The following is a 137,379-nucleotide window of genomic DNA, read 5'->3' as shown; positions in this document are numbered from 1 at the left end:
TCCACGCTCCTAAACTGGCCTCAAAACCAATCTCTGTACTATTATATGATGATGATGATGTGGTCCTCTTATCCTAAACAAAAATAGGCCTAAAAAGATTGATAAGAGAATTCTCAGTGTATTGCCAGAGAGAACACCTGGTCCTGAATGGGACAACTGTGCCCCTGAAGGAGCAGGTGTGCAGCTTGGACTCACAGCTGTCCATGGAGGCACAGGTCAATTCTGTGTCCAGGGCAGCTGTCTACCAGCTCCATCTGGAATGCAGGCTGAGACCTTACCTGCTCGTAGACAGTCTTGCCAGAGTGGTGCGTGCTCTAGTTATCTCCCGCTTGGACTACTGCAACGCGCTCTACATGGGGCTACCTTTGAAGGTGACCGGGAAACTGCAATTAATTCAGAATGTGGCAGCTAGACTGGTGACTGGGAGTGGCCGCCGGGACCACATAACACCGGTCCTGAGAGATCTGCATTGGCTCCCAGTACATATCTGAGCGCAATTCAAAGTGTTGGTGCTGACCTTTCAAGCCCTAAACGGCCTCGGTCCTGTATACCTGAAGGAGCGTCTCCACCCCCATCGTTCAGCCCGGACACTGAGTTCCAGTGCCAAGGGCCTTCTGGCAGTTCCCTCATTGCAAGAAGTGAGGTTACAGGGAACCAGGCAGAGGGCCTTCTTGGTAGTGGCACTCGCCCTGTGGAACGCCCTCCCACCAGATGTCAAAGAGAAGAACAACTACCAGACTTTTAGAAGACATCTGAAGGCAGCCCTGTCTAGGGAAGTTTTTAATGACTGATGTTTTAATCTTTTGTTGGAAGCTGCCCAGAGTGACTGGGGAAACCTAGCCAGATGGGTGGGGTATAAATAAATTATTATTATTATTAATCCTCAGGGTTCCTTCCAACTCTACAATTCCGTGACTTGCAGAAGCTGATTCTCCTGCTGTGCCTTACATATAGCTTTAATGTTGTTTCCAACTGCGTAGCTGAGACAAACTGAAGTCTCCGGCAAGGGCAAATTGAACAACCTGTTCTACTAAACTTTCTGTTTCACACTCAAGAGATAAACCTCTTAGAGCTCAGTAGGATTTGCTCCCAGGGAAGTGTGTACGGGATTGCTGCCTAAAAATTTCACCTGAATTTCCAAGCTGTGTGACTACGACCCCAGAGAATCCTCAAATTTACCTTCATGTATATCAGCAATAGGGACGCGGGTGGTGCTGTGGGTTAAACCACAGAGCCTAGGACTTGCCGATCAGAATGTCGGAGGTTTGAATCCCTGTGACGGGGTGAGCTCCCGTTGCTTGGTCCCTGCTCCTGCCCACCTAGCAGTTCAAAAGCACGTCAAAGTGCAAGTAGATAAATAGGTACCTCTCCGGCAGGAAGGTACACAGCGTTTCCGTACGCTGTTTTGGTTCGCCAGAAGCGGCTTAGTCGTGCTGGCCACATGACCCGGAAGCTGTACGCTGGCTCCCTCGGCCAATAAAGCGAGATGAGCACCGCAACCCCAGAGTCGTCTGAGACTGGACCTAACGGTCAGGGGTCTCTTTACCTTTACCTTTATATCAGCAATGAAGGGGTTCTGTAAATGTGGTGTGTGTTTTCATTTTGGGGACAAGGGCTTTCCAACCCGAGCTCCTGCCCTATTCATGCAGAGGAAGCAGCTCAGCCTTCAGCAATCTAATGCCCTCCATGCTGGTTGGTGGCTGACGGAGGTTGTTATCTAGATCACCTGGAGGGCAGCAGGTTGGTGAAGTTCCTTCATGCAGGGCTCTGGGCAGAAAAATCGGCACAGGAGGGTTTTTCCGAGGGCAGGAAGCTCTGGGAAACATTGCTTACCCTTAGGACGCACATGGATTCTCTGCAATACAAAGTGGCTGTGTTGATAGTTGCTCTGGAAACCAAAGCATTGGCCGTTCCGAGTCCAGCAGCTTAATGTCACAACCACAGAGCAGTTTGTTCACTGCTGAATGCCACCAAGCAATCACCCAGTAAGAAGTGCGGCCTTTAGTGACCAGATTTGGTCACACATTTCTTTGAAACCATTGGGACCCAGGGCCACCTGTTTTTCCCCCCTAGTGACAGAACACACAGGGTCTTATTCATAGCGAGCTGCTAGGAAGAGTGAGGCCGTCTCTTCCCTCTGTCCGTTTTGGGTGGGAGAGGGAAGAGAATTTACTGCAGTTAAATTGCCATTTTAATTTTACAAATTGTCTTCATCTGCCCACATTTGAAAAGATAGGGATAAATTAAAAGGGCGTTTGCATGTTTCCTATCTTCTTCTTTGGCAGTCACTTGTAGCCGAGTAAGATTGTCTTCCAAAAATACAGCTTTAACAATGAGTCCGTAAGTGACTGTGGAGGCCATATATCACCGGTTGGATCCTGCCTCCTCCAAGACCATGCGTAGAAATAGGGCGAACACGTGGGTTCTGCAACAAAATGGTGCAGCATGGGCTGTTCCTGTGTTCTTTTATTAAGGGCTTTTGGTATTTTTGCAAACCTTGCCTGCAGCTCGGTGGTAGAGCATCTGTTTGGCATGCATGAGGTCCCAGATTCTATCCTCAGTTTTTTCAGGCAGGGAGTGTTCTCTGTCTGAAACATCAGAGTTTTACTGCCACTCAGTGTGTAACAGTACTGAGTTAGATGGAACAATGGCCTGACTCAGTTTAAGGCAGTTTAATAATAATAATAATAATAATAATAATAATAATAATAATAATAATTTATACCCCGTCCACGTGGATGAGTTTCCCCAGCAACTCTGGGTGGGTCCCAATCGAGTGTTAAAAACAATACAGCATTAAATATTAAAAACTTCCCTAAACAGGGCTGCCTTCAGATGTCTTCTAAAAGTTTGGTAGTTGTTCTTCTCTTTGACTTCTGGTGGGAGGGCATTCCACAGGGCAGGCGCCACTACTGAGAAGGCCCTCTGCCTGGTTCCCTGCAGCCTCACTTCTGGCAGTGAGGGAACCACCAGAAGGCCCTCGGCGATGGACCTCAGCATCCGGGCAGAACGATGGGGGCAGAACCTATCCTTAAGAATGGATAGGTTTGAGCTATGCCGTGCAGGGCCACCCAAGATGGACAGGTCATAGTGGAGAGTGTTGACCAAACGTGATCCACCTGGAGCCGGAACCGGCAAGCCACTTCAGTATCCCTGCCAAGAAAACTCCATGGACGAAGACAACAGTTAACAGGACTACCACTCTGGAATTTATATCAGGGCTAAAAACTAGCACAAAGTGAAGGCTATGAAGTGGTAATGACTTCAGTGGCCACAAGGTGGCGCTCAGATGCAAAGACGCAAAGAAAGATGTTGCTTTTTTTGTCTTGCCATAGACAGCTCCTCGAAAAGCCACAGCAATTTAGTAACAAGGGAGGGGATGCCAGGATTTAATTTGGTTTGCTGATGAAAGTGTTGGTTGGTTTAGGTTTTTTTAAAAAATAAATAAATAGCCTTTTCTTTGTCCTGGCAAAGCCCCAGAAGAGCATTCTGTTATGTTTAAAACACAGCAAAATGCAAATTAGCAGTCAAGTATGATAAATATTAAATGATCTGTGAAATCAAAACAATCGTGAGTATGAAAGCAGCAACAATAAATGGCACTGCTGTTGGCATCGGTGGCTTCAAATAGCTGGGGAAGAACAGTGCTAGCAGAGAGGCAATAATGGCTGGAGCCAGCCAGCCAGCTTTTGCCTGGTGCTCTCCAGAGGTTTCGGACTATGGTTGTGTCTGTCCTGTGGCATTAACAAAACAAATTCCTTCCAGTAGCACCTTAAAGACCAACTAAGTCAGTTCTTGGTATGAGCTTTCGTGTGCATGCACACTTCTTCAGATACACACATGCACACGAAAGCTCACACATGCACACGAAAGCTCATACCAAGAACTGACTTAGTTGGTCTTTAAGGTGCTACTGGAAGGAATTTGTTTTGTTTTGTTTTGTTTTGACTATGGCAGACCAACACGGCTACCTATCTGTAACTGTGGCATTAATGCATTCATGGGTTGCTGGTTCCATGTGAGTGTTTCTCTGCCTTCATCTGCACATGAGTGTTTTTAATTTCATGCCTCTAAAAATTTCATGCCTCTAAAATTTATTGCTTCGTGGCCAAAGGTGCCTGATTACACTCGGGCCGACGTGGTGTCCAGACTTTTTTCAAAGAGGGCCGGATTTGATGAAGTGAAGGGCCGTGAGGGCCAACCAAGCAAGGGGCCAACCAAGGTTGTTGAGCTTTTTTTAGTATGGAAGTTATTGAGGGTTTTTTTTAGGATTGGAGTTGTTGAGGTTTTTTAGGATTTTACCTCAGAAGATAAACTGCCACAGGGGCCAGATTAAACCAACCGGCGGACCGGATTAGGCCCCCAAAATGGACTTTGGACATGCCTGACAAGACCTGGTCACCAAGGGAACAGACTGCCGTGAGAGATGGTGGGCTTTCTTTCGCAAGAAGTATTTTCACAGAGCTAAGACAGTATCTCTTTTTGCAACTTCCAGCTCTAAAACTCTGTACTATTCCAGGAAGTGTCCCTGCAGGTCAGTGGTTCTCGGTCATTTTTTTCTCTGGACCGCACTTTCAGAATAAAAATTTGCTCATGTGCCGCACTGATTGATTGATTGATTTTGCTAAGAAACACGTTGGAAAACAAAAAGAAACAACTCCTGGCAGCATTTGATTTCTAACACAGAACACAACTGCTTTCGAATATGATCAAGGGACATCCAGAAGTTATTAAACAATCCAGCTACATCGGAGCATGGATCATTTCCAAAATATAATTATAAATGAGACACTTACATGCCTTATACAAACTCAGGGAGAGGTGTGAGCTTCCTGTGGCCAGGTAATCTCATTTATACAGTGGTACCTCTGGTTGCGAACGGGATCCATTCCGGAGCCCTGTTCACATCCTGAGTAGAACATAACATGCGACTGCATGTCTGCGTGGGTCACGTTTTGCCGCTTCTGCGCATGCGCGTGGCATCATTTTGAGCGTCTGCGCATGCGCAAGTGGCAAAACCCGGAAGGGACATGCTCCATTACTTCCGGGTCACCACGGAGCGCAACTCGAACATGCTCAACCCGAAGCGCATTCAACCTGAGGTATGACTTGGTTTGGTTGGAGATAAACTAACTCTCATCTCATCAACACAAAGAAGCCTTTATCTTTTTTCTGATCTTGATCCTATACTATACTGTGCTGAAACATTTAAATGTTTCTTTGACTGTCCTTGAATTTTCCTGATGCACTTGCCATCCTCTTGCCATCCTCATCCGCACCTTTTGAGAACCACTGGTATAGGTGAAGGCCAGCATTTTGGATTGTGCCTGAAAACAAATCTGAAAGTGTAGCAAGTTTATTATAATGTAAAATCTTAAAAAGTGACCATCTTCCCAGCCACAAAGCTGGAGAAGGACCGTAGGGAAGTAGGAGACGATCGGCCTTGCATGCAGGTGGTCCCAGCCTAAACCTCCAGCTACTCAAGGTAGTGCTGAGAGACTCCTAGAAGAGAGCTGTGCCGATCAGTGTAGACAATACTGGGCTAGATGGACCAATGGACTGGCTCAGTATAAGGCAGGTTCCTATGTCCCTAAAGCAGCTATTTTTTTTTCCAAGAGCATGGAGATAGGGTGCTAGTTTGGGGCTAGGTAACACTAAGAGGGGCAAGCATTGTTCCTGCACAAACAAAGCCTTGCTTGACACGGCACTTATTTGCCTCGTTCCCATGGAAACAAAAGCTGTGCCCTTTGCTGTTCCTTGCAGCTGACTTTTTAAAAATTTTATTTTTAAGTCGAGCTGCTGTTTACGTATGCCTGGCAGCAACGAGCCAGTCAAAGGAGAGTCGCCCTGGCAGTGCCCGTGTGTCGGATCAATGCCCCTCCTGCTGCTGGGCTGAGGAGGAAGTGCAAAAGCACAACGGGGAGCTCATTGCTCCAAAAGCTGGGTCTATATTTTGCATATATCAGAAAGCAGAACAGAAAGCCATACATGGAAGCAAAATAAAGTCTGGGCCAGCAGCACACTGCAAAAGGAGCCATAAACAAGGGAGTTGGAGGCAGCCCTGTATCGGGAAACTTTGAGTGTTGCCATTTTATTTTATTTTTATGTTTTGCTGGAAGCCACCCAGAGTGGCTGGGGAAACCCAATCAGATGGGGGAGTCTTGTTGTTGTTGTTGTTGTTGTTGTTGTTGTTGTAACTTCAAGAGTAGGCTACTTTGGCTGTGAGTCCTGGAAGACCTCTCCTGCCTTGCGGGCCTTTTTCCACCTGGCCTGTGAGGTCAGGCCCCAGCTCTGACTCCAGCTACAAAAGCTGAGGGTGCTGAGCAGATTTTTGGGCTGGGGTATTGTTTAAGGGGTTGTTGCTGGTTTTTTATATTAATTCTTTGTATTTTTGTGTAAGATCTCCCTCTGATTTACATGGAAATTGTTTAATTTGGTGGTGGGCTTTCCAATGTCTTATTTATTTTATTTATCTTATTTAATCTGCCCTTTTTCCCTTATGGGGTATCCAAGAGCCCATATAGAGTCCTTACGTGGGTTCCCTATTGATAGGAGAAAATAACCACAGGTCAACCAGAGAATATTGAGAAGCAAAGCAGCTAGTAAGCCTGATCTTTACTGATCTGTTGCAACAGGGTGCTCCCCTCCCACGCAGGAAAGGAGGAGGACCTCGAACAATGGCATGCAAGGCCTTATACAGTGGTACCTCAGGTTACATACGCTTCAGGTTACATACGCTTCAGGTTACAGACTCTGCTAACCTAGAAATAGTACCTCGGGTTAAGAACTTTGCTTCAGGATGAGAACAGAAATCGTGCTCCGGCGGCGCAGCAGCAGCAGGAGGCCTCATTAGCTAAAGTGGTGCTTCAGGTTAAGAACAGTTTCAGGTTAAGAACGGACCTCCGGAACGAATTAAGTACTTAACCCGAGGTACCACTGTATAGACATCTTAAATTCCCTGCCCTGGAGCTCAAGACCACCCTCCATACATCATAGATACATCACAGAAGGGGTGTAACCCAAGACCACCCCCCACAAACATCATACCTACACCACAGAAAAGGTGGTCTACAACAGAAATTTGAATGTTGTTGTTTTTCCTGTCTCCCAGGTTATCTGATAATGCCTTATTTGATTGCCTTTCCTGGTAGTCTGCCCTTTCCTTTGAGATGGTGATTACCCAATTCCTGAGACAATGGGAAAGCTCCCTGACCCTTTGCAGAGAAAACATTTGGTCAGTTTGGGAGTCAAAATGGTTTCAGGTCGGTCTTCCTGTGCTGATCTATGTACGTGTTTGGTTGGTACATTTATGAACATTTATTATATATATAAGACCTTAAATTTTATTATTACAATGTTGAAAACCAGATATCGCCTAGCCATGGTAGCCATGCGGTGCCCTTCAAATATCATTTAGCTTCAACTCCCATTGTGCCTGACCGTTGGAGAGGATGGTAGTTGGAGTCCAGCCATACTTGGAGAGCACCAGGTTGGCTACACCTGACTGTTAGGGGCAGGGGACCCCTGTTTTGTTGTTGTTTAGTCGTTTAGTCGTGTCCGACTCTTTGTGACCCCATGGACCATAGCACGCCAGGCACTCCTGTCTTCCACTGCCTCCCGCAGTTTGGTCAAACTCATGCTGGTAGCTTCGAGAACACTGTCCAACCATCTCGTCCTCTGCCGTCCCCTTCTCCTTGTGCCCTCCATTGAGGCAAGGAAGAAGGGCTACCCCTATGCTATTCATATAATCAGTTATCAGAAATCAATATATTCATATATGCTCACACATAATCAAGGCTTACAGTATTTTATAATCCATTTTGAATCAAAGGGAAGTTGTGCCTTAGCTAACTGCATACTGCTTGAAACAGCAAGATCAAGAGCCAACCTTTCCCCTACAAACATCTGTGAACCCTGGACATGGGGAAGACGTGAATCAGAGATTCTGGTACAAAATCCCCTCAGATACAGGCTAAATTAATCCACAGAACAGGAACAGCAAAACCACAAAATCTCCAAACCCCCTGTCCTGTCATAACTAGGGGAGAGGTTAGACAGAGCGTCACTGCAAGCATCGGAAAGCAGAACTTGAACTCGGTGTTTGACCAGTGCTTGACCAGGTGCTGGAAGCATGGCAAGAAGCTTGCAAATTGGCTATTCTTTGCTGACAATATCGTGACTGTCTCATGGTTGTCTCATGATCTATGATTTGCTGTGATCTACTCAGGTATAAAGACCTCTGGATTTCTGTCAATCGGGGTCCCAGTTCCTTTTGGAAGAGATTCCAAACTGGGTCCTTATTGCCTGGCAATAAACTTCACCTTCATTTTCTCCATTTGCTGAGTCTGCCTGATTCTTATTTTGCACCCAGTGAGTACCTGCTCACGTTCACTTGCTTCACCATCTTTCCCAACATCAGGGTCTTTTCCAGGGAGTCTTCTCTTCTCATGAGGTGGCCAAAGTATTGGAGCTTCAGCTTCAGGATTTGTCCTTCCAGTGAGCACTCAGGGCTGATTTCCTTCAGAATGGAGAGGTTTGATCTTCTTGCAGTCCATGGGACTCTCTAGAGTCTCCTCCAGCACCATAATTCAAAAGCATCAATTCTTCGGCGATCAGCCTTCTTTCTGGTCCAGCTCTCACTTCCATACATCACTACTGGGAAAACCATAGCTTGAACTATACGGATCTTGTTGACTTTGTCCATGGAGTTTTCTTGGCAGGGATACTGGAGTGGCTTGCCGGTTCCTCCTCCAGGTGGATCACGTTTGGTCAAAACTCTCCACTATGACTTGTCCATCTTGGGTGCCCTGCTCGGCATAGTTCATAGCTTCTCTGAGTTATTCAAGCCCCTTCGCCACGGCAAGGCAGGGGACCCCTGTTTAGTTCACAGAATTGTACAGCTGAAACAGACTCCAAGGATCATCTAGTCCAACTCCTTGCAATTCAGAGAACACAGCTAAATAATCCCCGACAGATGGCCATCCAATCTCTGTTTAAAAGCCTCCAATGCAGGGGAGTCCGCCATATGCAATTCTTTTCGCCAGTGAAACCCTTAAAGCAGAGCTAGGTAAAGCAACATCTCCCCTGCTGGCAGTAAAGGGAGAAACTACAGCCAAATGCTCTCCGTTTACATAAACAGGCACGTGCGAAGCTGCAGAGATCGCAGAGCAATGTGGTTGGTTTGCCTCTGTGTTTTCCAATGGTGTGAATCACTGTGGGTTTCGATGTTCATCGCAAGTGGGGGGAAGTCACTGCGCCCAAGGGGCCTCCCGCATTATTTGTGCCCCCATTAGTTTTAATTTAGTCCTGATTAATTTCATATGTGAACTCAAGCATTATTATTTTTCCCTCAGTGGGGTAGGAAGACAAGAAGGAACATGTTGAGAATTAGCAAAGGAGGGATTATGAGCCAAGATCAAAGCACAGCTGCAGCTACCTAGCAAGGAAAGCTCTCAGTTGTGCCAAATGTCCCATAGCTGGGAATCAAGAGGCAATAAAGAATTCTGAGTATGTTTTGAAAGCTAGAAAAGCTGGGCAAAAATAGTACTTTCATTCCAGAGTGGAGCGTGCCTTATCCATTCCAAGTCATCGTTTGTTTCATGTAGTCAACACGCATCCTTTACTTTATTGTGGTAGGAAACCCAGACAGTGTCCTTCAGAGTACAGCCATACCTTGGTTTTCAAACAGCTTAGTTCTCAAACGTTTTGGCTCCTGAATGCCACAAACCCCAAAGTGACTGTTCCGGTTTGTGAACTATTTTTGGAAGCTGAACGTCCGACGGGGCTTCCACAGCTTCCGATTGGCTACAGGAGTTTCCTGCAGCCAATTAGAAGTCACGCTTTGGTTTACAAACATTTTGGAAGTCGAACGGACTTCCAGAACAGATTCCATTCAACTTCCAAAGGTACAACTATAAGGGGGTTTTTTTGCAGGGAGTAGGAACAGGAGAATCTGCCAATTCTCGTTTCTCTCCATTTTTAATTTCCCAGTCTTAAGTTCAGGTCTTCACATTTCCACACCGGTTTGTGATTCCCCCCCACCCCCTGCATAAAGGTCCTCATAAAAATTAATCAGTATTTTAGTGCAAAATTCTCCTAATGCACACAATTTTCTATTTTGCCACATATACACATTTTGGTGAAGCTTCTCCTAACTGAATGCATTGTGTATGTTGTTATAATATATAACATAATGCACAAGGTATGCTATTTTCACTAATGTGTTCATTTTTGTGCACATTAACGTACCCAGTGAACTGCATTCGAGAAGTGCAAATTTTGAAGATTGGTGTATTTCAGTTCTCATATTGTTCCTGAAAGGGGTGAATTAAGTATTTTCCCCTTGAAATGGCAACTGAATCGAATCTCTCTCCCCAACCCTAGCAGGCAGTCAATGCACATTATTTATTTCACTAAAAAAAAGCCCCATGATTGCCATACCCAGAGCCAAGTGAGTGTGTATGTGTGCACACACCCCCAATAATTATATGGTTACATCTGGCTTTGGCTAGTGCACATCAGATTTCTAATTTAAAGCACAGCTCTCATTACCCTGGTCTGCCAACCCCTGACTTAATGCATACAGCAACAAATTGCACTCCCTGACATCTATGTACGTCATTTATAAGACCTTCCTCCACACACACACGGTGACAAAGATTTTGCTAGCATCGCAATAATACACAATAAGAATAATTGCTTGTGTCAGAACACCTCGATTTATTCTTAGCGGCCACCATGTTCCGTTCTGTTCTGCACTTTCATAATTCCTCATTCATATATATATGAATGATCTAAATCAATTTAGGGTATGTATCTACTTTGTAGTAGGGAACACTCATCACTCCTTTTTAGTATACACCCGTCTGATATTTCTCCTTCGTGGAAGCAAGGAAAGGTTGAATCACGTTTGCCAAGCCACTCACCGAAGCAAGAGGATTTCTTGTCTTAACAAGCTGCCTAGACTTCATTCTCTGGGCAATTGTTGCATCTGCGGGGTCCTTACAAAATGTACAACCTAAAACTGATAAGGCAGGAATATAAAAACATACGAAAGCAAATGCAGCAGGAATTTGGGGGGCATCAGACAGATCATTAGTCCCAAGACCCTTAGGTGGTCCTAAGTTGTTCAGAATGCTGCACTAACTTCAGCGTCACAAGGAAAGCCTCAGGTAGAGAGTATTAGAGTGGTCCTGTTGTGAGGTCACCAGCCCATGAAGCATCCCTGTCCAGGAAAGGGCACAGTTTGTCCCGTTATCAACCCAAGCTGATAATAGGTGTTCCTTTCCACAGAGGTCACCTGAGCCTCTGGTGACAAAGGTGGCTCTGAGAGCATCCCCCAAACTACAGTGGTACCTCGGGTTAAGTACTTAATTCGTTCTGGAGGTCTGTTCTTAACCTGAAACTGTTCTTAACCTGAAACACCACTTTAGCTAATGGGGCCTCCTGCTGTCGCCGCGCCGCCGGAGCACAATTTCTGTTCTCATCCTGAAGCAAAGATCTTAACCTGAAGCACTATTTCTGGGTTAGCGGAGTCTGTAACCTGAAGCGTATGTAACCTGAAGCATATGTAACCCGAGGTACCACTGTACAAGCTTGTTCCTGCACAGGGAGTGTAACGCTGCCCAGAACCGTTGAACTCCCCGACTTCCAGACCTGGGAACCACTCACCTACAGAATCTCCACCTTACCAGGATTCATTTTGTTGGCCTTCATCCATAAGAACACAAGACGAGCCTGCTGGATCAGGCCAATGGCCCACCTAGTTCGACCTCCTTTTCTCACGGTGGCCAACCAGATGCCTGTGGCAAACTCACAAGCAGGATTCAAGCACATGAGCATGATCCACTCCTGTAGTTTCCGGCAGCCGCTGTCCAGAAGCATCGCTTGCCTCCATCACTGCATCCAGGAAAAGGCTTAAGCCAGTCTCACAGTCTCTCCTGATTCTGACGTAACTGAGAAATAGAGCTGGGTGTCAACAGTGTTATGTACTGAAGTTCTCACCCTGGGCCAGCAGGGGGATACTGTATGCAAATGAAGGATTGAAAGTGACATTCAGTGATTGGATAGTTTGTATGCAAATGAAGGATCGAAAGTGACGTTCAGTGATTGGATAGTATTAGAAAGTTGCAACAGTTACGTTGTTCTGGAGCTCTATATAAGCAGGCTGTCTGAGCCCTTCAGTTCAGTTCTGTTTTGGCATCTGAATAAAGAAGAGCTGTTTCAAGAATCACTGTGTTGTCTGATATGTTCGCCCAAAACTTAACAAACAGCATGTCAACAGCAGGAGTGCCAACTTGGCCCAGCAACTCTGGGTACTGGGGGCCGGGGGTGCCACGCAGTGTGCATGGCCCTGACACTGAAATTTGTCAGGAATTTTGTGGGTGCTCGGGCACCCAGTGCCCCAGGAAGTTGGCTCCTATGGCCCCAAATCTCCTTTTGAAATGTTGAACAGGTCTCGATTCTCCTGGTTTACCTGCAAAGCACATATCACACTGAGGGGAAGAAAAATATTCTCTGCTTGCAAATTGATAGAGATAAGCATCAACGCTATGTTTGCAGTCTCAACGAGCCGTGTGGAGAATCCCCAGACCCCCATTAGACTTCTGAATATAATTCTCAAGGTGTGCGGTGTTTGTAAATGAAAGAATATTCAGCTCTCTCTCAGGCGCAAGTATAGTTATGGGTGAATAGCTTACTTACTGAGGCCACACCTGCAACATACATTTAAAGCACTTTTGTCCTACTTTAACAGTCATGGCTTCCCACAAAGAATCCTGGGCAGTGCGGTTCATTAAGGGTGCTGAGGAGGTCTCCTGTAAACTCTCAGCACTCTTGACAAACTACAGTTCCCAGAATTCTTTGCAGGGAAGCCATGACAGTCATGAAATGTATGATGCAGATGTGGTCCAAGTGAAAACAGCATGGTGGTTGTGCAATCACTCAGCAAGGCGGTTGTTTGAGTGCTCACTGTAGGCTAGCCATCTGTGCCATCCTCCTGACAAGTGGGCAAGAGGGTCAGTGTTGTGCAGTGGTTAGAGCAGAAGCATTTCGGCCTTCTCGGTAGTGGCACCTGCCCTGTGGAACACCCTCCCAGCAGATGTCATGGCAATAAACAACTATTTTACTTTTAAAAGATAACTGAAGACAACTTCCCTGTTTAGGGAAGTTTTTTATGTCTGATGCTGTATTGTTTTTAATATATGGTTGAAAGCCACCTAGAGTGGCTGGGGAAACCCAGCCAGATGGACGGGATATAAATACTACTACTACTACTACTATTATTATTATTATTATTATTATTATTATTATTATTATTATTCTATGCAACAGCAAGGTCACCCCTTTCTAGATTTTGAAACTTTTCCTTCATATTATAGTCTTTGGGAACAACAAACCCTTTGTTACCGCACGCAGTTGTTGCAGAAGAAGTGTACCAGATGACCTAGCACAATTTTGTCGAAAGAGAAGTTATAAATGGAGTCTACAGCTGTGAAAAATTCTCCCTTTCATTCTGATGAAGCATCAGCTGGGATGCAGCCCAGGAGATCTTGATATAATAATTTGAAGTGCTTGGAGAATTTTTTGTAACTGTTACACTCTCATATATATATATATATATATATATATATATATATATATATAATCTGTATGTTCATTTGACACTCAGTCTTGTTTTGTATACCTGAAAGTCACTTGCAGGATTATAGAGTTAAAAGGAGATCTTATAGTCTAACCCTCCTGCTGAATGTAGGATGCAACTTTAGCATATGCCCAACTTCTACCTAAATGCCTGTTTAGGTAGGAGAGCATGGCCCAAGGCAATCTGTTCCACTGTTTAAAAAGCTTCTCCAATGTCCTTGCAATTTCCACCCATTAGTTTTAGACCTCTGGAACCACAGGAGAACAAGCCTGACAGGTCCTTCAGGTATTTCAAGACACATGAACCCTCAAAGCCACTGTAGTCCACTCCTTACAGCACTGGGACCAACACAGTAGAAACACAATGTTGAAATCTCTATGTAGCCATAGATTTGGTTGATTTGCGGCCTGTGGCTACCGCTCAATTCAATCTCCCTCAAAGGGCTGTTGTATGAATAAAATGGCATGATGAAGGCCCTGCATGAAGGCAGAAGAATAGACAATGGAAACCCTGGGCTTTTGGTCTCTGCCTGCATTTCTCAGCCATACCACACTGCCTTTGTGGTCCATAACAAAGAAAGGGCACTCGACTTCCCAGCCATGAACTGCAGTGGCTGTTTTGATCAGGAGGAGGGATGCCCAGAGCTGTGACTTGGAACTCCTACAAAGCAGGAGCAGCAGTGCAGAAAGATGCCACCACACATCTGACACCACTGTTGCACACCTGTGCAATGCAAGGACAGGGCAAAGGTCCAGGAGTGTAAAGACTGCGGAGAGAATAATTGGGTGCACTCTTCCCACCTTGGATCAAATCTATGCTTCTAGGTGTCATAAGAAAGCTACAGAAATAGTGCAGGATAGTGCATACCCCGGAAATGATCTCTTTCAGCTTCTGCCTTCTGGAAGGAGGTTATAAAGACTAGGACTAGCCGCCTGAGAAACAGTTTCTATCCAAATGCAATTTTGGTTTTAAACGCAATGTAAGGTAGTCTCTATGGGAGTACAGTGGTACCTCGGGTTAAGAACTTATTTCGTTCCGGAGATCCGTTCTTAACCTGAAACTGTTCTTAACCTGAGGTACCACTTTAGCTAATGAGGCCTCCCGCTGCTGCCGCGCTGCCACTGCACAATTTCTGTTCTCATCCTGAAGCAAAGTTCTTAACCCGAGGTACTATTTCTGGGTTAGCGGAGTCTGTAACCTGAGGTACCACTGTATATTGTATTTAATTATGGGGTATCAGAGTTTTTAGGGGGTTAACCAGGCCAGGATAGCTGGGATAGCAGCCCTAAAGTACACTGTCCTTGAGCTCTTGTGAAAAGGAGGGGTGGGGACAGGGCTCCCCTTGCCCTTCAATATACAGTGGTACCTCAGGTTAAGAACTTAATTCGTTCTGGAGGTCCGTTCTTAACCTGAAACTGTTCTTAACCTGAGGTGCCACTTTAGCTAATGGGGCCTCCCGCTGCCGCTGCGCCACCACCACACAATTTCTGTTCTCATTCTGAAGCAAAGTTCTTAACCCAAGGTACTATTTTTGGGTTAGCAGAGTCTGTAACCTGAAGCATCTCTAACCTGAAGCATCTGTAACCCAAGGTACCACTGTATAGCTCATCTGGGGTTGCCTGCCATTCCTCATGCTGCAGTCAGTCTCCTTGACCATAGGGAACCAACTCCTAGGGGCTGTGGTGCTTTGACCCCCACAATATTTGAGAGGGCTGGGCCCCCACAAAGTTGATGGGCATTCCCATTCACTTCGTCATGTGATCGATTATGTAGGCTGGGCCCCCACAATATTTTATTCAAGTTGGCACCCCTTCCCTTGACATCTGATGGGAGGGTGTTCAACTGGGAGGCATGCAAATCTTAGATGTTTCTTTATAGAGGAAAATACATAAATATGGGGGAGGGAGAGGATTTCCACAATGGCCCTAGAATGATGTTGGTGAAGCAAGCCAGAGTCAAAGGATAAATTATCTTATAATCTTAGTTCATCCCCAATTCCCACTACCCCCTGAGGAGCCAGAAGCCACTAAACACCCTTGAAAAGCAGAAGGCAACAAATCAATCATTTGTCAGGCCAAACAATGGTTTTTATTATTTCATTTTCTCCGTGACATTTCAGCCATCAAAAAAATAAACTCTAACACATATGGATGGAAGACTTTCTACAAGTGTTACTAAGTGGGAATTTCTCTTTCGACTCCAGGATTTTGATTGGAGCATCATTTTTTTTTTTAATTAATTAATTATCCAATAAGTTAGGAAGAAGCATGGGGGAGAGCTGGGGTGTTAAAGTGCTTTTCATTTCTGAGCTGGGATGAGGTCGTCAATACACTGGCCTTTCTCAAGGCGCTTCTCCATTTCGATCAGCAGCTTCACCCCATCAACCACCATCTGTACCAGCTCCACCTCAGAGAACCCAAGGCGGTCAGCGTTGGAGACATCAAACACACCTCCCACCGCAGCCGTGTCCACTCCACCTGAAGAAAACCAAAAAGGAAAAGGATCAAATTGAGGATCATCTACTTGACCATAGGGAGCCAAGAACTTTGCATAAAACCCAAGTTGGCCCTGCAGATAATAATAATAATTTATTATTTGTACTCTGTGCCCATCTGACCGGCTTGTCCCAGCCACTCTGGGTGGTTTCCAACATACTGGATTTTTCCATATATAAGACGACCCCTATTTTTTGAGCCCAAAATTAAGAAATAAATAATTTCAACATTCCATGCGTAAGATGACCCCCAATTTTAAACTAAAAAAAATATGGGGGAAAATATAGTCTTATACATGGGAAAATACAGTATATAAAAAGATAATAAAACATTAAATAGCTTCCCTATACAGGGCTGCCTTCCAATGTCTTCTAGAGGTTATCTGGTTCCTCATCTCCTTGACCATAGGGAGCCAACTCCTAGGGGCCAAAGCCCCCACAATAAAATATTTGAGGTGGGCTGGGCCCCCACAAAGTTGATGGGCATTCCCATTCAAATGGCGTGTGTGCACTTCATCATGTGATCGATTATGCAGGGCAGGGCTTACCTAGGCCCCCACAATATTTTATTCAAGTTGTCACCCCTGCCCTTGACATCTGATGGGAGGGTGTTCAACAGGGCAGGTGCCAATACTGAGAAGACCCTGTTCCCTGTAGCTTCGCTTCCCACAATGAGGAGGCCGCTAGAAGGCGCAGAGAGCTGGACCCACCACTCCCTAGGCTCCGGTTCCTTCAACCTTTTCTCACAGGGTTTCTTTCCCATATGGCTGGCAGCCATCTTTGTTGCCCTCCTTTGCCACTGATCCCGCAAGGAGGAGTGAAGTCAATGAAGCATCAAAGTCCTTGTATTGGTTTATAAAGCCTTGAACAACTTGGGTGCAGGGTAGCTCATGGAGCACCTGAAGCCTAATATCCAGCTAGGTCTGTCGAAACAGTCTGCAGGAACATTTCTGCCCATCTCCTGGCGAGGTTCCTCTGACAGCAACAAGAATCCGAGTCTTTAGTGTCACTGATCCGCCCCTGCGGAAAGTTCTTCCGAAAGAGATTCAGCAGGTGCCTTCTAATCGCACCTTCAAATACCTTCTGAAAACGTTTGCATGGTGACAAAATTATGCCAACAATTAAGAAAATATCCTTCTGTAACTGCCGAACTCCGATTTAAATATTTTATATTGTTTCTACTGTATGGGGTTTTTTTATATACGATTGTTGTCAGCTGCTCTGATATTTATGAATTGTGGGATATATATACAGTGGTACCTCAGGTTAAGAACTTAATTCGTTCCAGAGGTCCGTTCTTAACCTGGAACTGTTCTTAACCTGAAGCACCACTTTAGCTAATGAGGCCTCCCGCTGCCACTGCACGATTTCTGTTCTCATCGTGAAGCAAAGTTCTTAACCCGAGGTACTATTTCTGGGTTAGCGGAGTCTGTAACCTGAAGCGTATGTAACCTATATATATATATATATATATATATATATATATATATATATATATTCCTAAATAAGCATGGCGCTACCTTCTCCCAACAGTCTCTCCAGAAAAGAAACCATTATCAATGGTGATGAATGACAGGGAGACACCAACGAGAATCGATAGATGATCTCTAGCCTCTTTCTCCTAATAAAAGTCAGGAGCCTCAGTAATGGTTGTTTTAGTACCATAACCAGGCCTGAAGCTAGACAGAAATGGGTCTGTTTTTAACTTTAATATATTTTTTTCGTAATATGTTTTTATGTGTTGTTGTAAACCACATTGATATTTTTATATATTAGCAGCATATAAAGGTTAGCCTGAAGGGATGAAAGACGTTCCCCACAGCCAGGCTAGTACAATAAAGCGAACAATGGGATCCAAATTTATGACTTATTTCTTTGCACCGGAGGTTGTATCGCTGTGTTATTTCTAATTATTTTGACTTAGGAGGCTGGCTTTGGGGTGGTCCTTCAAATAAGGAGATATAAATTCCGAAACACGAATAGCATGCTGCAGGTCTAAAAAATTTAGGAATACAGAGTCCATCTATGCCAGGCAAACTTGGCCCTCCAGATGTTTTGGGACTACAACTCCCATCATCCCTGACCACTGGTACTGTTAGCTAGGGATGATGGGAGTTGTAGTCCCCAAACATCTGGAGGGCCAAGTTTGGCCATGCCTGATCTATGCCTTCCTGCACCAAATCCTAAAACAGATTTTTCTCCACTACATTGGTGTTTATGAATCAGCCTCTTAGGTTCACAGGATGCCATTTGCAAATGGCTAACTAACATCACACGTTTATCTTAACTTAATAACTAAGTGTTGTCTAGCGTTGCCATACGTCCTGGAAAACCAGGACATGCCCTCTTTTTGGGAGCCAACATGCTCATCCAAGCAGATTTTTTTACATTTTAAAGGAAATGTCTGGATTTGGGGGGGGGGGTTCCTTAAATATTGGGGGGAGGATGGAGGGGCACACACATGCTTTGGAGGGCGCTGTGCCCTGGAAGTGGAAGCACCACCATAGAGTGAGGCCGTCATAACAAAGATCAGGTAGGCGCTGGGATCCTGCCTCTGCTCAGACTGGCAGCAGCTCAGGCTTGCTCTGCACGCCATGGCCACTGCCAACCCAAGCCGGGGAAAGAAGTGCATGGGTGTGGCTACGGCCCCATGCGCCTCTTTCTCGGGCTGGCAGCAGCTCAAGCTCTCCTATTTTTTGCCCTTCAAGATATGGCAACCCTAGTGTTGTCCTGATGAATTTCAAAGGGTGCCCCACCTTGGATGCACTGCTTAATAGGCACCACTGCCTGATTATATACTTTTTTTAGCACTATCAAGAGCAGAAGTGGGTAAGGCCAGATGCAGCCTCCCTTCCACTGACTTGTCTGTCAGCCAATGTTGCATTGCACCAGGTACTTTCAACTTCAAAGGTGCATGCCTGAATTCTTCCTTTCCATCGTTCTGCCCTGACACTGAGGTCCAGCGCCGAGGGCCTTCTGGCGGTTCCTTCACTGTGAGAAGCTAAGCTACAGGGAACCAGGCAGAGGGCCTTCTCGGTAGTAGCGCCTGCCCTGCGGAACGCCCTCCCAGCAGATGTCAAGGAAGTAAACAACTACCTGACATTTAGAAGATATCTGAAGGCAGCCCTGTTTAGGGAAGTTTTTAATGTGTGACATTTTAATGGATTTTTAATCTTTGTTGGAAGCCGCCCAGAGCGGCAGGGGAAACCCAGCCAGATGGGCGGGCTACAAATAATAAATTATTATTATTATTATTATTTGAAATCAAACCATGGCTGGAAAGATTCCTGCGGAAAGCAGGAAGAGTGATGAACAGCAGGGATTGGCTACACTCAAGAGCTCCTGAATAGCACCAATCCCAGCAGGGCTCGCTTTTGGTGCTGAAGGCAAGCCCTGCTTGCAAAGGAATAATCAGGAATGGACTCCAAGGCTCCTTTGCAACCACAGCTTTGCCATATGTTCTCGGCTGCGGCTGAGGGTTTGCAGGCCGATTCAGCACCCCAGCAAGCATAATTTGCCTGAAGGTTCCCTGTGCCTGACCTAGAGCCTAACAGCTGGACCTGAGGGTTTTTTGTGTTTTAATGTTTTGTTGCAAGCCACCCAGAGTGGCTGAAGCAACACAGTCAGATGGGTGGCATATAAATAAAGTTATTGTCATCACCCTATCTTCCCCCCTGTATGCTTAATCAGGGCTCTCCGCACCCCCCTCAAAAAAACCCCTGCACATTATTCCCCAGCTCCAACTGCATGAAGTGGGTTCAGTGCTTTGACTGGTGTCTGGCTGCCCTCAGGGTTATATCAGGGCCATTCCAAAGTGCTGGATCCGGCCACCAAATCGAGAGAACAGCCATGCACAGCCCTAATTTTCAATGTTCAATTTTTTAATGCCTGCTGTGATCATTTCACATATTTTGATGGCTTGGTCTGCGGGACAGCCCAAGTACCACTTGCTCTTGCCAAAAGAGCGAGGAGTAAATTTGAGATAAAGCCCGAAGTCCAGGCTTTGGGTTCCTCACCTGTGCCCCGTTTCTGCAGCCTCAGCTTCTTGAGGATGTCGCCAAATTTCTCGTGCTTGCCAAGGTGGGGTAGCTTAATGTGCACTCCGGCACGGAGCCCTGTCCCGAGGTTGGATGGACAGGTCAGGATGTAGCCCAGGTGAGGGTTCCACATGAATTCATAGTTTTTGGATTTGAAGAGGTTTTCAATCTAGGTGTGTCAGGGGTGGAAAAAAAGACAAGCTATTATGAAGAAACCCCTTCCTCTCTCAAGATTAAGGAGCTACAAGGCCTCCTCATGGCTATAATTGCAGTGTGGTAGAAGTCCGTCAGCTGCAGCAGTTAGAGTGTTGGGCTAGGGACCTGCAAGATCGGGGTTCAAATCCTCACTCAGCCAGGAAGCCAGCCACAGTCTCTCAACCTGACCTAATGGTCTGTGTAGTTGCGATGATAAAAGAGAGATGAAACCAGGAGCTGGGCCCAAAGCTCACCCAGTGAGCTTCATGGCTAAGTGGGGTTTTGAACCCTGGTCTCCTAGCACTCTAACCACTACACCACATGGCCTCACAGCCTTGAGGCTTAATGCAGCCCTTCAGGAGTATGTCCTCAAAAGGCAAAAAATGCCTCTTGCCTGCCAGGATGAAGAGGTGGAAGAGCATGAGAATTTCTGGCTTTGTTACTGCCAACTGCACCTGTTTCTCTGCCAACTTTTGTAGCTGGCTCCATTCACCACAAGCGTGTGGCCCCTGGAAGGTTGATTGTGAAGGAAGGTGGCCCTCAGGCTGAGGCAGGTTCCCCACTCAATATATAGCTACTGCCTCACACTCGACTTACTCTTTTCTTAGAGGCAGTGACCAAATACCCGGATGATTAATGCAAGATTTGGAAACACAGAAGAGAAGCCTGCCTTCTTACCCCTTTCAGATTACAAAACAGATTTAGGAACAGATTACAAAAGCCTTCCACTATGGATGTGCCTTAGTAGAGCATCTATTCAAGCCTACCAGGTTGCTGCGTACATGCAGGCAACCTCTAAGAGCACCGTGTTTCCATCTGTAGAGGACGACAGCTTTAAGCATGCAAGGTTGCCTGCATTCCAGCACTCTCCAGAAATTTCAGAGACAGGCCTTCCCCCTGGGAGCACATGGCCAAAGTCAATTGCCTGTGACCTCTTATTCCTCCGGATACGAAGGTAAGAAGCACTCCAGCGCAGGCACAGGGGCTCGGTTGCCAGGACGCAGCTGCATTCTCTTCTCACTGCGCCACCACCTCTGCCTGAACTGGGAATTCGCAAAGCCACACTCTGCTGCATTGAGTTTAGAGCCGACACTTAGGTCAGCACTTTTGAGCTCTGCAGAGAAGGTTGCACCACATCAAAACACACACACACACACACACACACACAGGGAGGGAGGGAGGGAGGGAGGGGACTTCCACTTGCTTCAACACACACTTATATTTACCTGCGTTAGCCCAGTACAGAAGCGGGTGAAAACTTCCTTCATATTTCCACCTTTCTGCATAGAAATAACTCTAAGGTGATCTTCCTCGTTGATCCACACAAGGAATGTCTTGTTGTCGTTGTGCCTGAAGAACACAAGGCAGGGACAGCATTGAGAGCTGTTCCTTTAACCTTTCCTCGAGCCATAGATCTAAGTTTAGCTAGCCACATTTTTAAACCTTGCTCCATCTGCAGTTGTAGCTTTCGAGATATCTTCCACAGACGCTTTCTGTGCCCACCGTGACTTTGCAGAAGCCCACCCCCCTCTCAGATGGCCATCAAAACTACCCCAGGGGATTTTGAGCTTTCTGCCTTCAACCAAATGTCATGCACACCGCAGATTGACTATTTTAGCTTTCAGCTGAACAAAAAAAACCTTGGAAATGTAGGGATCCATCTGGTAAACACTTTTGGGTTTCTAAAACAGCAACAACTCAGGGTTGTGCAATGGGTAACACAATGCACTCAAAACCTGGAGATCTGCATTCAGATCCCAAGTAGGGAGCCCTGGCAAATCACCATTTCTCAGCCTAATCTACTTTGGTTTGCTGCAAAGATAAAATGGGATTGGACCTAGATCCTGAGTTTGATCCCATTGGCAGGCGGATCCCACAACTGGAATTCTGCTAACTTATCATTCCCACCAGTAGAAGACAGTGGGGGAAGCAGCTATCAAGATCTCCTTGTGCCTAGAGTTTATTGTGTCCCACCATCCCCCCAAAAAAACCCTGCCCTAGAGATTTGGGGGCACAGCATGAGCTGCAGTGCAGTAAGGTAAATTAGTGGAAATTCTGCCAGTAGGAACATCTACTGGATCTTAGTCCCATCCATGAATGGAAGCCTAGTTAGGATCCAATCCATGGGGCGTTAGGGTTTGAAGGTGCCTTGCAAATAAACTCCTCCTCAATGATAATTTTCTTTATCTATTTTCTTAATTCATTTCTTTTTTTACTCCTTTAATATTTTTATCTCTAATCCCCCCCACCTTGTTTTTGCTGCTACTTTACTCTGTTTCTTTGTGTTGTTGTTTTGTTACTGTCTACTCAGTGTTTAAGGGACGCGGGTGGCGCTGTGGGTTAAACCACAGAGCCTAGAGCTTGCCAATCAGAAGGTCGGCGGTTCGAATCCCCGCGACGGGATGAGCTCCCGTTGCTCGGTCCCTGCTCCTGCCAACCTAGCAGTTCGAAAGCACGTCAAAGTGCAACTAGATAAATAGGTACCGCTCCGGCGGGAAGGTAAACGGCGTTTCCGTGCGCTGCTCTGGTTCGCCAAAAGCAGCTTAGTCATGCTGGCCACATGACCCAGAAGCTGTACGCCGGCTCCCTTGGCCAGTAAAGCGAGATGAGTGCCGCAACCCCAGAGTCGGTCATGACTAGACCTAATGGTCAGGGGTCCCTTTACCTTTACTCAGTGTTTATGAGAGGTTTTGCATACAGATGAAGGTGAGGGAAGCTTAGTAAAGGACCCTGTGTGAGAGGCAGGATGGGAGAAGAAAGGGAAGCTTGCAGGTGAGAGCTGGGAGGGTTCACCATTTTCTGTGTGGGACAAGTTAAGATCTAACTGTGAGAGAGAACTTTGTATACTTCTGCCTCTCGTTTAGATCAGTTGGTTTTTTACTGTATTGTATTATGAAAGGTTGTAATAAAATCTTACTGAAAGATTTTTAGTGCCCGCAATAGTCACTGGCATTCTGCTTTTAAAATCCTCAATTCCTAGCTCTGATCTTCACTTTGGGACAAGTTCAGACTTCCATATATTCTTGCTAAGACATGGCTGTGCCATTTAAAGCTCTCATCCTCTTACGTATAACAACCCTAAATCATACCCGAGGGGGATGCCCACGTCTATAACCCAGGCTACTTGGAGAAGTGAGCAATGCTGAATTTATTTTCATATAAGGGATTCATTCCCATCCCAGAACCGGCACTCCCTGGCGCATGACTTGGCTTGCTCCCAATACAAAATTCACACACTACAACTGAATATCAGGGCAATCTAGCGAACGCTTCACGTTGCCTTTATTCTTTGAGGCCAAGCTAAGATCCCGGAAGAGGATATCATTGCTTTGGGAAGAGCTGCTCGATAATAGGTCGTGAAACTGTTTTATGAGAAGAGCAGTCAATATCAACACCTCCCTTGGAATCAGCCTCATGGCTCCAGGATGGTGGCTAACCTGTGGCCCTCTAGAAGTTGCTAAAATTCCCATCAGCCCTGGTCAGCATGCCCAGTGGTCAGAGTTGTTGTCCAAAACATCTGGAGGGCACCAGGTTGACAAAGGCTGCCCCCTAAGGCCATTTTATACTGGAAGCAATTGCTTTTTAATCATGGCTCAAAAGGTCTTAATTCTCCTATTTACTGACCAGGGCTTGTTCCTCCTGTCTGTTGAAGACATGCAAGACCAGAATCTACCTTCACATATCAGGTGCTACCTGCCAAGTCAATATTGGCACCCCCCATTTCTTTCCTTCTGTCATTTTTTTTAAGGGTTGCCTCTACTGGGCGTTACTCACCAGATGCCCCGGCCATCAGGCCAGTCGCGTGCCATTCCGGAGGCTAAGAGCAGAGGAGAGACCGGCTTGTCAAAGAGGAAGTGGTCATCAATGAGCTGCTGCTGTTCCGCATCCGTCATGTTTTTCAGAGCATAGTACTTCCCGTTCAGGTCCCCTTCCAGGCTAGCCAAAGCTGGAAAAAGCAAGAGAGAGGCTTGCAGAATTACTGATGGGGTTTTTTGTTTTTTGTTTACAAAAACCAAGTTAACACGTCACAATCTTAAAGGGAATGCAAACAACGTTCTTATTTCGATTATACACATGCGCATCATAAAGGAAGATAGGACTCGAACCAATGGCTTCAGTTTACATCAGGAAGAATTTTCTGATGGTAAGAGCTGTTTGACAGCGGAACAGTTTCCCTTGGGAGGTTGCAGACTCTCCTTCCTTGGAGGTTTTTAAACAGAGGTTGGGTGGCCATCCGTCACGGATGCTTTAGCCGAGATTCCTGCATTGCAGGGGGTTGGTCTAGATGACCCTTGGGGCCCAAAGCTAAGATTCAATTCATGTGGCTCCCCTCCCCCATCCTGCAAACTGCTGTTTGTTGAAGGTGCTGATCATTGTAGCTCCGCTAAACTGCAATTCTGAGGATTCTTTGGGTGAAGTCATGTGCTTCAAATACATGCCGCAGACATGACCTCAGCATACTAAGATGGCAGCAAATCCAAGCTTAGCACGGCAACTCAGGTGTGCTTATATATAATTTTTTAATTCTCCACCGGCTTAAGCTGGCAATTTCCCCAGGTAGTCGGGGATGGGGGAACAGAAAAAGAGGAATCCGAGCCCACTATTCTTCACCCTTTTGTTGCCCTATTAAGTTGTCAGATACCAAGAAGCAACGCTTGCTTATCTGCACTCAGGTATGCTTTTGCATACCTGGGAGGAGCCAAGGCTTATTATGCAAGCATGGGAAAAAACACAGAACTCCTCCAGCTTCTTGCCGCAGGTGTGGCTTGTCTGGCTGTGTGCTTGCCTTTATTGCACAATAAACTTCCTCTTCCACATTTCACCTTTTGGAGACAACAATGCAGTCCTTTTTGTCTTTTAAAGAGGTGCTATGGAACAGAGGTGCCAGCTTCCTAAATGCTGCCAAGAACCTAAACTGGGGGCGCACCCAGAGAGGATTCAGTCCCAAGCGCCTTGTTTAACTGCAACTCGCATGTCATCGTATACAAGGCTTGAATGATTCATGCGTTTTGCATTCTTCCTCGGCCCACGTGATCAGGTTACGTTCAGGGCTACAGGCTAGAGTCTCCGCTCGCTGCTTTTTTTTGCAAATGCCAGAACCTTTTACCTTCCACGGACAGCTTCTCGATAGCACGCCTCTCTCCTCGGCTGCAATGAGGCGGGAGGCAGAAGCCACGGATGCTCCTACCAGTTCGGACACGTGAGCTCAGGACGTAGTTGGGATCCAGGTCATCGCCACCCTGCAAGATACAGGAAGGAACGCCTTAGAACCAACCCCGGCGCAACCACAGACGAAGCTGTCCTGCCCAGCATTTAATGAGTGCAACAACCCGGGAATTAAAACACAAGTCATTCGGCGAAGCTTCTGCACTGAAACTTTAATGGCCTGCCTCACAGCCATGCATTATAGATGGTGCAGATGCATTTCCCAGCCAGCTGATCACAAGTTCTCAGCTGCTACGATATATATATATATATATATATATATATATATATATATATATATATTAGAGTTGGAAGGGACCCTGAGGATCATTCTAGTCTAACCCTAGTCTAAAGACACAATTGTCCCATGTGGGGATCGAACCTGCAACCTTGGCGTTATCAGCACATGCTCTAGCCAGCTGAGCTATCCAGACGATGGTGCAGCCAATTTATGATAAGGTCCTATTTCTCCTGTTAAGCTTTCCCTTCAGACATTTCAAGCACAGACAGCATCTAGATCAGGGTTTCCCAAACTTGAGTCTCCAGCTGTTTTGGGACTACAATTCCCATCATCCCCAACCACTGGGTCCTGCTAGCTAGGGATGATGGGAGTTGTAGTCCCACAACAGCTAGAAACTCAAGTTTGGGAAACCCTGATCTAAATTAAAAGCACTGGTCCTGGAGTTCTGCAGAAAGCAGCATTTTGTCATCCACACGCAAAGAAGTGCGACGTAATCCCTAAAGGGAAGAAGTCATAGTTACATGGCTCGACAGGACTTTGGCCATAAATGGCAGACTTGCTAAAGAGAATGCTCTTGGGATTACTACATTAATAAGGCAGCTTGCTGCTATTATTATTATTATTATTATTATACACAAGATCTCAGGGTAGGTCACATGATAAAATACAAGTTTCAGTTCCAGGTTTTCAGATCTCTCCCAGCCCTCCCTAGAGGTGCTGGGGATTCCACCTGGGGCCTTCTGCATTCCAGGCAGGTGTCCTGCCCCTGCTCCACAGCCCTCCCGATTGTTGGATGTGGTCAAGGAGGAAGAGCGGCAAGATTCAGTTTGTCCATAAGATCAGGCTACCTAGCAATCCTGGGAAGCAGCTACAATTTAAATTAAATAAGCTCTGGCCACATCAACACCATCCCTTCCAAGCAAATTCATCCCACTTCAACAGCCACGTTTTCCCCGCTGCAACCTCAAGAACCCTTGAAATTGCCATTTATTACGTGCAGAGTAACAATTCCCAGCACCTTTAACAAACTCCAGTTCCCTGGATTCGTTGGGAAAGCCCTGACTGTTGAAGTGGTATAAATGTGTTTTTTATATATATGGTGTGGACAGGACCATAGATTTAGTGTGCGGGTGTTTATGTGCACACACAGAACATTAAATGGGAAAGAAGTTACCTTCCAAACACACAGAAAGACTGCTTGCTGGTCAAATCCAGCTAGTAGCTCACTCAGGTTAGGACTTGGGGGCTGAGATCCCGGGCCCCACACAGCCGAATGAGACCCCCAGCACAGCAAGTCAAGCCTACCGCATTCGGAAGTAACACAGCTTACCAGAGGGGGGCCCCATAAGCTCATTACAACCCAACCGTCCAAGATTACCTAATAGCACCACTGAAACCAATAGCCATCAACGTGATCTAGGGCTCATTCAATCCCAATATCCCTGGCTTTGTGAACGGATAGATCAGTGGTTCTCAGCATTGGTGTGGGGAAGGAAGATCCAAGGACAATCTATTATATTTTGGGAATGATTCCTGATCATACGTAGCCACATTGTTTTATACTTCCTGGATGTCCTGTAACCATGTTATAAAATAGTTGTGTTCTGTGCCGTAAATCAAGCACCGCAAAGAGTTATTTTTTATGGGAAAACAAAAAGGAACAATTGTGTTTGCATGAGCAAATTTTTCTTCTGAAAGTGTGGCCCAGAGAAAAAAGTCTGAGAACCACAGGTATAGACAGATCGGTTTTCTCAGCCACATGTAGCAGTATCGGTTTTATGCAGACGATCAAAATATTGCTGGCTACTCTATTCCTTTCTTAGGAATTGTTCTTTCTAAACTTCACACTGGGGTGAGTGGGGCACAGAGGGAGGAGGTGTTAACTTTGCAGAAGCAGCAGAGAAGCAAAGGGGAGAGAGTAATCCTGCACCAATCTCATTCAGAGGCACCATATGCCTCGTTTAAGAGGAACATGTCCCACCAGAATTGCTTCAAGAAGCAATAGCCACCAGGCACTCACAGTACGTACCAATCTACAAATGGCGTTTGCCCCCCTACACACAACCAAGCCAAATAAATTCTCATTATCTAGGTCTGAATATATGCCTAGACAGCCATTATTAGGGCTTTTCAATGGAAAGAATCACCTCTTTTAAGAAATACGGGTTTGGATCCGTCTCGGTGGCTGTGCTAACATGCTCTTTGGGGGAGTTTATTACTTTATTACCAGCCATATGAGGAAGGGTTAAGGGAGTTGAGTATGTTGAGCCTAGAAAAGAGGGGATATGATTGCCATCTTCAAATATCTCAAGGGTTGTCATGTGGAAGAGGGAGCAAGCTTGTTTCCTCCTGCTCTAGAAGGTAGGATCCGAACCAGTGGCTTCAAGTTTCAAGGAGATTCCAACTAAGCATCAGGAAGAATTTTCTGGTGGCAAGAGCTCTTTGACATTGGAACAGTCTCCCTTGGAAAGTGATGGACTCTCCTTCCTTGGAGGTTTGTAAGCAGAGGGTGGATGGACATCTGTCGTTCATGCTTTCGTTAAAATCCCTCCATTGCAGGAGGTTGGCTCCCCGGTGTCCCTTCCCCAACTCTACAAGTCTGAGTCTACTATTCTTCCAGCAGGAGCAGTGATCCTAGTCAACCCATGCAAATATCAAGGTCAAACTAAGGATGCCTTCAAGGAAGCCTGTTCCGCTAGGCAGGGTGTAACATTTGGCAAGTACCTATGATATTGTCCCAGGCCAAGGGAGCTTTTGCCTCCCCCTCCAGATGTACTGAAGTCCTGTCAGCCCTGTAAGGTCCATTTAAAATGCAATTCCAACAAACCTAAAGAGGTTTTTCCTACCTGCAAGTTATCGGCATTCAGGTCCGTCTTGTGCTGGTCTGTAGGCTTGTAGCCTCCATGTCGGTCTTCAATAATGGGGTCAAAGAGTTCCTTATACACGTCGTAGCAATCCTCATCACCAGCTACACATCCTACTGTCATAATGTAGGGGTGCCCTACAGAGGTCAAGAAGCCAAAAAAGCCAACGTTTGGGTGGTGCTCGAGTCTAGTTCCAAGATACCAACAGTTCATGCACTCAAGTCATCAGGAAGAACAAAAACAGATTTTGTATGCCATTCACTTTATAATGTATAAGTAAAGCATGTTTCACTGTGGTGTAAAGGCCGAAGCCCAATTCAATCAATTTTGCAGTTTGTAGACAAATGCATATGACCATCTGGAACACCAGCTTACATCAACAACAAAAATGCAATATTTTTAGAAAGCTAGTTTTAGCAAAGGTGCCTGGATCACTGTCCCCATTCAACATTATGAAATCCCGAAACTAGACTTGGACGGTCACAATTAACTGGTTTTTGTTCACTGATATTACAAAGGGTTTCTAGCTTTGGGGCACTGCCTAGTATTGAGAAAGAGCCTGGCAGATTACTGACAATGGGCAATTATCCATCATCATTCATATTCTGAGTAGACCCATTGAAACCGAAGGACTAAAGTTGATTGATTTCATTTGCATCTATTGAACGTAAGAATATAATCACCCAGTGGAAGTTTACAGCTTGGCAAGCCCCATACTGGCCTCTTCAAAGAGTCTGGCCACCATTTCTCATTTACAGGGCTTTGTATTTTCAGCATCAGCATTAAAATTCTGACCCAGTTAATCAAGATTCTGAAGCTAGTACGCATGATGCAATTTGAGGGGGAGGGAGAACCGTCTTCCTGCGTAACTCTAGTTACATTTTCCATTTCCTTTTTGCACCATTTAATATTGCAGGAACAAGGAGTTATGAAGAAGCTTCACACTCAAACCTCTGGAATTTTATCAAGAGAATCCTTTGGCTTCTGAAGTTTCAGCAGTAAGGACTGCAAACATTTTCTCTCCATCAGCCAGCCAAGTTTTCCCAGGAAACCAAGTTCTGCACCCAGCGCTAAATCCTGTGATTCACATAATCATGGCATACATTCTAGCTTCATGCTGTGTGTGTTTATGCTGTCTGGGGGGGGGGGGTGCCATCCTTTAAGGAACTAGTTTCCAATGGAGCTAAACAAAGTATGTATTGCCTGGAACCAATATAGGACCATGAAGGCCAAAAAAACCTTGTTCGGAAATGTCATACTGCTTAGATGATGCAATCGCTATTATCCAAAGTTGCACACAGTCCAGGAGCCTGTCCAGTTGTTAACACAGATTCCACCCCCCCCCCCAAAAAAAATTGCAAACCTAGAGGCCACCTAGTCTAGCATCCTGTCTCCAACCTAGCTGCCCAGACATCCAAGAAACTTACAAGCAGGACGTCAAGAGAGTAGCCCTCGGGCAAATGTCTGGTACTTCAAGACAGCAGCTCTCGGGCAAATGTCTGGTACTCCAAGGTATACCTTGGGCGGGGAGGGAGAGTTTTTAAGGGAAACCCAAAAGCACGGGAGCAACATTGCTCTCCTGCTGCCAATCCCCAGCAACCAATATTCAGAGAACTCCAGCTCTGATCCTGTACATATAGATATCGTGACTAGTAACCACGTTCCTGTCTTTTCCTAATCTCCTTTTAAAGCTATTAAGGTAAGGTTAATGGCACAGGGCACTGTTTCCAAATTAGGAAGTGGGGGGTGGGGGGGAAGCAAGCCTTAAGAAACCCCATCACAAATTATGAGTTCAGCTCAGTTGCGTAACTCGTTTCATTGGAACCACACTTCTCATAAAATTGCTGGAACGTTTCCGCAATCACAGCTACGGCTTCAGACACAAACACATACACAGGGGTCAATGCCAGCCTAAGCAAAAAGCCACCGGTCCAGAGAAGAATCTCAATCAAGGCTTTTTACCAGGATTATCAACCCCAGTCTGAATGACATCATCCACGGTGCAGCCGCTAGAGGTTACTTTTTTTCTCAGCTTCTGGTACAGTTCCGGGGTTAGGACCTTGGCCATATGATTGTTGTGGACGCTCAGGTCTGGGTATTCCTCATCGGCAGGCAGCTTCTGGTTATTAAAGAGGGCCATTTTATCCTTGCTAGAGAGAGATGTGTGACAAAAACAAAACAAAACGCAAACACGGCAGCATTAAGACAGACAGCAAAAAAGGTCACCAAGATCTGCTCCCCTTTAATTTGCCAAAGAAGTGCCACGGAAGACAACCAAGGAAGGGAAATTTTTATATATATATAAAACAGCCTCAGTTTTAAGAACTTGGGTTAAAAAGAAAAATTCTTCTTGTGCAGCAGTTTGCATATTTAGCAGGGTATTTACATAGGGATTTGCTGGGAGACCGTGGAAGCCATTGCATGTAATGACCGGATTTATATTCCTTGAATAAAGGTTTTGGGTGGTCAAGGGCTTTTGCACCAATACGCAAGGCTTTTTAAAGTAGCCAGGCCTTTTGGAGGCTTCAAGGTTGAATCCCCTTCCAGATGCCATTTCAAAGCAGCACTTCCTCGTTAACGGAGGGAGAACAGATCCGGATCAAAGCAGCTGTCCATTATTATTTTTTTACCTGGGTTGTCCACCCCAGTTTGAATCACATCATCCACGGTGCAGCCGCTAGCAGTCTTTTTGTCCCTCAGCTTGGCATACAATTCCAAGGTCAACACTTTAGCCATATGGTTGTTGTGGACACTCAGATCGGGATATTCATCCTCCGCAGAGTACTTGCACTTCAGGAGGTTGTGGCTGTTTGAGAATGGCATGGCTGGCACCTGACTGGCTAGGGGAGAAGAAGAAGAGAGCCTGTTGCCGTCACCTCGCCTCTTCCCGCAGGGCACTGGCTTAGCAATCGCTCTCCGGAAGGAGGCTGGGCCACGGAGCAAGGTCACCTTGCCGCCTGCCCTACCTGCCCATTCAAACACCCTGCCTGCCTGGCACCTGCCCTCCTGGAGGAATGCCAGGGACTTGGCAAACATGGCTCAGTCCCGTCCCCCCCGTCCCCGGCTCCCTCTCCGGCTGGCACAGGTCGCCTCCGGGGCCAGCGCAAGAGAGGGGAAGCCGTCGCTAAGAGATTTGCCCAAGGTCAAGGCGCTGCATCGGTGGCAGCGCCAGGAATAGAAAACAAGCCGCCCAAGCGCTTCCTCCAGGAGCTTTGAAAGAGCTTGGCTACCGAGCGCCTCCCTTCCTTTCCTCGGTCCCAAGGGGTGACCTTCAAGGCCGGGGAGGAGGAGGCTTCTTTTGCAGAGAGGCAGAAGAGGCAAGCTCCTCGCTAGCAAAATTACGCGCGCCCTAAAGGGTGCCTAGTTTCGCTTGCAGAGAGAGAGAGAGAGAGAGAGAGAGAGGGAGAGGGAGAGAGAGAGAGAGATCCGGGCTCCCGGGAGAGACTTGCAAAGCGAGCGCGAGCAGCCCAGCCTCTCCGCGCGCCCCAGGCCCCGGCTCGCCTCTCTTTTGCAAGAGTAGAAAAGCCGGTCCGGGATGCGCAGCGTTTGGCGCACGGCAAGCCAGCAAGGCGGGAAAGGGGGCGAGGAAGCTGGAAATCCGGCCGACGCTTCTCGGCCGCGCGCTAGGAAGCGCTTTGGCCAGGAGCAGGTGGCACGGACTGCCTGCTGCTGGTGCATCTCGGAGGGCGCAGGGAAGCCGGGCAGGCAGGCAGGCAGGCAGGCAGGCAGGGCGCGGGCTCGAGGCGCCCAGGGCGCCCGGCCGCGCTCTCGCCGCCCCGCCCCGCCCGCCCCGCCCGCCCGCCGCGATGCACCCGGCTCCTTCTGCCTTGCTCGAAGCTCGAGGGCAGCCCGGAGAACCGCGGACCCAAGGCGAGCCGAGACCCGCGTTTTGGAGAGGGGCGGCTGGCTGGCTGCAGCTCGTAAGTCGGCAGCGCCACGGCTCCGGGGAGGAAGACGCGGCGAGCGCGCCCAGATTCCTGGGGCTTCTCCGCAGCGCCTCTTTCTCTCTCTCCACTCTCGAGGGGGACAGTTCTGCTCTGCAGAACCGATCCAGATATTTTCTAATATCCCCCTTTTTTTAAAAAAAAAAGTCCTCATTCGCTACAAGGGCTCTCTTTCTTCTCCTCTCGATCGCTTAGCTCGGGAGGAAAATAATGGAAAATGAAACAGTCCCCATTATATAACGCATTCCTCTGCCTTCTTTGGAGACCTCGGCGAGGGATGAATGGATGCGAACACCCTGCTAAATATCCGCTGAGCCGGACTGAGGCGTCCTAGCAATAGACCTGCAGCAGAAGAATTTTTATTTTTTTAAGCGAGGCATCCAATGTTTGAAGCATCTCTCTGTTTCTTGGTTATGGTGGACGCATTCCTAGCTCTGAGCTGCGTCCTCTCCCCCACCCCGCGCCTTGGAATAAAATCTAGCATCTTCGTTCCCTTCCAAGCCCAAGAAGCCTACAAACGCGCATCTTGGGGCAACCCCAACCCCCGCCCCCCCAAAAAAACCTCTCTTTATCCCTATGCAATTTCTTGGCTGCTTTTCCCTAAAAAGGAAAACAACAGCCGCCGCCACCACCCGATCTCCTTTTCCTCCCAGCCTGCATCTCTAAGCGGAGTCTCATTCCATTGCTAAAGAGGACCGCAACTGCTGCTGCTGCTGCTGCTCCGCCTGGTCTCCAAAAACTTACCGAGGGCTTCGAAGACGAGAAAAGGCAAAGCGCTTGTTCCCTTTGCCTCTTACAACCCTACAGCTCTCCCAGAAAGACCTGCCGGGAATGGAACCTGGCCCCCACCTTCCCATCACTTTTATAGATACCCAGAGCACGCTGCCTATTGGCTAGTATTTATATTCCATTCATTCCATTGGATCCCGGCTCTCGAGGAGGGGTGAGCTCACTCCGTCTTTTCTTGCCTATTATCGCTCCCCAGTTTGCTGTCCAGCCTCCCCAGTCAGATTGGGGAGGCGCGCTGGGGGGGGGGGGCAGCGGCGGAGGTTGAAAGAGAAAGTGATGGAGCCCCGGACTTTAAAACTCTCTGACAGGCTAAAGCAAAAGACCTTCAGAGCAAAGGATAGTTTACTCGGGGACATGGGCTTAGGATATGGGATTCAAGCTGCAGTCCTATACACCCTTGACTTTGGAGGACGGCGTCCCGTCCCCAGCCGAAAAGCAGGGCGGAAAAAAAAGATGTAAATAAAGTTTAATGCATCATTGAGAGTAAGCCCAGCTGGATGCAATGGGACTTGCATCTGAGTAAACTTGCAGCATCATTGGACGTCACAAATGTATTTTCTTAATACTGCTTAATATTCTGTTGCCAGGTACATTCGCTACAAGGGCTCTCTTTCTGTGCCAAGGTTTTCAAATTCCCAGCTCTTTGGGGGAACGTGACGACATATATATATTTAATGCACTGAAATACAAACAAGATCTGTCAGGGATCTGTTGCTGGCCAGACCTGAGAGTCGTGTGAACAATTTGCTGCCTTTCTCTGTAAACTTCTCAGAAGTTACCGAGAATGCCCTGGGCTGCAAACCCGACTGCATTGTGCCTCTGCCTGGCATTTGCAGGCTAAGCCTGCATAAGTCTACTTAGGAGTAAGTGCCACACCAATTTCCATAGGGCTTGTGACCAGGACAGTCCTTATGCACAGGACTGCAGCTTTTAAATCTACCAAAGAAAGAAGTTTTTTTTTTAATTTACTTTTTTTACAGTATGATTCAAAAGCTGGTTTAATTTTTTATTTGTTGCTGCTCATCACAGAATTGCGTGAGAAATGCAGAAATGCATCTTATTTGTGTTCTCTTTCGGTTCTGGTGTGGTGTGTGAGCCGATGAGACATTTCCTGTGTCTTTAAGGGTTTGGACAGAAAGTGAAATTCCCCCAGATGCAGCGAGATGTGGTTGAGGACTCCGATCTTGAAGGGCAGAAAGAATTTCAGCAGGTGCAGCTGAGGCCTGGTCAGCAAATAATCTTTAACAGGGGCCTTATTGGGAAAGGACTCTTTAAGACAAAGGATTTTTTTAACCCCTTCCATTCTGTGTGAAAAGCAACCTTCAGTAGGAATCTTCCTTTCTTTACATCAACTGACAATATTTCTTTTGCAGCTTCTCCAACAGGAGAAGAGTTGGCAGTCCCTTTTCCCATAACTCTGAGGCCTGGTCATAAGATGAGCCCTCCTGGACAATGTTCCATATATATTGAGAGACAGTAAGGTGTAGTGGTTAGAGTGTTGGACTAGGACTTGGGAAACCAGGGTTCTAAATCCCCATTCAGCCATAAAGTTTGCTGGGTGACCTTGGGCCAGTCACAGTCTCTCTGCTTGTCTTACCTCACAGGGTCGTTGTGAGGATAAAATGGAGAGAGGGAGAACTATGTAGGTCACCTTGAGCTCCTTGGAGAAAAAAATGGGATATAAATGTAAGATAATTATTATTATTATTTTAATCTATCCCAGGATCCTATTCCAGCCAGCTGCCTACAGGACATGAACCTTTCAGCACTCCCAGTTCCAAATCCCTTGTGTTGCCAGTCAACACATATAAGTGAAATGGAGGTATAAAAATGGGCTCAGGGGCCGGTCCTACCATTGGGTAGAGTGAGGTGGGGCAAGGAGTGTCTGCAAAGTTTTGGAAGGCAAACCTTTGTGTGCCTTGCGGCATTCCTTGTGTACGCAACCCCTCCCCAAGCTAGCCTGCTGCTCTGGATGCAGTCAATGAAAATGTCCTGCCGCCAGTGTTGCAGTAAGATTCAACTTGACTTTTGTACATGGCATGAGAAACAGTGCCCTCTTGTCCCCCTCCACAGGCAACAAAATACTGCATCTCAGGCCAGCCCTGGGTACCTCTTCAAACTGCAAGTAGCGGCTCACATTTTTTAATTTCTTTTGTGTGTGGGGAGAGAGCAGTGCAGGTAGAAATCTAGCACAACAGGAAGCAAGCTAGATTAGACCCAGTTTCTCACTGACGTATGTTTTTTACTGCAGGGATATGTGTTATTGTTTAATAGGGGAAGGTGGTGTGTGTGTGTGTGTGTGTGTGTGTGTGTGTGTGTCTTTAAATGCCATCCCCACCTACAATCTTAAATTGACCACTCCGCTTCATCCACCTTGGGATTCTACCACCTCACTCAGTTACATGGGTAGACCCGCTCTCCCAGTGAGAATATTATAATGCTTTTGCGCAGGGGAAAGAAGCTGAGCTGCATACAAGCTAGGCTTTATTTAATAGCCACACGGTCTGTGGGACCTTGGAAGAGAGCAGGTTTATTTCTGCACTGTGAAAAGCTCTACCTGCTAATTGCTCCAGATTAAGGCACAGCTACATGAGACGGTTGAAAAGTTGGCAAGCCTATTTTCGCAGGCTGCATTGAGCTCTGAGCAAGCTGCTCCCTTTTTCTAAGCTAGGGTCATAGAAGGGACCCTGGGGATCATCTAGTCCAACCCCCTGCAATGCAGGAATATACAGCTGCCCATTATGAGGATCGAACCTGCAACCTTGGCTCACTCTAACCAGATGTAAAGGATAGTAAAGAGCCTGGTTAGCCTAGTCAACAGAATGCTTCACCCTGGACTAGTGGCAATCAAATCCCTGTTCAGCCATGGAAGTCAGTGGGTAACCTTGGGCCAGGTGCTTTTTCGTGACTTAACCCACCTCACAGGGCCATTGTGGGTAGTGCTTTTTTTCCTGAAGGTACTCAAAGGGTAGCCAGTGCCTGCACCTTCCCCCACCCGCAGTGTTAAAAGTGTGGCAATTACTATAACAACTTCATGGTGCGTATCAGCACCTTATTTTATTATCAACAACAACAACAACAACAACAACAACAACAACAACAACAACAAGAAGAAGAAGAAGAAGAAGAAGAAGAAGAAGAAGAAGAAGAAGAACATGAAGATTAGTTGTGGGGATAAAAGTTAGGGGGAAGAACTGTGTGTACCAACTGGAACTCCTTGGGGAAAATGTGAGATTTGGAATGTCATCAAGGAACAGAAGCAATTGTGTAAAGAGGACATTTTAGCTTGTGTAATACGTTTTCTGCCAAAAGTTCCTCTACGACTGTTAAAAGCACAGCATCCCAGTCACCCTAAAATGCATCTTCTTTAAGTGTGATGGGAAACCACACCTGACAACATTCTCACTTCTGCACAACTGTCAGGGCACTTCCAGACTGTGGCTACTGAGCAAGTGAGATTTGCATTCTGCAAACTCAGGTTGTGTAGTTTGCAGAGGACACGGTGCTGTTCCACAACAAACCTGTTTCTAAAACCGCTCAGACTTTTTGTGGTCAGAAAGATGCTCTGCGAAGTGTGGAGATAACAGTTGCTTGACGCTGCGTCATACAACAGCCCTGCAAACGACTCAGAATGAGTGCTCAGTAAAACAGGTCAGCTGGGAGTGACCTTGAAAAGTGCAGAAGTTCTGCTGATGTTCCTTCATAGCTCTCTCTCTCTCTCTCCAGTCTTGAGCTGTGATTTCCATCAGAGTTTCGGGAAAGGTGATACCAATTTTTATGAGAAAGCTAGTGATGGATCTGTGTATATGCTGCCTGCTGTAGGAGTGCCAATTTACTTCCAGTATGATCTGCTTGTATATTTGCAAATAAAACAAATATTATGACAATGTTGTAAGTTCGACTGCGATATATGTTCCTGGAACTTCCCATTATTCTGAGGAAGCATGAAACGTGCACAGGGTCCTTTCTTTTCTTTTTCAATTTTTTTTTATTGGTTTTCACACTATTATAAACAAACAAACAAACACATAAGACAAACAAACATAAATCATAGCCTTATTAAAAATTACACTTACGTATTAACATTGTTACCGTAAGTGACTTCCTCACATCCCCTTGGTTGAATTTCATTGCATATCCTTTTCCAAATCACAGTTCTTATAAAATTTAACTTAAACATTAACATCCTTAAATCTTCAGATTATGAAATTTAACATATTAATTCATCACTTAACATAAATAAAATCCTAAGCCAATTTAGTATCTGCAAGTTGTTTTCAGTTAATTTAATTTAGGGTATTTTCTTTCCTGATAAGAAATATGCCTCTTTAATAGTGGTGGAAGTTACCGTATTTTTCACCCCATAGGACGCACCGGCCCATAGGACGCACCAAGTTTTTTTTGGGGGGGGGGGAAATAAAGAAAAAAAATTTATTTCCCCCCCAGGCGCTTGCGGGGCAGGCAGCGGGGAGAAGCGCTCTTCTCCCCGCCGCCCGCCTGCAGATCAGCTCCGGGGACAGCGGGAGGACGCGCTGCGCCTCCCAGCTGTCCCTGGAGCTTGCGGGGCTGGCGGCTGGGAGAAGCATGCGTCTCCCCGTCAGCCTCCAAACCACATCGGGAGACAGCGGGATGGCGGCGTTCCACCTCCCCGCTGTCCCCCGACCTTGTGGGACTGGCGCTGCGGCTCTCCTGAAGCCTGGAGAGCGAGAGGGGTCGGTGCGCACTGACCCCTCTCGCTCTCTAGGCTTCAGTGAAAGCCTGCATTCGCCCCATAGGACGCACACGCATTTCCCCTTCATTTTTGGATACGGTAGTTAGTTGCAGTTATAGTCCACATTTTTTTCTCCAAGGAGCTCAAGGTCTTGTCCGTGATTCTTCATTTAAACCCCCACAACAACCCTGTGAGGTAGGTTAGGCTGACAGGCAGTATGACTGGCCCAAGGTCACCCAGCGAGCTTCATGATTCAGTGGGGATTTGGATGCTGGCCTGCCAAGTCCTAGCCTAACACTGTAACCACTATACCATGCTGCTGTTGTGTTTTCAACAGGTGCCGCTTTCCCCAGAACTGCAGCTCATCTTGGTGATTTTTTGCCTGTTGTGCAATCATTTGGGACAGAGGTCCCCGGCCAGTGTATTTAATCTGATCCTGGATCTAGTCTCCTAGGTGAACTCCAACAGAAATTGTTGGTGCTCTGCCCGTCTGGAGAACTTCATGTTTGAGAACCCTGCAAAGCTCCATTAACTTATATACGGCTATAAAGTGCTGAATGTTTGTGGAACTGGTTCCTTGGCCAAGATTTACACAGGGATATAACAATATGCTTTGTCAACAGTACCAATTAATCATTTCCTACCAGTTGCGTCTAATGTTACACGGAAACACAAGCCTAAGTCGGGTGAGATTGCAGATAAGTACGGCTTCAAGACTTCAGCAGAATCAGGCCCAACAGCTTCATGTTACTCCAGACCTGGTTTTCAGAAGTGAAATCAAATTGCACACAGTGTTTCTAGTCTGGTTACTTTATTTCAAAGGGAATCTGGACTTTCAGGTCTGTAGAGGCTCCTGTTTTCACTCTTTAAAAGTGTTTTGGTTTTTTTAAAGCACTGATAGTTTTGCTTGGTAGTAAAGGTAAAAGGTAAAGGGACCCCTGAACATTAGGTCCAGTCGTGACCGACTCTGGGGTTGTGGTGCTCATCTCGCTTTATTGGCCGAGGGAGCCGGCGTACAGCTTCTGCGTCATGTGGCCAGCATGACTAAGCTGCTTCCGGCGAACCAGAGCAGCACACGGAAACGCCATTTACCTTCCCGCTGGAGTGGTACCTATTTATCTACTTGCACTTTGACGTGCTGTTGAACTGCTAGGTTGGCAGGAGCAGGGACCGAGCAACAGGAGCTCACCCTGTCGCGGGGATTCGAATCGCCGACCTTCTGATCAGCAACTCCTAGGCTCTGTGGTTTAGACCACAGCGCCACCCATGAATGGGATTAGTGAGGCCATGTGGAGCTATAATGTTGATACTGCTATCATAAGACACACAGCTCTTCTTTACCACCACCCCATTCTGAGGAGCTAGGAGAAAGCCATATATTTTGGAATTGATTTGTGGAATATTCACCAACAAAGGTTGTCAGCTGCTGCTAACCATATATCTGGAGGCATTAGCAAGAGATAAGGCTTATCTTGAGGACTGGAGAGAGCCAGGATCAAATCCCTCCTCAGCCACAGAGAGCTCCCCAGATGACTCTGGGCTGCTGCCTATCGCCACACTGAGAAGCATAGAGGAAGGAGAAAGGTGATTTTTAAGACATTGTCGTCTGAAAAGAATAATTGTGCTCACTGCTAAGGTATATTGGTTCTAAACCTAAGTACTAGCAGCCTATTCAAACCATGGTAGCTTTCTTAATGCATACCACTGGAATCAGCTCTACCACACAGCTAATAAAAGGTATAAGAAGCCCGTCTTGTTTTCAACCTGGCCACCCTAATTAAAGCCAAAATGAAATAATAACAGCTGAATGCTTAAACGCACACCCTTTATATACCACTCGAAGTCTTGAAGCCTCATAGCCAGTGTTGCTCAGTGCCACTTTGGAAGGTTCAGTTGGCCATCTTTATTCAAAACAGCCTCCAACTGAGACAAAAACATCATGCAAAATCAACTTACGACATCTCAAGGGGTTTCCAAACAGACAAAACAACTTTCCAACTATATATGGTAGATAGATAAAACAACAGAAGTCCAACACTAGGACAAAACGGCAGAGGCAGGACCATATGTGTTTGAATACAAATTGCCGCCCCCTCCCTCCCCCATGAGGGTTGTAACCCTATTCTGTGGACAGGCGGAAATGTCAGAACTTTACAGTCTTCCTTCGCACAGCCTTCCCCAACTGAGTGCCCTCTAGATGTCTTAGACAACAACTCCCAACAGCCCCAACCAGCTCAGCAAGTTGGGGAAGGTTGCCTTAGTGCAGGGGTCAGCACTGGGCCGTGGGCCGGTCCACCGTCCTTCAGACCATGTGGTGGGCCAGACTATATTTTGGGAGAAAAAATGAACGAATTCCTATGCCCCACAAATAACCCAGAGATGTGTTTTAAATAAAAGCACACATTCTACTCGTGTAAAAACACGCTGATTTCCGGACCGTCCGCGGGCCGGCTTGAGAAGGCGATTGGGCCGCATTTGGCCCACGGGCCTTAGGTTGCCTACCCCTTCCTTAGTGCATTTTTATGCTGATGGGAAAAGTTGCCATTCAGCCCCTTATACAGCAGTCAAAGGGAGGTTGGAGAAGCTTTGTTCCCTCAAGAGGTTGCTAGACTCCACTTTTCATCATCTGGGGTGGGGGCACAGGTTCCCCACCCCCAAACTAAAGGAAGAGAAGCCTTTCCACTGAAATGTTTTTAAAGGTGTTAATCCCTCATCCAAATAACTGTGTACAAGAATTGCAATGTTTTTTAATGACTTCAGAGCAGGTTCCGATTTCTTCCCTCAATTCTTAGGCCGTAAAGGGGAAGCCAAGCATCCCTGCTGTCTTCTTAGCACAGCTCCAGCTGAGATAATTCCTCTTAATGCCAGACTTAGAGTTCCCAGTGGGTTATCTTAGGTTACATTTGGCTTATTCTAGAATAAAGCATCGCAAGCAAGACACCACCGTTGTCGTCGGGTGACCTCTCCATTTCTTGCTTTCATTTTGCCAGCCTTCATCCCCCACCCCAGCCAATGAGCTCACTTTGGTCTCTGATTCTAGATTGTTAACTTTTGTCCTGCAAATGCCTTTTCATGACTACTCAAAGCTATCTCTCCACTTTCCTTGCTTCGGTGTCCTTAGCACAAAATAATATTTTTGTGTTTTTATCCCGTAATCCATCCTGTGATCCTCGAATGAAGGGTGGTATATAAATTTAATAAATAATAATAATAATAATATTAAATTATTGCCAGCACTTATATCCATGCAGGAAAAAGTTCATCACCTGCTCAATTTCTGGGTTTGAGGTTGCTGTTAAACTTACAGTTTATTTAATATAAATAACTTATATCTTATTTAGGGAAGCTTTTAATATCTGAAGGACTGTTGTATTTTAATATTTTGTTGGAAGCCGCCCAGAGTGGCTGGGGAAACCCAGCCAGATGGGCAGGGTATAAATAATAAGTTATTGTTATTGTTATTACAGAGTCAGTGTGCAGAAAATCACAAGGATATACCGTATTTTTCACTCTATAAGACACACTTTTCCCCTCCTAAAAAGTAAAGGGAAATGTGTGTGCGTCTTACGGAGCGAATGCAGGCTGCGCAGCTATCCCAGAAGCCAGAACAGCAAGAGGGATCGCTGCTTTCACTGCGCAGTGATTCCTCTTGCTGTTCTGGCTTCTGGGATTCAGAATTTTTTTTTTCTTGTTTTCCTCCTCCCAAAACTAGGTGCGTCTTATGGTCTGGTGCATCTTATAGAGTGAAAAATACGGTACTTGTTCCAAGCAGTAGTAATGTTATGTTTTACAGTGACACGTGAAACAAGCAGCCACAGAGAGCTACAATAATCCAAGGCCTACCCTCAAAACTCCACTTGCCAGGACTGCTGCTGAGCCCAAGCCACACCAGGGACTAGCAACTTGCAAAATAAACACAAATAGTTCGTATTTGCTTATTCGTTTGCTTGTTTACATACCACCCTTCATCCAAGGATCACAGTTAAAGCTGCCTGGCATGTAGGGGTGGCTGTGGTTTTCTTAATGGATTATCTGTGGGTTGGGAGAAATCCAAATGAGGTGGGGCGGGTGCAAGCTGTCATTTTACAGATTCATAGAATTGTACATTTGGAAGGGACCACAAGGGCCATCTAGTCCAACCCCCTGCAATGCAGGAATCCTTTTGGCTTGAGCCCATGACTCAATGAGATTAAGAGTCTCACGCTCTCCTGTCAACAACATTGTGTGGATCCTGCAAAAGAGCGAGAGAAGCAGTTTCAAATCCGCATTAAACGTCAGTGTGGACAGGCCCTTAGCTTAATTTCTGACTTACAGCTGTTAGGCAGAGTGTCCTACTAGCTAATAGGGACGCGGGTGGTGCTGTGGGTAAAACCTCAGCGCCTAGGACTTGCCGATCGCATGGTCGGCGGTTCGAATCCCCGCGGCGGGGTGCGCTCCCATCGTTCGGTCCCAGTGCCTGCCAACCTAGCAGTTCGAAAGCACCCCCGGGTGCAAGTAGATAAATAGGGACCGCTTACCAGTGGGAAGGTAAACGGCGTTTCCGTGTGCTGCGCTGGCTCGCCAGATGCAGCTTGTCACACTGGCCATGTGACCCGGAAGTGTCTGCGGACAGCGCTGGCTCCCGGCCTCTAGAATGAGATGAGCGCACAACCCTAGAGTCTGGCAAGACTGGCCCATATGGGCAGGGGTACCTTTACCTTTACCCTACTAGCTAACGGCCTATAGATATAGCAGCTGGCAGAGTTTTCCTGCCCTAGTATCTTAAAAGATGCTAAAGGTCCACCTGTAACAAAAACCAGCCACCATGCAGCATCTTCAAGGAACCTGTAGCTAGAGAATACCTGTCTGCTTTCTCTTTCATCAGCCTTTCCCAGCTTCCCCTGCGGGTTAATTATCATTGTTGTGCATTAGAGTTCTGTGTTTCAAAAAACAAATAGATTTGGGGGGTTGGGCCTGGGAGCCTTGCTGAATTGGGACATTGCTTCCCCCCCACAAAAAAACTTCCCAGTGTGTTGATAACCGCTCTGGGATAGAAGGTGGCATTAGATATTTCCTCGACTGACCGCATAAGTATCTTGTTGAATTATACAGCGGATGGGTCTGAATTATAGAGCAGGAAGCATGTTTGCAATCAAATACGGAGCCCTCAGATAATTGCACCAAAGATTTCTAATACGTAGATGGGGGAGAAGCAGAGAAGTTTCTTGGGGGCTGTGCTATTCATTTCCCCCAGAGGCTTAATTATAAATGTTATGCAGCGTGTGCTGTGGGGAAACTGCTTACGTCTCTGAAATGGTGCAGGAGAATCTAAGCACCCTATATCTCAGTGCAGTCCTAGATATGTCTACTCAGGAGTAAATTTCACTAAGCCTTCTACCTAGCTTAAGTGTGCACAAGATTGCAATTTACCTAACGCCACTTTAGTTACAAAGAAGTGAGGTTTGCTACATATGTTGCAGCTTATTTCTTTTGCATTTTTTGGAAGGTTTGTAATTTTCACGTTGCAGCTATCTGAAGTAGGGAAGTTGTTCTTTACACTCCCCGCCCTCCCGAAAAAGGGAGAGAGAGAGGAATTGCACCCCATTGGGCAGAAGAGTCCTGCATTGCAGGAGATTGGACTAAATGGCCCTTGTGGTCCCCATTAGCTGTATAATTCTATGGTCTTTATAATCACCCGATGCAATATTTAGATCTCGGAATCCGCGAACAAGCCCTCAGATGTCTAAACTAATCCTCCCCTCTGATACTGTGTCCTTTTGGTGACCTTACAGTCAAATTCTTTCAGACAAATTATTGCCTTGCACTCACATGTGAAAGAACAGGCGCTGTTTTCCTGAATGTGGAGATTATTATTTTTTAAAACCTCTAGGATTAGAAAATAACGTAATTAGAAGAAACTTTGTTCCCCGTGTTTCCTGGGGACTGTTAAAGCCCAAGGATGGGAGATGTTTCTCTCTGAACTTAAAGGGCAGTTTTCACTGGATTAACCTGTATTAGTTTATGAAATGTTTGGCCCAATAAATATTATGAGGTTGCCTGCCCACAAAATGATGAAATCATTTGCATCTGAGCATTTTCTGTGTTCTTCTAAAATTGCAAATACTTCTAAAATTACCTTTGAGTGCTGTCAGAAAGGTGAATTGCTCCTTTGTAGGCTTAACTAGTATATGGCTGCTTCCTTTGAATTAATAAAAAAAATCTGGCTCTGCTCTTATGCCTTTAACAGCAGTCTGCCATACAGAAATTCAACAGGCGACGCTTTTCCTGGCTCGGAGAGAACATAATGGTAAAAGCTCCACCTGGTTAATTCCTGCATGTCTGGTAACTGTTAAAGTCCCAGAGCATACCCTCCAAAATAATAATAATAATAATAATAATAATAATAATAATAATAATAATATTTATACCCGGCCCATCTGACTGGGTTGCCCCAGCCTCTCTGGGTGGCTTCCAACACATATAAAAACACAATAAAACATTAAACATTTTAAAAAAGCTTCCCTATACAGGGCAGCCTTCAAATATCTTCCAAAGGCTGTACAGCTACTTATCTCCTTGGCTCAGGGGTTGCACAACTCCATACCTTCCAATATTTCTCTGATGAAAATAGAGATGTCGTAAGGAAAAGCAGGACATCCCAGGATCAAATCAGAAACCAAGATATCTTCTGTAAATCCGGGACTGTCCCTGGAAATTAGAGACACTTGGGGGAGGGGGAGCAATGGGTCCCAACAACAGCACCAAAGGGCTCAAGTATGTCAGCCAGTACCTTCTATGGCACCCATGAAAGTTGTCAATAAATATCCCCTCAAAAATCCTCAAGCCATGAGAATCTGTTTGCTCTTCCTGCTCAGTTCCTGTTTGCACTGATTCAGCCTTGCACTGAGAACCCACCTCCTTGTAGTAGTAGCAGTAGTAGCAGTAGTAGTAATGGGATTTTTATTAGGAGTGCATTTGTTCCTCCTTTCCCACCTCCTGTACCCGCAAGGGCAATTTTTATTTTTAATGCAGCTGTTTTGTGCAATTGCAGATCAGCTCAAAAGAGCTTTAAAAAACCCTCAAAAACCTTCAGAAATAACCAGTGGGAAAAGGGCCGGCTACATCCTTTCCTTTGGGCTGATGTCGGAAACAAAATGGAAGTAGGGTGTGTGTGACAATAGATGCCACCCAGTGACGTGTCACCACAGATATCAAAGAAAAAGCCACCCACACAATGCATTTCAGAGCATCCAGTATTGGGTAACAGGCAATTTTATATTGGGTTTTCTTCCACTGTCAGATCAGTAAAATCTGAATTTATTTGCAGGGGACGGGTGGGAGACAGCGTAGATTGCCGTATGGATAAGGATATGTGGGCACCCTGAAAACAAACAAATACAGTTCACACCAGCAGCATTATGCTCCAGCTCAGACAAGCCCTGAGGGTTTGAGGTCTCTACCCACATGTGAGATTTAGCCTCTGGCAGCCAGTTGCCTAATTGTTTATAAGCTAAATCCCATCTAAGTAGTAAAAGCCAAGTGACACATTTAGATAGGAGTGCTGTGCCTGGGGGTGCAAGGCTTCAGTTCAAAGCTTGCTCTGAAACTTTGGCCAGGATGCTTTCTGGGAAGCAACCATGTGAGAAAAATGTATGTTGCAACATTACATGTCCTTCAGTCCCTGGGATTTTTATTTTTATATTATTTTTTGTCTTCTTCAAATGGACTCATTCTCAGCCTGACTCAGTAGCTTCAAGAATTCCATCAGTATAATGGAATGATTGTGAAACGGGAAGTGAGATTCCTGCCCCCCGCCATAGAGTGTGAATGATTAAGCAAAGGGGAAGAGTCAACTTGCATATTTCACTGCAGGCAGTGTGGAGTAGTGGTTAGACTTAGGGCCAGTTTACCTACAAGATCCATATAGTTCAAGCTATGGTTTTCCCATTAGTGATGTATGGAAGTGAGAGCTGGACCACAAAGAAGGCTTGCTGATTGGAAGGTCGGTGGTTTGAATCCCTGCAATGGGGTGAGCTCCCGTTGCTCTATCCCAGCTCCTGCCAACCTAGCAGTTCAAAAGTACACCAATGTGAGTAGATAAATAGGTACCGCTGCAGCGGGAAGGTAAATGGCATTTTCATGCGCTCTGGCACTCGTCACGGTCCTCTGTGTGCCAGAAGTGGCTTAGTCATGCTGGCCACATGACCCAGAAAAACTGTCTGCAGACAAACGCTGGCTCCCTCGGCCTGTAAAGTGAGATGAGCAACCCCAGAGTCGTCTGTCAGGGGTCCTTTACCTTTATCTTTAAGCTACTGAAGGTAATGGGGCCCTTTATATGTCCAGCTGTCCTTTGTCAACAACAAATTGTTGTTTTTTTGTGTGTTGAATGTATGCTATATGGTAATTTATGGACCTAATAAGTATCTAAAGCCATTTGCACATAACAAAATATTATTATTATTATTATTATTATTATTATTATTATACCCTGGGCTCAGGGCTGTTAACACCAGTAAAATCACAATAAAAACATAATGGGGGGAGAGAGAAAAAACAATTTAAAATACGGGTTAAAATAAAATTTAAAGTAATTGTAGAACTGAAATACAGTTAACAGTGAAATACAATTAAGAAGTATCAATAGTGAAATAATTATTAAGCTCTAACTTAAAATGGTTTTTTATTCATAACAAACATTTTGGAAATGTACATTCAGGTTTCCCCCCCCCCCTTAATTTTTTTGGGGGTGGCCCTAAGATAGTGGGGCCTTAAGATATGGATTTGTTTAGTTTATACGTAAATCCTGCACTGTGTATATGCTATAAAGCCTTGCGCGCGCGCGCCTTCGCTTCGTCTCATTTGTCTCCTTCAGACAAACTGCAACGAAAATTTAAAAAAAAACCCAAACTGCTGAGGAGGAAGCGAAGCCGCTCGCTGCCTTCAAAGCGAGAACAAGGCAAGCTTTTCCCTGGCAGGGAGCCATCGAGGGCGGGGAAGCCGAGGAGCGTCAGCAGCCTGCGACAGCCCGAGAGAAGGGAGAAGAAAGCGGAAAGAGCGACAAGAAAAGAAAGGAGGGAGAGAGAGAAAAAGCCAACCCACGTGCGCGCATGAGTGAGGTTGTTTATCTGCTCTGATCCTATGCCCCCTCCCCGCTTCCTTCTGCCTGTGCGCCCACGTGGGAAGCCGGCAAAGGTAAGGATCTATAAATACTCCTGCTGAGATCCTAAAAGGAGCTGGAAGATTCCGAGCAAGAGGAAAAGCGCTTTTTCCACCCCTGTCCACTTCTCGGTTGACTTTCAAAGGGGACCGGGCACATTTTCATGGAGGATGAGGCTAACTTAGTGGCAGGATGGCCATTCTGCCCTGCGCAATACTCCAGAACACCAGTTGCTGGAAACCAGAGAGGGTTGCTTCTGTCCTGGGGTCCTGCTCGCTGGGGTTTTCCCCTCACACGCAGCGGTTCTCAACCTGTGGGTCCCCAGATGTTGTTGGACTACAACTCCCATCATCCCTGAGCTCTGGCCTTGCTAGCTAGGGGTGATGGGAGTTGTAGTTCAGCAACATCTGGGGACCCACAGGTTGAGAAAGGCACGTGGTCGGTCTTTTGAGAACAGGGTGCTAAGCCAGATGGGCTACTACAAGCCTGTTTTCTTGTGGTGTTCGTGGAGGGGAAACAAACAAAAATTCTGAGTTAAGGGATTGCAAGCCCTTTGCACCCTTAGCCTGGGAGGTGATCCCCATTTGAAGGAAATGAGGGCTGGCAGAGGCTTCCTCCTGTGCTCAGGGGGTTGGCTGTTTGCACCGTGGATTTAAAGCGTGAGGATAGCGCTCTAAACAGGCCGGCCCGCCCCCAAAGAATTATGGGAACTGTAGTTTGCATACCCTCCCACCATTTGTCCGATGAAAACAGGGACATCCTGTTCCATCATAATCATAAGTTTAATATTTATACCCCACCCATCTGACTGGGATTCCCCGCTAAAGCATAACTCCATACCCTCCAACATTTCTCCAATGAAAATAGGGACGTCCTAAGGAAAAGCAGGACATTCCAGGATCAGATCAGAAACCGGGATGGCTTCTGTAAGTCCGGGACTGTCCCTGGAAAATAGGGACACTTGGAGTGTCTGAGTTTGTTGTAGACCAATAATAATAATAATAATAAATTTTTATTTATACCCTGCCCTCCCCAGCCAAGTCCGGGCTCAGGGCGGCTAACAACCAATAATAAAAACAAGTTGGTTAAAATACAATTTAAAAAGATTAAAATACCACATTAAAACAATAGGATGCAGCCTCTTCACAGGAGGAGAAAGGAAAAAGAAAGAGGGGGAGGGAATCAAACTGATTCTAAGCCAAAGGCCAGATGGAACAACTCTGTCTTACAGGCCCTGCGGAAAGAAATCAGATCCCGCAGGGCCCTGGTCTCATGAGACAGAGCGTTCCACCAGGCCGGAGCCAGTGTTGAGAAGGCCCTGGCTCTGGTTGAGGCTAATCTAACTTCCTTAGGGCCCGGGACCTCTAGGGTGTTGCTATTTATGGACCTTAAGGTCCTCCGTGGGGCATATCAGGAGGAGGAGGAAACAGCCTGGTGCAATTACCCCGGGCCTCAGAGGCCTAAGCCAGTCAGGGACCCTGCTAGGGGTCTGCCAGACTTGGGCACCTTAAAGATTTTTGCTTTTCCACCCTCTTTACTGCAGTGCAGAGCTGTTACCTTTGGAAGAAAAGAAATGGGGGAAAAACCCCAGCCTTGCACGCATTTCTTTTACAGCAGTCCCCAAAATCTAGTAGGCAAAGTGTTTTCTGCCACCTGTTTCCATGCATGGAAAAGCTTCACCTATATCTCTGTGATTCTGCTTCTCTTAATCATACAGGAGCAAAGCTGTTTTTAAAAAATGTATTTATGCAATTAACAATTCCAGCCCAAAGGTTTCTTCTTGCCACCTGCTCATCATTTTGTCCTCTCTTTTTTGCATTTTTCTTTTCCTCTCTTTAAAATCCCATTAGCTTGTAAATTGCAAATGGAAGTTAATCAAATCAGAAGGCAGGATCGCAGCACTTAATTAGCGTTTCGGAATTAACTGCACTTGCCTCTCAATTGCTTTCTAATAGCACAGTGTGTTGGGAGCACAGGATGGGGAAAAAGGATGATGTGTCCCTCCTTATGATGCAAAGATCAAATTTGCTTTGAATGTAATCTTATTAATTATTAGGCAGAGAACTGGATGCAGAGTGATATTTTGAGTGTTAAGTTCTCAGAATGCTTTTCTGAGCCTGTTCTTCAGAGTTTAAGGTGGCCTTGAGAGTATCCTGTCTACTAATAATAAGCACATTCTCTAAACACCTATCCTTTGGTTTGCTAAAACTATACCATCCATGCATGAGAGGGAGGAATCAGCAGAGCTGGGTGAACTCCCATGTTTTCAGGTCATGGAACAAGGGCTTTGGGGAGGCAGAAAACCAAGGAGGGAGGGGAAAATGGAATGGAAAAGGGCCTGGCCAGCCGGCTGGCTGAAACCTTGGAACAGCATTCCACATCGCAAAATCCTGTTGCGGGTTCCACCTGTACAGGATCTAATGATGATGATACCGAGAGTGCAAATAGATTTTCCTGAACACTTAATTGACAGCAGCTCTCATTGCATCTTGGATTACGTGTCATGTTTTCTGGGTCATGCAAGCAAGAACCGAGTTGGGGCTTTCCAGCTGTTTTTTGGACTACAACTCCCATCATCCCTAGCCAGCAGGGCTAGAGGTCAGGGATGATGGGAACTGTAGTCCAAAAACAGCTGGAGACCCAAGTTTGAAAAAAAGCCCTGAACTAAGTGATGCATATTGGGGCAAAAATAAATAAATCTTAACTTTACACTTGACTGCTGTGAGAACGGGTTGCTGGGCTCAACAAGCTTATGGCCTGATCCAACAGTGCTCTTCTTATATGCTAGGGTAGGCAGGTTCAATATACGTTGTTGTTGTTGTTGTTGTTGTTGTTATCGGGAGGTGGTAGACTCGCCTACCTTGGAGGGCTCGGACAGCCATCTGTCATGGATGCTTTAGCTGAGATTCCTTCATTGCAGGGGGCCAGACTAGATGACCCTTGGGTCCCTTCCAACTCTAAGATTCTATGATTATTATTTTTCTACACCATCCTTCACCTGGTGATCACAAGGCGGCTTATAGGATAAATCTAAATGCATACGTAGTAAGTTTTTATATATATATAATTTTAAGCACTGTCATTTGGATCAAGACACGCTGCAGGCCTGAATGCTTGTGATATGCTTTGCAATGAGGTATTTTGTTAAGCCTGTGTTATAAATCCGTTAGTACTTGGAACGCTTACCTGTCCAGTGTGTGTGTGTGTGTGTGTGTGTGTGTGTGTGTTGAGAAGGAGCTTCTCAGCCCTTTTAATCCACGAGGGATGTGCATTGTGGTTTATTTATATTCTGCCCCCTTAGAACTCATATCCCTGTTGGATGAGAGTTGCTATGGTCCCTGTCCTTTTGAGATCTCTGCTCCTCTGGGATACATTTGAAGTTGCCCACTTAACTGTGAGCCTAGGAATCGGTTAACTCCTATTTCCTAGAGTGATAAATTGGGGGAGGGGGACTGTGCTTTGAGCAGAACTGGTTGCCCAAGATTGCTGCTTGTGGGAACCATGCCCATTCCTCATATTTGGAATCACAACTGCAATGAAGGGAGACTGGGATTTAATTAGGGTGGCGCTGTGGGTTAAACCACAGGGCCTAGGACTTGCCGATCAGAAGGTCGGCGGTTTGAATCCCCACGACGGGGTGAGCTCCCATTGTTCAGTCCCTGCTCCTGCCAACCTAGCAGTTCAAAAGCACGTCAAAGTGCAAGTAAATAAATAGGTACCGCTCCGACGGGAAGGTAAACGGCATTTCCGTGCGCTGCTCTGGTTCGCCAGAAGCGGCTTAGTCATGCTGGCCACATGACCCGGAAGCTGTACGCCGGCTCCTTCAGCCAATAAAGCGAGATGAGCGCCGCAACCCCAGAGTCGGTCACGACTTGACCTAATGGTCAGGGGTCCAGCTTAACCTTTTAGGACGGGATTTATAGGGTGATACTGTTGGAAAAACACCCCCCACCCCGGGAAGGCTGCCAACTTCCCAGTTCAAACCTCTGGTTACCTTTCTTCCATGGGACTAGAGCTTTTGCTCTACCTTGGTCTGAGGAACAGTGTTGACTCTTGCAACCTTCAGGTGTGGTTTTGTCTGTCCTGTGGACAAACCATGTACTTCACTCAAGACCTCAGTGTCTGAAACCTGGTTTGAGCTGCTAGCCACAGCTATATATGCAACAGCTGTGTTAGCAAACTCCCGAGAGTACCTCTTGGGTGGCAGTCCCTTTGTGACTCTCTCAAATCTACATATCCAGGGAAGCAAAAGGCATTATCTAATTTCAGGGACACGTTCCAGCCAGGCAAAAACCGATCAGGGTGCAAAACAGGAACAGAGAGCAAATGTGGCCCGGGGAAAGTTTTGAGGGCTGGATTCCCAGTCCTGGAAGGACGCATTTGGCCCCTGAGCCTTGCCACCCCCCAAAGTATAGATCTTGGAGGCAGGAATAGGCACAGAGGGGGGAAATAAGCAATCTGTATGTTCCCTTCTTCCTTAGCTCCAGCTAACCTGCCGGCCACAAGACTATCGCGATGAGTTTTATCGACTACAGAGAGACGATAAAGGAAGGGGACACGGCGATCGTCTTCTTGGGCCACGAGTCCATGTTTCCGGTGAAGGTGCAGCATGGCGGTAAAACCCAGACGAAGTATGGCGTCATCAGGCATTCCACCGACCTGATAGGCAAGCAGTATGGCTCCAAGGTGACCTGCAGCAAAGGAGGCTGGGTGTATATTCTTCACCCGACTCCCGAGCTGTGGACTCTCAACCTCCCCCACCGAACGCAGATCCTGTATTCGACGGACATCTCTCTCATCACCATGATGCTCGAACTGAAGCCGGGGTCCGTTGTCTGTGAATCAGGTAAAGGTTCTTGTTGCATGGCATTTGATAATGGCAATTGGGAATACTTTCTCGGGGGGTACTGTTATTACTATTTCCATTGCATGGCCTTAATTATTACTACTGTTTTCACTGGGGAAATTCCTCTTGCACTTATTGTTATTCCCGGTACTACTACTACTGCTACTGTGTCTGTAGCACGGTCGTTAAAAAAGGCTTCTCATTCACAAGGAATCGTAGAGTTGGAGGAGACCCCGAGGGTCATGCCAGCCTGGCTTTTGAAAGGGACTTTTCATTTTTGGGTGGGGGACGGGACCTCACACACTTCGACAGGTGCATTTCTTCCTGTCCGGCTTGGAATCTAGCATGTTGCTATCTTAATCTTCATGGTTTGGGGGACACTCAAAGGAGCAGGACACCCAAATCCTTCTCCTCCGCCCAAGCACCCTCTCTTTGCCGCTGTGGTGTGCAGTGCAGCTGTGGGAAGACTGAACTAGCCGAGAAAGATAGCTGCCCTCCATCTCAATGTGCAAAAGGGTCCACTGAGCTGAGCTATCTCTGCATGTGTGCATTGCGGCGATCAGATGCCCTGTGCTGGAATAACGTCATAATAAGCGCCATGGTATGGAAGGAATGAATACACTGGTACCTCTGGTACCGTTCCGGAGCCCAGTTAACGTCCTGCAAACACAACCTGTGTCCGCATGTCTGCGCGTGCGCAGGTCGCGATTCACCACTTCTGCACATGCGTGTGATGTCATTTTGAGCGTCTGCGCATGCGCGAGCGGTGAAACCCAGAAGTAACACGCTCCGTTACTTCCAGGTCACCATGGACCGCAGCCCGAAAATATTCATCCCAAAGCATATTTAACCCGAGGTAAGACTGTAAATAAATAGCTTAAGTTGATGTGGGTATGCATTTAATAGCATGTCTGGTCTTCAAGACTCAGGACAATGGATTCTAAGAATAAGCACTGGAATAGCATTCAAATCAAATTCGTTGAAATTTTGTTGTTATTTTGCAACTTGGCTTTTCAGCCCCCAAAGGCTTACAAGTGTATCTTGCAGGTGCTCAGGGTTGGTCTTTGGCAGGCCCTCTGTGGGAGAGAATTCCACCCAGGACAGGGTGGCCCCTGAGAACACCCCTCCCCACACTCTCGCTGCCCAATGTGCTCACATCCCATGCACCATGATGTCAGAAAACAAGCCCATGACTCTTGAGCGAAAGCAGTATTGTTGTGATTGCACAAGCTTTTGGCAGGCGTCTGGGCATGACAGTATCTTTCTTGGACGGCCGAAATGCCATCTGTCATCCTGTTTCCTTATTCAGCAGGATGTTTCTCCCCGCTTCCATGTGGGAAACTTGCACTGCCGGTAAACAGCTCCAAGGACTGAGTTGATGCTTTGAACTTTGCACTAGAAATTGCTAGGATTCTTTCAGTCATGCTTCAGTCTTATTAGCCTCTCCAGGTAAGGTCCCACCTGCAACCTGTGTTTAAAGCAGCATGGTTCCACTTTAAATAGTCATGGCATCCCTCCAAGAATCTTGGCAACTTTAGTTTAAGGGTGGTGGAAGTGGTTGGGAGGTCTACTGTTCCCCTCACAGAGCTGCAGTTCCCAGCATTCCCTGGGAAGAGGAAATGACTGCTCAACCATTTTGAGAATTTTAGAGGGGAATAGGGGAGCCCTAGCAACTCTCAGCACCCTTAACAAACTGCAGCCCCCAGAATTCTTTGGAGAAAACCATGGAAGAAACCTAAGATGGCAGGATACTGCTTTTGGTGTGTACTGCAGATGGAGCTTAAGTTTAGGGTTGGGAAATCCAAGATGGCAGCTTCAGTAGCACAGAGAGCCAGGCTAGACTGTACTTTCGGGATTGTAAATAGGCGCTCTATTGGTAGGCCTGTGGCAATGAAGAATCCTCTTGCACAGTACATTTAAAGCAGAATTATACCATGTTAAACTATCATTAGCTTTATTAGAACAACAAAAATGATGTTGGTCGGGCTTGGTGATACCTGGTTTTCAACACTGCGATATATCACCAGCTAAACATTGTGATGTACCGTTATATCGCGGTGTCTGAAATAAGGATGGAACTCTGTAGAGACAAACACATGTTGGCTTTCCTCAACTTTCCAAAATGTGGCACTTGCAGGAGGTATCTCAAATTTATTACTCCAGCAGTTAGTGCCTTCAGCTCTTTCAACAGCTGCTGGATTTCTGCCTGATCCCCCACACTAGCTATAAAGAGCGGATAGCCAGATCCCATGGGTACTCGCTAGTTCCTGCAGGAAGCAAGATGGAGCCACGGGCGGTCCGAGGAGGCGGTGAACTTTGGCAACCAATTCTTGTTGTATTATCCTTGCTTTGAAGATAGGGAAGCTACCTTATACCAAGTCGAACCATTTGTCCCATCTGTTTTAGTGTTGTCTACACTGATTGGCGGGATGCTAGTGGCGCTGTGGGTTAAACCACAGAGCCTAGGGCTTGCTGATCAGAAGGTCAGCGGTTCGAATCCCCGTGACGGGATGAGCTACCATTGTTCAGTCCCAGCTCCTGCCAACCTAGCAGTTCAAAAGCATGTCAAAGTGCAAGTAGATAAATAGGTACTGCTCTGGCGGGAAGGTAAACGGCGTTTCCGTGCGCTGCTCTGGTTCACCAGAAGCGGCTTAGTCCTGCTGACCACATGACCCAGAAGCTGTACGCCGGCTCCCTTGGCCAATAAAGCGAGATGAGCGCCGCAGCCCCAGAGTCAGTCATGACTGGACCTAATGGTCAGGGGTCCCTTTACCTTTACCTTACACTGGTTGGCAGCAGTTCTCCAGGGTTTCTGGCAGGGGACATTACCAGCCCTGCCTGGGAGTTGAATCCAAGGCCTTCTGTATTCAAAGCAGATGATCTCTTTGCCTGGGATTGTGGTTACAGCAGAGGGCACATGGGAGAAGCTTTGCTGTGTTTGCTCCTGACTACTGCGGGGCTAGAGGGCAAGTGGCCTTCGTTTCGACCTCTGCTAATGAATTATGCCATAACGAAATAATGAAAAAGCCAGTGGCTTTCATTACGCAGTGGCATCCCTGGTTTCATGGAATGTTAGCTGGCATGCATGTGCCTGCTAGGGGAAGAGGCTGCAACTTCTGCTTTGCATGTATAAAGTCTTGAGTTCGATTCCCAGCATCTCCAGCTAAGGCTGGGAGAAGACACTTGTCCGAACCCTAGAGAGCCACTGCTAGTCAGTGTACCCCTTACTGAGCTGGATGGACCAATGGTTTGACCTGTAACTTCCAGTGTTGCATGGAACATACTACCTTATAAGGCAGGGGACTCTCCTCCATTAGAGGTTTCTAAGCAGAGGCTGAACGGCTGCTTAGTTAGGGCAGTGAGAGCAGAGGATTTCCTGTATCAAAGCAGCGTTGACTTTTCCAACTCCTTTGAGATTCTGTGATACAGCCCCGTTTGCAAGAAAGCAGTGCACTTGCCATTGGAGAGCGACATGCCTGTGGAGAGATTTTCATGCTCACACCTGTTTCCATATCATTCAGTAGAACTTTGCATGTGAGTCAGGGCTCTACCCTTGCTGGGGGGCACCAGTTACGTGTGGGAAAACCTCACGTCTTTGGTTCATATGGTAATTCGTACTGAATGAGGAAACTCATCATGTGTGTGGCAATTCTCACCGTCTTAATTAACTGTGACCTTGTTTTCTGGATTCTTTAGGTTGCTTTAGGTAGGCTGGTGTTTGGTAGATGGGTCTATCCTTTTGGGCAAGGGGTTAATCTGTGTTATCCTTCACCAGCCTGGTGTCCTCCAGATCTTCTGGACTTCAGCTCCCATCAGCTCCAGCTAGCATGGCCAGTGGTAAGAGATGATGGGAGTTGTTGTCTCAACAACATCTGAGGCTGGTCCTGAGTGACTCTTGGTTGCTTCAACTCAGTGTTTCTATAATACATCACAAAACATTAGGCTGGGGATTGGCGCCTGGAAGCCAGCATGGAGTCATCCTGCCCCTCTGCTTTGGCAAACTGGAGGCAAAATAGGGATGGCCTAGAAGGTAGCTCAGTGCACAGAGCATGAGACTCTTAATCTCGGAGTCGTGGGTTTGAGTCCCACTTTGGGTGAGATTCTTGCATTGCAGGAATCTCAGCTAAAGCATCCATGACAGATGGCCATCCAGCCTCTGCTTTCCAAGGAAAGAGAGTCCACAGCCTCCCAATGGAGATCGTTCTACTGTTGAGCAGCTCTTACTGTCAGAAAATTCTTTCTGATGTTGAGTTGGAATCTCCTTTCTTGTAACTTGAAGCCATTGGTTCAAGTTCTACCCTCAAGAGCAGGAGAAAGCAAGCTTTCTCCATCTTCCATGTGACAGCCCTTCAGATATTTGAAGATGGCCATCATATCTCCTCTCAGTCGCCTCTTCTCCATGCTAAACATACCCAGCTCCTTCAACTGTTCCTCATAAGGTTTGGTTTCCAGACCCTTGACCATCTTGGTTGCCCTCCTCTGCACACCTTCCAGCTTGTCAATAACCTTCTTAAATAGTGGTACTCAGAACTGGACACAGTACTCCAGGTGTGGTCTGGCCAAGGCAGAACAGAGCAGTACTATTACGTCCCTTGATCTGGTTGCTATACTTCTCTTGATGCAGCCTAAAATCGCACTAGCTTTTTTTCAACTCTACAATTCTATGATTCTGTGTATAAGTCTGCAGTAGCACTGATAATTGCTGGTGGTTTGCCATTTTGGGAATGAGGATGAGACTTTGGTCAGCTACCTCCATAGCCTTCTTGCAAACTTATTTACTGGCCAGGTGCTTGCTTGTTGTGAAATCTGTGGCTGTTCAGATGTTGCTGGACTTCCAGCTCCCATCAGCCCTAGCCAGCACAGCCAATGCTCAGGGATGTGTGTGCTGGGCCATATTTCCCCCATCTTTCTGCTAGGCCAAAGGTGAAGGAGAGATGTTTCGCGTTCCTGCTGTCGTTGAATGAAGCGATACTGCAAACGAGTTCCTGTGTGGTTGTGCAAGGAACTCGGGGCGTTGGAGTTGGCTTAATGCTGAAATTAATTGCCAACTTGATGGGCAGGATTTTTAATCTTATGCGGTCGAGTCTTGCATACATCATGTTGGGTTTTTCTTTTTTTAAGTGGGTTACTGGCAGATGAGGTGAACGTATTGCTCCAACTTGTTTTGCATGCCTGCTTTTATGTTTCAAATCGTTTGACAGCACATATTGTCAAGCAGAGGTAGGCAGTTTGCTCTGTGAAAAGGACCACATTGAAATATAGACACAAACACACACACACACACAGAGAGAGAGAGAGAGAGAGAGAGAGAGAGAGAGAGAGAGAAGCCCTGTGGGAAATAACTCATTTACACATTTTCAGTAGGATGTAATATAATCCTCATAACATTTTGCATATGTGGAGGATGCCAAGTTACAACCGAAGGACGTGTTGCTGTCATCTTGTGCTGGCAAATTATCGGGCTGGTATTTTGTGCCGGCCAGGCTTTTAAGTTAAGCCCTTTGCAAATCTTAAGAGGGTGATAAATGTCATGGGAAGGATCCAGAAATGTAGGGAGAGGAGCTTCTGGCGGTGGCACTGTTCCTGATGAGCTGTTGTGCAAGGGCTAGCGGAAGATGTGTGTGACATTGTACAAGAGTTTGTGCGAAACCTCGTGCTGGCTTCCATCTTGAGATCTTGCACAAGAGGTTGTGTGTCACCTTGGACGGGGGGGTCAGATCCTGATGGGAGCAGCTCAGAAAGTTGGAGCTGTGCAACCCTGGGGAGGTTCATAGTGGGATGGGAGAAAGAGCTGCAGGAACCCAACAGATGTCTGAGCCTGGAGAGAGGACCAAAGGTTTGTGGGATGGAGAACTCTGTCCAGGGGAGGGATGAAGTGGGTGGACAAAGAGCGTTCTGCCCCCATGACACCAGACACTCCATGTCAGATACTTCCTGATGAGGAACTGCCTGCAGCACCACCTACTATCAGTGTAGAGCCTCCTACAAAGGAACGTAACTTGGGATGAGCCTTGACTTGAGTCTTGGCTTGAGTCTACTGCAAGCAGCCTGGATGATGAGTCTTGACACCAGCATTGGCACAAAGAAACTTCACAGGCTCAGCCCACTCGAAGGAATGCTTGTTTACTCACCCTGTCCTAGGACTCCAGCTGCTATTAAGCGTTGTGCATGCCTCACTCTTCAAAGAGAAGGAGCATAGCCAATGATCAGAGGTGATGGGAGCTGTAACATCAGGAGGGCCAGAGGTTCCCCACACCTGAATTTTAGGGTAAATCGTGGTGTTGGAGCTACTTGTGGCTCCCAAGCAATTGACATGTAGATCTTAAGCAGCTGGAAAATTGTCTCAGTAGTACGTAAAATTTTATTAAACTGGAGGACGGTAGATTAGAGAATGTGCGCTTTGTCTGTTAATTGCACCATGAATAATCATTGTAAATTGCTGGAAGTGGCAGACAGAACCATTGAAAGCCGGTAGTTGTTTAAGATATGAGATATGATTTAGTTAAATTCCCTGAGATTAAAATTTCTTATAATAAGGCACTGTTTAATAAGAGAAACATGGCTTTAGTTGTTAGGTCTTCTGCAGTGGAACATCCAGTTGAATGCAAAATGAAGGTGTTTTTTTATTTAAAAAAAATGTATTGTGCTTCCTTGAATACAGGGCAAATATTTATGCTCTTTTTTCCTTCCTTTTCTTTTTCTTTTTCTATCCCACTATAAAATTTTTTTAAAGCGTCAGTATGAATTTCTAAGTATATGTACATCCAGAATACTGAAATCTCCTTACCTGCAGCATATACAAGTAATATCCGCAACAAAACAGGAATACTGTATGAGAAGAGCCCTGCAGGATCAGGCCCGCATCAACGGGCCAACCAGACGCCTATGGGAAGCCCGTGCGCAGCTCATGAGTGCGACAGCCGCCTCCCTGCTTGAGTTTCATGGACTGGTTGGAGGAACAGTGGGAAGAACCAGCTGGGGAACCCCCAAGGGAAGAAAACTCAGAGCCCAGGGATTGGTGGTGGGACGACAATGAGTGGTCAGAGGGGGGAGGAGACATTGGTAGCCCTCTCCTCTGTGAAAACAGTTGCAGCATGGCATGCTTTTGCTCAGAATGTAAGCCATGCCTCCTCCAGCAGCGGCTACGCTTCTCAGAGTGGCTTAACAACCAACCCCTCTTCAAAAAGAGCCCTGGAAATTGTAGCTCTGGGAGGGGAAGAGGGGTCTTCCCAGGTGTCCTGGCTGGAGCTTTCTTTCCTTTTAGGCATGGGTAGGCCAGATCCAGATGTCAAAGAGAACAACAACTACCAGACTTTTAGAAGACATCTGAAGGCAGCCCTGTTTAGGGAAGTTTTTAATGTTTGATGTATTTTAATATTCTTTTGGAAGCCGCCCAGAGTGGCTGGGGAAGCCCAGCCAGATGGGCGGGGTATAAATAATAAATTATTATTATTATTATTATTATTATTATTATTATTATTATTATTATTATTATTATTATTCGGCCCAATTGCCTTCTAAATCCGGCCAACAGACAGTCCAGGAATCAGCGTGTTTTTACATGAGTAGAATGTGTGCTTTTATTTAAAATGCACCTCTGGGTTACTTGTGGGGCATAGGAATTCGTTCATTCCCCCCCCCCTTCAGAATATAGTCTGGCCCCCCACGAGGTCTGAGGGACAGTGGACCAGCCCCCTGCTGAAAAAGTTTGCTGACCCCTGCTTTTAGGCATAGGGTTGGAGGCAAGTAGCAAAACCCTGCAACTTACATGCAGTGTTTTACTGCAGAGGTTACTGTATTTGCAGCCCTCTCTTGTTGCAGGTTCTGCTTTCAGATTGGATTCTCTTAGCCGCTTTTGTGTGTGGATGGACGCTGGCTGACCCCCTTCCTTGCTTTTTCCTGCAACTGGCCTTCCCTCTGAATTTGCCCTAATCCAGGCACCCCCAAACTCAGCCCTCCAGATGTTTTAGGACTACAGTTCCCATCATCCCTGACCACTTGTCCTGTTAGCTAGGGATGATGGGAGTTGTACTCCCAAAACATATGGAGGGCTGAGTTTGGGGATACCTGCCCTAATCCATGTTTCCTGAGGCCTGCTAATGGGCTCGTTCTGTTTGGATCCACAAGGTCACAAAGGGTGATGCTTCATTTCCCCCCACTAGAATCTGCAAAAATAATCACACCCCTTCCACCCTTCTCTATCCTCTCTGCTCCCTGTCTGCTCTCCTGAAAACCAATACTGCTTCAAGTTAGTAGATATCTGGAATGCTTGGGGGGGGGTGTGCTTGTGAGTGTGTTTCTTGCTGAGCAGGTGGACATGGTAGGTGATGAGTCACCCTTTGCTGTTCCTGGAAACCAAGCCACAGCTCTGGATTCGGGCCTTGAGAGTGCATAAGGCATTTATTTGCGAGCAGGTGGAATCCCCCCAGCTCCCGGTGCAAGTCGAACCAGGAAGCCGAGCTACGCTAATGCAGTTTTGCTTGTGTGCAAGGCTGTGGAATTATGATCAAATATTTGATCTGCTTTGCTGCAGCAAGAGCCCTGGCGGTGGCTCTAGGCGGCCTGCGGATGGCATTTGTATGCATGGCTGATTCCCGAAGCAGCAACTGAGGCAGCTGAGGGCAGCTCTGAAGAGCGGCGGTGTGAAGTAACCTAGATTCTGCTCTCATTTGTACACCGAGCACATGCATGATTAATGCGTTCCAGTTGAGTGCAAGAGCAAATGACCTTTTTTAAAAAAAGAGACTTTAAGCAGGGCAGTCTCGCAAGGGGCTGGGTCTTCTTCCTGTCTCTTAGGAGCCTGGCATGCCAGCGGCAGAGTGAAGGGAGATGGCTCTGGGATTTGGGGACATGCTTTTCACTGCATCACTTTTATTCAGGAGTTGGCAGGATATGGGGCAGAGAGTCGATGACTGACGTGCGCATAGAATAACGCCCTGGGTACAATTGGGAGCACCAGGCAGTGGCAGAGCTCAAGGAAGGGAATTCTTTGCACGGAGGCAAATTTATAAACTGCTCACCTTATTATGAAATTTCAGAGCAGCGTGCAGAAAGCCCAACAGTAAATTATGCACTGAAAACAGCACAGCTAAAATTCACGGTGCCGTCGCAAAAGATGGTCGGTGGACTAGAGCTGAAAATCTCATTCGGGAAACGCTTGGATAAATAAAATGGTCTTCAGCACATCTCTGAAGTAGGAGGGGGGGGACAGACAGTGCATAACCTCAGGGAGCTTTGTGGATGAGATTCACCTTTGGCAGCTTTCTACTCACCCAGGCCTTTTAAACAACTTGCCTTTCGTAGCCTGGGCCCTCTCAGAATTCTAATTGCGTTTTCATTTTTAAAAATAATAATAATAATAAATTGTTTGGGGTTTTTTGTGGCTGGATAGCTTAGTTGGTTAGAGCCTGGTGTTGATACAGCCAAGACTGAGGGTTCGATTCCTGTAAGGGTCAGCTGCATATTGCTGCTTTGCCGGGTTAGGGTTTCCCAAACGTGGGTTTGCAATTGCTTTGGGACTATGATTCCCATCATCCCTGACCACTGGTCCTACTAGCAAGGGATGATGGGAGTTGTAGTCCAAGAACAGCTAAAGCCCCAAGTTTGGGAAACCCTGATGATTATTCCAACTCTGTGTTCTTTTTCAAGCGGGTTGCTGTTTTGCCTTCTGAGCCTGCTACAGAACTTTTCCTGCGGAGCTGCAACGTAAATGCAGGACATTAAATAATGAATAAGGCGTTTGAGTATCATTACCTCTTCGTTGCAGAGAGGGCAGACCTGAGAGTGACTTGACTCTTCTCAGGCCCTCGAATGAGTTCATGGGAGAGGTGAGCTTTGAACCGAGGAGTTTCTGTTTCACGTTATATTCTTCCTCTGTCTCTACCAGGCAGGCTGTTGTGCAAGGAGGATTGGCTCGTGGTGACCTCTATCCAGTCTAACTGGCTCAGAGTCGACCCATTAAACCCATTAATCGTGCCTGAATTCGGTTCCCTGATTTCAGTATAGTGGTACCTCGGGTTACATATGCTTCAGGTTACATATGCTTCAGGTTACACACTCCGCTAACCCAGAAATAGTGTTTCAGGTTAAGAACTTTGCTTCAGGATGAGAACAGAAATTGTGCTCCGGCGGCGCGGCGGCAGCAGGAGGCCCCATTAGCTAAAGTGGTGCTTCAGGTTAAGAACAGTTTCAGGTTAAGAATGGACCTCCAGAACGAATTAAGTACTTAACCCAAGGTACCACTGTATGTCTGCTCTGAGTGGGACTAGGTTGGATTGAGACCTGTGGCTCCCAAGACTGTTGAGGTTAGTTTGACACCTTGGACCAAATGAAAGTCCCACAAGCACCTCCCTGGTGGTGGCAACAACAACAACAACAACAACAACAACAACAACAAATAAATAAATGTTAAAAGTTAGTCATTTGCTGTCTTTTCCGCGACACTCAAAATCACCTGTCTGAGGTAGCCACCCCACTGCCTAATGGTAGGCCTAGCTCTGGTCTGTCCCAGGAATCTCATAACTGCCGCTCATGAGCTTGTAAGAATGTGAATCTTAAAATCACAGAATTGTAGAGTTGGAAGGGACCACGAGGGTCATCTAATCCAACCCTGTGCAATGTTGAAATATTTTGCCGAACGTGGGGATTGAACCCCAAACCCTGAGATTAAGAGTATCATACTCTACCCACTGAACTGTTCCATCTCTTAAGGAGGGAAAAGCCTAGGGCACCTGGTATTTCCAGGCGGTCTCCCATCCAAGTACTAGCCAGACCTGACCCTGCTTAGCTTCTGAGATCAGGCAGGTTCAGGGTAGTATGGTCTCTTTCTTTAGAGCTGGAAGCAGGTTGCAACTGTGAGGCCTCCTAGCCCGATGGCATATTCAGGACAGTATTATTCCGCTAGCTGGTGTGAGACTGGCTGGCTTTGTGTAGCCCTCACACCAAGCCTCGTTATCTCTGGTGCCTTTCAGGAATACTAATTTATACACGGTTGTGCACTTCAGATATTTTGTTCTCATAACAACGGGAACATTGGCAGGAACAATGGCAGATCTTGGGAGGCAGAGCTGTCTGAAAACGCCTGCCAGAAAAGAGCATTAGTGGCCTAAGTAGAGGAACTATGGGGTTGCATTCTGCATTCTCCGCATAGCAATTAGCAGCTAAGAACAATGTGGGCGTGAAGCCCACACGCGGCCTCAAGTGCTTTCATGTGGCTTCCAGACTTTTCCCATGCTCTCCATGAGCCTTGAGAATTTCGCTCCGTTGCTGCTGCTCTTTTTCTCTTTGGGGCAAGTTCCTAGTCCTCATGAGGACAAAGAACCGAAAGGAGCAGCGAAATTCAAATGTGTTATGCTTGAAGATCCCACAATCTCTCTCTCTCTCTCTCTCTCTCTCTTGCGATTAACTGTGCAAGGGGACATTTTCGCTTCTGCAGGTATATCTGGACCAAGGACATGAAAAACCATTTCTGCAGCATGCCTTTTCTAGGCTGGTTTTAACATGTCACGGATTGTGTTATTTTTATTATTTATTTTGTCTTGTTATATTGTGATTTTATGTTGTAACCGCCCTCAGACCTTCAGGTATAAGGCGGTACAAATTGAATGAATGATGGTAATTTGTTAATGGGCAGTTTTGTTGTTGATTGTACCTGGTGCTGTATTTTTGTTGTTTGTTGTTGTCCGTTGCCGCAAACCTGCAGTTTTACCTCAGGACTTCTTATTTTTCTCTTATTGAGTTTCTCTGAGGCCGTTGTTTTCCTCACAAATAAGGCGGGCTACCTGATTCATCTCTCTGCCTACCTGACAGCTAATTTTAAAAAATGGAAGTTGACTTTACAAATACATGCAAGGCTTGGTTAACGCATCTGCCCTGAGGCAACTGGGCTGTTCAGACTGACATGTGCCCCCCCTCATCACCCCCTGCCACCCCCCATGTTGAGGGGATGAGGAGACATCCACCTGCCAGCTCTGTGCCCACAAACACACGGCCTTGCATTTGGCAGACGTGTGAGGGGGTCTCCTAGGCACCTCGCCCCCTCAATATGGGAGAGTGTCAATTTGAGCATCCTTAATATTCGGCACCATAAACTTCCCTAGCAGATATCCACTTATCATGTCTAAAGAACCTCCAATGATTGAGGAGGCCAAAAGGGTTCATATCCATCTTAACTGGCTTATAGCACCCATCCAATGGTTTATTAAGATGAACTGCGTTGAACTGCTTGCCTAGCCATTGCCTGCTTGAAACACCACTAGGTTGTTCTTTTTCTCATTTTGGATCAAAACTGGTTGGGGGGGGGGACATCAAATTATGCCTCAATAAATGGCAAGATAGAAACAGGGCAGATACTGTATGGACTGTGGCCAATATCACGTGTATGTAGCTTCCGAAACCAGTGGTGAGAGTGCACAGAATGTGGAGTAAATGCAGAGTGTGTACATAGAAAATTTACCTCGCAGATTGCCTTACCTTGTATGTCCCAACCAATTACCAGTATCATCTGGGGGAAGCACTATTAGTGGTCCCCCTTGGACCAGAAGCACAACTCAGGCCAGCACGGAGTTGTGCCTCTAGTTTCAGTGGCCCTGTGGAACTCCCTCCCACAAGAAATCAGTCAGGCACTGTCCCTCCTAAGTATCAGATGCCAGGTTAAAACGGTTTTATTCCAGGAGGCTTTTTGCACCGTTACGGAAACCCTGATGCTTTTTGCACCGTTACGGAAACCACTGATACGTCTATCAGTGGTTATTAGCTTTCGTAGCTAAATGGAGTATCCATGGTCTGAATCAGTTTATCTCTGAGTGCAAGATACTGGGGACAGGCAGCAGGGCAGAGCTATTGTGAGCTCCCCAGATGCTTCCAGCTGGTTGCAGAACTAGCCAGACCCTTGAGTCGAATCTGTAGGGCTCCTACAACAGTCCTTTCCTCCCCAAGCGAAACATATTTTCAAGTACATTTGGGTGTCGACTGAGCAAATTTCCTCCCTCTCCACCGCAGGGGGTGTTGCCTTGTTGGTAACATCCACCATTCTTCCTGCCATTAAACAGCAACCACCACTAAATAGCATCAGATTCCAGGCTTGGCATAAGCGGGGCTTGCGATGAATCCCAAGAGCCCAGGAGCTGAGCCAAAGCCAACTTTAATTGGGGGGGGGGGTGTTTCCTAGAAAGGGAAGGAGAACAGTCCTCTTCCCTGGTGGTTCAGGAGCAGGTTTTTAAAAGCCAGATAATTAAAAATGTAGAAGCAGAATATCGAGTGGGAAACCGAGAGAGACATTTGCCAAGCTGCCTCCTTTGCTTCTCCCCACCCTTCCTGTGTTGACATCCCTTCTGTTTGCTTCTGGAGATGAATGGGGAGGGACCTGGGGCGAGGGCAACGGTTAACCCTGGGGGGGGGCCCAGAAATCATTACACTCCCTGGGTTGCCCCAAATCCCCCACCCAGTCGTACAAGCGTGCCTTCTGGCAAGAGGCTTCACACGGCTGTTGTCACGCAAAGCAATCGATGGACAGGCCTGTTTGCCTGCGAAATTTAGCATGGGGCTTGCGGTTCCCCCAGAAGTAAATAGAGATGTTTGGAGGGTGGGGCACAGCAAGGCTCTCTTAAAAGCTCTTGGCAAGGGAGGAAGGTGGGCTTGGGATATAGGGTCGTGGAAAAGGGAACAGTTGGATGGGACCCTGAGGGTTGTTGGAATCTCCTTTCTTGTAACTTGAAGCCATGGTTCAGGTAGGTAGCCGTGTTGGTCTGACACAGTCGAAATAAATAAATAAAAAAAAATGTCCAGTAGCACCTTAGAGACCAACTATGTTAGTTCTGGGTATAAGCTTTCGTGTGCATTCATACTTCTTCAGATACACTGAAACAGAAGTCACCAGACCCTTATATATAGTGGGGGTGGGGTTTTCCCAGGAGGGTAGTAGGAGATGGGTGATTGACTCAATGGGTGTGGTAAACCTGTTGACGACTGTTAACGAAAGCTTATACCCAGAACTAAGTTAGTTGGTCTCTAAGTTGCTACTGGACATTTTTATTTATTTATTTGAAGCCATGGGTTTGGGTTGTAATAAACAAAATCTGCCCTTATAGAGTCCAGAGAATATTGAGAAGCAAAGCAGCTAGTAAGCCTGATCTTTATTGAACTGTTGCAACAGGGTGCTCCCCTCACACGCAGGAAAGGAGGAGGACCCAGAACCCAGGTGTGCCCGCCCTTATATAGACATTTTAAATTCCCTGCCCTGGAGCTCAAAACCACCCCTCCATACATCATACATACATCACATAAGGGGCGTAACCCAAGACCACCCCCCACAAACATCATACCTACACCACAGAAAAGGTGGTCTACAACAGAAATTTGAATGTTTTTTTCTTCCTGTCTGCCCAGTTATCTGATAATGCCTTATCTGATTGCCTTTCCTGGTAGTCTGCCCTTTCCTTTGAGATGGTGATTACCCAATTCCTGAGACAATGGGAAGGTTCCCTCACCCCCTCCCTCCTTGCAGGGAAAACATTTGGTCAGTTTGTCAAAATGGTTTCAGGGCGGTCTTCCTGTGCTGCTCCAGACATGTCGGCCACATACCTATGTACGTGCTTGGTTGGTACATTTATGAACATTATATATATATGCCCTTAAATTTTATATTTCAGGGGCCTAGCCTCCAGAGCGGGGGGGGGGGGGGCAAGCATACTATAATTCCAAGAGACTTGCAGCCAACTAGAAACCCATGTTTGGAATTCAAAATTTAAGTGCGGAAGACGCTGCATAATGAGTCCGCATTTGCACCTTGCATTTCAAGCACTATGATACCACTTTGAACAGTCATGGCTTCCCTCAAAGAATCATGGGAAGATAGTTTGTAGAGGGTGCTGAGAATTGTTAGGCGACCCCCTTCTTCCCCTCCCAGAGCTACAGTTTCCAGGTTTCCCTGTGAAGAGGGACTGATTGATAACTTACTCTGGGAACTGTAGGTGCTGCCAAGAGGAGGTATGGCTGGCATTTGGACCAAGAGCATGCCCTGCTGCACAAGATATAGGACATAACATACAATCTGGGGACTGGGAAAAGTTGTGGAAGGTAGATTTGAAATTTACAGATTGTTCCCTTTTGAAAGAAAATTATATGAAAATGATGTACAGATGGTATATCACACCAGTAAAAATGGCAAAAATGTATAAAACCGGGTCAAATACATGTTGGAAATGTAAAAAAAATAAAGAAGGTACTTTGTATCATACGTGGTGATATTGTACTTTGTATCATATGTGGGAATTTTTAAGGAAGAATGGGAATTTTTTACAGGAAGAATGGGAATTTTTTACAAACTGTTTAAAAAGACAACAAAAGGATTTGGACTCCTTAGCAGGTTTTGAATAAACATCCACATTTCTTTTGGTAAAACATATGACAGATAAGGAGACACGGGTGGCGCTGTGGGTTAAACCACAGAGCCTAGGACTCTCCAATCAGAAGGTCGGCGGTTCGTATCCCTGCGACGGAGTGAGCTCCCGTTGCTCGGTCCCTGCTCCTGCCAACCTAGCAGTTCGAAAGCACGTCAAAGTGCAAGTAGATAAATAGGTACCACTCCGGCGGGAAGGTAAACGGCATTTGCGTGCACTGCTCTGGTTCGCCAGAAGCGGCTTAGTCATGCTGGCCACATGACCCGGAAGCTGTACGCCGGCTCCCTCGGCCAATAAAGCGAGATGAGCGCCGCAACCCCAGAGTCGGACACGACTGGACCTAATGGTCAGGGGTCCCTTTACCTTTACCTATGACAGATAAGGCAATAATATGTACAACTTTACAACATGCAGAGAAGAATATGTATAAACAAATCAGAAATGGGAGCTGAGGGAAGTGGGTAAGAGAGGGAGGGAAGGAAGGGGGGAATGTAAGTGGTTATATTGATTTATAATTTGATTTGTTAAATTTGTTCAATAGAAATAAAATAAAAAAGAGCATGCCCTGCTGCAACATTTTCAGAGGGGAGGGATATCAATGTTTACTAGCCATGATGACTTTTGTGGCTATGCTTCTGCCTCCTCTGTCGCAGGCAGTACGCCTCTGAATGCAAGTATCTATTGCACTCATGTTTGTGGGCTTCCCATAGGCATTTGGTTAGCCTCTGTGAGAACAGGATGCTGGGCTGATCCTGCACATCACTTCTTACATTCCTATTTTGTGGCGGGTTTTCCTTGTATATGCTGCAAGTAAGAAGATTTCAGTATTCACGGCATATAGGGAGTTAGGCCTATACATATACGTATAAATTCATACTGACGCATAAAAAAAAATAGTGGGAAAGTGAAAAAGAGAGCATAAATATTTTGCCCTGTATTCAAACAGCATGGTTATTATTATTATTTTTTTAGAAAACATCATTTTGCATTCAACTGGCTGTTCCGCTGCAGGATACCTAACAACTAATGGCGTGTTTCTTTTTATTAACGGTGCCTAATTATAAGAAATTTTAATCTTGGTGAATTTAACTAAATCGTATCCCATATCTTAAACAACTCCCCGCTTTCGATGGTTCTGTCTGCCACTTCCAGCCATTTGCAAAGATTATTCATGCTGCAATTAACAGACAAAGCGCACATTCTTTAATCTGCCGTCCGTACAATTTTTCATTTACTTAAGATCTAAAACATCTGTTGCTTGGGAGCCACAAGTAGCTCAAACCTCATGATTGAGCCCACAATCCAGGTGTGGGGAATGTCTGGCCCTCCTGATTTTACCACTCCCATCTTCCCTGATCATTGGCTATGTACCTTCCTTTGACAAGTGGGGCTGGCACAGCTAATTAGAGCACTGTGCAGGGAACAAGAGTCTCTGAACAACTCTCAGCTCCTTGAACAAACTGCAGCACCCAGGATTCCTAGGGGAAAGCCCCATGGCTAGGATAGCTCAGTTGGTAGAGCACGGGACTCTTAATCTCAGGGTTGTATGTTCGAGCCCCATGTTGGGCAAAACATTCCTTCATTGCTGGCGGTTGGACGAGATGAGCTTTGTGGTCCCTTCCAATTCTACAGTTTTATGATTCAAGTGGGTCACTAACTCTTCTGTCACAGCCTTTTCAGATAGCTTCCTTTTGTTGCGTCTGACCTTGACAGTGTTTGTGGAACTGTTGATTCCCATGGCTATTGCATCTTTTAGAAGTGAACCTGGATACTGCCCAGTAGATACTGGGATATAGATATTGGTCATAATATAGATGTGGAAGCATGCGAGCGATTGTGGAATCTGGATATAAAATTTACAGCATGTTATGGTTTAAGAGAAAATTATATGAAAATGATATATTGATGGTATCTTACACCGAGTAAATTGGCAAAAATCAAATAAGTGTTGGAAATGTAAAGAGAAAGAAGGTTCTTTTAATCATATGTGGTGGTCTTGTACAATGAGGGGGGAAAATATTTGATCCCCTGCTAAATTTGCCCGTTTGCCCTCTGACGAAGAAATGACCAGTCCATAATTTTAATGGTAGGTTTATTGTAGCTGTGAGAGACAGAATAGCAACAAGAAGGTTAAAGCTTACTGGGAAATGATATATAATGAAATGAAAAGGATGTTTAAAATAACCTTTGTAAAATCAGCAACCCAGAAGCTTTTCTTTTGGGAATTGTAGGGACAGAACTACCTAAAATGTATAGAAGCTTATTCATGTATGTGACTACAGCAGCAAGAATGTTACTTGCCCCAAAATGGAAAGAAGCAGAAGTCCCAGCAAAGGAAGAATGGATACGAAAACTTACGGAATATGCAGAAATGGCAAAACTTACCGGAAGAATAAGAAATCAAGATAACAAACTTTTTATAAAAGAATGGAGATGGTTTATTGAATATTTACAGATAAACTGTGAACAGATAAGAACACTGGCAGGATTATTGTAATAACCTGCAGTTTCATAAGGGTTTATACTTAAATAAATGAGCATATTATGTTAATTTGGATGTGCAGAAGATATTAAAAACAAATTTAAGGAACCGCAGAAAGAGTGGGGAGGGGAGGAAGTCAGGTTTTGAAATGTCAAAATGATTGTGATATTAGTGAAGAAGCGAACCTGGATATGGTGCACAGTACACGACTAGGTGGCCGTGATCTGACTTCTTCAAGATCTTGTTGCAAATTCTTCTTCCATCTCTGTTCCCTTATGTTCCCTTATGTATATTCCAAACATACAAATTCCCTACAAGCAAAAGTCTTGTTAGCTGCTGTGTAGCAGAAGGCGACCTCCCACTAGCCAGATGGGGCAGAGACAGCCTCTCAGCTCTGTGCTTTTCTCCCCATTAGCAAAGTAGGTGATCAGAATCCTCTACTGTGGATGATATTAAATTGGTCAGATCTCTAGTCGTGGGGCAGTGTGGAATAGTGGTTAGAGGGTGGGATTTAGGAGCAGGGAGACCCGGTTTTGAATGCCTGTTTGACCATGAATCCTTGCTAGATCATCTTAACACATAAAGAAGGAATAATTCTCTTGTAAGAAATGCTTTCTCAAAGGCTGCAATTCCTTCCCCTTCCTCCTAGGTACTGGAAGTGGCTCCCTGTCTCATGCAATTATCAGGACAATTGCTCCAACAGGGCATCTGTATACAGTGGAGTTCCACCAGCAGAGAGCTGAGAAAGCCATCGAGGAGTTTAAAGAGCACAAGGTGGGCCATTTGGTGACGGTGAAGAACCAAGATGTCTGCAAAAACGGCTTTGGCATCACTCACCTTGCAGACGCGGTCTTCCTGGACATTCCGTCGCCGTGGGAAGCCATAGGGCACGCCAAATCCGCGCTAAAGCGTGAAGGTATGTTACCTGTTTTGTGGTTTATCCATCTGGGGTCTGAGATGGACATGGGAGTAGAGAGTGTGTACCAACAGAGGCCTCCAAATTCCTCACTTGAAGACATAATCCTCAAATGATATTATTGGAATACAGTGGTACCTCGGGTTAAGCACTTAATTCGTTCCAGAGGTCCGTTCTTAACCTGAAACTGTTCTTAACCTGAAGCACCACTTTAGCTAATGGGGCCTCCTGCTGCCGTGTGATTTCTGTTCTCATCCTGAAGCAAAGTTCTTAACCCGAGGTACTATTTCTGGGTTAGCGGAGTCTGTAACCTGAAGCATCTGCAACCTGAGGTACCACTGTATAAGATGTTAGCATGTGAAATACAGATTTTATTTTGCGGTCACGGACCAGCTATGCGCTGTCAATGGGTTCACTTAAAAAAAACAAAACCCCCAAAAAACCCTACCTTAAAAGGTGATGCAAATGCAAAATCTCTTTGGGAAGTTTTGGAACTCTGGGGGAAATGCGGGTGACTCAGAGTAGGCAGCGGCTAGGGAAGGGCCTGGGATTGTGGCCACCGCCTCTCTTTGGACAAGGAAAGGAAAGGTCGTGACTAGGGCTGGGTGGTATCTGGTTTTCAATATCATGATATACCAGCCGAACATCTCAGTATAAAAATATATCACGATGTCTGAAATAAGAATGGAACAATGTAGAGGCGAACAGTAGGGCTGGCCAATACAGTGGTACCTTGGTTTAAGAACAGCTTAGTTTATGAACAACTTGGATTAAGAACGCTGCAAACCCGGAAGTAGGTGTTTTGGTTTGTGAACTTTGCCTTGGAAGCAGAACATGTTCCGCTTCCTGTTGAGTGTGTTCCATTTGTAAAGTGAGTCCCCCGCTGCTATGAGAAAGCACACCTTGGTTTAAGAACGCTTTGGTTTAAGAGTGGACTTCTGGAATGGATTAAGTTCGTAAACGAAGGTACCACTGTATCTGGTTTTCAACACTAACTAAACTTTGCAATATACTGATATATCACAATGCCCGAAATATGGATGGAGCTATATAGAGGCATTGGTTTCACGGTTTTTCCTGCATTGTGATTTCTGCATCACGCACGCACACACTATGATTCTCAATATATTGCCAGGTCAAAAATTATGAATCTGATACCACAATATGGACTTCAAACTGGTTTTGGATGATGTATCAATATATCACCCAGCCCTAGTAGTGACCTGTGAGTTGTAGCATTTTTATCCTTTTGTTCCTGCCAAGCAATTGCAGATGTGTTCCTTTTCCTGCCACAATAACTGAGGTAGGTGGAAGTGAGAGAGAGCGACGGGCAGTGTTTGAAACTCCCATTGTTCTAGGCGCATTTTGCGAGAGGGAATTTCATTAGCGCGAGCCGTTTTTGAACTCCGGGAGCAAATTTCAGATTGGGAGGGTGGACGGGGGAAATAATGCATGCAAAGCTCTGTGAACACTTGAAAGTGATACATACCTGCTCAATCTTTTGTTTTATGTTATTGCCAGGCTGTGCATGGAGCAAAAATGGCAAAATAATAATAATAACTTTTATTATTTCCTGCTTCTGTCTGTGTTTCTGCAAGGAATAATGTTGCTGTGTGGACTGGATCCTGACCTTTAAGCTCTGCAGCCCTTGTCTTGAAATGCTCGGCTTGTTGCTAAGATCCATTTAGATCTTTTTACTTAAAAGCAATTAAAAATAAGAGCTTCGGGTTTTTGCAGCAAGAGGCAGAGATCTGAAAGGAGAAAAACAACTTTTCTCCCACTGTTCTCCCCCCCCCTTTGATTGCACAGTAATTGGCATGTGAATAATATAAAAAGCTCTTGAACTTCTAGCTGAGCTGCAAGTGAGTGGGAAGGCATAGTAACATAGCTTGATGAAAGCAAATTCTCTGCAACATGTTGATGAGTGTGTGTGATATAGATTTTTTAAAAAATTTTTAAATCCCGCTAATGACCGGGGTGGTTGAATGAAAGATTAGGAAAGCCATCTCTTAGGGCTTTGAGTCAAGAACAGTACACATTTCATACGCTTGGGGGCTGGGTCACTCGTGTGCAGTTATCCCTTGATGACAGCAGCATCGAGTGATGGAGGGGGGCTTTCTTGGACTTGAGAAAGCTTAGGGCCCCAGTGTCATGGTCCAGTCTATGGGCAATCAAAGTCCCGTCTGAGGACGTTGGGACCGGGGGCAAGATGGCAGGGTGGGAGCAGGAACGAGAGTCCAGAAGCCAGGGGTCCGGGGGTCAGGAAGCAGGGAGTCACGAAGTCAAGGGTCCGAGGGTCGAGGAGAAAGGATCATAGAATCATAGAATCATAGAGTTGGAAGAGACCACAAGGGCCATCGAGTCCAACCCCCTGCCAAGCAGGAGTCACGAAGTCAAGGGTCCAAGGGTCAAGAAGCAAAGAGTTAAGAAGCTGAGGTCTGAGGATCAGGAAGCAAGAAGCCAAACGCAGCAAGGCAGGAAACGAGTTGCTGTGGCAAAGAGCCGAAAGGAAATGCTGACCTTATATCCCTTCCCGGCTCTTGCCACCAGGTGCTATGAGTTACCAATTGGCCACACCTGTGCGGCTGCGCCTTGCCTCTCCAGAACAAACTTAGGAAGGGCCCAGTCCTGCAAAGTCCTATCTGTCACAGGGCCTGACTCCTGCACGCACTCCCGACACCCAGGATGTCTTTATCCAGCCCTGCTTCAAATGTAATAGAATGGAACCAAGAGTTGTGAGCAGAAGGGGAAATATCTGCAAATGAGGAACCTGTAGCCCTCTAAAAATTGTTGAACTCCAACTCTCTTCAACCTCAGCTAGCGTGAACAATGGTGGGGAAGTGTTAGAAACTCATTCTGATTGGGCAGATAAAATATAACGGATAGAATTCTACAGGATGTGTTGTTAGTGTGTGAAAACGAGCAAGAGCCAAGGATACCCAGGCATGCACCTCTCGATGGTGGAGACATCAGACGCTGTCCTGGCCCCCCAGGCATCTTCACTTGGTTGCCAGTGGTTGATAGCTACTGGCGAATTTTGAACGCTGAGTTCGAGAAGGGTGGGAGATGTAAGCTCGAAAGCATTTCAAGGGAAACCTGGAGCTCCCATCCCTGCTGTAAGAAGGAGGTCCTATAGAAATCATTCTGCTTATGTTTCTGCATATTTTTCTGATGCCTCCTAGCACGAAGTCTAAAATTGCCCTGCAGTTTGCCGAAGATTCCTTTTGTATGCTGAAGGGCAGAGCATGTCTGGATCCAAACCAGGACTTCTCAGTGTGGTTGGATTCCAACTTCAGCTACCTGGATCAAGTGCAGAGGCAACAGGTTATGGACATCAGTGGTGAACTGGGGCTTCGTTTCCCAGAGGAGAATTGATTGCCCCGTGCCAAATTGGAAACGGGGATTTAGCACTTTGTTGTTGTTTAGTCGTTTAGTTGTGTCCAACTCTTCGTGACCCCATGGATCAGAGCACACCAGGCACTCCTGTCTTCCACTGCCTCCCGCAGTTTGGTCAAACTCATGCTGGTAGCTTCGAGAACACTGTCCAACCATCTCGTCCTCTGTCATCCCCTTCTCCTTGTGCCCTCCATCTTTCCCAACATCAGGGTCTTTTCCAGGGAGTCTTCTCTTCTCATGAGGTGGCCAAAGTATTGGAGCCTCAGCTTCAGGATCTGGCCTTCCAGTGAGCACTCAGGGCTGATTTCCTTAAGAATGGATGTGTTTGATCTTCTTGCAGTCCATGGGACTCTCAAGAGTCTCCTCCAGCACCATAATTCAAAAGCATCAACTCTTCGGCAACCAGCTTTCTTTATGGTCCAGCTCTCGCTATCCGCCACCAAAGGCTTCAGATTCAATCCACGTTATACATGGTTAAAGCATTGCTTCAAACTCAGCCAGCTCCTAAGCTGCAGTCCTGTCCTTGCTTACCTAGGAGCAAGCCCCATTGAACTCAACAAGGCTTACTTTTGAGTCAACACGCACAGGACTGCACTGCCGGAGTCCATCTTTGGGCGTTCTCAACTCGCAATCACTTCAGTTCCCACGGCACAGCATCTCCTCTGCTCGTGATCTGGAGACTTGTAAATTGCATTGACCTTATATCTGGAATAAATTTAGGCGAAAAAGGCAACGTGACAAGATGCCAGAAGAACATTCCCATAGTCCCATGGGTGTTGCTGTTAAAGCTCGGTCAGGGTTCCAGTTCAAGTCAAATGCCAACATTTTGAGTTATGCATGCGCAAAATACTTGCATAATCATGGCTGTTGTCCTCCACTGTATAAACAACTCAAACCACCAACAGTTTGGGGTGATGCTATTTCCCCCTCCAGCTTTGTCCTCAAAAAGATGATGGTGTCACGATTTGTGCCTGTCGCCATCACGACCCCAAAATTCCATTGGAAGAGTTTTTCAGGCACTTACAAGAATCCAGGAAGCTAACTTGCATTGGGCCTGGCCATTTGCCTACCTATCTCAATATTGTCTGTCTCAAGCACCTATCTCAGTGTTGGAAATTAATCATAGAATTGTAGAGTGGGAAAGGACCCCAAGGATCATCTAGTCCAGGGGTCAGCAAACTTTTTCAGCAGGGGGCCAGTTCACTGTCCCTCAGACCTTGTGGGGGGGGGGGCGGACTATATTTTGAAAAAACCCAAAAGCAAACAAATTCCTATGCCCCACAAATAACCCAGAGATGCATTTTAAATGCATTTTAAATAACCCAGAGATGCTGTCACCATCTGCAGTGATCATGGAGCCCAAGAAAGTAAAATCTCTCACCTTCTCCATTTCTTCCCCTTCTATTTGCCAATAAAACTGCAGGTTATTACAATAATCCTGCCAATGTTCTTATCTGTTTACAATTTGTCTGTAAATATTCAATAAACCATTTCCACTCTTTGTTATCTTGATTTCATATTCCTCCGGTAAGTCTCACCATTTCGGTATACAGTATTCCACAAGCTTTTGTATCCATTCCTCCTTTGCTGAGACTTCTTCTTCTTTCCATTTTGGGGTGAGTAGCATTCCTGACTCTCTAGTAGCAAACATGAATAAGTTTCTATACAGTTTAGGTAGTTCTGTCCCTATAATTCCCAAAAGAAAAGCATCTGGATTGTTTGTTTTACAAACATTATTTTAAACATCCTTTTCAATTCAAAATAGATCATTTCCCAGGGAGCTTTTCATACTTGTCATCAGCTACGAAAATGTCTTGAAGTGACCTACAATTATGAAAGCATGCAGAATACAAATTTTTTAACTGGCATCAAAATTAATTTAAAAAGCATAAAAATCCAAAAGTGCTCATCTTGCAATAACGAAAAAAGGAAAGATCCTACCCCACCCTCTTGAAGATGGACACCAGTACAGGCTTTGGGTATAGTCATACCCTATGATCCAGTTAAGACCTAAATGCTTGGGTGAACAGAAGCATCTTTATGAGGCACCTAAAGGCTGGCAGTAATGGGCCTGACATATCTCTCTGGGGAGAGCATTCCGCAGTCAAGGAGCCACCACTAAAAAGGCCCGTTCTCTTGTTGCCACCTTCCACATCTCCTTCGTATGGGGGGCACACAATGAAGGGCCTCAGGTGATGAATGCAAGGTCTTGGTAGGTGAGAGGTGGTCCCCAGATGCACCTGGCCCCCAAGTCATGCAGGGCTTAATATAAGCATCTTGAGTTGGGCTCAGTAATATTTGAAGCTGGGCATGTTGTTCCTTTCCTATTGCCAAGTGGGCAAACAATCAGTTCACGCACCCTTGCCTTAGCCTGACGCTCCACTCTACCGGCCATAAAGCTTATCTGATTTCTCAGATGAGCAAACCGCACTGTACTTAATTATTTTAGGGTGAATAATTCAGTAGTGTTTCCAAGGCTAGCTGCTTTCTGCTGGTTCTCTGGGAATTCCCTGCTGTGTGTCTGGGAACTCAAGCTTCCCAGCATAGGAGCTCGCAGTGTGTTCAGCAGTGATGACTGGAGTGAAAATACATCATGGGCGAAAAGGAAGGCTGCCCTTCGCATCTGCATGTCATCTGCATAACTCTTATTTTGAAATTAATGTGAAAAAGCCCAAAGTATGGTTGGTGGGCATTTTGTGCATATTTCACAATGCCCTTGAGGCCAAACTGGATGAGGTACTGTGATTTTTAACATCACTGCCAGGTATAATAGGGCCCCTGATAGCAGGAATCGAATAGGATATGTTTACATTTTAGTATTAACTTTACAGGGGGGCACTTCACTTTTTTGTGCTTGCCCCCCTTTTTTGAAGGGGTTACCATACTAAAATTGGGAAGTAGGGGGTTGTGGATTTCATAGATGGCCCCAACACACACACACACACACACACACACACACACACACACACAACATACACACACGCACCTCTTTGCCCATAATTCAAGCCTAGGGTACCTTCCCATCTATTTAAACCATCACATGCAATCTAGGAGTGTGCAGTCTAGCTTACCAACTCTTAATATGACAGGCAGCATGTCCTCCTCCTTTTAGCCTTTCTGCCTCCTCCCCCCTCCCCCCTCGATCACATAACATTTTATTTGAAAAGTGGGTGTTAATTTTTAATGTTAAACATCCCATAAATCCCGTTAACAAGAGGAGAGGGAGCCTCTTCTGCCCTTGCGCGACTCACTCCCTGATCTCTGAATAGTTGCAGTTCATTATTTTAATAGCCTTGAGGGTTAATGGTCTGTTAAGCATCCCTCCATAGCTGCTGCTCCTTCCCCAGATTGCATTGACCTGCCTCTTTAATGACCTGGGAGATTCTCTTTTTCTTCTCCCCCAAAGATAGATGCTTTGGGTTTGTGGCTTTCGAAGGTCCTTATTCGTTGGTGAGGTGTAGCATGCTGGGACCAGCCTTGTGGCTGTGTACCTTTTGGCCAGGGCTTCCTGCTACTGTCACTGTGGGCTTCCTGACAGCAGCGGTTCTTGCTTTCGAAAGCTGCTGCACTGCAGAGCTCCCTTCATCTTCTAAACCTGCGCTGCCTCTCGCCTCTCCCCACCCAACCCTTGACTTTGCAGCATCTGCTGACAAAACGATTTTCAGTGTGATAGTTGCTGTGCCCAATGCCTCTGACCTTGAATGCGTTGGAAATTCCTGCATTATTATTATTATTAATAATAATAGTAGAAGTAGTATTCACACTCCCTTAGAAGGAGCAGGTATGCATTTCAGGAGCATCCCTGGATCCACTGCTGTCACCTAGAGATGTTTCAGAAACTTCAGCCGGTGCAGAATTTGGCGGCCTGGTTGTTCACTGGGGCAAGATGGTTGACACCAGCCCTGGCCTGACTGCACTAGCTGCCAGTTAGTTTCTGGGCTGGTTTTGACCTATAAAGCCTTAATAAAATAATAATTGAGCCAGTGTGGTGTAGTGGTTAAGATTGATAGACTCATAATCTGCGGAACTGGGTTCGCTTCCCCGCTCCTCCACATGCAGCTGCTGGGTGACCTTGGGCTAGTCACACTTCTTTGAAGTCTCTCAGCCACACTCACTTCACAGAGTGTTTGTTGTGGGGAGGAAGGGAAAGGAGAATGTTAGCCGCTTGGAGACTCCTGAAGGGGAGTGATAAAACGGGATATCAAATCCAAATAATAATAATAATAATAATAATAATAATAATAATAATAATAATAATAATTTATTTATATCCTGCCCTTCCCAGCCAAAGCTAGGCTTAGAGCGGCTAACAACAATAAAAGTAACACAGCATTCTAAAATCAATCCATTCTAATATCAATTCAAAATCAAATTAATGGCAACCATTGGGCTGGAGTTCTATGAGGATTACCAAAGGAGGGAGTCAGACTGTGCCTTGGCCAAAGGCCTGGTGGAACAGCTCTGTCTTGTAGGCCCTGCGGAAAGATGTCAAGTCTCGCAGGGCCCTAGTCTCTTGTGACGGAGTGTTCCACCAGATCGGGGCAGTGGCGTAGCGTGGGGGGTGCAGGGGGGGCCGGCCGCACCGGGCGCAACATCTGGGGGTTAGGGTTAGGGGGCGCAAATCCACGGGTTCGGGGGCGCAAATCCATGGGTTAGGGGGTGCAAATTACTTGCCTTGCCCCGGGTGCTGACAACCCACGCTACGCCACTGGATCGGGGCCCTGGCCGAAAAAGTCCTGGCACTGGTTGAGGCCAGCCTAACCTCCATGTGGCCCGGGACCTCCAAGACGTTTTTGTTTGAAGACCGTAAGGTCCTCTGTGGGACATACCAGGAGAGGCGGTCCTGTAGGTACGAGGGTCCTAGGCCGTATAGGGCTTTAAAGGTTAAAACCAGCACCTTAACCCTGATCCTGTACTCCACTGGGAGCCAGTGCAGCTGGTATAGAACTCAGTGCCACAGTACCTCAAGGACCACCTCTCTCCATATGAACCAACCCAGACCCTGTGGTCATCATCTGAGGCCTTTCCTTGTGTGCTTCCTCCACGTGAGGTCCAGAGGGTGGTAACACAAGAACAAGTGGTGGCTCCCTGTTTGTGGAATGCTCTCTCCTGGGAGACTCGCCTTGCATCTTCATTGCATATCTTTAGGCACCCGGCAAAAACCTTCCTCTCCTCTCAGGCCTTTGGCAAATTAAACCATCTTTGGCCTTTTAGACTGGGGGATTATTATTTTTGTTTGTTGCTATTTTCTCTTGTGTTTTTATATTGTCAACAGCCCTGTGATCCTCGGATGTATAGAAATTTAATAAATAAAAAATGAAGAGGAGGCTCGCTCCAGTTCAGCTGTGTCGATGAAGATGCACAAACACTTTCCCCCCATTAATTCTGATGTGCTTCACTGTTGGACATGTTCAAATGCTCAGTCAGTGACAGCTCCTGATTTCTAATGCACCCATACTCCCACAAACTAAATGGGATATTGAATTGGAAGATTGTTGGCGATCCCAGGGCAGGGCCTCTTTCATCCCCAGGAAGACAATAGTGGGATTGTCTAGTGAACGATGTTTACAGATCTGAAGTTCCTGGGTGGTGGGAATTTGCCCGTTCCCCTTCCCGGAACTGACAATTCCATTAATAGTACTTCGGGTTTCGTTGTTGAAAAGTATTTCCCATTATCTCAATAAGCCTTGCAAGATACCCTGTTGGTCTTTGCAAACTGTTTGTTTGTTACAGAGTTTTAAAAGTTTTTAACACATCTTCTAAATTCTTTCTAACGTAAAATATATGTTTTGGATTGTCCAGAGGAAAGAAAACTCCCCCCCCCCCAAAAAAAAACAACAACCCACAAATCGAGCTTTTTCCAAAACACGTTGTTGGACATTTACTACAGTAACCCTTTTGCAAGTGGAGCATCTGTTTTGCATGCAGAAGGTCGCATGTTGACTCCCCAGCATATCCAGGTAGAACTGGAAGAGACCGCAGTCTGAAACCTGGGGAGCTGTTGCCCATCAATGTAGGCCATGCTCAGAGGTGAATTTCGGGCAGTGTGGCTGGTTCTGCTGCACTGGGTGCTTAGCCTGGAGGTGCTGCAGGATGCTGCAATGATGACATAGTGAATTGGGCAGAACGCAAGGCGAGAGGCTGGGGGCACTGAATTCTAACCTCGCACAGGGCGCCGCTGCAGTTGGAAAGACCAAAGTCTACCCCTGCCATACTGACAGTGGTCTGACTCCAGCTTCCTGTGTTCCACTGTGTTCCATCATAGAATTGTAGAGTTGGGAGGGACCCCCAAGGGCCATCTAGACCAACCCCCTGCAATGCAGAAATCCTGCCCGCAGCCGTACCTGGGTGGGCTCGAACCACCAACTTTCTGGTTAACAGCCAAATGCACTGAACCGTTGTGCCACTCCATTTTGGTTTCTTTTATCTTGTGCCTCCCATTGTTGTTGTTATTGTTGTTGTTGTTGTTGTTGTTGTTAAGGCTGATGTGAAACCATCTAGAAAGCTGCATGGTCTGATCCAGAAACTCTCTTATGTTTCTGTCTGTCTTAGAGGCAAGCTGCAGTGACCACAATATGTCTGTGCCTCACCTGTTAAGGGCTTCCTCCAGCTACTGCTGCGGACAACTGTTTCTTATAGTTCCCTTTCTGTGTCTCTTCCTAAATAATCCTCCTCCCCACCCTAAAATGTTTGGGGAACCTTTTAAAAAAAGAGGCACAGAACATCAGGCTTCCAACAGAAACCCCTCCTTAATCCTGTGCTGGATGATGTGCTTAGAATAAGCTGTGCAGCACTTCATTTACATAACATTCTGACTGCAGCATTTAAACTCCTGAATAATTAGGAAGAGCTTGGCACAGATGAGGAAGTGGAGGGAGGGGGGGATAAATAAATAAATAAATCGCCAAGGATGGAGAGCTCTAGAAAAAACGAGAGACCAGCGTACAGCACTTCTGTAGCTTTGCCGCAGATTTAAACAAAATCTAATTTTCATATCTTTCCCTCTCCCCGTTGGAAGCGGTCATTCTGTAAGGGGGAGAGGGCTATAGATCTCCAATAAAGAATTATCAAGGCCCTCATCCACAGTTCGCAGGATTCCTTTTCCATTTTGGGGGTAAAGGGCAGACATGGCTTTTAAAGTGACATAGAACATGCATGAGTTTGTAATGTAGATAATACTTCCTTTGGAACCCCTCCCTGCCTTCACCCAGATGCTGCCCCCGTAAGAATCTGCCCTTACATGGAATCAGACAATTGGTCATACAGTGGTGCCTCGCAAGACGAAAAGAATCCGTTCCGCGATTCTCTTCGTCTAGCGGTTTTTTCGTCTTGCGAAGCAAGCCCATTGACGGTTTAGCGGATTAGCGCTATTAGCGGCTTAGCGGCTTTTAGCGGCTTAGCGGATCAGCTGATAAGCGGCTTAGCGGCTTAGAAAAAGGGGGGGAGGGGAAAAAAACCGCAGGAACTCGCAAGACATTTTCGTCTTGCGAAGCAAGCCCATAGGGAAATTTGTTTTGCGAAGCACCTCCAAAACGGAAAACCCTTTCGTCTAGCGGGTTTTCCGTCTTGCAAGGCGTTCGTCTTGCAGGGCACCACTGTACAATCATAGGATCTTAGAGTTGGAAGGGACCCGAGGGTCATCTAGTCCAACCCCCTGCAATGCAGGAATCTCAACTACAGCAGCCACGACAGATGGCCATCCAATCTCTGCTTAAAAACCTCCAAGGAAGGAGGGTCTACCACCTCTTGTGGGAGTCTGTTCCACTGCCGAACAGCTCTTACAGTCAGAAAGTTTTTCTGAATGTTTAGTCGGAATCTCCTTTCTTGTAACCTGAATCCATTGGTTCGTGTCCTATCCTCCAGAGCAGGAGAAAACAAGCTTCCTCCATCTTCCATGTGACAGCCCTTCAGATATTTGAAGATGGCCATCATATCTCCTCTCAGTCTCCTGTTCTCCAGCCTATACATATCCAGCTCCTTTGACCATTCCTCATAAGGCTTGTTTTCCAGACCCTTGATCATCTTGGTTGCCCTCCTCTGCACATGTCATCCTCCTTAAACTGTGGTGCCCAGAATTGGACACATTATTCCAGGTGTGGTCTGACCAAAGCAGAATAGAGTGCTCCTATGATTTATACTGACTTGCAACAGCTTCCCAGTATTTCAGACAGGGTTCTCTCCAAGACTTACCTGGAGATGAAAGGGGTTGAGCCTGGGGCAACCATCTGCATGAACATAAGAACATCAGAACATGTCTGCTGGATCCGGCAAGGGGGCCCTTTAGTCCAGCACCCTGGTCTTGCAGTGGTCAGCTAGTTGCCTCTGCATACAAACCAGATGCTCTATTCCAGAGATATTCCACATCCCACCCAAGAAACCCCCAACAAACACTAGTTGTTGTTGTTTAGTCATTTAGTCATGTCCAACTCTTCGTGACCCCATGGACCAGAGCACGCCAGGCACTCCTGTCTTCCACGGCCTCCCGCAGTTTGGTTAAACTCATGTTTGTAGCTTCGAGAACACTGTCCAACCATCTCGTCCTCTGTCGTCCCCTTCTCCCTGTGCCCTCCATCTTTCCCAACATCAGGGTCTTTTCCAGGGAGTCTTCTCTTCTCATGAGGTGGCCAAAGTATTGGAGCCTCAGCTTCAGGATCTGGCCTTCCAGTGAGCACTCAGGGCTGATTTCCTTCAGAATGGATCGGTTTGATCTTCTTGCAGTCCATGGGAGTCTCAAGAGTCTCCTCCAGCACCATAATTCAAAAGCATCAATTCTTCGGCGATCAGCCTTCTTTATGGTCCAGCTCTCACTTCCATACATCACTACTGGGAAAACCATGGCTTTTACTATACTGACCTTTGTTGGCAAGGTGATGTCTCTGCTTTTTAAGATGCTGTCTAGGTTTGTCATTGCTTTTCTCCCAAGAAGCAGGCGTCTTTTAATTTCGTGACTGCTGTCACCATCTGCAGTGATATTATTATTATTATTTTACTTCATTAAAGTCGAGATGATTAGAAGAGCAAATGTGGTGCTAGTCAGGCTTGAGACCTGACATACACAAAATCTTGTATGCTTTCCTTCCAGCCAAACCTTGTTTCATGGGTGATGCTGTGATTTGTCAGTCCCCCCCCCCCCTGTAATGAATTCAGTGCATACTCCCATCTTTCTTTGGTGAGCTGTACCCTCTGATTTCCCTTGTCAGCAAAACATCCGTTTGCTCACGTGCCTGCTCTTCTTAAAGGACATTCTGTCCCCCTGTTTGCAAAGGCAATGTTTTTAGTGCACTAGTAAGCATTGAGCAAATGCCAAAAAAAGGATGCTGCTGTCTGATGTTGCTGCGCACCCCCTCAAACCATCACTGCCTCCCACTACCATCTACTGCCACCAAGATAATGGCAATTTTCTGCTGTTGTTGTGACGCAGCCGTGGCATCGCAGCACCACGGCAAATGCGTTTCTAAAAATACATGAGTTTAAATGGCCGGGCGTTGCTTCTACGGTTTCTTTTTGGTTCCTTAAATTGTTAGGAAGACTTTTATTTCCCAGGAAGGGTGGTGAGGACCGTTTCTGATGTTCAAGAAAGCTAGATTGTTAGCACCTGTCTTTCTCGAGAGGCAATGGAGTGCTCTTCCAAGGGTGAAGTCAAAACTGCTGAATTAGCAGCACCAAAGCGACCTCCTTGGGGCACAGGCCTGCCTGGGCAGTGTGTATGGAGGTCCTGGGCTGCCCAGACGACAAGACCTCTATCTCAGCCTCACTGGTGTGGTCCAAAGGAAAGCAGAACTGTACGTTTGGGCACCAGCTTGGCTGCAGGAGTTGCTGGAAGGAGGTGTACAAGGCACCATCCAACTGCCTTAGGGACTGCACTTCAGGTTTGTGTAGGGTTTACTCCTTAACCTTTTCTCCTGAAGATGTCCTGTAAGAAATCATAGGTTTAAAGGTAAAGGGAGCCCTGACCATTAGGTCCAGTCGTGGCTGACTCTGGGGTTGCGGCGCTCATCTCGCTTTATTGGCCAAGAGAGCCGGTGTACAGCTTCCAGGTCATGTGGCCAGCAGGACTAAGCCGCTTCTGGCGAACCAGAGCAGCACACAGAAATGCCGTTTACCTTCCCGCTGGAGTGGTGCCTATTTATCTACTTGCACTTTGACATGCTTTCAAGCTGCTAGGTTGGCAGGAGGAGGGACCGAGCAATTGGAGCTCACCCCGCCGTGGGGATTCGAACCGCCGACCTTCTGATCGGCAAGCCCTAGGCTCTGTGGTTTAACCCACAGCGCCACCCGCGTCCCTAATCATAGGTTTAGGTATTAAGAAATAAAGCGCCGGAATGTGGACGTTACCTTAGGGCAATTCAGAACAAATCAGTGTCCTCCAGATGTTTTTGGAACACCCATTATCCCTGACGATGGTCCATGCTGGCTGGGTCTGGTGGCTACCCCTGGTCTACACGTGACTGGCAGTGTCTCTCCAGAGCTTCAGACATGAGTCATTCCTGGTCCTAGCTGGAGGTGCCAGGGACTGAAGCTGGGGCCTTCTGCCTGGAAAGCAAAAGCTCTGTCCCTGAGCTTATGGCCCTTCTTGGGAGGTCTACTTAGGGATGGGAGGTTACACCTGCCCACACAAGGGCAACACTCAGTTAGGCATCTGCTTAGGATACTGCTGCTTCTCAACATGAAGTCCTTAGCAGTAGGTCTTGCCCTTCTCTGGAGCCCCTACACACCTTTCACTCTATTGGAAGCTGATGATCCCTCACTTATCCCCATGTGACATTGGTAGAAGCAGCAACCCCACCCTTAGGAGAAGAAGCTGTCCTTGTCGTGGTATCACTGGATGCTGGTTGGAAACCACAGAGCAGGGCCAAGGTATGTTTGCCAAGATGATGGCCAGCTGCTTTTGGAGATAGGATGGTGGGTGAAAGATGGACTGTGATTTGGTGCAACATGGTATATCTTGTGGCGCTTGAGTTCTTGATTCAGGGGTCTCATCACAAGGACATTGATCCCGGACTGGTTCTAGGTGCTGGTTCACTGTTCCAGCTTGACGGCTTGGTACAGCTTCTAGAAACAGGACCCATACACCTTGATTGCAGGTGTTCCTTTTTCTTTTGTTCCTCCTAGCTCTCATGATCCAGTCATGGGTCTGGATTTGTCGGGAAGCCAAAGAGGGCCAGAAACTGAAGTGCAAGTATTGAAAATGGCTAAATTATTGGCTTCTTTTAGTCTTGTGATTCCTATGTCTGCAGTGGCAAGGATGTTCAAAGACCCTGTACAGGGTGATTGATATGGACCTTTTTGATGAGAATATGCAGGTGTCGAATAAAGATCTAGGGTTCAAAAATGGGTTGAAAAGACATTTGCAAGTTATAGTGCAAAATAATAATAATAAAGAACTATGAACCTCGGAAATAAAGGGCATGGGGCATGTACAAAGTGCAGCTCCCTTTCGAGAGAGGAAACTGCGTTAAGTTAAGGCGATTCCACAATATAACATAGTTTATTTATCTTCACACTTTATGGCGATTGTCAGAAATACAAAACTGCTAGAACATTTGCAAAGCTAAGCAGGGCCCGGTATGGTTTCAAATTGGATGGGGGACCACATGTTGAGATTTCTGCATTGCACCAAATGACCCTTGGGGTGCCACCCAACCCTACAGTTCTGTGACTAATAAATGTTGATTGTCTATTGATATATCTTGACATTATTTTCAGAGGATTTGGTTTGGGGGTCAATGCCCATTTTATAAGCTCATCAAGGGGTCACGGGACTCAGAGGTTTGGGCAACCCCGCTTTACATAGCTGTGGGCTGCAGTTCTGGCACGAGACTGTTTATAGTACCACAAGGCCCAGCGCTTCTGCAAAACAGTATTCTTTGTGTTTTGTGAAGGCAGTTATTCAGATTATGGGAATGCATGAATTATCCATGGCCCTTTTGTCTCCCGAGGGATTGCTGACATAGCCTCCCTTGTAAAGCAGGTGACTCAAGGCGCACCCTTCATGCTTCAACACTGAGAAAGTGGATGGGAAGATCCTGTACTGTGTGTACCCCTCATTTCCAATCTCTCCAGCCCGAGCTGTGCTTTGACCTGTGCAAACTCCGAATCCTCTTCTACTTATCGCGTCTGCCGGCCTTCCGTCTAAGCTCTTTCCCCCAGCCTACGAGAAAAAGGGAGGCTTGACCTCTCCGCAAAAGTGACTCCGCAGAGCTCTTTCGCCCCCTGCTTCGAAGGGATGTGGGCTGGAAGGGTTTCGACAGGCCCCCTCATTGTTCCCCCCACCTCCACGCCGCCAGTTTCAGATGCATTATACATGAATGCATTCATTTTTTAAGACAGCTCCCCGGATCAAAAGGCTCACGCAGCTTCCCAATGTGAGCGAGACTAATCTGGGATAATTACTGTATCAACTCGGGCTAACACACAGATCTCATTAAACAAATTGAGTTGGGGGTAGCTGTTTCGAAAGTTGGGGGGCAGGGGTAGGGGAGTTCTTGAAGGAGGCACCTTGGGGTTGGTTGCAGTGGGGAGCGTTCACACAACACACCTTTCTCATTAGGGGTTTGTTCCTGTGCTGGAATTCCCTGGGGAAGCTGTGTTGTGGAAACTGCAGCTACAGAAGAACTGCGCAGCGATATTCGCCAAATATAAATAAATCCTGTGTTAGTTTTGTTGGAAGCTGCCCAGAGTGGCTGGGGCAACTCAGTCAGATGGGTAGGGTATAAGAAATATATTATTATTATTGTTGTTGTTGTTGTTGTTGTTGTTGTTGTTGTTATCATTATTATCATTATTATCATTATTATCATTATCATCATCATTGGTCTCTATTCTCACACACACACACACACACACACACACACACACCAGGAACCCTGGGAACTAGTTCTGACAAATGGAGCTGGAGATCTCTTTTGATTACCCAACTGCAGCTCCCAAGATCCTTTGCAGGAAGCCATGACAGCAAAGTGACATAAGATGTCTTGTAATGCAGATGTGCCCAAGAGTTAACACATAGAGACATGCCCACACACACACCATGGATTTAAGAACACGTTGCTTCTGCAGCCTGGCTTAGAACGCATGTCTCAAAAACCCAACTGTGGGTCTTCTCTGGTTTGGTTTGGTTGGAAATGTTTACAATTGGGCCATCTTTTTCATTTCTCTGAAGCTCTGCTGATGTAACTGTCAGTCATAACACTTCCATGACATTCCAGGGCAAAGCACTACGGAGAAACTCTCGAGAAGCCTGATGGGAACAATAGTAAGCTGCTCCCATGTCCCCTCGGCGCCTCCTCTTGAGCACAAAGCATTTATTGTGAGATGACATTTCACGGAGATCCCATTCTCCCCCTTCCCCTTGCAGCCATTTCCCTAAACGCTGAGAATACCCAGCACCCTGGTTAACATCCTCTGATTTTTTTGCTTTTGTTTTTTAATGCTTAGCTTGGTGGCAAAAAGCCAGAATATATTGCCTGTTAGAGCTGTGATTTATTAATTAGACTCCCCTCTGGGTTTCCCTTCTGTGCTGTTTTCTTAAAATGAACTTGACATTGCAGAAATGCAAACAAGCTTGAGCTGGGAAGGAACCTCTGCTCCAGATGTTCAGCGATTTGGAGGGTGATGCTGAGTGACACACGCGTACCCGTGCACACACAGTCGCCTCTTGCGTTCCGGATGCTCCAACATAAACAAATGGGCCGTATTGGAGCAAACGGGGGCAGGTTGTGGGGATTTTTCACCTGCCCCATCACGCTTGGCACAGGGAGCAGAGAAGCACCTTTGCCTTCCAAGGCGCATGGTAAACTTGCCCATCGTCAGCAAGGCCTTTGCGAGTTGTGTGGGTGTGTTTCCCCCACTTTTAATTCTCAGAGTCCGTCCTGCAGAACCATTTGTAGCAGGATTAGCAGCCATGGGATTAGTTATTCAGTGACGATTTACTTTGAGTGCATCTGTGGAGGGCTGAACTCACAATCTCCCTGTGGTTCTCCCCCCCCCCCCCCCGATACAGACACAACCTGTTTCTCAGGGACCACCTCCTTACTGGCTTCCTGTGGCTTCTCCTGGTCAAAATCACTGGGCTTCTTCGGTCTTTTGAGGGCGACATATTAAAAATCATGTACTCTGGTCCATGGGGTCATGAAGAGTCAGACACAACTAAACGACTAAACAACAACAAGGTTTTAGACCCCTCCTCTAGAACTTTGAAGCAGGAGTTTGGGCTCTGTTGCATGTGCATGAACATTACGGTGCAATTCATTGTCTGATGGCTGCAACTGGTGATTTTAAACTGTTAATATATTACAAGACGATTATTTTTTTTCTAATACATTTAAAAAAATGCTTTTAGATACAATGCAATTAAGTGGTTAGGCTAGGACCTTGGAGACATGGGCACACTGAAAGCACACACACACCCCCACCCACAAAGGACTGCAATTTCCCCTTACAGAACTGCAGTTCACAGCAGCCCTGTATAGGTTAGCCTGAGATATACTGGTTTGGCCCAAGGTCAGTCAGTTAACTTCATGGCCGAGTGAAGATTTGAACCCAGGTCCCCCAGGTTGTCGTCCAACACGCTGGCCACTCCATCACACTTAGGCTTGTCACCTTTGTTCTGGCAAAATACAGGAGAGAGTGGGGCGGTGCAGTTGGGGGGAGAATTTGTTTGTGTGTGTGGCGCTGAAGCGATTTCAAAGCAATCCATTACAATATCTTACAGGATGGCCCCTCTGAAATTTCTCTCTCTCTCTCTCTCTCTCTCTCTCTCTCTCTCACACACACACACACACACACACACACTTGTAAACCTATCTGTGCTTTGCTCCCCAGAGCTTAAATATGTGACCTTTCACACACCCTTTCTCAAAAACATGCATTTGGAGAGAGTCCCTAACTTGGCAGAGAAAGAGAGAAGTCCTGAAATACAGGACAAAACTATCAATACAGGACATAGCATTTTACATCAAAATATGGGGCAATCCTGTATTATTCAGGGACGGGTGGCAACCCTAAGTCCAAACTGGCTCCATAAATCCAGGTCAGTTTTTTGTTTGCTTTCATATGGAAGATCCTTTGCAGAATGTTCTCACCTGCCAAGTACGTAGTGTGGTCCCAAATTGGACCACCTTTTTCTGCTTGACTTGTGACTTTCCTCTTTTAAGTGAGCGTTGGATATAAGCAGGGCGCTCTGGTGTCCCCATTACCCTCTATTTTTATCAGACAGGTTGCCTTGCTATCATTTGCATAGATTGCATAACAGGCTTTTTCTTCTTCTTCTTGCGGGGCGGCTGCAAAGGAGGGCGCCTTCGTTAGAGGACCCAGCAGCCGGCTGGGGAGATGGGAAAAGAATGCAGAGCAGCCGAACAACAATTAGCGCCACCCCAGCCATTCTTTTTCTCTCCCCCTTCCCCCACTCATTAAAACCTACTTCGTGCCAGGAAGCCTGCCTTATGAGGACATTACATCATGAGCGAGACCACATGATCCCTGGATTTCTGGCAGACCACGTCCTTTTTTAATTCCTTGAGCTGATTTGGCCGGGTGGCTTTTCAGAGCAAAGACCGAAGCCTTCTATTCCCAGCTGCAGAGGTGACATTGTGACTGAACGGGAGATGCAATCTCTCCCCCGTAAAGGGAGGAAAGGTGTGTCTTAAAAGCTCTGGACTGGAGGCGGCTTCGGGTACTATCTAGGAACAGAGCCTCTCTTCAAACAGGACCGGCTGAAAGATGTTGGTTTCTGTCTACCCTTCGCAATGTTCTGTTTGACTGATCTGTTCGCCTTGGGGGGATTTTGTCATCTCTTGTCGCCTCGCATTGATGCATTCAGGAGATGCGAAGCCTCTTGGATGGAAAGCTAACAGTCTCCAGAGCACTCCATCTAAGGACTGGGGATTATTCTGTTTACACATACCATCCCCCTTAAATAAACACAACCCTGTTCCACTCGATCTGCATGTAATATTGCTGGCAGTGCGGTGTAGGCCCCAAAGCACATCTCAAGAAAAAATTGTTGGGCGAATTGGACTAAAACGTGTGAATATTGTTTCATCGAAGAATCCTCGGAACTCTTAATTTGCTGAGAAATCTCTTCTGGGGATTCCTAGCTCACTGTTTGCAGAGATACAACATTCCTCCAGGAAAAGGGCAAATAGAGACTAGCCCGTGAAACAGCATTTAAAAAGGGTGGGGGGTGAATCTAGGGAAATCTGGAAAATTAGAAATCAGTCAGCTTACCATCTGGTGGAAAGTGCTATTAAAGAATTACTAAGCATATAAAAGGACAAGTCTTGTAGAAGCAGAACCAACGTGGCGAGGTTCTAGGACTTATTGACAAATTAAAAACAGACAAACCCTCAGCTCCAGATGGTGTATTTCCAAACTGAAATGTGAAAATGCTGATTTTCAAACAAAAATATGCAACTTGTCCCTAAGATCAGCCTCCATATGTTGGGACTGGAAAGTGACCAATGCAATACCAATTTTTAAACGGGAATCTAGGAAATTACAGGCCGCTTAGCTTAACTGGAAAACTGGTGGGAAGCGTGATTAACAATGGAATAATCTTACATATAGAAGAACAAGTCTTTTTGAGAGAGAATCAGCATGGCTTCCTGGAGAGCAACTCCTGTCGCACTAATTTTTCAGAGCATCAACGAGCATATGGATATAAGTGATCAAGTTAACATTGTGTACTTGGACTTCCAAAAAGCTTTCAATAAAATCCCTTCCCAAAGACTCCAGAGGAACCTTAGCAGTGATGGGATAAGAGGAGATCTCCTTTTACGGTTCAGTAGCTGGTTTAAAAAATGGGAAACAGCGAGTAGGAATAATGGACAGTTTCCACAACTGAGGACTTCCACGACTTTTTAACTTGTTCATAAATAACCTGGAGTTAGGGGCGAGCAGTGAGGTGGCCAGGTTTATAGATGACACTAATTTGTCCAGGGTGGGAAAAAAAACAAGACGGGATTGCAAGGAGCTCCAAAAGGCTATCTCCAGACTGGGTGAATGGGCATTATTCAAGTGCAAAATAATGTGCAAAACACCCTAACTGCACACATGTGCACTCATGAGGTCTAAACTGGTCATGACTGACCAGGGTCATAGCGGATAGCTCAGTGACGATATCAGCCCAGCATGTGAGAGCTTTGAAAAAGGCTAATTCCGTGCTAGGAAAGGGGTTGAAAGTAAAACTGCCAGTATCATAATGCCATTATGCAATAAATGATGCAATCGTACTTGGAATACTGTCTGCAGATTTGGTCACCATGCATCAAAAAGGATGTTGTGGAGCTGGGGAAGGTTCAGGAAAGAGCAGCCAACATTATCAGAGGGCTAAAGCAACAGAAAGGCCAGCATTGGGGGCTTTTTAGCTCGGGGGGGGGAGGTGAGTATGAAAGAGGTATATAAAATTATTCATGGGGTGGAGAAAGTCGATAGAGATAAGAAACATAGGGAGCTTATATCGAATGGCTTAACTATCAAGCCTTCTTTCCAGGGAACTCTGGGAATTGTAGTTCTGTGGGGGAGATAGAGGTCTCCTAACAACTCTCAGCACCTGTACCAAACTACAGTTCCCAGGATTCTTTGGGGCAAGCCATGACTGTTACAGTGGTGTCCTGATGATTTGAATCAGGGTTTCCCAAACTTGGGTGGGTTTCCAGTTGTTTTTGGACTACAACTCTCACCATCCCTAGCTAGCAGGACAAGTGGTCAGGGATGATGGGAATTGTAGTCCAAAAAAACAGCCAAAGACCCAAGTTTGGGAAACCCTGCTTTAAATATATATGGTTGGTGTGGCCTAATTCTACTTTACTAGAGAACCATCATCATCGCTTTCCTTTAAAAAAAAAAATCCCCCTTTTTAGTCCAAAGCAGCAAACAGCTATTCCACACAGTCTGAACCTGGCAGATTTCAGAACTGCCTGAGAAGTGTCCTGGCCAAACTGGGCATCCTAAAAATAATTTGGCAGAAAAATCTGAGCTTGTAAAGGAAGAGGCTGCAGCTAGCAAACTCATCAACGCTCCTTTGCTGACAGTTTCCAGAAGGGGTAGCTGTGTGAGCCTGTCACAACAAGAGCCTTGTGGCATCTTAAAGACTAACACATTTCATTCTGGCATAAACATTTGTGGACGAGGCATGGTGCAGCAAATCTCAGTCCGCACAAGCTTATGCCATAATAAATGTACTTGTCTTTAAGGTGCAACAAAAATCTTTCGCAGTCCTTTTTCTGATGGCGCTTACTCGCAAGGTATAGCACTCATAGCCATAGCTGTCAACTTTTCCCTTTACTTGCGAGGAATCCTATTCGAAATAAGGGAATTTCCCTTTAAAAAAGAGAAACATTGACAGCTGTGCTTATAGCACCAATATTTTTTAAAAAGCAAGCTAAGGGAATTCTGAGGACGAAAATAGATTATTCTTTCAACCATTTCCTATAAATTTGCTTCAATCTGCCTGGTCTTTTCTATATTGTATTTTAGCCTCTTTTTTCAGCAGTTTTTTTTTAAAGTAGTTTGGCTATTACAGTGGTACCTCAGGTTACAAACACCTCGGGTTACCAACATTTCGGGTTCTAGACGCCGCTAACCCAGAAGTAGTACCTCAGGTTAAGAACTTTACCTCAGGATGAGAACGGAAATTGTGCACCGGTGGCGTGGCGGCAGCGGGTGGCCCCATTAGCTAAAGTGGTACCTCAGATTAAGAATGGTTTCAGGTTAAGAACGGACCTCCGGAACGAATTAAGTTCGTAACCAGAGGTACCACTGTTATAGCAGGGGGTGTGGATATGGGTTTAGTGGAGGGCAAATTAAGGGTAAGAGGAAAAAGCCATAGAGAAAAGGAGTATGGGATGGGGGAGCAAAGTTCCTCCATCAACAGCCTCCATCTACTACCTCTTGAAGATGTAGCAAGTTTCCTTGTTCCTATTGGAGGCTGGGAGGATGAAGATCCTAGGATGAAGATTCCAGAAAGATTTACCAGCTTAAATGACCTGCCAAGGCAATACCGTGGCAGGACCAAAGTGTGGTTTGCAAAGACTGCTTTGGGACAAGCATCAAGAAGGATTACATTGACTTATATGGGAAGCTAAGGAAGTCGAACCATATTTGCTTTCCCTTTCCCCCAAGAGAACTGTGTTGTGTTCCTTTTGAACGGATTATAATGGAACAAAAAGGCCCGGTGCGTGTCTTTCCCTGAGTGACTGGTTGAGAAAAGATTGTGCTTCTCGTCAACAATTCCCAGTGGAATGTAAATGGAGGCCTGAAAAATGTGGGGTTGGGATTGCCTTGTAGTTAACCTTTGCCTATATTAGTGGGGGCAAGTGGTTCTTCCAAAAATTAAAATTGAGGTCATTGGTAGTCCGTTCAACTCATGCTGATTCTAGCGAGTTTGGGGTGCGAGGAGGACAGGGGCAGGGTGCAGTTCACCCTAGATTTTATTTCCAATCTGGAAAGCCATTGCTGTCATTGTCAAAGGGACAGCCCTCACTTTGAATGGGTTATTCAGATAGTAAGTCAGAGCAGTATCTCGGAGCAGGGCTTTTTTGGTGGCTGCCCCTGTCCTGCAGAATAACATTCCCGTCGAGGAAGATTGGCACCCAATATCTTTTTTTTTCTTTTCTTTTTTTTAAATAATATTTATTAAAGTTTTAAAGGTTACAAAAAGAAAAGAAAGAGAATTAAACATAACAATACAATACAATACAATACAATACAATACAATACAATACAAAAACAAAAATACTACATATACATAACAAAAACAAAACAAAAACAATTAAGAAAACATATCCAATACTTTCAATGTTGTTAACTTTCATTTACTTGTTTCAGCAACCTCCTCACACCTCCCTTTTTTGTATTCCACTTTGATTAATTGTTTCAGCAAATCCTTTCCATCTTCCTCAATTTTCTGCCCTATCATTTATCTTAACACATATTAATAACATTATTTTTTCCTTTAATCCATTTACAATCTATTGTACTTAATTCTTTATAGCATTTCTGCTAAAGTCATGTAACTTCATTCCAACATCTTTCTAACATTCCTTAATTTTACAATATTTCTGTAGATAATCTTTAAATTTCTTCCAATCTTCTTCCACCAACTCTTCTCCCTGGTCTCGGATTCTGCCAGTCATTTCCGCCAGTTCCATGTAGTCCATCAACTTCAACTGCCACTCTTCCCGGGTGGGTAAATCTTGTGTCTTCCGATAGGCACCCAATATCTGCACTTTCTGGAAACAGCTGAAGACTTTTTTGTTTCTGCAGGCTTTTAAATAGGTCTTTACCATGACTGCCCACTTGTTAGGGTTTCAGTCTTGTTTTAAATGTGTGTGTTCTTAACTGTTTTTCATGTCTAAATTGCCTTCAGACTAGTTTAGAAGGCAATTGATGAATCAAGGATAATAATAACACCCACACATAAGGAGGAGTCCTTGTGTGTCCTTGTTTCTCAATTTGACCCTTTTACATGGGTTTGTATGTTTGGTGGTATTTTATGTATGGTGTTTTGCTGTTATTTTTATTGTTTATAGATCAGTAATTCTTTATTGTAACTGATAAGTGCAAATTATTGTTTCATTATTATTTGCTTAGTGTTGGATTCTAACGGATTATTGAATATTGCTTTATTTGATATACGTTGCTTATTCTAAAGTTATTGTGACTTTTTTATAGTGGATCAGATTGTTACTATTAATGTTTTATGTTTTATTATTAGTTTATTATTAGTTCTATATGTGTTGGAAGCTGCCCAGAGTGGTTTTATTTATTTATTTATTTATTTATTTATTTATTTATTTATTAGAGCTGCCTCCACCCTCCTCCCACAGCTGGAGAGGAGCTGAGCTGGCCACAAGACCATCTGCCAGAGGGAAAAAGCCATCTGTGTGCCAGCTGTGCTGCACCTGTTCACCAGCTGGTCAACCCACCTGGTCACTAACTCACTTGCCCAGCTGACTGTTCATTCACCCTGGGGAGTCTTAAGGCTCCCCCACAACACACACACAACATGTTGCTGCTTAGAACCTCTTGTTTCTTAGAATCTGTGGTGGTTGTGCAATTGGCTTTGGGTTCTTGCAACAGTATATTGTTCACAGTTGTAAGATACGGAAAGTGTGCTGACATTTTTTTGGTCGACCTCTATTCTTCGTGAGAGGGAAACTACTTTGTGAACTTGTAGAATTTTTTAAATAAAATTAATTTAGGGTCCTTGCAACAATTCTTACTTGAGGATTATAATTTGGCAGTGGGTTCTTAACCTTGGCTGATCTTAATGTGAAAATGTGTTACTAATTTGTATGTTCAGAGGACGTTGTGTAAATAATTTGGGGGTTTTAGCAATAACTCTACGTAATCGTTCATGTTGATTCCAGGAAGCAGGAAAAATGCACTTGTTGTATCTCTCTGTTTTGAGAACTCTGTGTAGGATTTATTTTGGGTTTTTGCATTATTTCAAGACTGAGCACATGCTAGGAAATAGACACTTAATTAACAATATCATAATTGTGGGTACTGTGTATTTATTAAGGCTTTCCAAACAGTTCATTGCAGGTATTTACGGGGGAAATGCAATACCTGGGTGATGGTTATCATATCCTTACGCTGCAATCCTGCACCCACTTAACCTGGGAGTAAGTCCTATCAAACTCTATAGTGCTGACGTCTGAGTAGTTGTGTATAGGGTTGCACTGTTAAGGGTCAGTTGAATAGGAACTTGGTGCAATCCACAAAAGGATAAAATCTAAGTAAAGTTGATGTGTGATACCATTTAAAAAATTGTGTTCTTATTAAGATTTTCCATAAGCAACAAGAGTTCATTCATTGTCTCTACTTTCAAATCATAGTCTTTCATACAGGTCATTACAGTCAAATTGAGGCATTTTTGTGGTCATCAGTGTGGTTGTGGAGGAAAGAGAAGTGGAAAAAGGGGTGAGAGAGACAGTAAATATGAGGAAAGCAGAATGTTCCCTAGAGAAGGATCTGAAATTCTAAACCCTTGAATTTCTTTTACTCTAGATCAGTGGTTCCCAACCTTTTTTTTTGGCCATGCCCCACCTAAACATCTCTAAAATCCCAATGTGCTCCCCCCATGGCATATAATTCTTATTATTCAAAAACTCCTATTCACATAGAGGAAGCCTAATTCACTGTTAATAACTCATTCTCGAATTGCGCCCCTCAAAAAACAAATTGCCCCCCCTTTGGGACGTGTGCCCCACATTGGGAACCACGGCTCTAGACTGTTTCGTTTGATGTTTTAATGTGTTGTAAACTGGTTTGAGCTTTTTTCTTTAAAATATAAAGTGGTATGGAAATGAATAATAATAATCATAATAAATTTCACTGGGGAGAAAAAAGGCACCTAGACATTTGGTTGTAGCAACTGTAACCTGTTCTGAAGGAGCATCTCCACCCGCATCATTCAGCCCGGACACTGAGATCCAGCACCGAGGGCCTTCTGGCGGTTCCCTCATTGCGAGAAGTGAGGTTACAGGGAACCAGACAGAGGGCCTTCTCGGTAGTGGCACCCGCCCTGTGGAACGCCCTCCCTTCAGATGTGAAGGAAATAAGCAGCTATCTTCTTATTTAAAGACATCTGAAGGCAGCCCTTCAGGGAAGTTTTTAATATTTAATGCTGTATTGTTTTTAACACTTGATTGGAAGCCGCCCAGAGTGGCTGGGGAAACTCAGCCAGATGGGCGGGGTATATATAATAAATTATTATTATTATTATTATTATTATTATTATTATTATTATTATTATTAACTTAGGCTTAAGGTGCCATTTGGCAGGTAGCCGAGGTACCTCGGGTTACAGACGCTTTAGGTTACGTGATTTCGGGTTGTGCACCACGCCGAACCCGGAAGTACCGGAACGGGTTACTTCCAGGTTTGGGCGCTCATGTATGCACAGAAGCACTAAATCACGCTTTGCGCACAAGCGCCGTATCTCGATCCGCGCATGCACAGACGCGGCACTGTGGGTTGCGAACGTGCCTCCCGCACAGATCACGTTCGCAACCCAAGGTTCCACTGTATATCTAAGTTTCAAACATTGGCTCCCAGATAAAAATGTAACCTGCCAAGATTTGGGTGCTTCTCTCACTCAGGAGTTACGGTGAAATTTGTGGTGGGCAGCAGATGCAGATTGTGTGTGTGTGTGTGTGTGTGTGTGTGTGTGTTTTGCAGGCTTTCTGTGGTTGCCTTCTGGTGACCTCTGCTTGCCCTCTAGTTTGGAGATAGTAAGAAGCAAACATCCTGCACCTCCTGCCCATTTGACCTGGTTCCTCTCTTGTGGTCAACCTTTTGACCTCTTCCCTCAAGCGATTGTGGCGCAGACACCCCACTGCAGATGGGCAAACAAGCATCTGCTCTGCTAGAGGATTTGAATTTTAGAAGATGGGGCAGAAGCTGCAAAAAAAAGTCCTGCTTGTGGGTACCGCAGTCTTGGGGAATTAATAAAAACTGAACTTTGGGTTGAAGACTCAGCTCTAAGCAAAAACCCATGGAAGGAAGTGGATGACATCTAGCTAGAACCACGCTCAGTTGTGTGGATGTCCTTATTTCAATTTTACAGCCTGCTTCGGCAAATGCTCATAAGGTCTTTGTAGTAGTACTTAGACCAGGGATTGCCAACCTTTTGTGGGTCAGGGAAGAGACAATGGAGCGCACATCTGGGCATGAAGGCAAACTGCTGCATTTGCAGCACCAAAGTGACCGAAGTTGAGGCTGATGGCTTTCCACTTCATTGGATGAAGTGGGATCTCGTCCACGGAAGGTTAGGCCACCATAAATCTATCGCGTCTTGTGGCACCTCTAAAGACTGGTCTTTTATCTCCACAAGGCACAACGTCATCTGCCAACAACCCCTTTGCTTCCTTCTCCCACTTCGGTCTCTCCTCAAAAGCCACTTCTTCCACAATTATATTTTATGTACAGTGGTACCTCGGGTTAAGAACTTAATTCGTTCTGGAGGTCCATTCTTAACCTGAAACTGTTCTTAAGCCGAGGTACCACTTTAGCTAATGGAGCCTCCCGCTGCCGCCACGCGATTTCTATTCTCATCCTGAAGCAAAGTTCTTAACCCGAGGTACTATTTCTGTCAGGGGTCTGTAACCTGAAGCGCCTGTAACCTGAAGCATCTGTAACCCAAGGTAAAGGTAAAGGGACCCCTGACCATTAGGTCCAGTCGCGGATGACTCTGGGGTTTGCGGCGCTCATCTCGCTTTATTGGCCAAGGGAGCCAACATAGTTTTTCCAGGTCATGTGGCCAGCATGACTAAGCCGCTTCTGGCGAACCAGAGCAGCACACAGAAACGCTGTTTACCTTCCCGCCGGAGGGGTACCTATTTATCTACTTGCACTTTGATGTGCTTTCAAACTGCTAGGTTGGCAGGAGCAGGGACCGAGCAACAGGAACTCACCCTGTTGCGGGGATTCGAACCGCCAACCTTTTGATCAGCAAGCCCTAGGCTCTGTGGTTTAACCCACAGTGCCACCCGTGTCCCTACAGCGCCACCCGCGTCCCTAGGTACCAAGGTACCACTGTATTAAATTTACATCCTGCCCTTCTTACCAGAGAAGCTCAGGGCAACAAACACAAAAAAGTTACAGTGAGACAATTAAGAATATATATTTTTTAACAAAAACCACCTTAAACATTTAAAAGCACATAAAAGCAACCACATTCCTCTCACCGCTAAGAAGTTCATGGTTGCCATGGCCAGCATCTTTGAGCAACAAATGGCTGGGTGAGCAGGAATGCTTTTAAATGAGGGAGGCAGAGACGCCTCACCAGGAAGGACATTCCACAAGCAGGGATTATTTTTCCACCTACTGTAAAATCCCAGGCTTTTTAAATACCTTCACCCCGCCCCAGCCTAATGTATAGTGACAGCCGTTGGTTTAGAATTGTTCTTTTTTTAATATTGAATTTTAAGTTGCTGTGACCTGACCTGAAACCTTCTGGCAAATGGGCAAATAAGAAATCAAAATGATGATGATGATGATGATGATGATGATGATGATGATGATATAAGACTTTTTATCACCTGTAATGGTGTGCTGGACATCTTTTAGAGCAGGAGCAATGATGTCATCCGGCAGAATGGCGGGGTAAAGGAGGTGATAAGGAGGCTTTCAAGTTTTATTATTGTTTGAGATAGGTTAGCTGCTAGGGAGGCAGAGAGAGAGAAAGAAAAAGAAAGTAATTCAGGGTTCGTTGGCACTTTTTTCTTTGTCCTTGACTCACCCTAGCAGTTTAAAGGGTGACATTTCTTTGCAGGAGTGTTTGCATTTCTAATTAAACACCAAGTTTAAATTTCAGCTGACTGGAGGTATTTTGTAAAAGCTCAATGTGGGGGTGGGGGGTTGTTTTGTTTTTTAAAGAACAAGCTGGGATTTATTCTGTAAACAGGGAGGATGTATTCAGCTAAGTGTTACTCAAAGTAGATCCATTGAAATGAATGGACATGGCTATGTTCGGTCCATTAATTCCAGTGGGTTTACTCTGAGTAAAACAGCTGAATAACCCATATACAGTGGTACCTCGGGTTAAGTACTTAATTCGTTCCGGAGGTCTGTTCTTAACCTGAAACTGTTCTTAACCTGAAGCACAACTTTAGCTAATGGGGCTTCCTGCTGCTGCCGCGCTGCTGGAGCCCGATTTCTGTTCTCATCCTGAAGCAAAGTTCTTGACCTGAAACACTATTTCTGGGTTAGCGGAGTCTGTAACCTGAAGCATATGTAACCTGAAGCGTATGTAACCCGAGGTACCACTGTATCTTGTTAGCTGATCCTTTTAAAAAAAGAGTATCATATTGTTAGTGGGAATAGATGGATATGGACAGCTGGCTGGATTTTTTTAAGAGGTGTGGTTTTGGAACCCATCACGAAGAACTCTTGCACTTCAAAGTTTACAATTTTGCTGCTGATTGCCTATTGATGTTTTGCATAGGGCTTAAAGCACCATTCCTTCTTAAACAGGTAGATAAGTAGTCATAATAGGAAAAGAAATGATAAAACATTCAGTTTAAGCCTAGCCATGTAAGGCCTGTGGATCCACAGTCCTTATGTGGTCTAATGCTGGCATTCATATGAATGCATATATATATATATATATATATATATATATATATATATATATATAAACAGAAGCAATTATATCTCTCTAAACCATGTGGATTGTCTGCTCCATGTAGCTCCAGAAATTATATTTGTGTCTTTCCTGTGCAAGTGTGCTTCCTTCTGCTGGGATTGTGGGCTGCTGTTTGAGTCTGATTAACTTCTGTTTTCAAGCGCTGGATATCTGGGACACAAGGAAGGGCTACATGTAGCTCAGCAACAGAACATCTGCTTTCCTTGCAGAAGGTCCCGGGTTCAGTCCCTGGCATCTCCAGGTAGGGCTGGGAGAGGCCTCAAATTTTGGGGAGCTGCTGCAAGACATTAAGGTGGGCACGTATTCAGCTAAATCAGGATTTCAGCTAAACTTGGGTCCCCAGCTGGTTTTGGACTACAACTCCCATCATCCCTGACCACTGGTCCTGCTAGCTAGGGATGATGGGAGTTGTAGTCTAGCAACAGTTGCAGACCCAGGCTTGAGACAACCTGAGCTAGATGCATCTAGGTTGGGCTCTGAGACTGCTGTGTTCTTCAGTGTACTGGCAAGCAGAAAAGGCAACTCTTGAGGTATCCCTGAGATATATCCCCAAGGCATAGTGAGGTAGCCGGCATTGTGTAAGTCTGGAAGAGGTTGTGCAATGCCTTCCTTCCTGCAAAGGGAGGCAAAAAAACAGGATTACCGGTTACATTTGCACACGTCTACTGTTTATAATGTTGGGTGGTGTCCAACTAGACAGTTCCACTAGTCCGTCCAAGGACCTTTCATGCTGTGCAACCCCTAAAGATGTTCTTCCCACAACAAAGACAAAGGCAGGGAAGTTCCATTGCACAGTTGAAAGTCCTTGGTGCCGGTGGAACTGCTTAATTGGATGCCACCCTTTTGGGGGCAGTGTGAGTCGAGGAGATGCCAGGAGAGATTAGCTGCGTGCCTTTGCTGCCTGCCTGTCCCGATCACAAACCTTAAAATCTTTTCTCCATCCCGAGACAACTTGTACAGCAGCGGAGGAAAAGAGAGACCGTCACTGTTTACACAACTCTGACATTAACGAAGCGCATTGTGTGAAAGTCAGTATCTCTTTACTGAGGTGCTATAGCATCTGTGTGAAGGGTCTAGGAAGTGACATGCTAACAACCCAGGGACCAGGCACAAGGATAAGGCACAGACTGTTCCTGTTGCCTGTCTGCATGCACGCCGATGAAATACAGAAAAGGTGCAGAAATACTCTCTGTGCTGAAAGTCCTGCCCTTTCTAAACCCTTTACAGAATTTTGCTTGCACTGAATTGCAGGAGGCAGATCCTCGCCCCTGCACTCACCCACCTCTCTCTAAATCTCTTGTGTGTAGGAGTCAGCAGCCTTCCTCCACTTTGTATAAAACCAGGAAATCGAAAAACTGTGCCTGTCACAGAATTTACATCAGGGGGGCTGCCCCAGCAACTTCAGCAAAGCTGCTATGGAAATAAGTGATTCACAGAATCTGAGCTTGGGTAGCACTGCTAGGGAACGGGGTTTGGAGGAGATTAGCCAGGCTGCCGCTTCTCATTCATTCATTCATCCTCTTTTCTCCCTCCCTCTTTTTCTGTAGGTGGACGCATCTGTTCCTTTTCCCCTTGCATCGAACAAGTGCAAAGGACCTGTCTGGCCCTGGAGGAACACGGCTTTGCCGAATGTAACACTCTGGAGATCCTGCTGAGAGTGTACAACGTTCGGACAATCAGCTTGCCAGTCCCTGACCTTGGAAAAGGAATCGGGGGTAACGCCAGAGCGGAGTCTGACAAAGGCAGCCCATCCGATCAGGGTGCCTCCTCTGCTGGTCTCCAGCAGGGAAACGCACAGTTTAAAAGCGGTGTGCCGCCAAGGGAGATGGTGGGTCACACTGGGTATTTGACCTTCGCTACCAAAAGCCTATTTTAGTTACTCGCGAAGCTAGCGGCCTCCTTGCTGCCCTCCCTCCTTCCCTCCCTCCCAATCAAGCATCCTGAGCTTTTTTTTGCTCGTCGGGCAATTCCATATATAGTCAGACTGAGTAAGATTATGCTTTTGTTTAAATAGCACGCAGGAGCGCTAACCAGATCAGCCTTGCAGTACACTGTCCTTCTGGAACAGTGCTTGGCTGCCTGTCAGGTAGGAAGATGGATTAGCAGCTAATAGCTGTGGGATGGACTTTGCAAAGCAAAAGCCACTTACTGAGGTTGTTTGGGGCAGGGAGGGGGGGATGTCAACAAGGTTTCCTTTATCTTTCTGGAACCCCTGCATTGATTCTTCTCTCTAAGAGGGTGTGCAATGGGGAGAATTTTTGCTTTTGGTTTTGTATTTGCCGTTGGGAATCTATTTAATATTTGGATTTTTAAAAAATAAAAAAGATTTTTGCCGTAGGCCCAGAATTGGCCCAGCAGCCCCTGCAAAGAGAGTCTAAAAAGGCAGGCGGATGTGTGGATCCATATATTCGCATACATGCATACATAGGTGAAGCACCCTGGAAAGAGCATCAAACCCAATTTATTGTGGTTGCATGACGTGAGTGAGTCTCCCTTGTCACAAACATTCAAAGCACAGGGCTAGTTTTTGAGGGGAGAAAGTTAGGCTGCAAGTCTTCACCCTGACATCTAATGCTGAATGGAGCTGGAGGTTTCCTATAGGAAGTATCATTTAGTCTCATCCCTGCTTGCATCCTGAAATAATTCTGTTCAGGGACAGCTCTTCTACCTCTTCTGTGTGAGCGAAATCCTCAGCACAATCGCACATTCACTTGGTCCTGAATAAATGGCTAGATTTGCATTCTGCTTCCTCGCTACCAAACAACAAGCAGCAAAAAACCCTCCCTTATTCAGTCAGTCCTGTACTTGTATTTACAGATGTCCATTGCTGTAAACAGAACAAACCCTTCCCTGGTGTTCTTAACCAGCGTATAAGCACGTCACAATCTTATCTTCCTAGGACCTGGGTGAAATGCGAGCCACGAGGCAAATCTTTTTATCCATTCCACGCGCCGGCTGATTAATAGATATGCCTGAAAGTGCGAATCCGGTTTTGCCCTTTTCTTGACCAAAAATAAACATGGCTGAGCTTTCGATGGGTTACAGCCCCGGTGCTAATCTGTAGCAGTTTAACAAAAGTTCCGCCAACCGCGGGGAGCAAAGATAGAACAGCTGAGCAGATTAAAAACCAGGAAAGCAAATCATTTGAGCTCGAAGCTGTTACGTAAGTGTTCCAGGGCTGCAGCTTTCCGCCTCCTCCTCCTCCTCCTCTTCGGAAGGATGTTAAAAGTCTTCTGTTATGCAGTGCTCGAAAGTACTTTTGAGGGAAAGCAGGATAGAAGGTTCTACTGCTGCTGCATCATTAATGGGATAGCTACAACCGCCTGCCTGCAAGCAAAGAGAGAACAGCAGGCATATGTAAACATCAGATCAACTGGGGAAGAGGAGGGGGAGCTGCTTAAACCTACAAAAGGAGAGGAAACAGAACCAAGTGAATGCCTCTGTCCTGAAGATGCTTGCACTCAAATCGACGCTGTATGTCCTTGGTACAATATGCTTCTAGTGCAAAGCCGGGAAAGGGGGAGGGGACTTTTTCCAGACTCCCATTTGAGCAACCTTAGGGGGTCACATGCAGGTGATGGGCGTGGCCACAGGCAAAATGGGCGGAGAAACAGATGTAAATTCTACCTTTGTGCAGTAGGTTAGATGGGATGTTTTCCGAGGTTGACGAGCCGATGGCTGGGCGATATCTCGTTTTCAACATCGCAATATATCACCAGCTAAACATCCTGATACACTGATTTATCACAACGTCTGATATAAGGATAGAGCTACATAGGGGCGACGCAGGTGGCACTGTGGGTTAAACCACAGAGCCTAGGACTTGCCGATCAGAAGATCAGCAGTTCGAATCCCCGCAATGGGGTGAGCTCCCGTTGTTTGGTCCCTTCTCCTGCCAACCTAGCAGTTCGAAAGCACGTCAAAGTGCAAGTAGATAAATAGGTACCACTCCAGCGGGAAGGTAAACAGCGTTTCCGTGCGCTGCTCTGGTTCGACAGAAGCGGCTTAGTCATGCTGGCCACATGACCTGGAAGCTGTACGCCAGCTCCCTCAGCCAATAAAGCGAGATGAGCGCCGCAACCCCAGAGTCGGCCACGACTGGACCTAATGGTCAGGGGTCCCTTTACCTTTTACATAGGGGCACTGGCTGGATTCACGGTTTTCCCCGCATTGTGATTTTTACATAGCACACACACACACACACACACACACACACACACACACACACACAGACACCCTGCATCATGATTCACAATATTTTTGCCTGATCAAAAAATATGAAACCAATAACACAATAGGGGCTTCAAACCATTTTTGGATGCTATTTTGATATATTGCCCAGACCTAGGCGAGCCTCATTTACCCCTCACTTCCCTTTACAGCACACATAGAAAACTCCTCCTTGACCATTGGACCCACTATTGGTCTTCTCTGCTCAAGTTGCTGGAGCCTGTTTTCACATGCAAGGGAAGTCCCTAACTCACCGAGGGGTTGAGAACCATTGGCTGCCCTCACCTGGTTTAGCTGGCTAGTTGAAACTGTTTGCCAGGGTGTAGCTGCTGTCACATGCTGACAGCTTCTAGGAGCCACAGGTGAGAGCTGCGAATGGGGATGAGTGACCCCAGAAGGAACAGGCTTGAATGATAAGGATCTAGGAGTCTTGGTTGACCACAAACTTGACATGAGCCAACAGTGTGACGCGGCAGCTAAAAAAGCCAATGCAATTCTGGGCTGCATCAATAGGAGTATTGCATCTAGATCAAGGGAAGTAATAGTGCCACTGTATTCTGCTCTGGTCAGACCTCACCTGGAGTACTGTGTCCAGTTCTGGGCACCACAGTTCAAGAAGGACACTGACAAACTGGAACATGTCCAGAGGAGGGCAACCAAAATGGTCAAAGGCCTGGAAACGATGCCTTATGAGGAACGGCTAAGGGAGCTGGCCTGGAGAAGAGGAGGTTAAGGGGTGATATGATAGCCATGTTCAAATATATAAAAGGATGTCACATAGAGGAGGGAGAAAGGTTGTTTTCTGCTGCTCCAGAGAAGCGGACACGGAGCAATGGTTCCAAACTACAAGAAAAAAGATTCCACCTAAACATTAGGAAGAACTTCCTGACAGTAAGAGCTGTTCGACAGTGGAATTTGCTGCCAAGGAGTGTGGTGGAGTCTCCTTCTTTGGAGGTCTTTAAGCAGAGGCTTGACAACCATATGTCAGGAGTGCTCTGATGGTGTTTCCTGCTTGGCAGGGGGTTGGACTCGATGGCCCTTGTGGTCTCTTCCAACTCTATGATTCTATGCCTTGAATGCCTCCTTCTGGCAACTACTGCAGCCAAGCTGGTGCCAAATGCCTTGCTCTGCTTTCCTTTGGACCACATCTACCAGCCAGGCCAAAGGCAGGGAGGGGTGTCTCGTCATCTGGACAGCCCAGGACCTCCAGACACACTGCCTAGGCTTGTGCCCTGGAGAAATCCCTTGGGTGCCGCTAACGCAATACACAATAGTTTGACTCCACCCCCAAGAGGCACACACCATTGTCTCTCAATACTGATGGATGCCAACAAGAGTAGGCTAAATTCTACACATAGTCGGACCCTGCTCTCAACCCTCCATCCGGGCAAGCAAGAGAGATTATGTGAGTACAAGGACTCATTCCAGTCCTGGCAAAAACACTCAAAGGAAGGTGCAGATCAGGGCTGGGGAGGGGATGTGGCCATTGGGGAATCCCAAGGGCTGAACAGAGAGACCCAAAGGCTGCATCAGGCTCCCAGGCAAACTGAAATGAAATGTTGCAATCAGCAGTGCGGATGTGATTTAATTTGGGCTTATTTCATGTGGTGTTGGCCCGTTCATTCAGAAGTAAGTGGCGTTCAGTGGTGCTTGTCCTGAGAAAATGTTTGCAGCCTTAGCCAGTCTCATGAAGCCTCCCCCCTGTTGCTCCATCGTTCGCTGCATTGCAGCGAGTTGGAAAGTGCTGTAACAGAGGGCTGTATTTTCTTCCCCTTTTGCCGCAGGACAGGACATCAAACATACAATGCTATAAAAATGCCAAGCACTTTTCTTCTCTGGTATTAAAAAGGAAGAGGAAGCAATAAAGGGACAGAGCAGGGATGGGTTTCTAAAAGTTAAAAACCCTAAATGCACAGCACTTTTTGCAGCTGGGTGGGTTAAGTTGCCTGTGTATAGCTTGTGGCAGCCTTTGGCAACCTGGCGCCCCCAGAGGCTTTTGGATTACAGCTGCCCCTGTTGGAAATTGTGGTCCAAAGTATCTGTGGGCACCGGGTTGGTGAAGACAGGCTTATAGTGTCAATGCCTCTTAGGTTGTCCCTTGCTCCCGGTTAAAATGTTGCAGTCAAACTAAGGATTCACATCTCTGCCGTTATTCATTGCTGGTGCCCCATTCCTGGATTTCACAGGAGAGCGATGGAGGGTATAGCCTGTTCTCTTTGGTAGCTGCCTTCTTCCTTGACTTGCTCGCCTAGGCAGGTGTGGGAGGGATGTCATTCCCTGCAGACAAGTCTCCGCGTGCCTGATTGAATTGCAAAGTGTCCTCCAGCATCCCTGGCGGAAAGGGAGAGCGCTGCTCCAAAGCCGCCACTGGCAGTCTTGATGAAGACAATCTCTGCAGCTTGAGTCAAGCAAGACATGCAGACAGAGAGATGAGAGGGCTGCATGCATAAATTTTAAGCGCCCTGTGGATCAGACCAAAGGCTTCACTAGTCCAGCACCCTCTTCCCACAGATGCCCGTGGGAAGCCCACAAACAGAGCCTGAAGTACAACACTCCATGTGTGAATCTCCATGTTAGGAGATTCAGGACCAATAAAAATCATTACTTTTTCAGCTAGTGCATAGCTAAAAGATATGAAACTCGCTCCCATAGGTGGCAGTAATGGAACCGAGTTGGGTGGTTTTAAAAGGGGATTGGACAACTGCATGGGGGAGAGGGCTATCGATGAATAGCCATAGTTTAGAGGTACCTAAGGAAGTCAGACTATCCTCCACCAGGGCCAGGGCCTTCTCAGTGATGGCTCCAACCTAGTGGAATGCTCTGTCCCATGAGACTAGGGCCCTTCAAGATTTAACCTCCTTCCGTCGGGCCTGTAAGACAGAGCTATTCTGCCTGGCCTTCAATTTGAATTCAGCCTGATCTTTTATTTCCCTTCTCTTCCCTCCCCTTCCCTTTTTATGAAGATTGCCTGCTCTGAGACCCCACAGCTAATTCTCCCCTGGCCTTGCTGGCCCAAGTAGGACTAATTCAGCCAGCTAGCCCTGGGGATTATCTAATGCTTATTAGATGGATTTCCCCTAAATTGATTTCTGAACTTTGAATTTTATTGTTATTCATGTCTTTATACTGTATTTTATGCTGCTTTTAGAATTAAGTGTTTTAAATTTGTTGTTAGCCGCCCTGAGCCCGGTTTTTGAACCGGGAAGGGCGGGTTATAAATAAATTTTAAAAATTATTATTATTATTTATTATCGATGGCTACTAGCCACGATGACTGTGCTCTGCCTCCACAGTTGGAGGCAGCGATGATTCTGGGTACCACTTGCTGGAAACCGCACGAGTGGGGCATCCTCCTGCCCTCAAGTCCTGTTTGCAGGTTTCCCACAGGTATCAGTTTTGACCACTGTGAGAACAGGAGGCTGGACTAGATGGGCCATTGGCCTGATCCAGAGGCTCTTGCGCTCTTAAGATACATGTTTTTCATCCGTTCAAGCCCAGCACCTGTTTTCTACACCAAGGCATTCTGGGGTGTCCTTTAGATCTTCAGAGCTGGCAGATATGCCCGGCTCTTCTGACGTGATTTGGGGACGTGGAACAGCACACCCGCCTCTGCAGCTGCTCCAACAGACTGGCTTCGAAGATGTCAATGTGTGGGAAGCACTGACCTCACTCTCGTCGTTTCTGTAGTTCTTTTGCATGCACAAAGGTCTTACATTTCTTACCTTATAAGAACATGCGGTTTTAAGAACTGGCTTGCAGGATCTCTGACCAAGGGACCATCAGGTTCTACATTTGGGTTCCAGGTTCCAGCCTGGTGCTCCTTATCTCCATAGAGAGCCCTCTTCACTCTGCAAAATAAAGTTCAGGGAAAGCTATCCTATGGTCTATTAATGAGGCTGGTTAATAATGTAAGAATCTGCACACATTGACATAGCATTGCTTTTGAGGAAGGGCCCACAGAGCTCTGTCTCTTGACTGCTGGAAAAGCCACACGGAGATTTCAGCACATGCTACTTACATACTTTCAAGCCTCTCTTTACAGTCTTAAGGACCAGAAACTTGTGTTTCTAAAACCGGGGGGGGGGGGGAGAGAGAGAACACTTAAAGGCACTACAGAAGCCTCATGTATTTCTAGAACACAGATATGAAAAGATTTTAAAACTTTTCAAAGAGTAAGACTATGGACTGTGGCCCATATACAATTGCAGGCAGTGTCTATCACATCAGTATATTCTAAAATATCTCAACAATGGTGCACAGAAAAATGTATTCTGAAATACTTAGCTGTGCCGACTCAAATTCCCACTGCACCACACTGTGTGTCTTCATTTCCGTGTTGTGAAGCACATAGGATTGCTTGGTTGTTATTGTACAGTCTATTGGTCAGGGTCCATAGGACTTACTTTTTGTAACGTTGCTGAAACATTTTCATACCTCTTACAGAAATGCATGCAGTTTATTTGGTACCTTGACTCTGTCCATCCTTTTGCATCTATTCATTGGTCATGGACTATATTATTTAGGTTTGACTTCATTGTCTAAACCGCGAGGTTCCCATCTTAGTGGAGGACCACCACTCGGTGGTAGAAAACATGCTTTGCTTGCAGAAAGTCTCAGGTTCCGTGCTTGTCATCTCCAGTTAAAAGAAATTGAGGTAGCAAGTGATGGGAAAAGGCCTTTGTCTGCCTGAGATTTTGAAGATCTGTTGCCTTTCGGAATATACAATAACAGACTTGATGGACAGATAGCCTGACTGGGTAAGGCAGCTTCCTGCAATTATAGCTAAAAGCCATGACTAGCATTGTCCTTTATTCATTTATCTTCCTATTTTTTAAAAAAGCCATCAGCTAGCAACCGGCACTGTAGAGAGCCATGTCTAAGCTTCTGCTGTGGCATCAGTTTCAGATGATGTGAGTCCTGATGCATCTGACCACATGCTCGGTAAGTCTGCCCTGGGCCCAGTTGCTGGCATTTATGTCTTGGGAGACAGTGCTCCTTTGGGGGTGCAGTCAAACTGTGGGATGGTTGCAGGGCTTGCCATGACCGCAGAGACCGATATGGGAGAGACATGTTTTGTTGCAGCTGGGGCAGATGAAGGCATCCGGTTGAGCTGCTGCAGATGCACCAGGAGGTTTCTTCTCTCTGTGCTCCTCCCAGAAGTCATTCCCACTCGGGTCACATGGCCTGACTGTCTCCAGGCACTGCGGTTGTCTGCAAGGGATTCCCACATGACAGGGTTGATGTTGCCAGACTTCATGTCATGTTTGGAGACATCTCTAGGGCAGAGATGGTCTGCCAGTGGGCCTGGTGCCAGCTCCCCATAGGACATGTCCTCGGGGAGCCTGCCATCTTTCTTTCTGTGGACATAACCAAGCCAGTGTAGATGTTTCGGAGATAGGAGTGCAAACATGCTGGGAACATACTGAGTCAAGCCATTGGTCCATCATCCACAATATTGTCTACACTGACTGGCAGTAGCTCTCCAGAGTTTTAGGCAGGGGAGGAGGAGCTGGGGGTTGAACATGAGACATTAAGCACGCACTGAGCTACAACACTTCTGCAGCTTTCGATGCCACTGGCTATGGCAATCTGGAGCAATTCTGTGATAGGAGTATTGGAAACACTATGATAATTCTGATCATATCTACATTGGGTGAGTGTTCATCAGCTCCTTGATGTCTACACTATGGTGTACTATAGGGTACCATTTTATCTCCAGTACTTTTTATCTTCTTATCTGGGGGTGGGATGCCATCAACATGACACCAGTGTTTATTGATACATAAATCATTCAGACTCTGGTGGGAGTCCCACCCATGGGAAAATGTGGCACGATCTAAAGTGATCAAATGAAACTTTTATTACAGGGGTGGCCAACTCCCAAGCGACTACGATCTACTCACAGAGTTAAAAACTGGCAGTGATCTATCCCCTTTTTGGGGGGGTTGGGTCAAAGTTGCTGAGTTTTTTTCAGGGGGAGGTAAATTTTTGAGCTTTTTTTAGGGGAGCCACAGTTGTTCAGCTTCTTTGGAGGGAGCCAATGATCTACCAGTGATCTACTGTGGACATCCAGTGATCATGATCTACCTGTTGGACATGCCTGTATTGCACAGCATGACAAAAAACTGTAATTTTATTAGGAGAGGGTATTTGTTGTTTACTGTTGCAACAATTATGTTCTCAAAACATATCATCTGTACCATCAAAAATAAATAAAAACATTATGCTGGTGACACTCGGCTCTTCCTCTCTGTTGCATCTGAATCAGAATCAATTTGGGACTTCGCATGCCCAAACTGGAGAGGCAGGTGAGTGGAAAGACATACCTTCCAAGCACAGATTCCCTCCCCATTTTCATTTTAAAGCAATGCTTCCACTTATAAATTTATTCCATATATATATTGATTGTTTTTCAGGCCTGCCATGGCCTACCTAGGACGAAAAGAGTAGTCTTTTAATTTTGCAAGCTGATGAACAGCAAGAGCTGACAACCTGTGATTAATCACCTCTAGGACCTGGATGTGAAGCAATTTGTCGTATGCTGTGAATGATTTATACAAGGAGACAAGCAATTCCTCCCAGCTGCAGAGGAAGACTGGCACTGCCAAATTATAAAGAGCTTCACAGGTACGAGACATACACGCCTGTGGATGTTACAGAGTCATCTCTCTGGGGTGCTGCAGGGTGCTATTCAGTTCCTGATGCTATTTAATAGCTATGTGAAGCCGCTGGAACAGTCTTCAGGAGTTTTGGCAGCAAGGTGCCACCAGAATGCTAGTGACACTCAGCTATAGTTCTCCAGGCAATCTGAATCAAGAGAGGCTGGTGAAGATGAAATCATTTTAATATTTCTTGTAAACTGCTTAGAGCTTTTATTTATTTACTTATTAAAAATATATGGCACTGCATCATTAAAAATATATCACAGCAGTTTGCAGCAATATAAAAAAACATGAAACCTAACAAAATCATTAAAAGCTAAAAACAAGTTTCATTACAATCAAACAGTAATATAACGCCAAGGCTGCAGGTTCGATCCCCCTAAGGGACAGCTGCATATTCCTGCATTGCAGGGAGTTGGACTAGATCAGAGCTTCCCAAACTTGGGTTTCTTAGCAGCTGTTGGACTACAACTCCCATCATCCCTGGCTAGCAGGACCAGCAGTCAGGGATGATGGGAATTGTAGTCCCAAAACAGCTGGAGACCTAAGTTTGGGAAAGCCTGGACTAGATGATTCTCAGGGTCCCCCTTCCAAATGTATGATTCTATGAAATAAATGTAAGAAGAGTTTTGCTGGATCAGGCCAATGGTTCATCTTAATCCAGAATCTTGTTCTCACTGTGACCAGCCAGATACTCCAACGGGAAGCTGAAAAGCAGGACCCGGTGAGCACAAAATCACTCTTATCTACTTGTGGTTTCCTGAAACTGTTGCTCAGAGACACACAACAGTGTAGGTGGAACAGCGGAAGCAGAACTTTCTGCACCTTTATTTATGTAATTTAAGCAATTTATCTCAGCAGCCAGGAGCATCATAGCCAGACACTGGAGAGACCTGTCGGGCGTAAGCATGGACCAATGGTACCAAATAGTATGGGAAACAGCCTTATTAGAAAAACTAACCAAAAAACTGAAACTGACATAGGGACAAATAGAAGACGCCTTCACCCCGGTATGGTTACCCTTTATCACATACACAGCCCAACAAGACGACAACAAGAATCCTCCAACAACATACGAATCAATCTGGCTAACCTGATCCAAACACACACCCCACTCACACACAAAACCAAATCTCACTACAGTGGTACCTCGGGTTACATACGCTTCAGGTTACAGACTCCGCTAACCCAGAAATAGTCCTTCAGGTTAAGAACTTTGCTTCAGGATGAGAACAGAAATTGTGTTCTGGCGGCGCGGCAGCAGCAGGAGGCCCCATTAGCTAAAGTGGTGCTTCAGGTTAAGAACAGTTTCAGGTTAAGAACGGACCTGCGGAAGGAATTAAGTACTTAACCTGAGGTACCACTGTACAGCCAGTCAACGACAACCAACCACACCCTAGGCCACCCGCTACCTCTCTCACCACCAGAGAATACAACAAGCAAATAGTAAGAGAAGGAACCCACACAAGTGACACTGGCAGAAAACCCCACACAAAGGCTAAGCAGAAGAATATAAGCATTGCCATAGACCCCACCCTCCTCACCATGCCCCCTTCTCTTCTTTCCCCCTCTTTTCTTCTTGACCTAACACTGTATGCAGCACTTAACAATTCACAACACATGAAACTGATTGTAAAAAACACAACTTGAAAAGAGACAATGCATGTATTTTTGTAAACTAAGAAATCACACACACACACCGCTTAAGTACAGTCATCTCTAAACAGTGTACAAGAAACAAAACACAGAAAAGTAAAATATAAATAAATCTTAAGACAATAAAAGTAAAGGACCCCTGACAGTTAAGTCCAGTCGCAAGCGACTCTGGGGTTGCAGCGCACATCTCGCTTTACTGGCCGAGGGAGCCGACGTTTGTCTGCAGACAGTTTTTCCAGGTCATGTGGCCAGCATGACTAAGCCACTTCTGGCGAAACCAGAGCGGTGCATGGAAACGCCGTTTACCTTCCCGCCGGAGCGGTATCTATTTATCTACTTGCACTTTGACGTGCTTTTGAACTGCTAGGTTGGCAGGAGCAGGGACAGAGCGACAGGAGCTCACCCCATCGTGGGGATTCGAACCGCCGACCTTCTGATCGGCAAGTCCTAGGCTCTGTGGTTTAACGCATAGCGCCACCCACGTCCCTTAAGACAATAAAACCAGACTTCAATTAAAGGGCTTGCAGGGTTGAAAAGATGTCTTCAGTAGGTGCTAGAACTTAAAGAGGGATGGGGCTTATCTGACCTATATCTGGCGTATAGCATCTAGATCAAGAGAAGTAATAGTGCCACTGTATTCTGCTCTGGTCAGACCTCACCTGGAGTACTGTGTCCAGTTCTGGGCACCACAGTTCAAGAAGGAAACTGACAAACTGGAACGTGTCCAGAGGAGGGCAACCAAAATGGTCAAAGGCCTGGAAACGATGTCTTACGAGGAACGGCTAAGGGAGCTGGGCATGTTTAGCCTGGAGAAGAGGAGGTTAAGGGGTGATATGATAGCCATGTTCAAATATATAAAAGGATGTCACATAGAGGAGGGAGAAAGGTTGTTTTCTGCTGCTCCAGAGAAGCGGACACAGAGCAATGGTTCCAAACTACAAGAAAAAAGATTCCACCTAAACATTAGGAAGAACTTCCTGACAGTAAGAGCTGTTCAACAGTGGAATTTGCTGCCAAGGAGTGTGGTGGAGTCTCCTTCTTTGGAGGTCTTTAAGCAGAGGCTTGACAACCATATGTCAGGAGTGCTCTGATGGTGTTTCCTGCTTGGCAGGGGGTTGGACTCGATGGCCCTTGTGGTCTCTTCCAACTCTATGATTCTATGATTCTATGACCTCAACTGGAATAAAGTTGCACAAAATTGGGCCCAGAAAATTCATGACTCCTGCAGTATCCGAGCTGTGCATCCGAGCCATAGGGGACCATTAACAGTGCCCCCCCCTCCCAAGTCCTCAGTAATTGGGCAGGGATATAAGGTATTCTTTAGAGAAAGAGGTGATCTTTAAGGAGGAATTTACCCAAACGATGCTTGCATTTTTGGTCCATTAAACTATACTAGATTTCACAGCTTCACTTTTCCTGTCACGTATTATTCAGGTAGCTTAATGTAGGTTTGAATCAGAGTTGGAGGATGCTTCAGATGTAGCTCATTAATTAACAATCAGCACATTTTATTTATTTAACTGTCTCTCCCACAGTTCTGGGCCACTCACAAAAAAAGAACAATTAACCCCCCCCCCAAAAAAAGATGAGGAAACAGCCTTAAAGAAGGTGAAATTACAGAAGGAACAGTCAATAAAAGCAGCAATTCAAAAGCCTGTGCCTTCCACCTTTCCTTTTTCAGCAGTCAAATGCCTCTGAGAAAACGAATGTTTGAAACGTTCTACCTAAAATTCATAATCTTTAATTATCTGAAATGAAACAGTGCAGTAAAAGAACCTGCAGTCCAAAACCTTTGTTCTGAATGGAGTTTTCTGGTTTTGTTTTTTTAAAAGAAAACTTCTGTATTTAGTTTTATTTTTAAAAAGATTCAAGGTTTATTCTTTTTTTAAAAAAAATCTTTCAGTTTCAGGAAACACATCTAACAAATAATCCCCATATACCCTTAGTTAGAGTTGATTATAGGAGTTAAGGGTCTTCTATTCTCCATCTTGTCCCAGAGTGAGCCATGGTAGCTGGTGCTGTACTGAATGTACTGTACATACCATAAAGTTTCCAAATCATCTTTGCCTTTGTGTTCCTGAGCTCCCTAAATTGCCTCAATAGTTTCTGCATATTCTATTCCACCATGCCTCTAGAGTTAAGTTAGTGGCTGTTTTCCAATATTGTACAATTATATTTCTAGCCGCAGACATTAAAAAGGATTAATGGGTCCTTAAGCAATTATTTTGATCATCTCTACACAGATTTAATAAAGTTAGCCTCAGACCAGGTTATATCACCTGTTGTGTAATGGAGCAAACTTCTTCAAAGACTAATTTCCAAAATAATTGGTACTGGTTTGCATTCTCACCACATTTGGATATATGAGCCTAACTGCTGACAAAGGACTTGAATGGGAGCTGTGGCATTTCACCTGTGAATTGTTTTAAATCTATTTTCTCTCATTTTAGCAGAAACTGACTTAAAATGTTTCCCCCCTCCCAAAGATTTTGCCAGAATGCATTATCAATTTCACTGTTCTGGGTGGGGAATAATAATAATAACAACAACAACAACAACAACAACAACAACAACAACAACAACAACAACAACTATTATTATTATCATTATTATTATTATCATTATTATTATTATTATTATTATTATTTAGAACATCCCTGTTTTCATAAGAGAAATGTTGGCTTGTATGTCATAAGAAACCAATCCCTCCTTCTTTTGCATATATATCTGAGTAAACATGATGTGAAGGAATAGGTATTTGTAGCCATTTTGTGTTTGTCTGTAAAACTTGGGTTGTAAAATGGTTGCCTTTTGGCTCTCCTGCAAAGAAGGGTCAAAAGTGCACAAGGACGTTAAGAGTTCAAAAGGACCTTTTGCTCAGGAAATTGTGCATAAGAGGGTCAAAGGTTCATCCTAGGAACTTGGCAATTAAGGGGAATTAGAAACACCCAGATGTGTGCTTATCGTGAGACTGGTGCTCCTCGTATAGGCAAGCTTTCTGCAGCATCAACACAACACTGTTGGCAACAAAATGCCTCCCTCCCCATTAAATACAGATTTACCTTTTTTGGAGAAAATCAGATACATAAAGAAAGGAAATATTGCCAATGTTTTCTTTGCAATATCTCAGTGACCCATTTGCAGTTAAGCCCATCTGGAAGAACCCTTACTCCTGATTAGAGTGAGCACAGCAACTCTTCCTGGTAGACCTTGCCCCAATGAGGCAGTTGAGAGGACTAAAGGTCCCTGCCTTCCCACAGTTCCCTAAGCTTCCTCCTCCCCTGGGTCCTTCCCAAGCAATCTGAGACTTTGTCACTGTGACTGTCTTTGCTTCACCCTCTTCATACTTCTTCTGGTTCTGAGACCACGGGAGAGGGGAGCTGGTTGCAGCAGGAGGGGGAGACTCCCTGGCTTCTTCAGCAGCCTGTCTCATCTCTGTCTTTTGGTCTCCCTCCTTTCCAGTCTCTGCTTCTGCCTCTGCTTCTGGACTGCTCTCTACCGCAGCCTCTTCCTGCTCACTAAACCCTGTTACCTCTTCAGCTTCCAACACCACTTTTGTCCTAGTCTTCTCCCTCTGACCACTTCTCGTAGTCTCGCCATCAATCCCCTGGCTCTGTGTCGGGATCACAGAATGCTGTGTGAGATAGTAAGTCTGCAGGCTTGAGTTTGCTAGCTGATGCAATCAGCCTGCAATGCTTTCTATGGAAGTGCTGGGTCAGAACGACTCAGCAGTAATGTGCTGTCAGTTGATTGGCTGTCATCGGTTTAAAAGGGAAACCTGTCCAGCAGTAAAGGTGGTGGTGTAGAGGAGTGTGGTCAGAGAGAGAGTTAGAGGTCTTCCTATTTGCCTTAAGGTGCAGCCAGGTACTCTGTTTGACTGTATGAACTGCTCGTGTATTATAGCCTGTAGATATTTGTAGATATTTGTTGTTGTTTACTCATTTAGTCGTGTCCGACTCTTTGTGACCCCATGGACCAGAGCACGCCAGGCACTCCTGTCTTCCACTGCCTCCCGCAGTTTGGTCAAACTCATATTTTTCTTTACAGCATTGGACTTTCCTTTCGCTTCCAGGCATATCCGCAACTGAGCGACCTTTTGGCTTTGGCCCAGCCGCTTCATCAGCTCTGAATCTACTCGTACTTGTCCTCCGCTCTTCCTCAATAGCATGTTGGACGCCTTCCAACCTGAGGGGCTCAGCTTCCAGCGTCATAACTTTTATCTGCTTGTTGTCTTTGTCCATGGAGTTTTCTTGGCAGGGATACTGGAGTGGCTTGCCAGTTCCTGCTCCAGGTGGATCACGTTTGGTCAAAACTCTCCACTATGACCTGTCCTCCTTGTGTGCCCTGCACAGCATAGTTCATAGCTTCTCTGAGTTATTCAAGCCCCTTCGCCACAGCAAGGCAGTGATCCATGAAGGGGATTTGTATATATAGCTCACAATAAATATACTGCACTGAAGAACCTGGAACTCTGAGCATTTCTGCTAAAGTGCCTTGAAGAATTCGCAACACTCTGAGCTTTCTTCTCTTGGGCATTGCCCAACTGGCACCTTCCACCTCTCCTCTGCTTCCAGCCATACATTGTGATCATAGAGCGGCCTCTCAGAGGACAGTCCCATTAAAGCTAATACTTTTGGCCGAGTAAATCCAGTGCAAAAAAAGTAGGCCATTTATATATACTCCGAAAATTCAGTAGCTGACCAAGAACGTCAATAAGACCTCAGGAATAAACATTTGAAGGTTACAAATTGAAGGGTGTTGTAGAGCTAGGCACGGGTAATAAAGGAAGGACATTTGCTTAGCCTTTGCTTGGAAACACCCATATTCAAAAGAAGTCTGAACGTCAGTCATTTGCTTTAGAGTGTACAAAGGGACTGTATGCAGATAATATACCTGGTGTGTGTTGCTACAGAGGGAAAGGTCACTTTCATTGCAGGCAACAGATTGGTAGAGATATTATGGGCGCCACAACCTTATGACATCGTACGACGGTTGCATATCTTGTGTGGGGGGTGTGCAAAGGGAAAACAGAAATGTTTTACACAAACAAAGGCCCCATCTGCATTGTACATTTATTTTATTTTATTTTTTAAAAAAATTATTAACAATTTCAACATAACAAATTATCAAAACAAATCATCTTCATTATTTCCCCCCTTTTTTCCCTCCCCAAAGAACCCCCCCAAGACTTCCCTCAGCTCCTCTCTCTGATTTCTCAACTCATGTTATTCTCTGCATACTGTAAAATTGTATATATCCTTTTATTATTTGTCTACTATAGTAACCCTCAATTAATTTGTGTATGTTTATTCAAAACCTGCCAAGGAGTCCAGTTCATTTTTTTGTCTTTTTAAATAATTTGTAAAAAGTTCCCATTCTTCTTTAAAGTCACAGTTGTCCTTATCTCGCAATTTGTATGTCAGTTTCGCCAGTTCTGCATAGTTCATCAATTTCTCTTGCCACTGTTCTTTTGTCGGGGTTTCCTCACTCGTCCATCCTTGTGCTATCAAGACTCTTGCCGCTGTTGTAGCATACATAAATTGCATTATACATTTAAAGCAGTACCACCACCCTTTAAACAGTCATGGCTTCACACAAAGAATTCTGGGGAATGTAGTTTGCAGAAGATGGTGACAGTTGTCAGGAGACCCTTGATTCCCCTCACAGAGCTAAAATTCTCAGACCGGTTTAATAATCAATTCATCTTCCCTAGGAACTCTGGGAATTGCACCTCTGTGAGGGAAATAGAGGTCTCCATCTTGGTCTTCCAGATGCTTTGGATGACAATTTTCATCTGAAACTGATGGAGATAGTTGTCCAAAGCACCAGGAGGGCACCAGGTTAGCAATTCTTGAGTCAAAACATCCAGAGTCGGGGGGGGGGGAGTCATGCCTGCAATGTCTCATTCTGGCTCAGAAACAAGGAAGCAATTAATAATAATAATAATAATAATAATAATAATAATAATAATAATAATTTATTTATACCCCGCCCATCTGGCTGAGTTTCCCCAGCCACTCTGGGCGGCTTCCAATCAAGTGTTAAAAACAATGCAGCACCAGGCATTAAAAACTTCCCTAAACAGGGCTGCCTTCAGATGTCTTCAAAAAGTCTGGTAGTTGTTCTTCTCTTTGACATCTGGTGGGAGGGCGTTCCACAGGGCGGGTGCCACTACCGAGAAGGCCCTCTGCCTGGTTCCCTGTAACTTGGCTTCTCGCAGCGAGGGAACTGCCAGAAGGCCCTCGGAGCTGGACCTCAGTGTCCGGGCTGAATGATGGGGGTGGAGATGCTCCTTCAGGTATAAAGGACCGAGGCCGTTTAGGGCTTTAAAGGTCAGCACCAACACTTTGAATTGTGCTCAGAAACGGACTGGGAGCCAATGAAGATCTTTCAGGACCGGTGTTATGTGGTCTCAGCGGCCATTCCCAGTCACCAGTCTAGCTGCCGCATTCTGGATTAATTGCAGTTTCCGGGTCACCTTCAAAGGTAGCCCCACATAGAGCGCATTGCAGTAGTCCAAGCAGGAGATAACTAGAGCATGCACCACTCTGGCAAAATAGTCGCAGGCAGGTAGGGTCTCGGCATTTTTGACAGTGTGAGCTGTGCTCTTTTCTGTTGTCTTGGCTTGGCTTGGGGGGCAGGGTATGAGAAGGGAGGTGTCACAGTTCCTGATTGTCACACTTGTCAGTCACATTAATAAGCACGTTGGCCAGTTCTGCGGGGCCCCTGTAGCTCAAGATAAATTTCCATTGTGGTTCTGAAAATATTCTTTTCGGCAGCAATGGAAATTTAAAGAAAACAAGGCCACATTCAAAACCCAGTAGAGATGTCTTGTAAATCTCAGAACTAATGGCCACAATAAATTAGCTATGTTTGTGAATAATGCACAGGCAAGGCAAACTGTGGTAGAGTCATGTTCTTTCAGAGCTTATAAAATGGAAGAGAGAAATTAGGGCTCTGGGATACCTTGGTGCTTCTGCCTAGGAATATTTCATCCCTACAAGCAAGCAACAGCCTCTTCTAGTCCCTTCTCCATCCTCATGGCAGATACAAGCAGAAGTCAGTGCACCATCAGCCATACTGTCCAAACAACACATGTTTGGATCCATCTTGCTGTGAGTTTCTCCACTCATCATGGCTTAGCTGCCTCTTAACCTGTGGCTGTAATGGGTAAAAGGTAAAGGGCCGCTGGATAGTCAAGGGCGACTATGGGGTTACAGCGCTTTTCAGGCTGAGGGAGCCGCCGTTTGTCCACAGACACCTTTCCGAGTCATGTGGCCAGCATGACTAAACCTCTTCTGGCACAATGGGAAACTGTGACGGAAGCCAGAGCGCACGGACCCACCATTTATCTTCCCACCACAGCGGTACCTATTTATCTACTTGCACTGGTGTGCTTTTGAAGTGCTTTGTTGGCAGGAGCTGGGACAGAGCAACAGGAGCTCACCCTATCGCGGGGATTCAAACCACTGACCTTCTAATTGGCAAGCCCAAGAGGCTCAGTGGTTAATAATAATAATAATAATAATAATAATAATAATAGTAATAATAATAATATATTTATACCCCGCCCATCTGGCTGGGTTTCCCCAGCCACTCTGGGTGGCTTCCAACAAAATATTGAAATACAATAGTCTGTTAAACATTAAAAACTTCTCTAGACCACAGAGCCAATCCTGCGATGTATTAAAAGCCATTCGCTGGAGGAAAAGGGATTGTTGGGAAGTTGCATCTCCCCTTCCAAGGAAGAATATTATTACATGCCACCCCAACCTCTGAGCAGTTTGAGATTCCAGGGACACCATGCATGCTTACCAGGGTCTGTGTTTCCTTTTGGACACTGAGACATAGCAGGGACTGTGATGTCTTTAGGCTCAGTGTTTATTATTTTTACTCTTTTAAAAAGGTGCCGGTACTGGGATTCCTGAATTGCAGAGGGTTAGACTGGATGACACTTGGGGGCTTCATCCAACTCCACAGTTCTTTTGATTCTATAACCCTCATCTAGTTTCTTTACAGTTTCAGTTTCTCAGGGCCTTCTCTGTAGTGGCGCCCACTCTGTGGAACACCCTCCCTTCAGATGTCAAGGAGATAAAGAACTGCACAACTTTTTATATAAACTTTTTTCATATATGCTGTAAACTGCCCAGAGTGGCTAGGGAAACCCAGCCCCATCAGTGGGGTATAAATATTATTATTATTATTATTATTATTATTATTATTATTATTATCATCATCATCATCATCATCATCATCATCATCCCAGTATTTTTCTGTCCTGTCCACATTTCCACATCAGTTTATTTATTTTATTTCGTGTGTCTATGCAGACACACACACACACAAAGTTCTCATGAAAATTCATCAGCTTTTTAGTGCAAAATTCTGCTAATGACCACTTTCTTGTATGCAATTTCTCCTATTCTAATACATTTCTTGATGTCGCTTTCACTAATAACAAGCATTCTTATGCACAGTTTACCCTGGTGCATGCATTTCTGCGAATGTTGTGCAATTGTGCAATTCAGAGAAGTGAGAGTTTCGAAGGATTCGCTGCGTTTCAAAAAGTGTGGATTAAGCATTTCCGCCTTCAATTTAGAGGAATCCTCTGGTTTTCCCCAGTCAGTGCAAAGCATTGCGGTCTGGCCAAAATTTGTCAAGAAGCAAGCACAGCAGCTCACGGGCCAACACATTAAACGAAAATGATATGAAGCCTTTGAATGTTGCCTCCTAACTGGGAGGAAATGCTTCTTGCATGCGCGCCAAGGAAAAGCCCGTGCGTCATAGCCATGTGCAGGTGACATTTGTGCACCCCTGGGGGGCTCGTTTCTCCATAATGGTGGTAGCACTGAGCAATGCAGGACTAAGAGTCAGGCAATATGCTGGCTTATCGATCAGGTGCTTGTGCATTAAGGCAGGCTAGGGAAGCTGCGATCATGTGAGAGTCCTCCGCAAGGGATGATTAACAATCACAGCAATGCTCCTGTTTCAGCTTTGTGGGTGGAAGGAGTGTACTTGCACCCACTGATCTCAACTTAATCTCTCCCCCTTCATTTTTTGATAAGAAAGAAGCAGGAGACGTAATCCACAAGGCAATGTGCAAACACTAGTCAAGTGCCCCCTTGATGCCAGGTCCCATATGGACTGCACCTGCTGTCTCCACCTCCTTAATTCCCCTTAGAGTTAATCTAGTCATCCCTTGTGGCTGTTATTCTCTTTGCCTTTATGAAGTAGCTGTAAATATTCCTTATCTCCATTTTGAGCCACCTGTCTCACATTTAGGGGAACGCTAAATGCAGTTCTACAATGAGCTTCTTCCAAATTTTTGCAAACAATGGGACTATCAGTGGTCATTCTCAAAACAAAAAACCCTCCAGCAACCAAAATCAGTATTAAGGGATATATATATATATATTCTTTATTACAATGAAATGATTACCATAACACTCCAATAATGCAATCATAATAGGTTGAATCCTCTGCAGTGTATTTCAATATGTGGCAGAAACATTTCAACACAAAAGCTTCCATTGGTAACCTAATATTATGTTGAAGAAATGGAACAGGACAAATCTGAAATAAATGAAATGAAAATATTAACTGGTCAGCAGTTCTAGACGGAAAAACAACCATTACCATATATGAAAGGAGCAAGCCAATGGGCTTTGCCTCCTGACTATAAAACCTCAGAAGAGGAGGGCAAAACAATTCACAGCAAGTAGATTTTGAAAACTTTCATTCCCTGAATATTCAAATACTGTGGAGGGATTGTAATGGGCCAGAAAAATGCATCATCAACAATCATACCTAATGGACTATAAGTCCACAAAGATGGGTTGTTAGTTTTTGCTTTCTGTCACATAAACAGAGAATTGAATTCAGAAAAAAGGAAAAGTCAGTGATTGAAAAGGTTGTTCAATTTGTCCTTGCACCAGACCTGTCAAGACTAATCTATTGCATCTACAAATTCATGTGATAGACCGTTGCAAAGCTAGTTAAATGTTTTATTGCCTGTGTTTTGTATATAAGCTAACGTTGTTACAACCCATAGTTAAGACTGTAAATAGTAGATCTGTTGACCATGTCAATTCCAGGTTTGGGGGGCAGGGACAGGGGCTGGCACTGGGCCCCCTCCCTTGCCTGTGCCACCCCCATTTGGATTTACTCGGTGATCGTGTTGCTCAAGCGAGCAGTACCTGGAAGCTGCCATTTTAGTGCCCTGGACATAGTGACACTTTAGGGCACCATAGGGAAATAAAATAGCATGCCCCACTGGAGGTTCATAGCCAAAGCAAGAGTATATGTTTGCTTTGTATATATGAATACAAAGGAGCCAAGGTGACCTGTGAGTGGAATACATCTGGGGACCCACAGGTTGAGAAGGCTGATTTAGGGGATCTGAACAGGGGAAGCTGGTTCATTAGAAAAATGGGGCACTGCCCCACCAACCTCCATATACCCCCAGTCAGTCCCCACCTGTCTCCTGTCTAACATACAACCAATCCAGTGGGTAGCATTGCCTGCCAGCCTCCTCCTCCTTACTCTCAATGTTGCCAATGAGCCGAATGGTGGCAAAAACTAGATCTGGGTCCACCTGCCTCTGGGTCCGCCTACTGTTGGCTTCTGCCCTGCCAGTTGCATTGGGCACCAGTCACCATTGGCTCTGAAGACATTAACTTCAAATATATAACCCTCTGTCGCCACAGTCCTCCCTTTAGCTTTGTAAAATGAATGCCACTAATGTCAATAATGCCTGCCTGTAACAATGCATGTTGGTAAACGTAATGCATGTCAATATGTTCATCAGTTAGGATGTGGTAGTGGCGTATACACTATGCCTGAACCAGCTGTAGAGGACAGTAGGGTGGCAGCACTCACCTGACTTCCCATTGCTGCGGCTTAGCAGGAGGTCGAGGGGTAGGAGCAAAACAGGGGCAAGGTCAACACTATGCAAGCACCAGATACGCTCTGCCAGTGCATTTGCACCACGCCAGCCTAATGGCCTCTTCTGCTTCCGCAAGCAACGGAAACAGGACCGACACGAGAACAGGTGACCATTATCATCACATTACACCATCCACTACTGTGAACCAGATATCTTTCATAGCCAATAGTCAATGAATTTTGGCTAAAATGTCTTCTCCTGTGACAAATTGAAGAAGAACACTAGGAGAACAATTGAATTCTGAACACTATCTTGAGCATGAATCCAGACGGTCTAATCAGACAGCCCTGGTGAAATCCCCCCAAAGATTCTTCCTTCAGACAAGAAATACCATCAGCTGGGGAACAAAGAGGACAAGCTTCATCCTAAATATGGAATATTGTAGCTATGGTATTACCGTATTTAATGTGCACCCTTTTTTTGGCCACAGTACTTTGATAAAGCTCTCATTCTAAGTTGGACATGTTTTGAATCACATTCACAGGCTACCTTTCCCTCACTGGGAGAAAAGCTTCCAACCATGCCTCAGAGTAATGCTAGCTTGGGGACAATGTGGGCAGATTAAAATGGCGGCCGCCTGGTCATGTGGTGCTAAATGCTGAGGGTGGGTGGGGAAATTAAAGGGAGGACTGTGGCGACAGAGGGTTATATATTTGAAGTTAATGTCTTCAGAGCCAATGGTGACTGGTGCCCAATGCAACTGGCAGGGCAGAAGCCAACAGTAGGCGGATCCAGAGGCAGGTGGACCCAGATCTAGTTTTTGCCACCATTCGGCTCATTGGCAACATTGAGAGTAAGGAGGAGTCGTCTGGCAGGCAATACTACCCACTGGATTGGTTGTATGTTAGACAGGAGACAGGTGGGGACTGACTGGGGGTATATGGAGGTTGGTGGGGCAGTGCCCCATTTTTCTAATGAACCAGCCTCCCCTGTTCAGATCCCCTAAATCAGCCTTTCTCAACCTGTGGGTCCCCAGATGTTGTTGGACTACAACTCCCATCACCCCTAGCTAGCAAGGCCAGAGCTCAGGGATGATGGGAGCTGTAGTTCAACAACATCTGGGGATCCACAGGTTGAGAACCACTGCCCTAAATGGTTTGCTCACCCTGAAAGCCGTGCTAGCAGGAGCAGTTGCCTCCTCGCACAATGTCAATACTGCATAGTTATTTTCATAGAGTCAAGCATATCTCTTTCCAGAAAAACATGCCTGGGGTTTCCCCCTCCCCCACCGCCGCCAGCGAGAAAATGTCATATCCCACCATCATCTCTGCAGGGAATGCGAGGTAAGCAATCAAATCGCTTGAGGTGTAAATGCAGAAAACATTGGTACTGCCATCCTTCCACCAAGCGAGTCCCCAGAGACGAGCGTTCCTGTGGAACAAGCACAGCAACCTCCACTCTCTGCTATTATCGACTGATCTGTAGGCAGCCATCACACTTGCTTTGCCTCAGGGGCTCATCCCACTTACAAATTAGGAGCTGGATCCTGGGGCACCAGGGTTACTATGGCAACCAGGTTCTTAAAGTAACTAAAGATTCTCTCATGCCTATGCTATTAAGAAATAATAGTTTTCTCTAGAGCAAGGACTCTGCACCACAAATTCTGGATTTCCGGTCTTTCTGCCAAGTTGCAATTTCTCCTACTCATGGGTGGAGAAGCCACAGTCATGCGTGACTCTTCTTGCTAACAGCATCAGACAGCACAAATAGCGTAGTTATGGGAACAGCAGAATCAGTTGAGAGGCTTGCAGTCACGTCTGCATCCATTCTCTTTATTCTTTGCAGCAGGAATGAGGAACTGCAGCTCCCATCAATTGCCATGCTGCTTGATGGGAATTGGAGTCCATGTGGAAGGTCAGACGTTCCCTGCTTTGCCACGACCCTGGTCAGGGCTGTTATTCACACAGCAAAGAGGCAGAGCAATGGAACGAAAGGTGAAGGCTTTGGTTCAAGGCTGGGCTCAGCCATGAAATGCTTCAGTTGAGCTGCTAAGTCTAGTTCAGTGATGGGGAGCCTTTTCCAATCCGATGGCCACCTTTTCTGAGCAACCTTCCAGGCAGGGCTTGAGGCAGGGCCTGAGGCAGACTGAGGTAGCTGCCTCAGGCAGCAAATTCTGAAAGGCGAAAGTACCGTATTTTTCACTCCATAAGACGCACCTGACCATAAGACACACCTAGTTTTTAGAGGAGGAAAACAAGAAAAAAAAAATATTCTGAACGAAACAGTGGATGTATGATTTTTGTGGTGCAGGCTGTAGCCATGGACATGCTATGTGATCTGATGGTGAATTTGGGGTGACCCAAGGCAAAAATCATAAGGATCCATGGGCTTTTACCTCCCCCCTCCGAGGCAGCCTCCTTTATCTCTAGCGTCCCTCCCTGATCGCTTGCCAATCAGCTGCTTCCCTTCAACACACACTTCCTTCTTTAATAAAAAAAAGCATGATCTGCTTTTCGCCCCTGGGCAATTTGGCTCCAGGGGCCACACATTCACACAGACATTTCCCCTTACATTTTAGGAAGAAAAAAGTGTGTCTTATGGAGCGAAAAATACAGTATCTAGAAAGGTGTGTCATGTGTTCTGTTCTGCAGCGCCTAAGCTGACTTGCTGCCCTAGCATGGCTGGTGCACCAATGAGATAATGTGAGGCAACCCACCTCAGGTAGCATGCTCCTCCCATCCCACCAGGGCGTGAGCCCAGATTTGGGGTGGGGGGAAGTATCAACGGCACATCTTGCCCCAGGCACCAAAAGGTCTCATTTTATACGGCAATAGGTCTTGCATTTTCCTTACAGATACTGGTAGGTGTGCAGGGTCCCCTCGCAAAGTTGCCAAACATGGGGCTGCTAGGGAACAAACCAGAGTGAAAGTGTGGCTTCAGTTCCTGACTTGCGCACTAAGCAAATTACAGTTCCTTGACTTCAGGCATCGCAGGAAACTGTGGCTAGTTAGCTGATAATTAAAAGGGTAAAATTCCAATCTTCCTCTGCCTGGAGGAAGAACCTCCTTCCTGTGAGATCTGGACCAAATGGATCAAGCCCCTGACTATGAGCATTGGATCTTGTGTTGTAAAATGTGGACAACCCCACTATTGTCTGACTTCCAGTGTGTGATTTCAGTGGAGGCAAGGATTGATCACCTTATGGTCCTGTTAGATGAACAGTCATACAGAGGCAGAATAAATAAATACTCCTACTCAGCTACATTTGTCAAAAAACAGCATTTCAAATGTGTTATAAATATGCAACACCAGATGGCACTGTAGAGCACAACACTTTTCTATGTGATTTTACATAGGGCTTTTTCTTCTTCTTTTGTTATAATGATTTAATTCATGACTTATTTATAGCGTGTGTTTTTCCTGTGTGTAGATCCACCCCTAGATTGCCAGATATCACCGTGATGATCACTAAACAACTGAACATATATTAAGACACTGATAGCGAGACATTGAATGATGGGATTGATTTCCCTTTGTCTCTTCCATTTATTACTTTGCATGAAAAATGGATCTTAATGAAAGAAGCCCCGAAATATGTATTGGCGGTGGAGGAAGAAGGGAATGTGCTGACTGCATGAGGTTTCAGGACATAAAAAAATTATTTGGCCGTTCTGCTTCATTAAATTTTAACTTTAGGAAATTAAGTTGGAGGCACACACTCAATAAACATAAATCAAAGTGCTAGAGTCTGCGGTTCATATCACCACAGTGGAATGACAGAGAACAATGTCTTAATTTGGAATCAAGCGGAACAGCTCCCTTGACTTGCTACCAGTCTACCAGCTCCTGCAGAATATTATTTTTGCCTCAACAGTGGAAAGAGCTCGTATCAGGGACTCTTGAGACTTGAACTGGATTCTGACTTGAACTGGCAACCGAACTAGCCACTAAACCTTGGGCAAAGTCCTGTCCCTCTTTATGCAGGCTGCCTGCTCACACCCCACGGCACTTCAGGAATCAGGGTGAGGGGTGTGTGGTCAAAGGAAAGCCCACAGGGTGAGATGGAGAAGCCTTGTTGTTGTTTAGTCATTTAGTCGTGTCTGACTCTTCGTGACTCCATGGACCAGAGCACGCCAGGCACTCCTGTCTTCCACTGCCTCCCGCAGTTTGGTCAAACTCATGCTGGTAGCTTCGAGAACACTGTCCAACCATCTCGTCCTCTGCTGTCCCCTTCTCCTTGGGGGAGTCTTCTCTCTCATGAGGTGGCCAAAGTATTGGAGCCTCAGCTTCAGGATCTGTCTTTCCAGTGAGCACTCGGGGCTGATTTCCTTAAGAATGGATCGGTTTGATCTTCTTGCAGTCCCTAGAAGGCCATAATTGATCCTTAGGCTTGAGGTTCCTCATCCCTGAAATAATGTTTAGATATATAAGCTGGGATGCGGGCAGAGGAAGAAAACAGGTCCAGATCCATGTTTACAATCCCAATGGCAGAGCCAGGGGCATAGTTCCAGCCCGTATGTTGCTTGACGTCCCTGCTGAGCAATCTTTGGCTGAAAAGCAACTTGTTGTTGACCTCAGCCATGTGGTTCCTCCATCTAAGCGTTTCTCAAGCCAGGATGAGAAGAAGCCACAGGCAAGAGCTCTCTTCCACCCCACAACTGTAAGATACCTCCACCACCTGAGACCCACACAATCTCTCACCCCCCCCCCACTCCCTGCTGCCTTTGCCTCGCTGCAATCTGTTTTGCCTTGTCCCTCTTTTTGGCAGGAAGTGACTCTGACAGCTGGCATATCCTGGTGGATTGGTTCAGGCCCAGAAACCAGGTGATGCTAAGAAGGAAACATAAGAAATAAATGAGCTGAGCATGTTTTTTGCGCAGCTTCAACCTGCTCACTCCCATTAGCTGCAGCCGACCCGAGTTTATCTGAATCTAAAACCAGCTACAGATGGCATCCTCAGCTGCAACCTGAGACCTGTGTAATTGTCACTTTTTTTAGTGGATCAATAGCCCATCTAACAGCCAGGGTATCATCTAACCAGCAGATGCTCTGGAGGAAGCCATGTGTAATTGCGTTAGCTGTGTCTCTGGGAGGTGGGCTTGGTTTCCTGGCTCCAGCTGGCAAGAGACATCTATTCCCTTGAGGGTAAAGGATCAATAACCATTGTCTTTTCTGATCTGACTAATATGATGCAAATGCTGTTTTTGTCTAACCCTTTTAAACCCCGGTTCTTTCTTCATTGTCTCTGAGGAAGCATAAGACTGTCATCTCCCCCCCCCCCAGTCCTATTCACGGGTGGTGCTTTTAAAGGAACATCCTCAAAGAGCGATGTAAAAGACAAGAATGACTACAAACCTGTTGCTGTTTTCTTCTTCTTACCTATTGTATTGTAGGATATTAGAGTTGGGAGAGTCCCTGGGGGTCATCTAGTCCAACCCCCCTGCAATATAGGTATATCTTTTTTAAAAAAATGTTTTTATAAGCAATTTCCACATTAAAAAATCAAAACATATCATATTCATTATTTTCCCCCTTCCCCCCATCAAATCCTCCCTCCCTCCCCCCTGAGACTTCCTTCAGCTCCTCTCTCTGATTTCTCAGCACATATTACTCTCTGCATGTTATAAAATTATACATATCCTTACATTATCTATCTACCATGTTATCAACCAATAAATTTGTGTATGTCTATTCAAAACCTGCCAAGGAGTCCAGTTCATTTTGTTGTCACTGCCCCACTGCCAAACAGCTTTTTAGAGTTTTCTCATTATTATAATGAAAAGTATAGTACCTTAGTTTCCACCCTCTCTCAATCTGCGCCCCGTTCCCATTTTCATTAGGGTGCTTTCATTTCTGATGTTCAGCCATTTGGCATCGTATCTGATGTCCTCAAGTTCGCTTGCTTAAATAAGGGTTAGGAAAAATTAATTCTGATGCTGTGCTGGGCCCCAGATTAACAAACATTACGTTGGAGATGTTTCAGTCCCTGTCTTGTGCCTCCTGCTCAGGGTATCACTCGGCAAAGTCTACCCAAAATGTGCTGCAAAACTCTTGGAAGCTTTCCTGTTTAGCATAGATTATGAATTTTCCCCGCTAGTTGAAGGAGATCGTGTGTCCATTTTTCTGCATTTGGTGGAGCCTAGGCTTCCCGCTGCAGATTGTGACAGCAGCCACGAAATTAAAAGACGCCTGCTTCTTGAGAGAAAAGCAATGACAAACCTAGACAGCATCTTAAAAAGTAGAGACATCACCTTGCCAACAAAGGTCCGTATAGTAAAAGCTATGGTTTTCCCACCCAGTAGTGATGTATGGAAGTGAGAGCTTCGGCTGATCGCTGAAGAATTGATGCTTTTGAATTCTGGTGCTGGAGGAGACTCTTGAGAGTCCCATGGACTGCAAGAAGAACAAATCTATCCATTCTTAAGGAAATCAGCCCTGAGTGCTCACTGGAAGGACAGATCCTGAAGCTGAGGCTCCAAGACTTTGGCCACCTCATGAGAAGAGAAGGCTCCCTGGAAAAGACCCTGATGTTGGGAAAATTGAGGGCACAAGGAGAAGGAGGCGACAGAGGACGAGATGGTTGGACAGTGTTCTCGAAGCTACCAGCATGAGTTTGACCAAACTGCGGGAGGCAGTGGAAGACAGAAGTGCCTGGCGTGCTCTGGTCCATGGGGTCATGAAGAGTCGGACACGACTAAACGACTAAACAACAACAACAACAGGCTTCCCAAAGTTGGATGATTGCCTCCTCTGGAAATGAGAGTTTCATGCCTTTATGTCAGTCTTCAGAGTTCAGTGGAGAGAAATCCCATGGAGAGAAGCCTGAAGATAAATTATCGTTGATGTAAGTGGCATTAGGACTGCCGTCTCAAGAGAGCTCAAGGACACAGCTGGGAGCGAGAGAGAGGTGGGGGGAATTAAAGTGGCTCAGAATGAAGAACTGATGATTGGAAGAACAGAGGTGGGGGAAGAGGAGCCCTCAGAGCAGTTGTCATAGGGAAATGAGAACATAAGAGGCTCCTGGATCAGGCCAACTGCCCAGTACCCTGTTCTCACAGTGGCCAAACAGTTGCCTGTGGGAAACCAGCAAGCAGAATACAAGCACAAGGGCACACTCCCCTCCTGTGGTTTCCAGCAATTCAGAAGCATCGCTGCTCTAAACATGGAGACAGAGCATAGTCATCAAGGCCAGTAGCCACTGATAGCCCTCTCCTCCATGAATTTACCAACTGCACTGGCTCCCGGTGGAGTACAGGGTTTAAGGTGCTGGTTTTGACCTTTAAAGCCCTTCACGGCCTAGGACCCTCGTACCTACGGGACCGCCTCTCCTGGTATGTGAAGAAGTAACTCTACTAGATGTTTTTGGTCTGTTGATCATAATAAAGCAATGAAGTCACCTTACATTAGCAGGTGCCAAGCACTGCAACTCGGATGATTAGAACAAGAACAGAAGGCGCGGGGCCCATTGAGGATGTCAAGAGAATGGCCCCAATGGCCAATAGTGAATCTAGACCAGCAGCCTGGCCAATTAGATGCATGCAGAAGGCCTATGGACCATCTTCCCCTCTCTACACCAGTCTTTCCCTCTACACCAGTCTTTCTCAACCTGTGGGTCCCCAGATGTTGTTGAACTACAACTCCCATCACCCCTAGCTAGCAAGGCCAGAGCTCAGGGATGATGGGAGTTGTAGTCCAACAACATCTGGGGACCCACAGGTTGAGAACCGCTGCTCTACAATCTTGTTCCATATCCCTTTGCCTTCTGCTGCTCAACTGGCCAGGACGCAATTAACATAGGAACACAGGAAATTGCTTTACACCGAGTCAGACCATTGGACCATTTGGCTGAGTACTGGCAACTGCTGTCTTAACAGTACCAGTAATTCCTGAATTTCCACCTCCATCGTTCAGCCCGGACACTGAAGTCAAGGTCCGAGGGCCTTCTGGCAGTTTCCTCCCTGCAAGAAGTAAAATTACAGGAAGCCAGGCAGAGGGCCTTCTCGGTCGTTGTGTCTGCTCTGTGGAACACCCTCCTGTTAGATGTCAAGCAACTGAACAACGATCTGACTTTTAGAAGACCCCTGAAGGCCCACCTGTAATTCCATCCAACTAGCATCTAGAGGCATATTGTCTCTAACCCTAAGGAGGAAAACAGGATCGTATCACCACCATCACCCCCTGCATTCCATGTACAGTCATACCTCAGGGTACAGACACTTCGGGTTGTGCAATTTCGGGTTGCGCACTGCGCCGAACCCAGAAGTACCGGAACAGGTTACTTCCAGGTTTCAGCACTTGCACATGCGCAGAAGTGCTAAATTGCGACCTGTGCGTGCGCAGGCGCGACGTTGCTGGTTGTGAACGCTGCAGGTTGCGAACGTGCTTCCCTCATGGATCACATTCGCAACCCAAGCATCCACTGTACATTCCATGGACAAAGAGGTGTTGTCATCACAGCCAGTGTGGTGTGGTGGTTAGAGGGCTGGACTAGGACTTGGGAGACCAGGGTTCAAATGCCCACTCAGCCATGAAGCTCACTGTCATTTTACTTAGCTTTTATATGTGCAGGAAGGTGCCTAGAGGGGCTGGGGAAACCCAGCCAGATGAGTGGGGGGTATTTATTATTATTATTATTATTATTATTATTATTATTATTATTATTATGTGACCTTGGGCCTCACCATCTCTCAGCCTAGCCTACCTCATAGAGTTGCGGTGTGGTATAAAATGGGGAGAGGGAGAATTGTTTACACCAACTTGAGCTCCTTGGAGGAAAAGTGGACTCTAAATGTAACAAGAACAACTGAGTTTTTGGTGGCAGATCAATTGGTAGCAGTGTCTGGGGTGACTAGATGTAAATATGGCAGGATACTGTACGATTAATATTTGCACAGAAGAGGGGATTTAGCTTGCATGGCAAGAATGTCCAGCTGAAATGTGTTCTTTTTATGTAGGGGAGTGTTGATGTTTTTTAAAAAAAGTCGGACCCTACCTACCTACAGTCTGAAGTTGTTGTTCAGACTCTTCGTGACCCCATGGACCAGAGCACACCAGGCACTCCTGTCTTCCACTGCCTCCCACAGTTTGGTCAACTCATGTTGGTAGCTTCAAGAACACTGTTATGTACTGAGTTGAATAGGATCCAAACTGCAGCAGTCTGATTGGTCCTAGAACAATAGGCTCCAAAAGGCAGCAGTCTGATTGGTCCTAGAACAATAGGATTCAGAATGCAGCAGTCTGATTGGTCCTAGAACAATGCAGCAGTATGATTGGTTAGCAGGAACCACCCAATCATGCTCCAGATAGAAGTGAATCCACAACCTGATTGGCCTACAGTAGAATCCTGGAATTAGCCAATCATGTGCAGCCCATTGTGTAAATAATGTATATAAAGCAGATACTTTGAGGGGACATTCATTCATTCCTCCTCACCACTATGAGCTGAATAAAGAGCATGAAATCACTTTGCGACTCTGAGTATATTTCACTGGCGACGAAGGTGGGATCCCGCTGAGCTGACTGCCACACACAGCACCGCAGCACCGCCACCTGCCGCACCGCTGCCTCGCACCGTGTATCCAGGCTTCAGCTCCGGGACACAAGGAACTCAGAATGGCAACTGACAGCAGCTTCTCGCCATTCAACCCAGCATCTGGAGACTGGGAAGCGTACGCCTCCCGTTTCACCTTCCTCCTAGAAGCCAAAGGGGTCACCGATGAAGAAGACGCCAAGAAGAGGGCAATATTCTTCAGCGTCTGCGGAGAGGAGACATTTGAAATTGCCCGGGCTCTCCTTGCGCCTGAAGACGTCGCTACTGTTCCATACAAAACAATAATGGAACAGCTGAAGGGGCACTTTTCGCCACAGCCCTCAGTGGTGGCTCGTCGAAATGCCTTCTACGCAAAGCGGCAAGCCCCTGGGGAAACCATAACTGGGTTTGTGACCTCTCTCCGCCAAGCTGCCCGGTTCTGCAACTTCTCAGAGCTGGAGAACATGCTTCGTGACCGCCTCGTCGGTGGCCTGAAGGATGAGAAGCTGCAACGACGCCTCTACGCTAAGAAGAACCTAACGTTCCAGGTCGCTCTGGAGGAGGCCCTGGCAACGGAAGCTGCTGAGAGGTCGACGCAAGAGGCACGGCTGAGCCAGCCGTCCCAACCGAGGGTCCACCACGAAGACCTCACCAACGACTCGGGATCCGACAGGGAGGAGGTGCACCGAGTACAGCAGCGCACTCAAGCAGCCCACATACCACAGCTGCCTCGACGAGAAGGAGGGAACTGCGCAAGCTGTGGAGAAAGTCACGAGAGGAGGACCTGCCGTTTCCGCAACGCAGAGTGCAGGCAGTGCAGAAAATTGGGACACATCGCCCGGGTGTGTCGGGCTCGGCCCACCCGAAGCCAGGCATCAGATGACCAATCCAAGAGCCCCAGGTCCCGGGGCCCAACGCACCAAGGCAACTCGACGGAGCTCACAGACTTCCAGGTATACCAGTTGCCCCACCCCAACGTAGAGAAAATTTATGTAGAGGTACAGATAGAGGGGGCCCCATGCCGCATGGAGCTTGACACGGGTTCAACTCTATCCATAATCTCGGCAAGGACCTTAAGGAAACTGTGTCCTACTGGGGGTCCCAAACTCAGGCCGGCCCCATTCACCCTCCGGGACTTCCAGAAACGTAAGGTCCCCACAATGGGGGTGGGGACCTTCAGGGTGCAATACCGAGGGCGGACGCGGCAACTGGACTTGCTTGTGGTCAAGGGCCCCTACATTAGCTTACTGGGGTTGGCATGGTTTGGACCACTGGGACTAGCCATCACCGGGGTGAACCACATGAGCTTACAAGTGGACGTGGACGCCATATGCAAGGAGTTTCCGGGGGTTTTCGATGGGAAATTGGGACAGTATACGGGCCCCCCCATTGCTCTACAGCTTGACCCCGCAGTACGACCAGTCAGGCTCAAGGCCCGCCGGGTCCCATTCGCCCTGAAACCCCGTATAGACGAGGAATTGGACCGACTCGTGGAGCAAGGAGTGCTGGAGCCGGTGCCTAATGCCCCCTGGGAAACCCCAATCGTCACACCCGTCAAGCCTAATGGTTCGGTCCGCATCTGCGCAGACTACAAATGTACCATAAACAAGGCCCTCATGGCCCATGCATACCCAGTGCCAGTGGTCAGCCATGTCCTTGCCACCCTGGCTGGGTCGAAAATTTTTGGCAAGCTGGACTTGGCCCAAGCATATCAACAGCTGCCAGTAGATGAGGCCACAGCAGAGGCACAGACGATTGTGATGCACAGAGGAGCGTTCAGGGTAAAGCGGCTGCAATTCGGGGTCAGCGTGGCACCAGGCATATTCCAGAATCTAATGGACTCTCTCCTTAAAGGGATTCCTGGTGTCACCCCCTTCTTTGATGATGTGTTGATTGCCGGGCCCACACCAGAGGAGTTTGAGGACCGCCTCCGCACTGTTCTGCACCGTTTCCAGATGGCGGGTCTCAAGGTGAAGCGAGAAAAATGTCTACTAGGAGTGCCTCAAGTGGACTTTCTGGGATTTATGGTGGATGCAGAAGGGGTTCACCCGACTGGGGACAAGGTACGGGCCATTTGTGATGCCCCAGCGCCCAAGAACAAGACTGAACTTCAGGCCTTCTTGGGATTATTGAACTTTTACCATTCCTTCCTTCCCCACAAGGCGGCGGTAGCGGAGCCCCTACACAGACTCCTGGACAAGCGGGCCCCTTGGGTGTGGGGCCAGCGCCAGGAGGCCGCATTCCAGGCAGTCAAGGACTTGCTTGTCTCAAACTCGGTCTTGGCACACTTCGACGAGAGGCTGCCGGTGGTGCTAGCATGCGACGCCTCGCCCTATGGCATCGGCGCTGTCCTGGGACACCAACTCCCGGATGGAAGAGAGGTACCGGTAGCATACTTTTCCCAGACACTCAACGAAACCGAGCGGAACTACTCGCAAATCGACAAGGAGGGTCTGGCAATCGTGAAGGGAGTAAAAAAATTCCATGATTTCTTGTACGGGCGGCCCTTCACCGTGGTGACTGACCACAAGCCGTTGCTTGGCTTGTTTGCCCCCGAAAAGCAGACTCCCCAAGTGCTGTCTCCTCGCGTCCTCAGGTGGTCAATTTTCCTTGCCAGCTACCAGTATGCACTGATTCACCGCCCTGGAAAGGCGATGGGCCATGCAGACGCCCTCAGCAGGCTACCACTACCGGAAACAGGCCCCGACCCAGCACCTGCACAAGAGGTTATGAGCCTGGAGCTGCTTCCTGACCGCCCCATTCAGGCACAAGAAGTTGCACACTATTCCAAGAAAGATAGGGTCATCTCCCGGGTCCTGGACTGGGTGTGGAGGGGATGGCCCAGCCGCAGCCCCGGGCCAGAATTCGCCGGCTACACAACCCGCAAACATGAACTGTCAGCCCACAAGGGGTGCCTGTTATGGGGAAGCAGGGTCGTTGTTCCCCAGCCCCTCCGCAAAAGGGTCCTCACAGCCCTACACGAGACACACCCAGGGGTAGTAAGAATGAAGGCCCTTGCCAGGAGTTATGTGTGGTGGCCGGGGATCGACGGAGAGATAGAGGCCTGGGTCAAACACTGCCAGGCCTGCCAGGAATCCCGCCCAGATCTCCCAAGGGCCCCAGTCCAGTCCTGGGAGTCCGCCCGAGCACCATGGTCACGCCTGCATGTGGACTTCGCTGGCCCCTTTCAGGGGAAAACATTCTTCATAGTGGTGGACTCCTACACCAAATGGCTGGAAGTCGCACTGGTACCGTCCACTTCTACGTCCGCAGCCATCCGGGTACTACGCAGGCTGTTTGCAACCCACGGGCTCCCTGACACTCTCGTCTCAGACAACGGGACTGCATTTACATCAGGAGAATTTCAAACCTTCACAGTGCAGAACGCCATCCGCCACATCCGTTCGGCGCCATTCCACCCTGCCACCAATGGCCAAGCAGAACGCATGGTGCGGACCACCAAGGACACCCTTCGCCGCATGACGCAAGGGGATTGGGAGTACCGCCTTGCCACATTCCTTCTAGCACAGCACAGCACCCCCAGCTCAACGACTGGCCGGAGCCCCGCTGAACTACTAATGGGTCGGCGCCTTGCAATCAGATTGGACCGCCTTCACCCCGATAGAGCTCAGGATGAGGTAGTGGTGGGGGAAGGCAGGAACCCCCGGACCTTCGAGGCCCAGGACCCAGTGTACGCAAAGAATTTTGGGGCAGGCCCTGCATGGGTACCTGCCACAGTCACCAGGGTCACGGGCCCCGTGTCGTACGAGGTGCTAACAGATGGGGGGCAATGCTGGCGCCGCCACTGCGACCAGATACAGCGACGATTCCCGGGAGAAAACCAGGAGGAGGAGGACAGGTCAGAGGAGTCCCAAGGGAACAGTGGGGCAGTGAGGCCCATAGAGCAGCAGGGGCAAGCAGGAGAGGCAGAATCAGTAAATACAGAGAGGACCCGCGAGGCCGAAA

At 46.2% G+C, this 137,379-nt stretch overlaps 2 protein-coding genes across 4 annotated transcripts; one reads left to right on the top strand and one right to left on the bottom strand.

Moving 5' to 3' along the window:
* Positions 1-15,707: 15,707 nt before the first annotated feature.
* Positions 15,708-33,519, bottom strand: CKB (creatine kinase B). 3 transcript variants are annotated; one of them, XM_081863967.1, is made up of 8 exons: positions 33,367-33,519; positions 31,309-31,518; positions 28,661-28,815; positions 25,476-25,608; positions 24,143-24,314; positions 21,595-21,718; positions 20,153-20,342; positions 15,708-16,119 (listed from the first exon to the last, which is right to left on the bottom strand). In XM_081863967.1, exons 2-8 carry the CDS (start codon positions 31,499-31,501, stop codon positions 15,941-15,943), a joined length of 1,146 nt encoding a protein of 381 aa, XP_081720093.1. In that variant the 5' UTR covers positions 31,502-31,518; positions 33,367-33,519; the 3' UTR covers positions 15,708-15,940. The 3 variants fall into 3 exon arrangements, with proteins under 3 accessions (XP_081720093.1, XP_081720092.1, XP_081720091.1); XM_081863966.1 differs by lacking the exon at positions 31,309-31,518 and adding an exon at positions 30,641-30,828 and having other exon boundaries at positions 33,367-33,512; XM_081863965.1 differs by having other exon boundaries at positions 31,309-31,514; positions 33,367-33,487.
* Positions 33,520-47,124: 13,605 nt separating this feature from the next.
* On the top strand, positions 47,125-103,495 carry TRMT61A (tRNA methyltransferase 61A). Its single transcript, XM_081865412.1, has 4 exons — positions 47,125-47,293; positions 51,740-52,104; positions 70,634-70,900; positions 101,999-103,495. The coding sequence occupies exons 2-4, from the start codon at positions 51,774-51,776 to the stop codon at positions 102,325-102,327; spliced, it is 927 nt and encodes a 308-aa protein (XP_081721538.1). The 5' UTR covers positions 47,125-47,293; positions 51,740-51,773; the 3' UTR covers positions 102,328-103,495.
* The last annotated feature ends 33,884 nt before the right edge of the window (positions 103,496-137,379 follow it).

This window comes from Podarcis erhardii (genome assembly GCF_964252035.2).
Source record: "Podarcis erhardii genome assembly, chromosome: 1".
Taxonomy (NCBI): Eukaryota; Metazoa; Chordata; class Lepidosauria; order Squamata; family Lacertidae; genus Podarcis; species Podarcis erhardii.
The sequence above is the reverse complement of the archived record's forward strand: the minus strand, read 5'-3'. Positions and strand labels throughout refer to the sequence as shown.

Coding starts and splice junctions, on each gene's coding strand:
- TRMT61A (XM_081865412.1), top strand. CDS start 51,774: ATGAGTTTTATCGACTACAGAGAGACGATAAAGGAAGGGGACACGGCG. Junction 52,105..70,633: donor GTCCGTTGTCTGTGAATCAG/GTAAAGGTTCTT, acceptor CCTTCCTCCTAG/GTACTGGAAGTGGCTCCCTG. Junction 70,901..101,998: donor ATCCGCGCTAAAGCGTGAAG/GTATGTTACCTG, acceptor CTTTTTCTGTAG/GTGGACGCATCTGTTCCTTT.
- CKB (XM_081863965.1), bottom strand. CDS start 33,479: ATGGGAAGGTGGGGGCCAGGTTCCATTCCCGGCAGGTCTTTCTGGGAG. Junction 21,719..24,142: donor CCTGATGGCCGGGGCATCTG/GTGAGTAACGCC, acceptor TGTGTTCTTCAG/GCACAACGACAACAAGACAT. Junction 16,120..20,152: donor GCTGCAGAAACGGGGCACAG/GTGAGGAACCCA, acceptor GGTTTTCTTCAG/GTGGAGTGGACACGGCTGCG.